This window comes from Chiroxiphia lanceolata (assembly GCF_009829145.1).
Source record: "Chiroxiphia lanceolata isolate bChiLan1 chromosome W unlocalized genomic scaffold, bChiLan1.pri scaffold_44_arrow_ctg1, whole genome shotgun sequence".
In the NCBI taxonomy this organism is placed as follows: Eukaryota; Metazoa; Chordata; class Aves; order Passeriformes; family Pipridae; genus Chiroxiphia; species Chiroxiphia lanceolata.
The window spans coordinates 575,138-684,270 of record NW_022476500.1 but is presented as its reverse complement, the minus strand read 5'-3'; the positions used below and the strand labels follow the sequence as shown (position 1 = coordinate 684,270).

The 109,133-nt window shown below is 53.4% G+C and overlaps 6 protein-coding genes, 2 long non-coding RNA genes and 1 pseudogene across 8 annotated transcripts; 2 read left to right on the top strand and 7 right to left on the bottom strand.

Annotated features, from left to right (window-relative positions):
* Window positions 1-2,648: 2,648 nt before the first annotated feature.
* On the bottom strand, window positions 2,649-4,223 carry LOC116781418. The gene is made up of 3 exons (XR_004354872.1): window positions 4,166-4,223; window positions 2,797-2,838; window positions 2,649-2,759 (listed from the first exon to the last, which is right to left on the bottom strand). It is a non-coding gene; the product is annotated as an uncharacterized LOC116781418 (long non-coding RNA).
* Window positions 4,224-21,677: 17,454 nt separating this feature from the next.
* Window positions 21,678-22,914, bottom strand: LOC116781394 (gastrula zinc finger protein XlCGF49.1-like). The gene has a single exon (XM_032677069.1). The coding sequence runs from the start codon at window positions 22,789-22,791 to the stop codon at window positions 22,159-22,161; it is 633 nt and encodes a 210-aa protein (XP_032532960.1). The 5' UTR covers window positions 22,792-22,914; the 3' UTR covers window positions 21,678-22,158.
* A 6,260-nt stretch (window positions 22,915-29,174) lies between these two features.
* On the bottom strand, window positions 29,175-31,376 carry LOC116781379 (BTB/POZ domain-containing protein KCTD9-like). Its single transcript, XM_032677057.1, is given in 6 exon segments — window positions 29,175-29,320; window positions 29,323-29,410; window positions 29,604-29,737; window positions 29,993-30,098; window positions 30,327-30,491; window positions 31,308-31,376. Coding segments are annotated over 6 exon segments (588 nt in total). The 3' UTR covers window positions 29,175-29,294.
* A 12,020-nt stretch (window positions 31,377-43,396) lies between these two features.
* On the top strand, window positions 43,397-44,158 carry LOC116781377 (olfactory receptor 14J1-like; the record flags this gene model as incomplete). Its single annotated transcript, XM_032677056.1, has 1 exon — window positions 43,397-44,158. A coding segment is annotated over one exon (762 nt), but the record flags the coding sequence as incomplete, so codon positions are not given.
* Window positions 44,159-54,642: 10,484 nt separating this feature from the next.
* On the bottom strand, window positions 54,643-55,200 carry LOC116781376 (olfactory receptor 14J1-like; the record flags this gene model as incomplete). Its single annotated transcript, XM_032677055.1, has 1 exon — window positions 54,643-55,200. A coding segment is annotated over one exon (558 nt), but the record flags the coding sequence as incomplete, so codon positions are not given.
* Window positions 55,201-69,715: 14,515 nt separating this feature from the next.
* On the bottom strand, window positions 69,716-71,453 carry LOC116781382 (gastrula zinc finger protein XlCGF7.1-like). Its single transcript, XM_032677059.1, has 2 exons — window positions 71,381-71,453; window positions 69,716-71,192 (listed from the first exon to the last, which is right to left on the bottom strand). Exons 1-2 carry the CDS (start codon window positions 71,430-71,432, stop codon window positions 70,270-70,272), a joined length of 975 nt encoding a protein of 324 aa, XP_032532950.1. The 5' UTR covers window positions 71,433-71,453; the 3' UTR covers window positions 69,716-70,269.
* Window positions 71,454-78,826: 7,373 nt separating this feature from the next.
* Window positions 78,827-80,773, bottom strand: LOC116781406. The gene is made up of 3 exons (XR_004354861.1): window positions 80,360-80,773; window positions 79,842-79,955; window positions 78,827-79,103 (listed from the first exon to the last, which is right to left on the bottom strand). It is a non-coding gene; the product is annotated as an uncharacterized LOC116781406 (long non-coding RNA).
* Window positions 80,774-95,465: 14,692 nt separating this feature from the next.
* On the top strand, window positions 95,466-108,848 carry LOC116781385 (gastrula zinc finger protein XlCGF7.1-like). The gene is made up of 4 exons (XM_032677062.1): window positions 95,466-95,760; window positions 105,334-105,533; window positions 107,284-107,362; window positions 107,551-108,848. Exons 2-4 carry the CDS (start codon window positions 105,489-105,491, stop codon window positions 108,408-108,410), a joined length of 984 nt encoding a protein of 327 aa, XP_032532953.1. The 5' UTR covers window positions 95,466-95,760; window positions 105,334-105,488; the 3' UTR covers window positions 108,411-108,848.
* Window positions 97,225-97,956, bottom strand: LOC116781375 (annotated as a pseudogene).
* Window positions 108,849-109,133: the final 285 nt, after the last annotated feature.

Here is a 109,133-nt window from a genome sequence, read left to right as displayed (position 1 = left end):
TCACAAAATTATTAAGATAAAAACACAAACACATGCAAACAACCAGCGTTGCAAAGAACAGTACAACTCTCCAGTCCTGTTGCTACTTCGTTTCTCATGGGATACTTGTAAACTGATAACAGAAGCAGTTGTGGGGGCAGTTCTCTTTCTGCCCATTACAGCAATTGAAAGCTTTATCGCTCTCATGCAGTTTGATCTCATCTGCTGGCAGGTTCCTGCAAAAAGAGGAAATCTGGCCCACTATGGATCCATTATTAAAAAGAAGGAACTATCTATTTATCCAACTCTTTTCTTATCTGGCACATTGCCACCAGGGCTGCAATCATGGAGAAGTCTGGAACATTTTCTCCAAAAAGCAAATAAACCCAGAGCATGCTGGAGCTCCTTTTTACTCCTCAGCATTTTTATTTGCTCTAGGGTGGCCAAGGTGTCAGAGGGAATACACACTGCTACTTTTTCTGTGGGAATTTCACGTCAATGTGTCAAACTGTGGAGTTTATTAATTGAGACAGAAGCAGATATGTTTCTGAATGTTAGTTCTTTCTCTGTGTCCATTCAATCCCACCGCCTGAAATCCTGCACTCACACAATATATTGGGAGTGTTTTAAGATGGCTTTTAATTGAGTCAAAGAGGAAGAAAAAAATTAGTTTGAATCTTACACCAGAGCCAAAAAGACATGTGCCTCGATTTTATTGGAATGCTTCTACTCTAAGAGGCTTATCTAAACTAATAATTCAAATTAGCTGTAAGAAGGTACATTCAAGAAAGCTCCTTTGGGGAGGCTGGGGGGGGACAAAGCATCCATAAAAAAACCCCAAAAACACACTACCAGAAAAAGCCCAACCTAACACCCAACTTATCATCTCTTTACATATTTGATAAAAACGTGTCACTGTAGTAAAAGCTGTAGAAAGTGCATTCTTACATTTATGAAGCTATCTTACACTATACACAGTGCACTGATCTATAAACCATATCTGAAAGGGCACCCTCCCCTGTTTATTTTCTGTTATTTACCCTGGAACATCACAGTGGGTTTTCCCTGTGCCCCTTCCCAAACTGTGTTCCCGCCAGCCAAGCTGTTTGCTACTTCCCAGATCATTTCAGCACCATGCGATCGCCGTCATTCCCTTTTCCTGCCTGGCTCAATTCCCCCCAGCCCTGCGCTGTGCAAGCAGTAAGGACAGCGAGTGGGCATCTCCCTCGAGCACACTGTCACCTCCCAAGCAACCTCTGCACCGCTGCGGCCGGGGCGATGCGGTACCTGCTCTTCCTGGCGGTGCAGGGAGAGCGGCTCTGGCAGGCAAAGTTCTCCCGAGTCCATGTGCGCCCGGCGACAAATCCTCCATGCGCCCGCGGGGAAAAACAAAGTTCCCGTGGCCGACCCTGCGCACTTGACCAAAAGCTCACCCGCACCTGATCAAGGGCTCAAAGCCCAACCCAGAGCTCATGAATATGCAGCAGGGCGGGACATTTGCATCCCCTGGGACTGCCCATTGGTGGGTGGCGACCAATCAGGCGCCAGGGGCAGGGGGGGCGGCAGCCTTGGAACAAAGCCTTGGAAATCTTTTATCCATACACGGGATGATTGGAACCATCACTTACATCGGGGTTATCTACGTGCTGTCTTTATGTCCTCTGACATCTAATGCATGGTTTTTAAAACAATAGATTGAAGGGGTTGCACTTTTTAAAGGTGCAAGGAACACTCAATTCAACCCTCCCAGTTGAATCAATAACACTACAATAAATACCCACATCAGAAAAGCATCTCTTTTAAGTCCTGAAAACCAGACAATGGACTTTCCACACAGGTGTCCTGTCATCCATAACTATTAGGGAAGAATTCAATATCATAAAGAAGTATATAAGTGTTCTGTCCAAGATCCAGGTGAGATTCTCTCTCTTCTATCATTTCACTGACCTAGGAAGCAAGATTTGGCACAGAATTAATACCGGAGAAAAATGAGACCAGTGAAAGATCCTGAGCTCAGGAGAATCTGACTGTGCTGGGGAATCAGAGCTTTCCCCCTGGGAAATGAACTGCTCTGAAACAGTGGGAAGAAACCAGGAACAAAGGCTGAGTTCAAATGCTCCAGAGTAAACAAGTCCTTCCTCACCAAAAGGTCTGAGCTACCCGTAACTCATCTCTGGATATCCATGGAAATAAAACAGCCTGACCTTGAACCCAAGGGAAACAAAGACAAATTCAACGGTTTTAGCTGTAGCAAGGCTTGGGGGGGGGATGTGTCACTCCTATATGACATCACATGCTCCCCATGACATCACATCCTTCCTGTGACATCACTCCCTCCCGTGACATCGCACCTCCCCTATGACATCATATCTCTCCTATGATGTCACATCCATCATATGACATCACATCTCTCCTGTGATATCATATCATCCCCGTGACATCACATCCTCGCTGTGACATCACAGCTCCCCTATGATGTCATGTCCCCCTGTGACATCACAGCTCCCCATGACATCACACATGCCGTGTGACATCACATCCTCCCTGTGAATTCACATCCTTCCTGTAACATCACAGCTCCCCTATGATGTCATGTCCTCCCCTGTAACATCACATCCTTCCTTATGATGTCACAGCCATCATATGACATCACATCCTTCCTGTGACATCACATCCCCCATGACATCCCAGCTCCCCTATGACATCACAGTTTCTTTGTGACATCACATCTCTCCTGCAATAACATATCATTCCTGTGACATCCCATGCTCGCCTGTGACCTCACAGCCTCCCTATGACATCACATCTCCCCATGACATCACATCCTTTCTGTGACATCACACCTCTCCTGTGACATCACTGCTCCCTTATGACATCACATCCCCTATGATGTCACACCCTCCCCTTGACATCACAGCTCCCTTATGACATCACATCTCCCCTATGATATCACATCCATCATATGACATCACACCTCTCCTGTGATCTCATATCATCCCTGTGATGTCAAGTCCTCCCCATGATAACATCTCCCCTATGACATCACACCTCCACTGTGACATCACATCTTCCCTGTTGTGTTACAACCATCTTATGACATCACATCTCTCCTGTGTATCATATCATCTGTGTGATGTCATGTCCTCCCCTGTGACATCACGGCTCCCCCATGACATTACATCCTTCCTGTGACATCACATCCCCTGTGACATCACATCTTCCATATGATATCACATCCTCGTCATGGCATCAAAGATCACCTATGACATCACATTGTTCCTGTGACATCACATTGTCCTCTGTGACATCACATCTGCCCTGTGACATCACATCCTTTCTGTGGCATAACATCTCCCCTATCACGTCACATCCTTCCTGTGACATCACATCTCTCCTATAACGTCATTCATCCCTGTGACGTCACGTCCTCCCCGTGACATCACAGCTTCCCTATGACATCGCATCTTTCCTGTGACATTACAGCTCCTTGATGACAACACATCCTTCATATGACATAACATCACGTCCTCCCCATGGCATCACATCCTCCCCCGTGACATCACATCCTTATTGTGACATCACATCCTTCCTGTGACATCATATCGTCCCTGTGAAAACCCGGCTCCCCTATGACATCACACCTATCCTGTGATATCATATAATCCTTGTGACATCATGTGCTCCCCTATGACATCACAACTTTCCTGACATCATATCTTTCCTGTGACATCACATCTTTCCTGTGACATCACATCTCCATTACGTCATATCCATCATATGACATCACGTTATTCCTGTGATGTCGTATCATCTCTGTGACGTCACGTCCTCCCCTGTGACATCACATCCTCCCCGTGACATTACATCTCCCCTGTGACATCACATCCTTCCTGTGACATCACATCCTTCCTGTGACATCACATCTCCCCTATGACGTCACATCCATCACGACATCACACCTCTCCTGTGATATCATATCACCCCTGTGATGTCACGTCCTCCCCTGTGACATCACAGCTCCCCTGTGACATCACATCCTTCCTGTGACATCACATCTCTCCTGTGATATTATATCATCCCTGTCACATCCCGTACTCGCCTGTGAAATCAAATCCTCCCTGTGACATCACACCTCCTGTGACATCACATCCTTGTTTGTGACATCACATATCCCTTGTGATGTCACATCCTTGTTCTGACATCAAGGCTCCTCTGTGATGTCACATCCATCATATGACATCACAGCTCCCCTGTGACATCCACATCCATCCCAAGGTTCGGTGTGTGTGTGTGAGACAGGCAGAACCACAAATGCCTGCACACCCAGAGCAGTCAGTGTGGGGCTGTGCTTGCTGCTGCAGAGACCCCCAGGGAAAACACAGGCAGGAGTTTGGGGGGTGGGTGCGTGTCCCTAAGGAGGATACTTGCCTTATTATTCTTATTATTTGTAATATCTTATAGATCTATCGTACAAACCTAAGGATGGATTCTATAGGATATGTGCCATAGATATTTGGGTTGGGTCTGGCTGAGCTGCAGTTCAGTTCCCCACAGCAGCCCTCCCAGGGCTGGGCTTGGCCTTGCAGTTGGAAGGGTGTTGAGAACACAGCAGTGTTTTGGCCATGCTGAGCACAGCACCAACACTGGGACATTCCTTCCTTAGCTGAGGGCAAGAGCCTGGCAGCGGACTCAAGTAGGCCAGCTGAGCCCAACTGACCAAGGGACATTGCAGAGCATGGGAAGTCAGCTCAGCTCTAAAAGCTGAGGCATGGAGCAGGAAGGGGGCATCATGTCTAATGGCTGCGCTGAGGAAACCGTCCCTGCGGACCCAAGCCCTGCTCCCTCGGGAGTGATACGACCATGGCTGCTCATGGGAAGTGGAGAACAAACCCTGCTGTCCTTTCGCTCTGCACGCTCAAGCTTCGCTTTAATTTTTCCCTTTAAATAAACTGCCTTATCTAACTGATGAGTTGGTTTTTTTTTTTATCACCTTACTCTCTCCCCTGTTCCCACTTGGAAGGGGAGTGATAGAGCGGCTGGGTGGACACCTGGTGTCCAGCCATGGCCAACCCACCACACACTTGAACACTTCCAGAGACCCCCACCACCTCCCTGGGCTACTTGTTGCAGTGCCTGAACACTCTCTCAGTGGAAAAAGGGTTTTTTTAATATCTAATCTTGAGCTCACCTGATGTAATTTAAGGTTGTTTCCTCTCTTCCTGTCACTAAGGCTTTGCTGAGCAGCTCTCCAGCCCCTCTGCCCCCAGCTTGGAGCGTTCCAGGGGATGTTGGGACCCAAGGGCAGGCCCTGACACTTGGCCTTCTTGATCCAGCTTGTCCAGATCCCTCTGCAGAGCCTTCCGGCCCTCCAGCACATCCACAATCACACCCAACATGTTGTCCATGAATTTCCTAGGGGGCAATCGATCTCCTGGCCCAGATCATCAAGAACGATGTTAAACAGGAGCAGCCCCAACCCTGAGCCCTTGGGAACCCCACTAGTGACTGGCCCCACCTGGATTTCCTTCCATTCCCCACCACTCCCTGGGCCATCAGACACTTTGTCACCCAGCAAACAGTTCCCCGGGCAAGCCATGAGCAGCCACTTTGTGCAGGAGATGCTGGGGGAGAATCGGTGCCAAAGGCTTTCTGGAATTCTAGAGAGGACACAATCCCCAGCCTTTCCTTCAGCTACTGAGCGGGTCCTTTGTCAGAGAAGGAGATGAGGTTGGTCAGGCAGGAACCTGCCTTCCCAACCCCACGCTGGTTGGGCCTGATCCCCTGGTTGTCCTGCCCGTGCCATGGGATGGCACTGAGGAGGATCTACTGCTTGGACTTCCCCAGTCCTGAGGTCAACGGGACAGGCCAGGAGTTGCCCAGATCCTCCTTTTGGCCCTTCCTGGGGATGGGCATCCCATTTGCTTGTTGCCAGGCAGCTGGGACTTCTGCAGTTCTGCAGCACTGCTGGGAATGAGTGAGAGTGGCTTGCCAGCTCTTTCTCCAGCTCCCTCAGGACTCTTGAGTGCAACCCATGTGGGCCAGCACTTGTCAGGTCTCACTGGTAGAGCAGGTCACTGACTATTTCCTCCTGCATTGTGGGGGCTTCACTCAGCTCCCCATCGCAGCTTCCAGCCAAAGCCTGCCTGCCAGGTGTCCAAGGGGTCAGTTCTGCTGCCCCCTCCTTCCTTCCCACAATGGAAAACTCCTCATTTTGTCTGTCCCTTTGCCACAGTTGGCTCCAACCACCACCTCACCACCAGTCCCAGAATCATGGAATGCTTTGGCTTGGGAGGGGCCTTAAGAGCATCTCAGTACCCTCAAAGTCAAGAATTCCTTCCTACTATCTCCTCCAACCCTTCCCTCTATATGTGTGAAGCCACGGCCTTGTCCTGTCACTCCAGGGCCCTTGTCCAAAGTCTCTCTCCATCTTTCATTGTGGTTCCCTTCAGGCACTGGAAGGCCCACAATTAGGTCACCCCAAAGCCTCTCTTCTTCACCTCAACAGTCCCATTCTCTCAACCTTTCTCACAGCAGAGCTGCTCCATCCCTCTGATCCCTTGCTGGTCCCCTCCTTGCTCTTGCTCCAAACAGGTCCATGTCCTTCCTGTGCTGGAGCCCAGAGCTGGAGGCAGCTCTGCAGGGTGACAACATTACAGCCCTGTGTTTCCAACAAGGACACTGTGGAACCTCCTGGAGTAAAGGGGCCACTGTGACACTGTAGGGCCTTCTGGAGCCAAAGGAGCCCTGGGACACTGTGGAATCTCATGGAATCAAGGGAGCGTTGTGACAATGTGAAAACTCATGGAATTAAGAGGCCTCATGGAACCCAAAGGAACCCTGGGAGACTGTGGAAACCTCATGGAACCAAGGGTTCATGTGCCATGAAGGGCCTCATGGAACCAAGGGAGCCCTGAGACATTTCGGGGCCTCATAGAATCAAGAGGCTATTGTGACACTGAGGAACCTCAGGGACTCAAAGGCCACTGTGACACTGCAGGACCTCATGGAACGAAAGGAACCCTGAGACTTTTCGGAACCTCATGGAATCAAGGGACCACTGTGACACTGCAGAGCATCATGAAGACAAAGGGACCCTGGGACACTGTGGACCTCAAGAAATCAAGGGCCCATATTGGCACTGTGGAACTTCATGGAATCAAGGGTCCACTGTGACACTTCAGGGTCCCATGGAAGCAAAGGAATCCTTGTGACATTGTGGAACCTCATGGAATCAAGGGACCACTGTGGACACTGTGGAACCTCATGAACACATAGGCCACTGTGACACTGCAGGGCTCATGGAACCAAAGGATTCCTGGGACACTGTGGAATCTCATGGAACCAACGGGTCACTGTGATATGTGGGGCCTCCTACAACCAGAGGAGTCCTGAGACATTTTGCAAACCCATGGAATCAAGGGTCCATTATCACACTGCAGAGCCTTACGAAGCCAAATGGACCCTGAGACTCTGTAGAACCTCATGGAATCAGTTGGTCTTTCCCACACTGTAAAACCTCATGGATACTCTCAGGTTCTCATTAAAAGACGCCTCTGCCCAAATTCAGCTGCAAAGGAGACCATGTGCCAAAGTCAGCAGTCCAGGTTTGATTTAACAGTAAATAGGAGGGAAAGAGAAAGAAAGAAATAGAAAGAGAGAGAGAGAAGAAGGTGGTGGTGGGAAGACAGTGAGAGAGAGATGAAGTAAATGTATCACCCCATGTAGATCCCTGAGGCTCCACCGGTCCTTCTTCACCCTGCTCTGCTCGGTGGAGGGTCCCCAAGTTGTGCTTCTGGGCTATCACTTTTATACAGCCCAAGCCCTGGGTATTCAGGGGGGTAGATGCTGTTCCCACAGCTTGGGCTGGCACGTGGACAAGGACGTGCTTCCTTTTCCACAGCTTGCCATGGTGGGAGTTTTTCCCGGTGTGCTCACAGTCTGCAGGTGGGAATCTTTGTCTGGATGGGTTCTCCAGACCTGCCTTACCAGCCCTGCCTTCCTGTTGGGGCTGTCTGCTCTTTCCCACAGTCTGCACAGTGCAATTCTGTCCTAGGGGCTACTTCCAAAGCTTCACCTCCCTTTAGGCCTTGGAATTAAAGGCCTTCCTGTTTGCCACCAGTGCTTATGTGTTGTGGCACCTTATGGGATTTTCCTTCTTTGACAGTGTTTTGTGCACTTTGACAGTGTTTTGTTTAGTTCATTGTGCCCTTCAAGTCCTTCCATGGGCACACACACACCCCACTCTCACCAGTGTCTGGTCCTCCAAAGAACACAAGCCCTGATGATTTGTAGCTCCCACTCCAGTGGTTGGCACTTGGAGCTCCCTCCGTACCCAGAGCTCAGAGCTCCCTTGTGCCAGAAAGTTTAAAGAGATTGTGCCTCATTCTGCCAAGACAACCCTTGGAAAAAAGGGTCCCTCTGTGTTTCCTGGGATAAGAGCACTCTATTGTCATCTTCCAAAAGCTTGCAGAGGTCCCAGAGATCTCTCAGGAAGGAATTTGGGGCCTCAAGCACATGAGCCGTATATAGAGGCTGAGGACTCAGCCGTCAGGGGTGTGAAGATTGAGGACAGTAGAGGAGTAGCCTGAGAGGTCTGGAAGGGGGGTGTCAGAGCTGGTGGAGCTTTTCTTCCTGTCAGAAAACAGCCTAAGAAAGAACTAGTGCCACCAAGGGCAGCTGGGGTGGCCTAGACTGGTGACAAGAAGTCAAAACTTTCCATCTGAGGTCAGTGTTGTGGTGCAATATGTCACAAAGAAGGAGTCTGGATGAGGCCAAGGCTTTGTGTGTGCAGGAAGAGCCAGGGAGGACGCAGAGATGTCAGTGCAGGAAGGTGCCAGCCAGGTGGGGCAGCCGGGGGGATGACGACAGCCTGCAGGGAAAGGGGCAGGGCATGGACACCGTAGGACAGCCTGGGCTGGAGAGGAGACAGGGATGGGGAGAAGCTGAAAGGCCTTGACAGAGCCACCTTCTGCAGGCCTTTGGCCATGGCTGCTGTCTGTGCCCCTGATGCCAGGAGGAGGGGAGTGACCCTTGCAGTCCTGGGGCCTCCTGGCCTCCTTGTCCCGGCTCAGCAGCCTGGCAGGTGCCACCCCATGGTCCTGCCCTTGGCATTGCACATCCCACATCCCAGTGCCCCAGGAAGAGCCCTGAGGAATGAGGCATGGACAGGATGTCCCTTCCCAGGAGCTGAGGGTCAGGCCTTGGCCCTTTGGATTAAGGAAACAAGTCAAGGTTTATCCAGCATTAGAGCCACCTTTCCCTTGCTTGTCCATCCTTGTCATCACTGTCTGCAGTTTTCTGCTCTAACTGGAACCTGGGGATACTTTCTCAGTTGTGTCCCTCAGTGAGACTCATTAGCACTACAAGAAACTTTAGTGTTCCAATCTCACTTTGATTTCTTAGAAGTTGTTTGAACTTCCTCTCAGGGACTGAGTCTCATGTAAACAACGCCAACCCCCCCCCCACACCCCTCCTCCCAAGGGTGATTAAATGCCTGGGGCTGTTGCTGTGCTGGTGACCTGGGCTGGGCTCCTGGCACACAGGGAGCTCCTGGCAAGCAAGAAGAGCTTCAAAGAGACAGCTCTGCTGGTGAGCAGCTCCTCTGCACAGTCCAGCAGGGCTGAGGGCACTGCCTGCAGCATCCAGGGCACAGGAGAGAAGGCAGAGAGATGAGAGGCAGCCTGGGCTGGGAGGTGACTGAGCTCTCACTACAGGAGAAACCTTCCCAGGATTTGAATGAAGAATTCTCTGGCTGTAGGAAAGTTATACTTGCCTTCCTGGAGGCATCTCCTAAAGCTGCCACATCCCACAGCTTCCAGGATCTTTCAGCAGGACTCTCCCAGTTGCTGCAGTGCAGGGGAAGTGGCCATATGGCAGAGCAGGGCAGGAGCTGCAGGCAGCAAGGGCAGACAGGAGAAGTGAGCAGGAGGTTCAAGGGATCCTGGGGTGGGAGAACAGGGGAGAGCTGCTCAGGGCAGGAACCTTGCCAGCCCTTTGCCACAGTCAGGCTGTGGCTGCAGAGCAGTGCAGGTGAGTTTCTGCAAGTGCCTCTGCCAGCTGCCAAATGGCAGCAGTGGCAGGAGCTGTCAGGATGGCTCTGCTGGATTTGCTGGGGTGCAGCAGGAGAAGCTGCTGCAGAGTAGGACTTGCTGCTGCCCTATCAGAGGCCTAGGGCAAGAAGGTTCCCTGTGGCAGGGCTGGCTGTGGGGTGGGAAGGTGGGGGTGCAGCCAGGGGTGCCCAGGGCTGTGGTGCAGAGCAGGGTCCTGCCCCCAGGGCTCTGTGTGCTGGGGCAGGGACTCTGCTGCCTGCCAGGCTCAGCTCTCAGCCCGGCCAAGGAGCTGCCACGGGGCTGGGGGAGAAGGGCTGTGGGGAAGGAACAACTCCTGGGAGGGCAGAGCAGGGCAGAGTCCTTCTGATCTCCACAGTGGGCTGCAGGGATGAGGGCTGGTCACAGCTCCAGATCAAAGCAGGAAATTTCCCAGAAGGTATTTGCAAGAGGCACAGACAGACAGGGGGTACCTTCAAGAGAATGAACCAGTTCTTTCAGTGTTATACTCTGGGTTGTCTGGATGCTGACTGTGACAGGGAAATCAATCTCTGAGCACAGGAGGAGACACTGAAATGTGAACCCTGTTAGATTAGAGGAGATTGAACCTGAGAGTATCAGACATCAAAACTGTCTTACAGACAGCATCAGTGTCACTTTTCCAGCTGAAACAGGTGGTTAGGCCTAAAAGAGTTAACTAAGAAATTTGGGCCTGCTAACAAGCTACCAACATCCAAAACGATCTGTGCTCATTCTGTTCTACTTACTGGACCAAAGCTTCAGAGAATAGTACAAGAACATGTAATAGGCCTAGAAACAATAAATTAGAAATATAACAGGATCAGGTAGACATTTGAATAGGAGAAATAGGCCTGGAGCCAGGGCTTCTTCCAAGCTTCAGTGAGAGGGTCAAGAACAGTGGAAGAGAAAGAAGGTCAAGCTGAGGAAGATGAGTTTAAGCCCCCAGACCCACCAAAATTGAGGGCCAAGAGAAGCACCGCCCCAAGCCCCACCTGAGCTCCACCTATACTCCGCCTATTATTAATATACATAGATAGATGTTGTAATCACTTGAATATGCATTTAATCACATCTGAAGACTGTATAAAAATGTTGATTTTGTGTGAAGCCTTCAAGCAAGTTTGTCCAGCACGAGCTGGCTTGCTCCCCATGTTGAATAAACAAATACCTTGCTGCTTAAAGATAAAAAGTCTCTGAGCAGTTTCTTGGACCGATTTTTCGGATTCACAGCCTCCTCAGGGTTGCTCTGACATTACCAGCAGAGCCTGCCCAGCCAGAGCTGCCCCTGGGCAGTGCCCTGTGCTGCTGGGAGGGCTCTGCAGGGCAGAGCTGAGCCCCCAGGGCTGGGATGGGCTCTGGCAGCACTGGCAGGGCCCCACCCTGGGCCCAGGGAAGCAGCTGCTGGCAGGGACAGCTCCAGGCAGCAGAGCCCTGGGCAGGGAGTGGGGGGCAAGTGCCCCCAAGGCCTGGGGGAGGGGGTGTTCGGGCAGCTCTGGGGGCCCTTCCCTGCACCTCTGCTGGGCACTGTGTGCTGGGCCATAGAAATGAAGATTCCTGCAGTGGAAAAGAACCTTCTCAAGATGTGATGGTAAAAATAGAAAACACAGGTACAATTATTCTAACTTCAGACTAAACTTCTGCTCTGCAGCCCCAGCTCTTTTGAGTCATGGGTGTAGAGATGGAACTTCTGTATTCAAGGTCTGTTACATCTGACATTCCCTGTGTGTGAGAGAGCTCTACCAAAAATTTAGATATCCCACTGCAGCAGAGCAAAACTGATTCCTTTGTAGTCAATTTGGTGACATTTGACAGATTTATTTCTTTTAAAAATGGAGTGGCTTTTTCACAGAGGTCTGTCTATACTGGCTTTTTCACAGAGGTCTGTCTATACTGTTCCCTGTCCTTTCCTTTCCTGAACAGGCCCTATGCTAAGAAACAACAAATGTCCAACAGCAGCTCCATGGCCCAGTTCCTGCTCCTGGCATTGGCAGACAGGCAGGAGCTGCAGCTCCTGCACTTCTGGCTCTTCCTGGCCATCTCCCTGGCTGCCCTCCTGGCCAACGGCCTCATCCTCAGCGCCGTAGCCTGTGACCACCACCTGCACACCCCCATGGGCTTCTTCCTGCTCAACCTCTCCCTCACAGATGCTCCATCTGCATCACTGTCCCCAAAGCCATGCACAATTCCCTCCAGAACACCACAACGATCTCCTACAAGGGATGTGCTGCACAGGTCTTTCTGCTTGTCTTCTTTCTTGGAACAGAGTTTTCCCTCCTCACCATCATGTTGCTATGACTGCTACGTTGCCATCTGCAAACCCCTGCACTACAGGACCCTCCTGGGCAGCAGAGCTTGTGCCCACATGGCAGCAGCTGCCTGGGCCACTGGCTTTCTCAATTCTCTGCTGCACACAGCCAATACATTTTGCCTGCCCCTGTGCCAGGGCAATGCCCTGGGCCAGTTCTTCTGTGAAATCCCACACATCCTCAAGCTCTCCTACTCACATTCTTACAAAGAGAACTCGGACTTCTCTTGTTTTCCATCTCTTTAGGACTTGACTGTTTTGTTTTCATTGTTTTCTCCTATGTGCAGATCTTCAGGGCTGTGCTCAGGATCCCCTCTCAGCAGGGACGGCACAAAGCCTTTTCCACGTGCCTCCCTCACCTGGCCGTGGTCTCTCTGTTTCTCAGCACTGGCATATTTTCTGACCTCAAACCCCACTCCATCTCCTCCCCATCCCTGGATCTGGCCCTGTCAGTTCTATACTCAGTGGTTCCTCCAGCACTGAACCCCCTCAGCTACAGCCTGAGGATCCAGGAGCTCAAGGATGCCCTGCGGAAACTGATAACTGAGTGTTTTTCAGAAGCAATAAACTCTCCTTCTCTGCATGTTATGGACCTCATTAAAGGTCAGTCTTGTTATGTACTTCATTAAAAGCCCACCATATCTTCTGTATTTTTTGCTCCTGGGACGGGTGTTATTTTTGTGAGAATTTGTTCACAACAAAAAATCTTTATACATATAAATATATATATAAAGGTATATATATATTTATATATACATAAAAACCATTTTCAATTCAGTGTTTGCCTTTCTAGCCTGGCCCACAGGCTGTACAAATTGGCAATTGTACTCACTGTGTGCTTAAACCAAATAAAGAACACTGCATTGACTTGTTTACCTCACATCTTTCCTCTCTGACTTCTCTGCAGCTGCAGGCTCGGAGCCTCTGTGCAGAGCTGGGCCAGAAAAGAGTCCCAGCAGAGCAGCAGTGTCAGGGAGCAGCAGCCCTTCTCCTGCGTGGCCTCCTCTCCCTTCCCTTCCACACTGTCCTGCAGAGCCCTGTGTTGTTGGAGGCCTCAGTGCTCTGGCAGTCGGTGCCAGTCCTGCTGCAGGACTGTCCAGGGACTGCAGGCAGGGACAGCCCCGGGCACTGCTGGCCCAGAGCTGACCTCTGCAGCAGCACTGCCATCCTGCAGGGGCATCTCCTCAGGCCAGGGCCTCAAAGCTTCCATCTGCTTTCCACTTTGCTCTCCAGGAGGTGCCCAACACAAAGCCCTGCAGAGGAAAACAGCAGTGACCAGCACAAGGGGGGCAGTGCTCAGGGTGGGGGCACCCAGCAGTGCCCTGGCACAGCCAGCGCCGCTGCCAGCACTGGCCTCTCACCCCAGGCCATTGGGCTTGTTCTTCCCTCCAAGGGGGGACAGCAAATGACCAGCTCAGGAGTCCATGTTTGCACTGCATGCACAAGACATGCCCATGTGTCACGGCTTGGGGCTGGGGGGGTGGAAGGCTTAGACAAAGTTGATGGCAGAAGCCGTCTCGTTGAGCTGCGAGGTTCAGAAAGGACCCCCTTGCTTTCTAAATTCCTTCTCAGAGAGGAGCCTGGTTGTGGCTGGATCCAATCTCAGGCTCAGATTTTGGTTTAGATTGAAGGAATTATAGAGGTGTGATGTAATCACTTTGTCCTGTAGGTTTTAATGATGGTAAATGAGAAATATTTCTATAAAATAAATTATTTATTATGACAAATGAATAGACAATTGATCAGACAAGTGAACAGATGAAAAATATTGCACAGTATAAAAGCCAAAAACTCCTAGCAGTATAGTGTAAGATAGGACAGTGCAGTCTCTCAAAGCCATTCTATTAAAGCAATTGGATCAAAGTCAGCAAAAAGAAACAATCCTGAAGCAGAGATTGAGGTAACTCACCCCACAACGACAGGGGGTAGTTCTCTCTCTTTCACTTAACCCCTGGGCAGTGACCATGAAGAACTGTCCCTGCTTCATGGCAGAAGCTCCACACACTTCAAGGAAGTCTGTGGAAGAATCTGCCACATGACAGTTGGATGGGGCTTTTATAGTTATCAAGACTGCCAGACATATTTGCAGGCCAGGAAGCAGCTTCTCTGTCAAATCCTACTTCAAAAATCAGGATGTGTGTTTGAAGTTTCATGAAGCATTTTGGGTTTAGCATAATTCAACATTAAACACAGCACCTTGACACCAGCAGTAACTCACCAAAGAGAACTTGAATTGTTTGCATTCTCTGACCATTTTTTAGGTATTTTCAGAGCAGAGTGTCCTGCCAGAAATGGCCCCTTGATTCCATGAGATTCCAAAAACTCTCGGGGTTTCTTTGGTTACTCAAGGCCCTGCAGTGTCACAATCGCCCCTTGATTCCACGATGTTACAAAATATCCCAGGGTTCCCTTGGCTCCAAGAGGCTCCCCAGTGTCCCACCGGCCCCTGGATTCCAGCAGGCCCTGCAGTGTCTCAGTGGCCACTCGGTTCCAGGAGCTCCTGTTGTGGTTGAGCTCAATTTCCCCATCCCCTGCTGTGCTCCGATGCCGTGAGAACTGCAGAGAAGCGAGCTGAGCACACGGCGGGCCCTGGTCCTCTTTGGTGGCCGGGGCTGCCCCGAGAGGGAGTCCCCGGCCGCTGCCCCCGGAGCCGCCGCGCCGTCCCCTGAGCGCGGCTGAGGCGGCAGCGCTGGAGCGGGGTCGTGTCTGCCCGGAGCCGCCGCTGCCACGAGGCTGCCGCCGCTGCCGCTTTTGGCCTGCGCTGCCCCGCAGCCGCCCGGCCCCGGCTTCCCAACACTGCCGGCGCCTGCGAGCGGAGCCGGCGCTCCTGCAGCGCCTCGGAGTTGCTGCTCCGCCGCCACAGCGGCTGCCGCCGGCCTCTGTGCCCGGAGCCGCCGCTGCCACGGGGCTGCCGCACTCACCGCCGGGGTTGCCGCTCGCGCAGCCGCCGCTCTGCCCCGGCTGCACCGGGACCCGGCACCGCCTCGGGCCTGCGCTGCCGCCTCAGCGGCCACAGGCACAGAGCCATGGGGGGACCTTTGCTCTGCCACTGCTGGGGCCTGGCTTTGTTCTGCTCGGGGCTGGGCTTTAGGGAAATTGCTGTTCATTTTCATGCTCCACTGGAACAGCTCCTGAATTCCAAAGGTTTCATAGTCCAGGGGGAGGGGTTTCTATGGCATCGGAGGTGCGACCCCTTGGGACACATTGTCAATAAACCATCCAGCTGACTGGGATGGGTGTAAGAGCTGGGGAATACAGGATAATGAGTCATACCCTGAAAGTCTTGGAATGCTCTCTACCTGAATCGTAACTCAAATGGAAGAGTTTGGATACAATTCCCAAATAGTTTGGAAACTCCAGTCATTCCTGACACCAGGATGGAAATTCAGCAGATAACTAAAGCCAGTCGCCTTGGGAGCCCACAACCAGCGGGGCTGAGGGAGGCCCTGGCAGCTCCCCAGCACCTCCCTCTCAGTGGGACACCTCTGGCAGCCTCTCCCAGCTCGGGAACCCTCCAGTTTGCAACACTCCAAAGATCGTCTCTGATGGCCAGGACAATTCTGATCCCCCTCAACAAACACTCCTCCAGCTGTGACCCTTGTCTGTTGGCAAACACAAAGGCATTTTTGGGAGTATTTCCCTGACAACGAGGAGAATTTGGGACAGGGACTTTTAGCCACCCAGCTCTTGATGTGTCCACACATCTCTGCCTGGGTGTGGGTGTGAATTGACTGTGGTGTGAATGTTGTTCTTGTGAATCTATAATTCAGTCACTGTTAAAATTGTAGCAAATGCTATTGAACCACTTGATAACTGTTCAATTGGTCAATAATTAAATGTTACTAATGTCTTTTGCCCCATTGTATTTGGATCCAATTCTTTTGTGTCCTGACCCTCTTGCATCCCAAGGCTCTGTGTAAATAATTTTCTTTCATCAAAAAATATATATTTTTTGTGATGTCCACTTTAAAATCCTTCTCCTTAGCTAAACTACTGAACAACTCCAATTACTGTAGAAGTCTTGAAGTCTTGATGGCAGTAAAGAAAGGAAATAATTTGTTTTTCAGTGTTTTAATTGATTCCACAGTGTGTTTGGAGTCGCATCAGCTGTCAGTCCAAGATAGGCCATGTCAAACTGGTGAGGTTGGGAGGTGAGGAGCAAGGTTGATCATCCAAGGGTCCAGTGTGGATCTCCTGAGGAGACACCAGGCATCAAGATCACTTGGAGAACACCTCTATCACCTCTTCTTTGAACTAAAAATATCCATGCTTTGATTTAAAAAAAAAAATACAAACTTTGAAGACTTGTTTTGAATTGCCTTGAAGACAATTAAAGGAAGACAAAGAGATCCTGAGCATTTCTGGATATTAATGAGCCCCATGGTGTGTTTGCAGCCCAACCCATGATCCTGAGGTACTGAGAGAAGATTGAAGCAGCTGCTGAAGAAGTCAGAAGCCAAACTGCAAGTGCCTTGAAGCATTGCTGGGCCCCACTGAGGGCAGGGCACTGACAAAGCCTCTCCAGGGACTCCTTGGAGCAGCTCCTTGGAGGCCAGGAGTGCAGGCAGACAAAGGCTCTGGGCAGGCCCCTGCATGCTGAGCAAAGCCTGCCTTGGTTTTGTGGAGCACAAAGGCCAAGGCCTGAGCCCCAGGCCCTGGCCCAGCAGATCCTGTCCCTCCCGGCTGGCTCAGGGCTGTCTGGGGGGCAGTGGGATGGGAGGGGGAGGAACAACAAAGGCCCAAAACTGGGCAACCCCTGCCAGGCTGCTGAGGGAGGGGCAAGGCAGAAACCAAGTGCAGAACCTGCCAGGCAAGTTGCTTGTGGTGGCCTGAGTGGCAGAGGCAGCTGCCAGAGGCAAGAGGACAAAGGCCTGGGTGCCTTTGGGCCTTGCAGCCCTGCCAGAGCCCTTGGCCATCTCTCCTGCAGGCTGTCCTGGCCTGGCCCTGCTGCTGCTCTGGCCTTGCAGGCTGCACACCCCCCTCCTGCTTTCCCACCCCCCTCCCAGCAAGCATTTCTAGACCCTCCCTGATGTCTCTGCACCAGCTCTGGCTGTTGCCATGTGCACTTGGCCTTATTACCTTGGATCCTGAGCCCCTGTGCCACAGGACATCCCTGCCAGAGCCCAGGCCCTTCTCCTGGGGGTTACTGCAGAGCTGAGCAGATCCAGGTCACCTCCCATTCCTCTGCCAACCCCCTGGGCCTGCTCTGGGCCCTGCAGGTCCTTGCCCTGCTCCCAAGGGCTGTGGGGGTGCTTAATGGTCAGGGCTTGGGGTTTTGAGCTCAGGGTGGGGATTAGGCAGAACTTTGGAAGGTTTGTTGTTCTGCTGGCAGTGTCTGGTTCATGATTAGGGTTTTGGTCTGGGTTAGGATTAAAGCTTGGCTTTTCATACAACAATGCAGGTTTGGAATTGGGGTGGGCATTAGAGGACAAATAAGAGTCCGGAGTTCTGGGTTTGGGCTTTGCCTTTGAGGTCAGGTTGAGGTTGCGATTAGAGCAGTGGATTCCTTTCTATGGGTGGGGCAGCACTTTTGGATTGGGGCTTGAGGTTAGAAACAGTGTAAAAGTCCATCAGGAGTGTTTGCACAGTCAGTGTTTCAGCACCCTCAGCCTTAACTGAACCTGTTTTTACCTCATAAAAATCGTTCCCCTCTGTTGGATAAGCCTCTCTTTCCTTCCCCAAATATCTAATCCTTTTTGTCTCAGTTCCTCCTCATCTCCCTCAAACTTCCATCTGGGTGTGTTCAGCTTTGTGATGACACTGTGCAACCTCATGGAATCAAGGGGCCATTGTGGCACTGCAGGGCCTCATGGAAAGAAAAGAACACAGGGACACTGTGAATCTTGTGGAACCAGGGGACCATTTAACGTCTGGGGCCTTGGGGAACAAAAGGAACCCTGAAACATTTTGGAACATCATGGAACCAGGGGGCCGTTGTGTCACCGCAGTGCCTCATGGAAACAAGGAAACCCTGGGACATTGCAAATCAAGGAGGCATTGTGACACTGAAGGCCCTATGGTCCCAAGGACACTGTGGAAACTCATGGAATCCAGGGGCCAGTTTGGCACTACAGGGCTGTATGGAGCCAAGGGAACCCATGGACAAATAGGAACCTCATGGAATCAAGGGGCCATTGTGATCCTGCAGGGCCTTTTGGCCCCAAAGGGGGAGGCAGTTCCACTGCGGACCCTCATGGAACTAAAGGAACACTGGGACACTGCGAAACCTTGTGGAATCAGGAGGCCATTAGGGCAGTGCAGGGCCTCATGGAACCAAGGGGCCATCGGGACACTGCGGAAACTCCTGGAATCAAGGGGCCATTGGGACACTACAAAGCCTCACTGAAGCCAAGGAATTCAGAGACTGTGCATCCTCATGGAACCAAGGGGCCATCAGGATATGCAGGGCCTCATGGAACCAAAGGATTCCTGAGACAGTTTGGAACCCCATGGAATCGAGGGTCCATCGCGACATGTGGGGCCTCCTGGAAGCAAAGGAACCCTGAGAAGTTTTGTGAGAATTAAGTTAAGGCAGCAGCTGCATTCAGTTAATCAGGATCAACAAGGAGTGTTTTGGCCTTGACTGGTGTTTTTGATCCAGAGAGTGCTGTTTGTCAAAGTGGAAACCACTTGGAACGCTCTGCATGGTAGCCTGTGTTTTTCTCTGGTGGCTGAACACAGGCAGCATATGAGGGGAGGGGAATGTGTGGGATCAGGGCACTGCTTTGGATTATCTGTTGTCATAACGTTATAGTCAAAGAGACCACAATAATTTTAAAATTTAAAATTCCAAAATTTATTAAAGGTAAATGAGCAAAACAGCGCTGGGCGGCCGGGGAGTCTCCGCTCCACCAACGGTCCGCAAGCTCAAAAAGCCAAAGCCCGCTTCTTTTATACTTGTTGCAATCCCCTCCCCCTTAGTCTTGTTCCACTTCATCATTGGTTCTCGCTGCGTGTACCTCATTCTGTTGCTAGGGGCCAGCCAACAGTCCGGTTAGTCAGCAGTCCTCAATTCCCGCCGTGTCGCAATCCCCGGATGAAGGTAGTAGATCCTCTTTCTGGACCCTTTAGCTGACCCCCCCCCCTTTTTGCTTCATGCTTTTTCTTTCTTGTAAGTGCACTTAAAGCATTACAGCTAGCAAAACAGGATACATCTTACAATGGCAACACAACATTGCAGTTTGACATTTTGCAACTTTACTTAGGTTGCAAAATGTTAAGTGTTAACCACATCCTTGCAAACTTTATTATTACGAGCTCAATTTGATCAGCAAATTATTTATCCTTGCCATTATCAACCATTACAATAAGAAAGGTAAATGGAGGTTGTTTTGATATGTATTTAAATCTTCCTTGAAAATACAACTGATAGAAAACAATGTAAAAGAAAAAAAAAGGAAAGAAAAAAGAAAATAAAAAAAGGAAAAAAAAGAGAAAAAAGAGAAAAGAAATAAGAAAGGAAAAAAGAGAAAAAAGAGAAAAAAGAGAAAAAAAGGAAAAAGAGAGAAAAAGGAGGAAAAAATAAAGAAAAAAGAAAAAAGGAGAAATAAAAAGAGAAAAAAAGGAGAAAAAAAGAAAAAGAAAGAGAAAAATAAAAGAAGACAGAAAACCGAAAAAAACCCATAAATGTGGTCTTATCACTTGTGCCTATGCCAGGTGCAAGAAATGTGTGCTCTGTATTAAAAACTGTACTTTTAAAACAAAAAAGGACGAATGTGACACCCCAAGTAGACAAAGCTGTATTTACCCTTAGTTTTTTGAATTTGAATCAACAAGTATTGAACAAAAACCCACAAGAAGACAGCTAATGAGAAGATCCTATCAAGTGCTCAGCATGGGGAAGGGCTGTGCTTGTGTTCTGTCTCTTACAGGACCCTGCTGGGTTCCAGCCCCTCTGATGGAACCTTATCCTGAGTGGAGCCGGCCCGCAATCCGATCCTGCAGATGCAGAGGCTGTCCCTCAAGAATCTTGGGAGGAGGTAGGGAATGCTGAGCAGAGCAAGCCCTGCCTGCATGTCCCATCGGGAAGACACTGTTCTAAGGAGAATTCACTGTGTCTACCAACTCTTTCAGACTGGCTTAATGACTCAGCCGTGGTGTGTCCCTGTCACTCAGATCCCTTCTTGGCCGCACCTGACATTGTGATTCATGTGACTGACAATACCTTTAACACCCCTGTAAGTAATCCTTGTTATTTTAGTTGTATCACAGATCAAAACGTATCTACCCTCCATTTATCATTAATAATTCCCATGGGCAGAAGAGCTGAATTGTGCCTCCCAGTGAACCCAAGGAGACGCTGGGAGGATGATGCAGGATACAGTGAATGAAGTAAACTGTGAAATCAAGAAATCCTCAGGGGATGGCTGATTGCTTGGATCATCTCTGCAGCAACCCAAGTAGCTACCGCAGCCACGGCTCCTGCTGCACTGGCCATTCAGTGCAGGCCATGCCTGCAGTGCCAGTGTATGGGCACTGTGGCAGCATCAGGAGCAGGGGTTTCAGAATCTGCCTGGTTTCAATATTCCAAGTCCTCTGAGAGCACATGGGACAAGCCCAAAGACAAGAAGCCCAGGTCCTGGCCCTCTTGGCCGTGAACTCTGTGTGTCCAAAAAAACAGGGGGAGACGTGGGACCAAGCGGAGTCACTCTGCACCTGCACTGAGTTCATGGGAATGCAAAGGGAGGATGGACCTTGGCTGAGTGCTTGGAGAGACAGAAGGTTGTTTTCCAAGTGGAAATGCACTTGAACCAGCCTGAATGACCAGCCTGTGTTTTTCTCTGGTAGCTGAACACAGCCAGCACATGAGGCGAGGTGAATGTGTGGGATCAGGGCACTGCTTTAGGGCGATGCTGGGAATTCCGGTGAACTAAAAGACAAACAGCGGGTGCTGCTCATGAGAGAAGAGGAATAAAAGGAGACACAGAAAAGTGTCGTCAAACAAGTCCTGCCATAGAACTCTGTGTATGCAGCCTCATTTTATCCTTCAACAACCAAAGGAAAGGGGATAAAAAGTGGGGGTTGGGACCCCAAAACTGTTCATGGGGAAACTGGGGACTGAGGGGACAATGGGAAAGTGGGAGGAACAGGGAGAAGGGTAGAAAAGGAAGGGTGGTCTGGTGGGTCCGATGGTCCCATGGGGGTCTTTGGGCACAGGGGGGTTGGCATAAAAGGGTGGCCCCCTGAGCTCCCAACTTCCTGTGGGGTGCTGGGGGCTGCTGGATCCAAGCTCACCCTTGGATTATGACAACACTTTCAGTTTAGAGAAATTACAAAGGTGTGACCGAACCACTTTTGTCCCCCAGCTTTTAATGATGGCAAATCAGATCTATTGAGAGAAAGGAATTTATTTAGGGTTCCAAATGATCAGAGAAAAGATCTTCATCAGAATTATTTACTGCACAACATAAACACTAAAATTACCAGGAGTACAGAATAAGATAGGACAGTGCTCTACACTAAAGCAATTGTTGAAACAATTCTACTAAAGCTGGTACAAAAGCAAGAATTCTTAATTAGAGATGGATGGAACTCCCCCACACCAACGCTCATGGGGAGATCTCTGCTTTCAACCTCCAGGACTAACTTTGGAGGGTCCATAGCCAAGGCAGGAATATCCCCACAACCCCCAGAAAGGGTTCTGTTGGCAGAAGCTGCCCCTGGGAAAGGGGACTGGCCCTTTGTGGTCGAAAGGGATGGACTGACAGTCACTGGACTCCAGGGGTTGCCTCGCCATCAGGGGGTTCATTTCGGGTGGAAGCAGCAGCCGAAGCTCTTCCCACAGTTGGGGTACTGGTAGGGCTTCTCTTATCGGTGGGTCTGTTGGTGTGAGATCAAGGCAGAGCTCTGGGTGAAACTTTTCCCACACTCCCCACACTTGTAGGGCCTCTCCCCAGTGTGGATGCGCCGGTGGGTGATAAGGGTGAAGTTCCGGCTGAAGCCCTTCCCGCAGTCGGTGCAGCGGAAGGGCCTCTCATCCGTGTGTGTCTGCTCATGCCTGAGGAGAGTTGAGCTGCGCTGAAACCTCTTCCCACATTGCAAGCACTTGTAGGGCCGTTCCCCAGTGTGGATGCGCTGGTGGGAGCGGAGGGTGGAGCTGTCACTGAAGCTCTTCCCACATTCTCCACATGTGTAGGGCCGTGCCCCAGTGTGGATGGCCTGGTGTCGGATCAGGTTGGAGCTTTGGTTGAAACTCTTCCCACATTCCTCACACGTGTAGGGCTGTTCCCCAGTGTGGATGTGCTGGTGGGTGAGGAGGTTGGAGCTGTTATTGAAGCTCTTCCCACATTCCCCACATGTATAGGGCCTTTCTCCAGTGTGGATGTGCTGGTGTCGGATCAGGTGGGCGCTCTTCCTGAAGCTCTTCCCACATTCCAAACACCGGAAGGGCTTCTCCCTGCTGGGAGGCTGCTCAGGAACCACCAGGTCAGAGCTCCTCATCAAGCTCCGGCCGCCTTCCTGGCACACACTGGGTCTTTCCTCCTCAGAGCACCCTGGGATGGCTTTGGAGCCCCTCCTGCGGGGGGATCTCCAGCCCTTTTCCTCCCCGCTGCCTTCCTGCGCCGGGGAGCCCTTCAAAACGGCCTCTCCCACCAGGGTCTCAAGGGGGGATTTGTCCTCTGGGCTCTCCGTCCTCAGCTCGGGGCCTGGGGCAAGAAGCAAGAAGAACAGGGAGGGGATTTGCCTCCGGCCCACAGGGAAGGCCAAGGACATCCCCCCAACTCCGGCCCCGGCAGGACGGCGGCGGCAGCGGGGTTGTCCTGCAGCCGGGGCCATGCTCGGCTGACAGAGCCAGCACAACACCTGCCCAAAGGGCCACTGACTTCCTCCTCACCTGCCTGGGGGGCCCAAGGCATCTTCCTCGCAGCCTCCTCCTCCATCTGGCCAAGTTTTGGGAAGGACAAATCCTGATGGGGGAAAACAAGGGCTGAGCGTGTGGGCTTGGGGGTTCCTCCTGCCCAAGTCCATCTCTAGAACTTACTGGGCATCGTGTGACCATAAAAACCTCTAAAACACCAAGATTTAGCCCAGAAAAACCCAAACCACCCAGATTCAGGAAAAGAATTCCTCAAAAATAGCAAGAAGACCTCCACCCTCCCGAAGTGCAAATATTTGAGATTTGACTAAAATATACTCCAAAATATTAAGATTAGCCCAAACAATCTGTCCCAGAAGTTCCCCCTCTCTGGTCTCATCCCCTCTGGGGTTCAGAGGGTCTCTCCTGTCTGGTATGCTGGAGGTCCCACTTCAGCATGCTGGGAGTGTTAGGGGTCCCAAGTATCCCTTCTCCTCTGACTCTCGCCTCTGGGGTGCCACGTTCCCAGACATTCCCCCTCTCCAAGTTCTACACTTCATTGTCCCAGGTATCACAGGGGTCCCCACTGTCCAGGCTTCCCCTTCTCTGTGCCCCCCCTTTCAGGCTCCCAGGGGTCCCGGGGCTCCTGCCTCTCCATGCTCCACCCTCCAGGCTGCAGGGGGTCCCCCAGCTCCGCCATTGCCCCGCTCCGCTCTCCACATTCGGCAGCTCCCGGGCTCCACACCCACCCCCGGCACTCCCGGGGGGCCCCAAAACCGCTGTGCCCCCCCTGCCAGCACCAGGCTGACAATGGAGCCGGCGGGGCCTGACCCAGCAACACCAACCCCCACTGCGGGGGGGACCTGCATCCCCCCGCCCACCGCCGGGGCTCTGCTGCCAACCCAGTCTGGCACCCCCAAAAAACACCTCCTGTCCACTCCCAAGAGCCACCAAGGGCACAGCCCTGCACAAGGTCCGGCTGTGCCCAAGGCAACCAAACAGCCCCACAGGCAGGGGCACACCAGAGGTTTCCCCAGGGCAATGACAGCAGGGAGCGGATCGGGCCCCCTGACACGTGGGCGGATTCTGGGTTCAGCCTGACCAGGGGTAATTTGGCACCAACAGCATGGCCCCAACCGCTGGCTCGGCACAAGGGGCCCGAGCTCCCCCCTCTCCAGGCTCTTGGGGCTCTCACAGCTCCCCTCTCTCTCCAGCCTCGTCCGCTCTCCAGGGATCAAGGCATGGGGACACAGAGGGACCCCCACAACAACCCCGCTCCCGCTCTCCTCCCACCCCTTAGCCCCCCTCTCCCACCTGTTTCCCATCGGCCCCCAAAACCCCAGGTCCCCCCAGCTCCCTTTGGGGGTGACCCACCATCCCTCGCGCTGCCTTTGGGGGTCCCACCCGCTCTTTTCACTTCTCTCGCCCCTTTCCCATCGTGGCCACTCCGCTCACCCGACAGCAGCAGGAAGGGCAGGGGCAGGGACAGGGGCGGAGCAGCAACAGCAACAGCAGGAGAACAATCGCCCCCCCATCCCACAGGTGCCCAGGAAGGGGGAACTCATCCCAAATATCCTGGAGAGAGCGTGGGGGATCGGGACATAATCGGGCTGCCAGCACAGATTTCCCTGCAAAGTCTGCAGAAAGTCAAGTTCTGCAGAGGAGATTGTGCCCCATGCATGGGATTGCAGAGGGGCCCTCAGGTCCCCAGCACCAATCAGCAACCAGGAAGAGACACAAAAGGCCCCACCAAAGATTTCGGGTGGAGTGTCCTGTAGGGAGGGGACAGTGTCACCCCACCAGGGTGGGGTTGGCAAGTGGGAGGCCGCTCCAGGGGTCTGCAAGAGGCCTCGTGCTCTGCTCGGCCCCACCACTGGTTGGTACCAACACCCCCGGCTGCCCCCGGCCCTGGGCAGCTCTGCTGTGCCCTCACTGTGGCCCTGCAATGGCCCTGCCTGTCCCTCACCCGTGGCCCTGCCCATGGCCCTGCCCTTGGCTCTCTCTCTGCCAGCTCAGTGTGGGGCACACGGGCTGGGGGTCCCTCCCAAGCCCCCCGGGCAGCCGGCGTTGGCTGGGGGGATGTGAGGGCTGGGCCTGCTCAGCACAGCCCCGGCCTCATGCCCAGCGCCTCTTTCCTGACCCACACAAGAGCTTCCCGGCCCCCCCAGGGCTCCCCTGCTGCTGCCTCTGCTCCTGGCCCTGGCCTTTGCTGCTCCCTTGGCTGGGGCAGCGGCTGCAGGGGGGGGATGGCAGCAGCTTCAGCTCCACGGCACTTCCTGGGGGGAGCTCAGCCCAAGGGGGCACGGGCAGGGACCTGATGGGGATGGACAGGGGCCCAGCAGGGACAGCCAGGGCCTGCAGGAGAAGGCACAGGGACAACCTGGACCCCCACACTGCCACCGCTCTCTCTGCTCCTCCTTGCAGGCTCTGTGGCCAGGCACAGTTTGTGTTCCTGGGTGCCCACCATCTCAGCACTTGCAGCCGCTCAAATCAGCGCCCGCAGCTCTGCAGCAAAGCCCCAGCTCACCTGGCACACAGGGGATGGACACAGCACCTTCTCGGGGATGGGCACCTTCGCCTCTTCCCCACCACGGGGCTCTCCTTCTTTAGTAGCACCTCTGCCTTGCACTTAGTCTCAGCCTCACCTCAGGGCCTGGGCTCAAGGACATGAACCTGCAGGGAGGGGACATCATGTGCAAGCTCAGGGTTGCCTGCTTGCACTGGCCTCTGGGCTTCTTTCTCCTTCTACAATCATCCCAGAACTAAGCCTACTTTAATAACATCACACATTTACAGACTAACCTTGGAGATAGATATGGACAGACATCTCTATCACCCTGGGGATAGAGCCTCAAGCATGTGCTGCCATAGGAATGGGAATCACAGAATCACAGAATCAGCCACATTGGAAAAGACTTCCTTGATCCAACCCCGCCGTGCTTCCCACACCATGGCACTGAGGCCACATCCACTCTCACCTTCAACACCTCCAGGGACGCTGATTCCACCCCCTCCCTGCCCAGCCCATTCCAAGGCCTGATTACTCTCTTGAGAAAACATTGCTTCCCAATATCCAACCTAAATCTCCCCAGGCACAGCTCAAGACCCAGCCCTCTTGTCCTACTGCTGCTTCCTGGCAGAACAGCCCCACCCGCACCTGGCTACAACCTCCTGGCAGGGACTTGCAGACAGTCAGGAGGTCTCCCCTGAGCCTCCTCCTCTCCAGCTTCAACACCCCCAGCTCCCTCAGCCTCTCCTCACACCACTTGTGCTCCACTCCCTTCCCCAGCCTCGCTGCTCTTCTCTGCACCTGCTACAGCCCCTCCAGGGCCTTCCTCAACTCAGGGGCCCAGAGCTGGACACAGCACTCCAGGGGTGGCCTCACCAGCGCTCAGTCCAGCCCAACAATCACTTCCCTGCTCCTGCTGACACACTCTTCCTCAGCCACCTGGCCACACTCTGCCAGGATTTGGGGGGTGGGGGGCTGGGGGAGATTTGGGGGGATCTAGGGGGGGTGGTTGGGGATTTGGGGGGTTTTGGGGTGCTTTGGGTGCATTTAAGTGAGTTAAAAGGGTCTGGGGGATCAAAAAAGATCTGTGGGGGGAGGGGATTAAACAGAAAATGGGGGCTAGGGGACCTTTTGGGGGGTTAATGATGTCTGGGGGGAAAGAGAACGAGCAGCACCACGAGCAGGTGAGTCCTGAGACCTCCTTAGTGTACCCAAGACCCTCTTTGCGATCCTCAAAATCATTTGGGACTCCTAGAATCCCTCTAGAAAGCCCCAAAACTGCTTCAAAGACACCTCCCCCCAAAGCCCTCCAGGACTTCTCAGTTCCCTCGCAGACTCCAAAACTCCCTCACGGACTCCCAAACCCCTTCAGGGACCTTCAACCTCCTCCCTAAGTACCCTCACGACACCAAACCCCCTCAGAGACCCCCCAAAACCTCCTCAGGGACCCCGAAAAGCCCCTAAGGGATTACAAAACCACAGAACAGCAGAAGAGCTTTCTGTAAAGGAAGAGAGCAGAAAATCTGAGAAGGAGGAGACCAAGGAAAAACTGAAGCAAAGCAATAAAATCATCCTGGCTCTTGCAGTTTTTCCTTCACCTTCTTCTCACTTTTCCTTTTTTTAAGGTACTTTTTTTCGTTGGGTGGTTTTGATTTTTTTTTCCGAGGGACTTTCTCGGCAATCGAATCACCCATTAGGGTTCTTGGGAGGCCCCCAGGCCCCGCGACCCCCGAGACGGTTCCAAGGCCCTGCGCTCTGACCCCCGGGAACCCTCGAACCCCCCCCGCCGAACCCGCCCGAGCCCTCCAGCCTTTCCACCCACAGCCGCGCTCCCCGCAGCCCCCGAGGGGATCCCCAGACCCCGTTCTCCCGCACCCCCCGCCAGGTCTCACAGACAAAGGCAGGTCCCGCCGCCATCACCGATTCCCAGCAGTCAACGCGGCGCTCTGCGCGCGCACCGCCTTTGGAAAACACCGCCACAGTCAATCAGCGCGCGGCCACGCCCCTACACGCCCGCCTCTGCGCCTGCGCCCCGCGCGGGGCACCACGGGAGTTGTAGTTTTTACGGCGGATCATAGCGGCCTTTTGTACGAGGATAATAAGGTTTTTTTTCCTTTATTCCTTCTTTTTTGTTCTTTCTTTTTTCTTCTACTTCCTTTTTTACCTTCTTTCTTTTTACTTTATCTTTTTCTTTTTCCTTTTTTCCTTTTTAATTTCTTTTTTATTATTTGTCTCATTTTTCTTAGCTATTTCTGTCTTTTTTTCTCTTTTTTCTCAGTTTTTTTCTGTCTTTTTTCTCTTTTTTCTCCTTTTTCTGCTTTTTCTCTTTTTTCTTCCTTTTTTCTTTTTTTCTATTTTCCCTTTTTTTCCTTTTTTTTTTTTTTTACATTTTTTTCTATTAGTTGTATTTTCAAGAAAGATTTAAACACAGATCAAAAAAATCTCCAAGTACATATCTCAGGACAACAGATAATCTGGCATTCTTCCAGGTTCGTGAGGATTCCCAAAATCACAAACACTGAGACACGAAGTGTACCCACACAAAAAACAGCTTTCCCTGCTTTTTTCCACAGGTAAAGCAAGTGTGGAAGGGGTACTTGGCCCCAGGCAAGATGCTTTTACAGCCACTTTACGCAGCCCAAAGTGGATCTGGCTGGCAAATGGGATTATGCCCATGCTTTCCAGGAGGATTTCCACAGTACATTGAGGAGAAACAGGGGCATTTATTCATCTCCTGAAGGGATGAGAAGAGGGGGGAGCAGGTGCTGTGGTTCCAGAGCTTTGGGGACAGTTCTGTGTTTTCCTCTGTCCATTGAATTCCCAACAAAGAAGGAAAAAGCTACAGGAACTCCAATCTGGAGTGCTCAGGACATGTGGAAGCAGGGGAATTTTTCTTTCCAGCTGGGATTGAGAGTGCAATTTCACACTCCTTTGGAGAACATTAACTAAGACAGCCCATTTCTGCCCAGGGATCTTCCAGTGGGAACTCAATCCGGGCTCTGGGCAGGTCCCTGCAGGGGCAGCAACTTCCTCTGCACATTTGAGGGGATAAAGCTGCTCTAACCCTGCACTCCAACTATTCCACAGCAATTTAGGACCCCTGAGGACAGTTCCACACTGTTTCCACCCCAGCAGAGACCTGAACACGTCCTGTGGGCACTGTGTGACCACCCCTGGCATTAACACCCTGCAGGAATGAAGACGCTGACTGTAAAGACACTTGTCTACCTGTAAACCTCAACTTTCTTTGCTACTGTACAGCAATAATATTTTCTATTCATATTGCAGCTACAGACTTAACAAGTAGAATTGCATATATTGTGCTTTAGAAATTAAAATGCACTCCAAAGTCAGGCAATGCTAAACAATTAAAGTCTTGAACCCTCCCCCCCAAACCAGCCCCACTTTCTGGTTTCACAACCAGCCCACTTCCTCACTCTCTTCACAAAGGGAGAAACTCTCTCTTTCCACCTTGGAAACAAAAATTTCTTCCCCAAAAAGTGATCACAAAGAGTCTACTTAGGCACTACTGCAAATGGAAGTTGTCTAAAAATCATTCCTTCTAACTCAGGAAGGGGAGGAGGTGAAGAAAGTCACAACAAATGTTTGGATTCCTTCCTCTTTGACGTGTTCTCTTCCCTATCTGACGCGCTGGGACATGTGCAGGGGGTCAGCATCTCTTCAAAGATGGCTCCTTTCACATCAGAGCCCCTCAAATTGGCTTCCTGGAGGTCACAACCTGATAGGTCACAATTCTGAAGGGGAAAAGAAAAAAAAGTGTCAATGGAATGCACCCAGAACTCTCTTCAAAGCTTTACTGGAAGTCCATTTACCTGAACTCCATTGTACTCTGAAGCTGGAGAGGTCAGCCAAAAGCCAGCAATCCCCCAAATTACCAGGTGACCATAAGATAGAAAGGAATAGGATGGAAAATGAATCCTAACTCACTTCCAAATCAGTTCCTGCCAACGTTGCTCCCCTGAGGTTACAGTTCTTTAGTTTGGTGTTTCTCAGTGTTGCAACTCGGAGGTTAATTCCTGTCATCTGACTGCCCTCCATGGCCACTCCTTTCAGGTTGGCACCTGGAACACACACAGAAAGGAGTTCTGTGAGGAAAAACAGTCAGAAACACAGCAGCTCCACACTGGTGCTGCCTCAGAGCTGTGTGAATTGGAGGAGGACAAGGGCATTTCGGGCTGAGATGGTCACAGACTCAGGGCAGCCCTTGTGGGCCCTTCTCAGGCTTGGACAAACCCCAGCTGGACCTTTTCTGGGCCATAGAAATGCACAAACACAGGCTTCAGTTGGCACAGATTCACAAGGCAAAAACTTCTTACCTTCCAGATTAGCTTGAAGGTCTGAGGGGTTCTCAGAGTTGCAGCCTTTCAGGAACGCTCCCTCTGCGTTGGAGTACAGCATCTTCACCCCTGGCAGGTTGGCACACTGGCACAGACAGGAGTCAGTGAGAGCTGGAAGAACAACACCAAAGACAAAAAAGAAGACACTTTTAATTTCTGCTTTGGGAGTCAATCGCATTAAGTCATTACTGGGAGGAAGTGTAAAAGCTTTGGGAACCAGAACAACTCTAGAATATATTTAAGAACTCGATGTGTTACAGCACTCTGTTTGTTCCAGCTCCTCTTTGTTAACACAAGTCCGACCCTCCCAAACTGCAGCAGCTCTTCCATCCAGCACAGAGCCTGACAGGTCAGCCCTCTCCAGGCTGGCACAGCACAGGTTGGCACGGGCCAGGTTGCAGCAGCTCAGATTGGCCACCTTGAAGTTGATGCAGCAAAGATCCAGGTGGGAAGGATCTGCTCCACTGAAACTGAGACCCTGGAAATCCCAAGGAATAAATCCCCCAAAAAGGTTACAGAGGGGAAGGGGTGGGTCTGGACACAAAGTTAACATCATTGTGTAGATAGGTGTGCATTAATATTTACAGTGTATAAATATCTATGTATAAATATATGGATAGAAATTTATTAAAATATTTACTGTCTATAAATATACACAGATACATGATAGTTACAGACACACACAGGTCCTGGGAAGAGCTGAAGACACCCCACCAGGGCTTATGAAAAGGAGGGAGAGGGACTTTTTCTATGGGCCTGGAGGGACAGGACAAGGGGCAATGGTTTTTCAACTGAAAGAGGGCAGGGTTAGATGGGAGACTGGGAAGAAATCCTTCCCTGGGAGGGTGAGGAGGGCCAGGGATGGAATTCCCAGAGAAACTGTGGCTGCCCCTGGTTCCCTGCAAGTGTCCAAGGACAGGTTGGATCAACCTGGTCTAGTGGAAGGTGTCCCTGCCCATGGCAGGGGGTGGAATGAGAAGACCTTTAAGGTCCCTTCCAACCCAAACCAGTCCATGATTCTATACAGATAAATACACACAAGACCATTTATTCTACTACTTCAGACTAATGAAATCTAAATGCAAAACTCTCAAAAATTGTCCTTGGTTCATTTTACACTTAAACAAATTGCTCCTCCAGGAAAGCTTCCCCCTAAAGCAGGAATGCAGCCCAAACCACCCTGGAACTTCAAGTCAAGGTCACCTGAAGCACAGGACCAACACCAAGCCATCAATTCAGGCCAGAAGCACTGCTCTTCTGGCACCGACATCCACATCCATGAAGAGCTTCCAACATTCCCAGGCTCCCAGGTGCTGTGTGAGACACCTGAGCTGGTGAGCAGGGTGATGTCAGGGACAGCCATGGTGACATAAGGGGCTCTGGGGCTGTGGGTAAGGCGGTGGCTTGGCATGGGCTGGGAAGCAGGTGTTGGGGGGACTGCTGCCAAGTGCCTTGATGCCATGTTGGGGCCTGGTGGCTGCCTGGGGAGCTTTCCAGGCATAGACCTTATCACAAAAAAAACTTCTGTCCTTCATACAGGCAGGAAAACTGGAATCCTGATGCCTTCAAATCTTCAGCAAAAACCATGATTCAAACTACAAGCACTACTCTTCTGTCACCACAGAGCCAGTTGTAGGTGGCTGTGATTTAATAAAGCAGCAACAATGGGCCCAAACCCATGGTGTCCTTCAGATGCACCACGTCCAGAGCAGACTGCATCCTGCTTGTCCTGTCCTGCTGCCTGCAGGACAACTTCCTCCTCGGCACACCCTCAGCCCCAGGCTTGTTTGGGAAGTTGAGCTCTGGCTGAGGCTTTCCCCAGGCCTCATTTGTCTGTCCTCAGGGCAGTCCCCCCAGCACCCAGCCAGGACAGGGCACAGAATGAGTGGCCCCAGCTCTGCCTCCCCAGGGGTGTCCAGGTATCCCACGAGGCATCTGCTCTTGCTGCATCACCACCTCCCCTCACCAGAATGGATTTGGAAGGCTTTCCAAGCACAGGGAAACAGAGGGGACGAGAGGGAAACCTCAGGGCTCCCAGAGGGACTAGAAGACAAACAGGGAGTCTGGGTCACCACCCCCATGGCAGAGGATGGGCCTCCCCTGTCCCTCTCTTGCACTGGTAGCACGTTTCCATCTTTTCTGCCCTGGGGGAAAAGAAGTATCCTTTGACTTGGAAGAACTGATTAGCATCATCTTGTGATGCCCTGGGAGGGGATTAGTTTTGACGGAGTCACCTACAGGAAAGTTTGGACACCTCCCTCAGTGTGCCCTGTGCCGGTGCTGAGCACATGGAGGGAAACACATCAAGAGTCAGACGGCCCTGCCCAGAACAACTGACTGCCTGAATGAAGTTCTTGCCTTTTCTCTTTTTTAAAACCCAGTTCCTTCCTCAATATTGCCTCTGGCATGAGTGGCTGAGAAGGGATAAAACAGGAAATACATACAAAATATGCTCCAAATACAATGGATTTTCTAGTCTCATGGCTGGAAAATGCAGTCTCTGGAATAGTTTCCAAACCAGGAGACTTCTTCCACTCTACCATGTATCTCATCTGTCATGAAGTTTCTGTGCCTACAGATGCTCTAAGGATTATTGGATGTCATCCTAGGCATGCCCACAGTTATCTACTGATGGCCTTGCCTTTCAGAGAGGGCACTGCAGTGGGGGAAAGCACGAGAAACTCTGTCCTTGGGAAAACAGAGGCGTTACTTTGTCAGCCTCTTGAATCTGGGTCTTGCTCAGGGCAATCAGTGGAAGTTTCAGAGAACAGCACTTCTTATTTATCCAATCAATCAAATAAATCCCAAGTTGATAGAGGCTTGCTGTACTTCCTGCCCTAAATGTCTGTCCTCCTTAGCAGGTAGACTGGCACGACCTGGCTCTCTAAAAGATCCTCTTCCAATCTTTTGGCAGTTTCCGTAGATGTCAAACAAGCATCCTTGTGGGAAAGGGAAGAAAGGTGCAACAAGGAAAGCAAAGATTGAGAGAATAGCTGGACTAAACTGGGCTCCTTGAAGTAGTACTTGATAGACACTTCCTTCTTACCAAGGGGTAAGAAATAGGTCTGTCTCCTTTTCCTATTTACAAATCCCTAAAGGAAGAAAGTTCCCTGCTCATCTTCCTGTAAGGAAGAGGGGAAGGCAAAAACAACAGTGAAAACCAGGTAAATTATTTTTTTTAAAACCTCAGGGAAAAGAATCCCCAAAGATGTCTTCTTTACAGTCAGTCAGCTTACCACCCCAGGAACTTCACAGCAGCTTTCCTCTGCCACACCTGAGGATCTACGGGAAGTTCAAGCAGTGGCACATCAACCTACAGGAGAAGCCAATAGGAAGAGAGGCTTGACACTTTCTGAACCTCTTCAACCTAATTCCAGTCTCTCTGCTTATCCCTACAGATGCCTTCCTGAGCAGAGGGAGCATTTCCCAACCATGGCACTCTCACTGCCAGACCCTTCTCCAGCTTCCCTGGAGATCCTCATTGCCTTGCTCTCCCCATGGAGATGTACCCTCAAGTGGTCAGCCCCCTCCCTGTCCTCTATCTCTCAGAGGTTCCATGTCATCTTAGAATTATTCTCTTTCATTCTGAGAGCTGGGGAGAGTGGAGTATTCCTCAGGAAGAACAAATCTAAAACAAGGTACCGGACAGTTTTATGAGTTGTCCAACTTGTTCTTCCCAGTTGTCATTGCAGCATTAGGAAGCTCCCTCCAACTCTATTTTTTTCCCATGACTGAGAGCTGGCATGGGGAATTCTGGTGGTCAGTGGGAGGGCAATAAATGTACCAAAGAGGGCTTGAAATATCTTGTAACACCTCTGAGGAAGGAGTAATACCCAGGCAGACGAGTAACATAAAATATTCTAATTCTCATATTATCCTATTGTGGACCTTAATTCTAATGAACGGGACCTGCAGGTTGCACTAAACCCAGTGGAGACATCTTGATTTTCAGCAGATACAGACACAGTGTGGGTTTTGTCATGCACAGTTGGGCAGTCAATTATGCTTGGGCCACTCTGGGCAAGAAGGACACTGAGGTGCTGGAGCACGTCCAGAGAAGAGCAACGGAGCTGGGGAAAGGTCTGGAGCACAAGTGTGATGGGGAGTGGCCGAGGAAACTGCTGGGCTTTGGCCTGGAGAAAAGGTGGCTCTGTCATATGCTGGTTTCCTTTCTGCTCTAACCTACCAAGAGTGGTTATCATACACTTCCCCCTGATCTGCTGCTGCAGCCAAAGACACTGTGGAATCCCAGAAGACAAACTTCTCCAGCTTGTGCCACATCTCCAGGGTCTTTGTGGACTCTTCCCAAGTTTGACAGTTCTGCCTTCCTACTGTTGCCTTGCATTTGCTGAGGCAGTTGGACTAGATGACCTCTCCATCCAAAACGATCCAATGATCCTGGGAGGATGCACTGAGCCAAGACAACCTAGAAAGTTGCAGAGTTAGGAAAGAAAGAAGAACAGCTCCCCTTCAGGGAGACTTACCACTTCCATTAGTGTGTGTTGTTTGGCATTTGGCTGGGTAAAAGACTGCAGTCTTTTTGGTCGACAGATGCAATCCAGTGCTGCATTGCACAGCTTTTGCTGACAGCTTTTTTCCTGGGGAGGGCCTAGTCTTTTGCTCTTTTACAAAAAACACCACTCACACCCAATGTTGTGCCTCCAATGTTCCTTTATTTTTTTGGAACAGTGTGTCTACTAATAAAGATGTGTCGGCTTTGGGGTTTTGGGGCCAATGTAGCATAATTTTCTGCATTGTTTGGACCCGTTGCTAGGGTTTGGTTCCAATATATTTTTTGTACTGAGTATCTCTCCAAGTGTCTATTTATAGATTTATAACCAAAAAGGCTCTTTTTCAAAAGTTTTTATTCCAAAATGTTTTCAAACCTTTGCATGTGTATGTGTTCTCATATAAAAATCACCCATAACGATCCATCATATGACATCACATCTCTCCTGTGACATCACATCCTTCCTGTGACATCACATCTCCTATATGATGTCGCATCCATCATATGACATCACATCTCTCCTATGACATCACTGCTTCCCCCTGACATCATATTCCTCCTGTGAAATCACATCCTCCCTGTGACATCTCATCCTCCCTGTGACATCACACCTCCCCATGTGACATCACATCCTCCCTGTGACATCACATCTCTCCTATGACACCACACATTTCCTGTGACATCACATCCTCCTCTGTGATGTCACATCCTCCTCTGTAACATCACATCCTCCTCTGTGACATCACATCCTCCTCTGTGACATCACACCCTCCTCTGTGATATCACATTTCTCCTATGACATCCCACTCCCCTGTGACATCACATCATCCCTGTGACATCACACCTCTCCTGTGATGATATATCATCTCTGTGACATCACGTTCCCCCCAGTGACATCACATCCTTCCTGTGACATCACATCCTTGTTGTGAAAAGAGGTCTCTATTACGTGACGTCCTTCCCTGTGACTTCACAGCGCCCCTGTGAGATCACATCCTCCTCTGTGACATCACAGCTCCCCTGTGACATCACATCCATTGTATGACATCACACCTCTCCTGTGATGATATATCATCCCTGTGACATCACATGCTCCACTGTGAAATCACATTGTCCACAGTGACATCACATCTCCTCTATGACGTCGCATCCATCATATGACATCACATCCTCCCTGTGATATCACATCCTCCTCTGTAACACCACATCCTTCCTCTATGACATCTCATCCATCATATGACATCACATCATGTGCCAAGGAAAAAACAAGGAAAAGTAAGCAATTGAAGACGTCTCTGTGGAGTGCACTGGTCCCGCTGCTCATTCGCACAAGTGACCAGTCTCCGGGCGTGGCCAAGGTACACACTGGAAGGCTGAGCACTGGCATAGAGAGAGGTGGGCTGGCCTGCCCTGTGGGGCCCAGGCAGAAGGACAAGGGCTGCTGGCAGTGCGCAGCAGTGGCCCAGCGCAAGCCGTGGTAAAGGTCCCTGCAGAGTCAGCGCCAGCAGGGACAGAGAAGCTGGCAGGGTCATTTCCAACAGCTGCTCTAGGGTTCCAGTGGGGCTCATCAGCCTCTCCATCCAAAATGATCCAATGACCCTGGGAGTATGCACTAAACCAAGAAAACCTAGAAAGCTGCAGAGTTAGGAAAGAAAGAAGAACAGCTCCCCTTCAGGGGAACTGTGACATCACATCCTTCCTGTGATATCATAGTTCCCCTGTGACATCACATCCTCCTGTGCGACATCACAGCTCCCCTGTGCCATCACATCCTCCCTGCGACATCACATCTTCCTCTTGGACATCATATCCTTCCTTTGACATCACATCCTCCTGTTTGACATCATATCTCCCACATGACATCACAGTTCCTCTGTGACATCACATCCTTCCTGTGGCATCACATCTTTCCTGTGACATCCCATCCTTCCTCTGACATCACATCTCCCCATGACATCTATCATATGACATCACATCCTTCCTGTGACATCACATCCTCCTCTGTGACATCACATCATTGCTGTGACATCACATTCTTCCTGTGACATCACATCCTCCTCTGTGATATTACACCTGCCCTGTGACATTACATCCTTCCTGTGACATCACATTCTTGTTTTTATAAGGCCTTTCTATTACAACATATCCTCCCCTGTGACATCACAGATCCCCTGTGACATCACACCCACCCTGTGACATCACATTCTTCCTTTGACATCACATCCTTCCTTTGACATCACATCCTTGTTGTTCCAATGCACCTCTATGATGTCATGTCCTCTCCTGTGACATCACATCCTTCCTGTGACATCACAACTCCTCTGTGACATCACAGCTCCCCTCTTACCTCACATCTCCCCTGTGACGTCACATCCATCATATGACATCACACCTCTCCTGCGATGATATATAATTTCTGTGACAGCACGTGCTCCTCTGTGACATCACATCTCTCCTATGATGTCACAGTTCCCCTGTGACATCACATCCTTCCTGTGACATCGCATCCTTCCTGTGACATCACATCTCTCCTGTGACATCACATCTCCTTTAAGACATCCTTCCTGTGACATCATATCCTTCTTGTAACATCACATTCTTCCCCATGACATCTCAGCTCCCTTGTGACATCACATCCTCCACGTTTCTTTTTATAGATTTACACCCAAAATGGCTCAATAGTTTTTATTCCAAAATGCTTTCAGATCATTGCATGGGTATGTGTTCTCTTATATAAAAATCACCCATAAGGAATCCCTATACATGTGTTATTTGATGGGGTCACTTTTCTGTGTTAAGTCCCCCAGAATACACCCTCCTTAAAATATGACAGCTGATCCATTTGGAAACTCACCAAAGGACAGGTGAGCTTCGTTCCTACTTTCCTTCATTATTTCCTAAGAAATGATATTCAGGTGCTGAAACATGATGGTCTCTCCTTCTGCCCTGATTTGTCTTCCTCTAAGCCCTCCTTTTCCTGTTCCCATGGCTTCCACTACCTTGTTAGCTTGTCATTCCACCCCCCCCCTTTACACCCCCAAATAACACGTTTTTCCTCTCCCCCTGTGAACCATCACTACTTTTCTATCAACCGTCTTCCATCCAAGCAAGCAGCAATCTTTCCTGCCAGTGCTGCTGCTTGGAGAACCAGAAATGCTGTGCTGTCCTTTGCCTGTTGATAAACAAAGCAGTTGGCTTCTTCCTCCAGGGACTGAAAGTGTCACCTCCCCCAGACTGGGGCCTGGAATTCCAACCACATTCCTGACCTTGGGTTTCAGTCTGGGGGAGGAGAAAATAAAAAAGGTGAAGAGATTACAGCAGTAAGTAAACTGGGGCTAAGTGCACCTTCATTTTCTCAAGCTGTTCTGGAGAAATAAATAAAAATAGTACTGGGGGGGGGAGGGAAAGCTCAAGTCAGGTGTCAGTTTACTGAATTGTATCAGGGAATACAGAATAGGAACATGCCTGTAAACACACACCTGCACTAACTTATCAAACTGTACAGTGCAAAATCTGTCCACAAGGAGTCTGTACAAAACAGTGGGAATGGAATCAGAGAGGGGAAGGAAAACATTGTCAGCAGTGTATGTACCAGTCAAGGGGCATTACTGAGCAGCACCTACATTTCCATGTCTCTGTGCAGGGAATTTTTCATGTGTGCCAAACAGTACATCTTGAAGCTGCTTCCCGTTGAAATACTATAGACATTTCAGGGCACCTGAACAGCCAGATTCTTAAAGCACACCTACCTCAAGACAAGTGATTCCCAATCACTAATTAAAGAAACATAACTCAGATGTGCTCCAGTGAGATTAACATCAGAACAATATTGTCACTGTCTACTGGTCTCTTGTGCTCCTCACTGGAAGGCACTTGGTGCACCCCTGGATATCCTGCTAATGAGGTAAAAAACTAACCCTTCTAAAGTTCCAGATTTTCCTCACCTGTTTGGACACAGTTGGACAAACTGGACCAAGTTATTCCTTGAAAGCCACCTGCTGGATTTAGCATTAATTACTCCTTGTTTTGATCGTAGAGGAAAAAAGCTCACACAACACAATCTCTGTGGACCCAACAGAGAAAACATCCCCAGGGTCTTGTTAGAGCACAAACCTGCAAACAGGGATGACAGGTCAGAGAATCACAGAATCATCAGTGTTAGAAGAGACCGTCCAGATCTTCTAGTCCAACTGTCAACGCAGCACCACCAGAATCACCCCTAAACCCCATCCCAAAGTGCCACATCCAGATGCCACCTGAATGCTTCCAGAGACTCCACCACCTCCCTGGGCTACTTGTTCCAATGCCTGAACACTCTCTCAGTGGAAAAAGGGTATTTGAATATCTAATATGAACCTTGCCCAATGCAATTTAAGGCCATTTCCTCTCTTCCTGTCACTAAAGGCTTTGCAGAAGAGACCAACTCCCACCCCACTAAAACCTCCTTTCAGGTCATTGTAGAGAGCAATGAGGTCCCCCCTGAGCCTCCCCTTCTCCAGACTCAACAAACCCAGTTCCCTCAGCCGTCCCTCAGCAGACATGTTTTCCAGAGCCTTCCCCAGCTCCGTTCCCTTCTCTGGACACGCTCCAGCCCCTCAAGGGCCTTTTTGCAATGAGGGTCCAGAACTGGACAACGCACTCCAGGTGGGGCCTCAGCAGTGCCCAGCACAGAGGGGCAATCAGTTCTCTGCTCCTGCTGGCCACACTCTTCTCCACAAAGACCACGATGACCATGCTGGAGCCCAGAGCTGGAGGCAGTTCTTCAGGGGTGAAAAAATTACAGCCGTGTGTGTTCCAGTAAGGACACTGTGGAACCTCCTGGAGTAAAGGGGCCATTGTGACACTGTAGGGTCTTCTGGAGCCAAAGGAGCCCTTGGACACTGTGGAATCTCATGGAACCAAGGGAGCATAGTGACAATGTGAAAACTCATGGAATTAAGAGGCCATTGTGATACTGCAAGGCCTCATGGAACCAAAGGAACCCCGGGAGACTGTGGAAACTCATGGAATCAAGGGGCTATTGTGGTGCTCCAAGGCCTCATGAAATCAAAGGAATCCTAGGACACTGTGGAACCTCATGGAACCAAGGGTTCACTGTACCATGAAGGGCCTCATGGAACCAAGGGAACCCTGAGACATTTCAGGACCTCAGAGAATCAGGGGCCATTGTGACACTGAGGAACCTGGGGGACTCAGAGGCCACTGTGACACTGCAGGGCCTCATGGAACCAAAGGAACCCTGGGACAATGGGGAACCACATGGAATTACTAACCCACTGTGACACTGAAGGGCCTCATGCAACCAAAGGAACCCTGAGACTTTTCAGAACCTCATGGAATCAAGGGACCACTGTGACACTGCAGAGCATCATGAAGACAAAGGGATCCAGGGACACTGTGGATCTCAAGAAATCAAGGGCCCATATTGGTACTGTGGAACCTCATGGAATCAAGGAGGCATTCTTACACTGCAGGGTATTATTGAACCTAAATTACATTGTGACACTGTGGAACCTGATGGAGTAAAGGGGCCACTGTCACATACAGGGCCTCATGGAACCAAAGGAACCCTGAGACATTTCAGGACCTTGTGGAATCAAGGGACCATTTTCATCTTGCAGAGCCTTATAGAGCTAAATGGACCCTGGGACACCGTGGAATGATGGAATCAAGGGGCCACTGTGACACTGCAGGCCCTCATGGAACCAAAGGAACCCTGAGACATTCTGGAACATCACGGAATCAAGGGACCATTGTGACACTGCAGGGCCTCATAGAACCAAAGGATTCCTGGGACACTGTGGAATCTCATGGAACCAAGGGGCCACTGTAATATGTGGGACCTCCCAGAACCAAAGGAGTCCTGAGATATTTTGCAAAATCATGGAATCAAGGGTCCATTACCACACTACAGAGCCTTATGAAGCCAAATGGACCCTGTGACTCTGTGGAACCTCATGGAATCTAGTGGCCATTCCCACACTGTAAAACCTCATGGATACTGTCAAGTTCCCATTATGAAAAGACGTCTCTGCCCAAATTCAGCTGCAAAGGAGACCATGTGCCAAAGTCAGCAGTCCAGTTTTGATTTAACAGTAAATAGGAGGGAGAGAGGGAAAGAAATAGAAAGAGAGAAAAGAAGGGGGTGGTAGGAAGAAAGTGAGAGAGAGACAGAGATGAAGGGAATATATCACACCATGTAGATCCCTGGTCCTTCACCCTGCTCTGCTCGGTGGAGGGTCCCCAAGTTGTGCTTCTGGGATAACACTTTTACACAGCTCAAGCCCTGGGTATTCAGCTTGGGCTGGCACGTCTACAGGGACTTGCTTCCCTTCCCACAGCTTGCCACAGTGGGAGTTTTGCCCAGTGTGCTTTCAGTCTGCAGGTGGGAATCTTTGTCTGGATGGGTTCTCCAGACCTGCCTTACCAGCCCTGGCTTCCTTTTGGGGCTGTCTGCTCCTTCCCAGAGCTCCCTTGTCCCAGACCTCAGAGCTCCCTTGTGCCAGAAAGTTTAAAGAGATTGTGCCTCATTCTGACAAGACAACCCTTGGAAAAAAGTGTCACTCCATGTTTCTTCAGATAAGAGCACTCTATTGTCATCTTCCAAAACATTGGAGAGGTCCCAGAGATCTCCCAGGAAGGAATTTGGGGCCTCAAGCACATGACCCGTATATAGAGGTTGAGGACTCAGGGGTCAGGGGTGTGAAGATTGAGGACAGTAGAGGAGCAGCCTGAGAGGGGTGGAAGGGGGTGTCAGAGATGGTGGAGCTTTTCTTCCTGTCAGAAAACAGCCTAAGAAAGAACTAGTGCCACCAACGGCAGCTGGGGTGGCCTAGACTGGTGACAAGAAGTCAGAAATTTCCCTCCAAGGTCAGTGTTGTGGTGCAATATGTCACAAAGAAGGAGTCTGGATGAGGCCAAGGCTTTGTGTGTGCAGGAAGAGCCAGGGAGGACGCAGAGATGTCAGTGCAGGAAGGTGCCAGCCAGGTGGGGCAGCCGGGGGGATGACGACAGCCTGCAGGGAAAGGGGCAGGGCATGGACACCGTAGGACAGCCTGGGCTGGAGAGGAGACAGGGATGGGGAGAAGCTGAAAGGCCCTGACACAGCCACCTTCTGCAGGCCTTTGGCCATGGCTGCTGTCTGTGCCCCTGAGGCCAGGAGGAGGGCAGTGGCCCTTGCAACCCTAGGGCCTCCTGGCCTCCTTGTCCCTGCTCAGCAGCCTGGCAGGTGCCACCCTATGGTCCTGCCCTTGGCCTTGCACATCCCACATCCCAGTGCCCCAGGAAGAGTCCTGAGGAATTAGGAAAAACAGGATCTGCCTTCCCAGGAGCTGGGGGTCAGGCCTTGGCCCATTTCATTAAGGAAACAAGTCCAGTTTTCCTCAGCATCTTGCTTGTCCGTCCTTGTCATCACTGTAGTTTTCTGCTCCAACTGGAACCTGGGGACATGTTCTCGGTTGTGTCCCTCAGTGAGACCCATTACCAGCACAAGAAACTTCAGTGTTTCAATCTCATTTTGAGTTCTTGAGAAGTTGTTTGAACTTCCTCTCAGGGACTGAGTCTCATGTAAACAACACCAACCCCCCCCACCCGAGGGTGATTAAATGCCTGGGGCTGTTGCTGTGCTGGTGACCTGGACTGGGCTCCTGGCACACAGGGAGCTCCTGTCAAGCAAGAAGAGCTTCAAAGAGACAGCTCTGCTGGTGAGCAGCTCCTCTGCACAGCCCAGCACGGCTCAGGGCACTGCCTGCAGCACCAAGGGCAGGGGAGTGAGACAAGAGAGAAGTTAAAGGTTGTCAGAATGATGCTGAGACCTCACTGGGGGAGAACTTTTAACAGATCTTGACAGAGGAAGTCTGTTCATGCAGGGCAATGGGACTGCAGTTTTTGGAGGTATCTGGGAAAGTTGGCACTGCCCATCGACTAGAGATTCTGTAAGTGCAACTCTGAGAGTATTCTCAGTGTAGAGGAGGAGGAGGACATGCTCAGAGCTTCAGCTCCCTCTCAGAATATTTCCAAGACAAAGATTTTTTTAAGGTTAAAGAAATTTCCTGAGATTGTGTTTCCAGTTTCCTACTCTGGAGGAATGGGAGGAATAAATCATTAAGAAAGTATTAATTTTGACAAGTCCCTGAGACATCTGAACTGTGAGTGCTCAGTAGGTTTATCTGAGCTTCCTAATGTGCTTTCAACCACTGCTCTACCTGTGGGCAACACCAGAATCATTTCTACTAGACCCACCATGACTTGTCTTAGATGTCCTTTTTTGCACCTGCAAATGGAATATGACCCCTACCAGTGCAGCCTCTGGTGCTGGGGAAGGAGCTGAGTCTGCTTAAATCCAACGCCATCATAAGGACGCTTGACTGTCTCCCTGAGGTTTCCTTCCAAGCTGTGAACTCCCCTCCAGATTGAAAACCTGTCCCTAAACATCTCCTTGTTATGTGAAACCCCTGTACAGAAGCACAGCGATGCTAAATAAGTGAAAATGCTGCTCAGCAGGGACCCAGCACTAGAGCTGAAGGAAGATCTCCTAGGAAATCAAAAGGTTGTCTGGGTGTGACATGGGGAGTGTCTGTAGCATACACCTTTGACTTTGTTTAGATAAACCCACACTAACTGACCTCTTACTGTCTTCTTCTCCTGTGTTGGAAACAAAAACCCAGAGGTAGCAAATGTCCAACAGCAGCTCCATGCCCCAGTTCCTCCTCCTGGCATTGGCAGACAGGCGGGAGCTGCAGCTCCTGCACTTCTGGCTCTTCCTGGCCATCTCCCTGGCTGCCCTCCTGACCAAAGGCCTCATCCTCAGCACCGTAGCCTGCAACCACCACCTGCACACCCCCATGGGCTTCTTCCTACTCCACCTCTCCCTCACAGACCTGGGCTACATCTGCATCACTGTCCCCAAAGCCATGCACAATTCTCTCCAGAACACCACAACCATCTCCTACAAGGGATGTGCTGCACAGCTCTTTTTCTTTTATTTCTTCAACTCAGCAGAGTCTTCCCTCCTCAACATCCTGTGCTACGACCGCTACATTGCCATCTGCAAACCCCTGCACTACGGGACCCTCCTGGGCAGCAGAGCTTGTGCCCCCATGGCAGCAGCTGCCTGGGCCACTGGGTTTCTCACTGCTTTGCTGCACACAGCCAATACATTTTCCCTGCCCCTGTGCCAGGGTAATGCCCTGGGCCAGTTCTTCTGTGAACTCCCACACATCCTCAAGCTCTCCTGCTCACACTCAGGCTACCTCAGGGAAATTGGGCTTCTCTGGTTTACCATCTCTTTAGGACTTGGCTGTTTTGTTTTCATTGTTTTCTCCTATGTGCAGATCTTCAGGGCTGTGCTGAGGATCCCCTCTCAGCAGGGACAGCACAAAGCCTTTTCCACGTGCCTCCCTCACCTGGCCGTGCTCTCCCTGTTTATCAGCACCTTGTTCTTTGCCTACCTGAAGCCCCCCTCCATCTCCTCCCCATCCCTGGACCTGATGGTGGCAGTTCTGTACTCAGTGGTTCCTCCAGCACTGAACCCCCTCATCTACAGCCTCAGGAACCAGGAGCTGAAGGATGACCTGAGGAAAATGATGACTGGATGCTTTTCAGGAGCAATAAAGTGCCTGTTTTCTGGTGTGTAGCATTCAGAATGGGACTCCTTAATGACCCAGCCTTCCTACTCAGGTTTTTCGTGGAGGTCATTGGGTTCTTCTTGCAATAATTTCCTGTGTAATAAAACATCATTATGCATCTGCCTTCGAATTTAGTGTCTACCCATTGAATTTGACCCAGAGATGTATAAATGATGAATTGTGCTTGCTGAGTATTTAAATAAAATAAAGGACCCTGCAGTGCCTTCTTTGTCCACAACCCTTCTTCTTAGATTTTCCTAAAGGACAGCACAGTGCAAGACAGGGTGTATTTGCAAATAGGAAGGGGACAATAACCCCAGCCCAGCAGCACTGCCAGGGAGCAGCAGGGCTTGGTCTTCCCAGAGCTGCTCTCTTGCCACTTCTACACTGTCCTTCTGAGCCCCTTTCTCGCTGTAAGGCCTGAGTGCTCTCTGAGCACAGTCCTGGGGGTTGGAAGACCTTGGAGCACAGGCAGGGACAGGCCCTGGGAACTTGTGGAGCAGAACTGGGCTCTCTTCCAGCATCTCCAGGATGCTGTGGGATCTTCTGTGGCCACTGCATGGACTGGGTCACTTCTTCTGTGACCTTGCTCCAGGGCTGGAACTCTCCTGCAGTGTCACCATGACACTCCTGCTCCCTGCTTTCCAGGTTTCATTTTTAGATCCAGTCTTCCTCTCCTGTTCACAGGGACATCCTGTGAGTGCTTCAGAGCTGCCATCCTGGGGCAGCTCCTGCCCAGCGTGAGCAGGCACAAGGTCTCTCCACCTGCTCCTCTCCCCTCCCCAGTGCCACTGTTTTCTGCAACTTCCTCCTCCTTTCCCAGCACAGCCCTCCTGGCACAGCTGGACACAGCCCTTGTTCTACCCCCTCCTCAGGCACCTGCCCAACCCCCCCAGCTCCAGCCTGATGGCCAGAAACTTTCAGGGTAGGGAGGCACCAGGGAAAATGCTGAGCAGACCTTTCAGCTGCACTCAAATCCAATTGGAGGAGTTGGTCTCGAGGAATAAATTACTTCTTTTTCTCCAGAACCACCAGGACAACCTGTGTTGTGTCCTGGGCACTCCTCTGGAAGTGTGGGCTATGGAAAAGGTTTTGGTGTCAGGGATATTGAGAAGGTTGGGCAGTGTCACTGGGAGACCTCTCCCAAAGACTTGGAAGGGCCAGAGCCATCCCAGAGTTTCCTGGGGCCTTAGAAAAGGCAGGCATGGAACCAGTCTGCGAAGAGGACAGCAAGGAGGGTTGGGAGAGTTCCAGACTGCTCAGGTTCAGCAGGGAAGGATATGACAAGTCCTCCTGCAGCCATTCCTAGGCATTGGAATGACAAGGCAGGAATTGCAGAATGCCTTTGGGAGGAAATAGAAGAGGATGTTTTGTACCCAGACTTTATCAAGGCCTTTGACATGGTCTCCTGTGCTCTCCTAGAGCCAGATGGGTGAGAGTTGTGTAACAGTTCGTTTGGATACATGTCCAGAATAAAGACAAGTGCCAGAAATATTCAAACACACACACTATCTTTTATTACAGTGAGAATAATAATAATAGTAATAAACTTAGCAAGAGGAATCAAAAACTAAAAAAGGAATACAAAACAACTACCTTATCGGGTGACATTAAAACAAACACTACGAACAGCTTTTAATACAGTATTAACTACTGAAAAGGGGAAGGGTTACAGGGATACCAAAAAAGGGATCTTAACACAATATTATGGATAATTATTAACACAATATTGGTGAGTAAAAAGGGAAATTAAAGGGAAATATTATGTAACAATATTCAATAATAAAAAGGGGAATTAAAGGAGCACTAAAAGGATATTAAAAAGAAAAAGTTTGTTCTCTCAGTTGCTTCCTATCAATAAACTGTGCTTACCCACACAGACAGGCCAGGGCTGTCAGAATCTGCAGCAGCTGGTCGGTGCCCATGCTTAGCGGGCGTCCCACGGAGCAACACAATCTCGGTGGTAGGATGAGTATTGCTCACCCCAGCAGTCCAGACACCCCACTTTATCAGTTCCACATTAAACTACGTAGGGTCAGTACGCATTACAAGGTGATGCCTGAATGGCAGCCAAACCCCGCCTAATCATTACCTAATGGCAACAGTCTGCACATACCCTACTTGTAGGGCAAGGGGCCGGCGACCCCTGCCCACAGAATGTTCCTCCCATCATCATCTTTCTCACCCCTGTGTATGACCTCTACCATTGTTTTTCAAGGGTAGATGTATCCATCTTTCAGTATGTAGCAAAACTAAGGAAGAACTCAGCTCTGATAATAGGGGATATCAGGCTAACTTGCTAAAAAGCACAATGGACCTTACAATTAGCTTGTGCCATGAAGTTACATTGTACCATACTCTAGCTGGTTTCACATCCTAATATGATTCCTTTCTCATGCCTCTATGCTCCATTGATCTGCCAATTCAAAAGTACCCCCCTTACAAGCTGGATTGAAGAAATGGAAGATGTGGTGGGTGGGAAGTTGGCTGAATGAAGAGTGTCAAATAAAATCCATGGTACCAATTCTTCTTGGCAGTAACTTCCTGATTAAATCCCTCAGCCCTTGAACACCACTAGAGAACATCTTTATTATCTTTCTGTACAATGGGACAAAATGTATTTTCACATCTTTTGTGAATGATGCCAAATTTCAAGGAGCCCTTGAGCAACCTGTCCTGGTTTAAAGACACATATTGGGGCGGGAACTCCAATAAAATTAATTTGCTCCCCCTTTTATTCCACACCACTAGAGGGAGACAAAATACAAGGAGGTATAATTGAAAACAGTAAGAGTTTACTGACAAGAAATACAGCAGCAAAACCAGCAATACCAACAGAACAGTTCAAAGCAAGAGCAGAGAGAGAAATTGCCTCCTCTTTCCCCCCTGCCCAATTTGCTTTTATAAACAGATAAAAACAGGGATCAACACGTGCCTCCCTTCCCCCTTTTCCCCCTGAATGAACAAAGAACAAAAAACAAAACCACATGAAACAGGGGGCAAAGTAACTTGTGGAGAACTCTCTGGTCTGAGATCAGCTGTGCTGCCTAAGAATACGCTTACTCCAGAGGTGTCCAAGTGGGGCAGAGCCAGAGACTCCGGTCCGTGTGGCGGTGGGGCGGAGGTAGCTGCTCTGCTTGATTCCACGGACTTCTGGGGAGGCACAATGGTCCCTTGGTCCCATGAGATTCCAGAGTGTCCCTGCAATCGTTTGGTTCCCTGAGGCCCTGCAGTGTCACAGTGCCACTTGATTCCGTGAGGTTACAAAGAATCAGAATGGCCCCTTGATTTAAGGCCAACTGCACATGGGGCTGCCTTAGGGGGAGTGTGGGCACCCAGACAAGGGAGTTGTCACCCCCTGGTGTAACCACATCTGAACCGGTCTGTCTGTGAGGTTCCCCATTCTGGAGGAATGAGGAAGAACTGGAAAGGGTCTAGAGGAGATCTGACAGGATGGAGCTTTTCTCCATAATGGAAGTAGAATGAAATCTCCACAAAGAAAAGCATTGAAGGTTCAGACTGAAGGAGAGGAAAAAGAAATGTCACTCAGTGGGGACCCTTGTGTTGCAAGAGGTCACTCAGAGGGAGTCAGGATCAGCCCATGGCTTTGTGTTCCAGCAAACAGCCAGAGCTGGTGCTGAGACATAAAGGAGGGTCTAGAAATGCTGCTGGGAGGGGGGTGGGAAAGCAGGAGGGGGGTGTGCCCCTGCAAGGCCAGAGCAGCAGCAGGGCCAGGCCAGGACAGCCTGCAGGAGAGATGACCAAGGGCTCTGGCAGGGCTGCAAGGCCCAAAGGCACCCAGGCCTTTGTCCCCTTGCCTCTGGCAGCTGCCTCTGCCACTCAGGCCACCACAAGCAACTTGCCTGGCAGGTTCTGCACTCGGGTTCTACCTCGCCCCTCCCTCAGCAACCTGGTAGGGGTTGCCCAGTTTTGGGCCTTGGTTGTTCCTCCCCCTCCCACCCCACTGTCCCCCAAACAGCCCTGAGCCAGCCGGGAGGGACAGGATCTGCTGGGCCAGGGCCTGGGGCTCAGGTCTTGGCCTTTGTGCTCCACAAAACCAAGGCAGGTTTTGCTCAGCATTGCAGGGGCCTGTCCAGAGCCTTTGTCTGCCTGTACTCCAGGCCTCCAAGGATCTGCTCCAAGGAGTCCCTGGGGAGGCTTTGTCAGTGCCTGCCCTCAGTGGGGCCCAGCAATGCTTCAAGGCACTTGCAGTTTGGCTTCTGCTTCAATCTTCTCTCAATACCTCAGGATCATGGGTTGGGCTGCAAACACACCATGGGGCTCATTAAAATCCAGAAATGCCTCAGGATCTCTTTGTCTTCCTTTAATTGTCTTCAAGGCAATTTCAAAACAATTCTTTGAAGTTTGTATTTTTTTGTTTTAATTCAAGGATGGATATTTTTAAGTTCAGACAAGAGGTGATAGAGATGTTCTCCAAGTGATCTTGATAATGATTGTCTCCTCAGGAGATCCATACTGACCTTGTATGATCAACCTTACTCCTCACCCCCCAACCTCACCAGTTCTGACATGGCCTATCTTGGATTGACAGCTGATGCAACTCCAAACACACTGTGTGACCCATTTAAACACTGAAAAGCAAATTATTTTCATTCCTTTCGTTGTCTTCAAGTCTTCCAGACTTCTACAGCTAATTGGTGTTTTTTTGTAGTTTAGCTAAGCAGGAAGATTTTAAAGTGGAAGTCACGAAAAAGATATATTTTTTGATGAAAGGAAATGATTTACACAGAGCCTTGGGATGCAAGGGGGTCAGGGCACAAAGGATTTTGATCCAAATACAATGGGGCAAAAGATATTAGTAGCATTTAATTATCGACCAGTTTAACAGTTATCAAGTGATTCAAGAGCATTTGCTACAATTTTAACAGTGACTGAATTATAGATTCACAAGAACAACCTTCACACCACAGTCAATTCACACCCACACCCAGGCAGAGATGTGTGGACATATCAAGAGCTGGGTGCGGAAAGGTCCCTCTCCCAAATACTCCTTGTTGTCAGGGAAACACTCCCAACAAATCCCTTTGTGTTTCCCACCAGAGAAGGGTCACAACTGGAGGAGTGTTTGTGGAGGGGGATCAGAATTGTCCTGGGCATCAGCGAGGGTCTTTGGAGTGTTGCAAACTGGAGGGTTCCCAAGCTGGGAGAGGCTGCCAGAGGTGTCCCACTGAGAGGGAGGTGCTGGGGAGCTGCCAGGGCCTCCCTCAGCCCCGCTGGCTGTGGGCTCCCAAGGCGACTGGCTTTAGTTTTCTGCTGAATTTCCATCCTGGTGTCAGGAATGACTGGAGTTTCCAAACTATTTGGGAATTGTATCCAAACTCTTCCATTCGGGTCATATTTCAGGTAGGGAATATTCCAAAACTGTCATGGGATGACTCATTAGCCTGTATTCCCCAGCTGTTCCACTCCGGATTGTTCCCTCCTGTATCATCCAGGAGCACCTGGTCCAGTCCAGGGACACTTCACCACACCCTGGTCCAGTCCAGGGGCTCTTCATTGCTCAGCTGGTTTGATCAAGGCTTGTCAGCAGCTCTTGAGATCATACTTATAAGAAGGATGGACACAGACTTAGTTGTAATAAGACAAGTGTGTGGCAGTTTGAGACACATTAGAAATCTAAAATCCATTTTTTAGACTTCCCCCACCCCTTCCCACAATTTATCCTAACACCGGAGAGAAATGTTCAGACCAGAGGCTTCTGTAGGGGAAGGGGGAAGTATATAAATTTATTTACACAAATAAATACTATACAAACTAAAGGTAACTATATATATATTACATTTCTATCAGTCAGTCCTTTCAAACCCCTCCTTTAACTTTAGTCCGGAAGCAACCTTCAAGGCTGACATGTAACACAGTCTTTTGCAGTGGGAGTGTTCTGGGCTCCTGAACACTCCCCCTCTCACCAAGTTCCAGCAGTTGTTTGTTGCAGTCTCTCCTCTTCGTGAAGTTTGAGAAGATAGTTTTGAGTCCTTGCTCTTCTGCTGCTGATTTCTCCCTCTCGGTGTCTCACCTCTGTTTGTAGGCTGCTGTAGTATAGCTTATCATAGCGTCCACATCCTGGAATCTTCATTCCTCCATATCAGTTCTCAGTTGCCTCTGGTCAGCTTCGGCAGGCAACGCTCGAACTCTTGGTTCGTCTCCAATTTCACCTGGGACTCTTCTCCCAAATGTCGGGCCTACCTCCACAGCCCAGTCTCTTGGCTCAGCTTCAATTCTGAGCCCTTCCTCCACTTAGAGTGGAGGGAAAGAAAAAGCCCCCCTCTACAGCTTCACTGCAGATAAAGGAGGGAGGAAGAGGGCTTGGCTGCAAAACCTGCCTCTCTCCTCTTACCTCCGGTGCTGTGAATCTCTTCCTTCACAGCACACACTCCAAATGCTGACTCTAATTCTAGCCAAAGGTTGAGTTGGGGGGTCGCAGGGCTCCCGCCTCCCCTCCGGAGGGGAAGAGATAGAGCCCAGCCACCCCCTGGCCTGGTCCACCTACACGCAGCAGACACCAACAGCAAAACAACCAAGACTACACACTGCCAACCGTTTCTGGTGCTGTGATATATGATTTTGAGCAGAAGTGCACAACATGAGTGGTAATTGGCTCTCCAGGGAACACTGTCCTTGTACCCAATCACCTCTGAGCCCACACAGCCTCTCAGGGGGGCCAATTTCCAACCATGACAGAGGTGATAATGGTTTTCAACTAAAAAAGAGCAGATATGAACTACATATAAGGAAGAAATTTTTTACACTGAAGGTGATGAAACACTGGTACAGGTTGCCCAGAGAGGTCAAAGATGCCCAACCCTTGGAAACATTCAAGGTCAGGTTAGAAAGGGTTCTGAGCAACCTGATCTAGTTGAAAGTGAACCTGTTCATTGTGGGGGGGTTGGACTAGATGTCCTATAAAGGTCCCACCTTACTAAAACTATTTAGGATTCTATAGCTCTTTCCTACAGAGTCAAGGCTGACAGGGATCACACAGGTTTCAGACCCAGTTGAGTATCTCTTTTGATGGCCCATCTGGCAACTCTGCTAAAAAGCTGCTGCAGAGAACCTCCAGACAAAGAAGCTTTTGTGCTGAACTGAACTGTGGCTCTCAGGGCTGGGGGGGTTGACTTTTGGCTGCCAGGTGCCCACCAAGGCTCCCTCTCACTCCTCCTTCTTCTCCATTTTCCTTGGTGCCTGCAGGGTTGTTTCTCCCACATTTCTCTCACTCCTCTCTGGGTCATAGCACCCTGGATTTTATCCTTTCTCCAAAGAGTTATCACACAGGGGCCTCTGGAAGTGCTTTTTGGCTCAGCTTTGGGCACTGGTTTGTCCATTTTGGAGTCAACTGAAACTGGCTCTCTCTGACACAGAGTCAACTCTTGATCTCCTCTTCCCTGAGGGGAACCTGCAGCCCCCTCCCTGCTACCAAACCTGATCCACAGGGTCATTCAAGTGCCCAGGAATACAGGAGGTCTATGATCCCATTATTCCTCAGGTTGGTTAAACAAGACTTTGTCCTCTTCCTGTCCCTGACTGCAGATTGTTTGTGTCAGAGCAGAACTGTGCTGGACCTCAGCTGTGCTTTGCTCCAGAGCCTGCTGGGGTGGGGGCAGATGGCAATGGGAGAGTTGGGTTGGACTGGATGATCCTTGTGGGTCCCTTCCACCTCAGCATATTCTGTCATTCTGTGTTTGTTTGGGTTTGGTTTGGTTGTGTTTGGTCTTTTTCCCTCCTTTTGATTTTCCTTTCCTCTGAACCATGAGCTTTTTCTTTATTTTCTTGGGCCTTGTTGGGCACCTGATGGCAGGACAAGTTTATCCAACTCAGTCATCTTGACCACATTTCTTGTCCAAGTCACCATTAACTAGACGAGGTTTCTCACAGACTCGCTGCAACTTGGCATCATCCACAAAGGAGTGGAAAGTGCATTTCATCCCATCATCCAGAGACATAATAAAGATATTCCATAGGAATGGGCAAGGGCTGGTCCCTGATGGATGTCACCTGGGAGTTGCTGCCAAGAGGAATTTGTGCCATGACTTTTGACCGTCATCAGTCATTCAACTTCCCACCCACCGTTTCACTTCTCCAGTCCAGCTCTCACCAGTCTGGCTCTAAGGAGAGCACAGGAGACCTCACCAAAGGCCTTGAAAAAGTCTGGGCACACAACATACCTTTTCTTTTGCCTCCCACAGGAGGGAATCCCTGCAATCCCTGCCTTATCCTGCAGCCTGGGAATGGCTGCAGCAGGACTTGCCATATTCCCTTCCCTGTTGAGCCTAAGCATTCTGGAACTCTACCAACCCTCCTTGCTGCCCTGTTTGCAGACTGCTTCCATGTCTGCCTTTGCCAAGGCCCCAGGAAAATCTTGGATGGCTCTGGCCTTTCCAAGGGTTTGGGAGAGGTCTCCCAGTGACACTGCCCAGCCTTCTCAATATCCCTGACTCCAAAATATTTTCTATTACCCCACAGTTCCAGATTAGTGCTCAGGACACAACACATATTCTCATGGTTCTTCAGGAGAAAATTAGAAGGGATTTCATTAGAGAGGTCAACTGGTGGAGGAGCTAAGTCTGGTCTGGCCCCACAGCAGTGCCCAGCCCAGGGTGCTGCAGAGCTCTGGGCACTCCCCCCGCAGCCCCAGCCTCTCTGAAGGGCACAGCAGCTCCTGGGGGACACAGAGGAGTCTCAGCATCCCCATCAGCTCAGGGCCTGGACACTCAGCATGGTAGGAGGAAATGGAGGTCAGGAAAACTGCAGGAGCCCTGGTGCCACCTCCAGGAGATGCCGAGCACAGCCTGATTGTGCCCCTCAGTGCCAGTCCCTCTGCCCAGCACAGCCCAGAGTCCTGGCCCAGGGACAGAGCAGCCTGTCCCCAGGGGGGGCTGTAGAAAGAAGTTTCTCTGTGTCATGGATTCCTCTCTGCAGGCCCAGAAATGCTGCCTTACTCTTCTGCAGGGACATCCCTTTGCCCAGGTCAGTGTGTCCAGGCTACCTTGGCCAGTTGCAGATCCCAGGCTGGGATCCCTGCAGGGATCCCTGAGCTGGAGGGGCTGCTCTGCACAGGGAGGGGCTGTGGCACCCTGGGCTGCCCCTGCACTGGCCATGCTGGTCAGGGTGGGGAGCAGACCCAGCAGGATGGGGATCACTCCTCTCCACCCTCTACCATAGTCCTGGAAGGCTCAGTAGCCCAGAACAAGGTTGGGCAGGACCGTGGGTTCTTTCCAATTGCACAAAGAACAGGGCAGGGCTCGACTCCATCCAGCCTGTGGGCTGGAGAGTTCTTCAGGACACCCTCCTGGAAAGCCCACCCCTAGCTCTGGTAAAGCCCTCCCTGAACTGGGGAGGCACAAGGGGAGTTCACTGTGGGTGAGACGAGTCACTGGCCAGAGTCCTTTCTCTGTTCCTGCTATGGCCCCTGGGGTTGCAGAACTCTCCTGTAGCAGTTCACAGGCAGATTTAGTACTTGATCTCTGGTAAATGTACCGTGGACAGGATTCTGCTCCAGGGCCCCATTCCCTGCTCACTGGATTGGACAGGCTGACCCTGCAGATCCTCTGTGCTCTCCTGCACTTCCTGAGTTCCTACAGACAAGTCCTCACCTGCCATCAGAGCCCTCACAAGCTGTAGAGCCCCAGGCAGGTGACTTGGAGATCATTTGTCACCTCCATTGGCCATCGGCCACCAACACACAACATCTGACCCAACCCTCAGTCCCTGCAGTCCCAGTGGGTCCCTGACCTCACTGCACTGCTTGCATGGAGAAACAAGCAAAGCAACAAGACTTTGGAGAGTCTGTTCCTTGGACTTCTTCTCGATACCAGTGTTGGGAAAAGACCTCAGCCTTGAGGAAGTGCCTGGAGGGGAACCCCTTTGCTGCTGGAACTGCTGTTGTGGAGCCCAGCCCTGTCCCAGCAGTGCCCAGGGCCTGTCCCTGCCTGTGCTCACAGGCCTGACCCACAGCAGGACAGTGACTGAGCTGCCAGAGCACTCAGGCCTTGGGCACGGACAGGAAAGGAGAGGATGGGACTGCAGAGAGAGCAGCTCTGAACAGACTCAGTTCAGGTGCTCCCTGGCAGTGCTGGGACTCTCTTCCCCTCCAGATCTGGAAATATGGAAAAGCCCTCCAGCTTCAGGGGAGGTCTTGGAGGAAGAATCTGGAAAAAAGAATTCAAGTCCTTTCTTACACTCAGAGATTGTGACTCCTCATGTAGAAACTATCACAGGGAGGATGTTTGACAAATACCTTGCTGCACAAAGTTCTGTTTAAATGCACACAATACATGATTCCTGATTAGTATATTTTGTGGGTCATAAAAAAGAGGTAGAGAGTGAATTTGATGGGATGAAGAATAAAAATTCAGTGTTAATGACATGAAGAGAGGGAAAAAACAGGGAAGCCCCCAACACAAGCACTACGAAAACCTGTAGAAGGAGGGTCCAAAATGTGTTACAAAATGAGTATTCTGCAGAAGAAAAGATGCAGTTTATTGCTTCTTAAAAAAATATCCAGTCATCATTTTCCTTAGGGCATCCTTGAGTTCCTGGTTCCTGAGGCTGTAGATGAGGGGGTTCAGTGCTGGAGGTACCACCGAGTACAGAACTGCCACCATCATGTCAAGGGATGGGGAGGAGATGGAGGGGGGCTTCAGGTGGGCAAATGCTGCAGTGCTGACAAAGAGGGAGACCACAGCCAGGTGAGGGAGGCACGTGGAAAAGGCTTTGTGCTGTCCCTGCTGAGAGGAGATCCTCAGCACAGCCCTGAAGATCTGCACATAGGAGAAAACAATGAAAACAAAACAGTCAAGTCCTAAAGAGAGAGTAAAAAACATAAACCCAATTTCCCTGAGGTAGCCTGAGTGTGAGCAGGAGAGCTTGAGGATGTGTGGGAGTTCACAGAAGAACTGGCCCAGGGCATTGCCCTGGCACAGGGGCAGGCAAAATGTATTGGCTGTGTGCAGCAGAGAATTGAGAAAGCCAGTGGTCCAGGTAGCTGCTGCCATGGGGGCACAAGCTCTGCTGCCCAGGAGGGTCCCGTAGTGCAGGGGTTTGCAGATGGCAACGTAGTGGTCGTAGCACATGATGGTGAGGAGGGAAAACTGCTCCAAGAAAGATGAAAAGCAGAAAGACCTGTGCAGTAAATCCGTGGTAGGAAATGGTTGTGGTGTCCCAGAGGGAATTGTGCATGGCTTTGGGGACAGTGGTGCAGATGCAGCCCAGGTCTGTGAGGGAGAGGTTGAGCAGGAAGAAGCCCATGGGGGTGTGCAGGTGGTGGTCGCAGGCTACGGCGCTGAGGATGAGGCCGTTGACCAGGAGGGCAGCCAGGGAGATGGTCAGGAAGAGCCAGAAGTGCAGGAGCTGCAGCTCCCGCCTGTCTGCCAATGCCAGGAGAAGGAACTGGGGCATGGAGCTGCTGTTGGACGTTTGCTGTTACTTAGCACAGGGTCTGTTCAGGAAAGGAAAGGACAGGGAACAGTTAAGACTGTCAGCAAAGCCAGTGCTGTTTTCAGGGAAATCCCCTCCAAATCAAGGCTTTTCTTTTCTCTGGTTTTTGCTCTCTGCGGGTGCTGTGAGGAGCAGGAGCTCTGCCCATGTGCTGCCAAGGACTCAGCCAACCAAGTCACTGTCCTTACCCACAGCCCTTGTGCCCCAGCCCTGGCAACAGCTCCCCGGGCCAGCTGAGATCTGCCCCTGGCAGGCAGCACAGTCCCTGCCCAGCACAGCACCCTGGGCTGCAGGACTCTGCCCCACAGCCCTGGGCACCCCTGGCTGCATCCCTGGCTTCACAGCTCTTCCAAAGTGCCCCAAAACAGCCCCCTGCTCACCCATCCCATCAGCTGGGGCTGGGCCAGCTTTAGGAGATGCCTCCAGGAGCTGCCCCTCCACTGCCCTGCAGCCACAGACTCACCATGTGCAACCCTGCCAAGATTCCTCCTGCAGGGAGCTCTCAGCCCTCCTGCCAGTGCTGAGTCCCTTGAAGCTGTGTCTGTGCCCTGCTGGTGTCCCTGAGCTACCCTGGCAGTGCCCTGCTGGGCTGTGCAGAGGAGCTGCTCACCAGCAGAGCTGTCTCTTTGAAGCTCTTCTTGCTTGACAGGAGCTCCCTGTGTGCCAGGAGCACGGCCCAGTTCAGCAGCACAGCAACAGCCCCAGGCATTTAATCACCCTCGGGGGTGTTTATCATGGTTTACATGAGACTCAGTCCCTGAGAGGAAGTTCAAACAACTTTTCAGGAAGTCAAAGTGAGATTGAAACACTAAAGTTTGTCATAGTGCTAATGAGTCTCATTGAGGGACACAACTGAGAACATGTCCCCAGGTTCCAGTTAGAGCAGAAATCTGCAGACAGTGATAAGGATGGACAAGCAAGGGAAAGGTGGCTCTGATGCTGAGGAAGCCTTGACTTGTTTCCTTAATCCAAAGGGCCAAGCCCTGACCCCCAGCTCCTGGGAAGGCAGATCCTGTCCATGCCTCATTCCTCAGGGCTCTTCCTGGGGCACTGGCATGTGGGATGTGCAATGCCAAGGGCAGGACCATGGGGTGGCACCTGCCAGGCTGCTGAGCCGGGACAAGGAGGCCAGGAGGCCCCAGGACTGCAAGGGTCACTCCCCTCCTCCTGGCATCAGGGGCACAGACAGCAGCTATGGCCAAAGGCCTGCAGAAGGTGACTCTGTCAAGGCCTTTCAGCTTCTCCCCATCCCTGTCTCCTCTCCAGCCCAGGCTGTCCTACGGTGTCCATGCCCTGCCCCTTTCCCTGCAGGCTGTCGTCATCCCCCCGGCTGCCCCACCTGGCTGGCACCTTCCTGCACTGACATCTCTGCGTCCTCCCTGGCTCTTCCTGCACACACAAAGCCTTGGGCTCATCCAGACTCCTTCTTTGTGACATATTGCACCACACCACTGACCTTGGAGGGAAATTTCTGACTTCTTGTCACCAGTCTAGGCCACCCCAGCTGCCCTTGGTGGCACTAGTTCTTTCTTAGGCTGTTTTCTGACAGGAAGAAAAGCTCCACCATCTCTGACACCCCCCTTCCACATCTCTCAGGCTACTCCTCCACTGTCCTCAATCTTCACACCATTGACTCCTGAGTCCTCAGCCTCTGTATAGGGGTTCTTTGCTTGAGGTCCCAAATTCCTTCCTGGGAGATCTCTGGGACTTCTCCAATGTTTTGGAAGACGACAATAGAGTGCTCTTATCCCAGGAAACACAGAGGGACCCTTTTCTCCAAGGGTTGTCTTGGCAGAATGGGGCACAATCTCTTTAAACTTTCTGGCACAAGGGAGCTCTGAGCTCTGGGTACGGAGGGAGCTCCAAGTGCCAACCACTGGAGTGGGAGCTACAAATCATCAGGGCTTGTGTTCTTTGGAGGACCAGACACTGGTGAGAGTGGGGTGTGTGTGTGCCCATGGAAGGACTTGAAGGGAACAATGAACTGTCTCAAAACACTGTCAAAGCAGGAAAACCCCATAAGGTGCCACAACACATAAGCACTTGTGGCAAACAGGAAGGCCTTTAATTCCAAAGACCTAAAGGGAGGTGAAGCTTTGGAAGCTTCACCTAGGACAGAATTGCACTGTGCAGACTGTGGGAAAGAGCAGGCAGCCCCAACAGGAAGGCAGGGCTGGTAAGGCAGGTCTGGGGAACCCATCCAGACAAAGATTCCCACCTGCAGACTGGAAGCACAGCGGGCAAAACTCCCACCATGGCAAGCTGTGGGAAAGGAAGCAAGTCCTTGTAGACGTGCCAGCCCAAGCTGTGGGAACAGCATCTACCCCCCTGAATACCCAGGGCTTGGGCTGTATGAAAGTGATAGCCCAGAATCACAACTTGGGTACCCTCCACTGAGCAGAGCAGGGTGAAGAAGGACCGGTGGGAGCCTCAGGGATCTACATGGTGTGATACATTTACTTCATCTCTTTCTCTCTCTCACTGGCTTCCCACCACCCCCTTCTCTCTCTTTCTACTTCTTTCTTTCTCTCTCTCCCTCCTATTTACTGTTAAATCAAAGCTGGACTGCTGACTTTGGCACATGGTCTCCTTTGCAGCTGAATTTGGTCATAGGTATCTTTTAGTAATGGGAACATGTCAGTATCCCTGAGGTTTTACAGTGTGGGAATGGCCACTGGATTCCATGAGGTTCCACAGAGTCTCAGGGTCCATTTGGCTTCATAAGGCTCTGTAGTGTGATAATGTACGCTGGATTGCATGGGTTTGCAAAATGTCTCAGGACTCCTTTGGTTCTAGGAGGCCCCGCAGTGACCCCTTGGTTCCATGAGATTTCACAGTGTCCCAGGAATACTTTGGTTCCATGAGCCCTTGTCATGGTTTGAGAACACCAAAATCCAATTCCCTAGTCCAAGTCCCGTCCCACATCTCAACCCAGTGTGAGATGGGTTTTCCAGACACCACACGAGACAGGATGGGGGGAAGGGAATATATATTACAATGACTGTACGAATAAATACTGCAATACATTATATACAATCTTAGCTATCTCTACCATGACATAAAAGTATTTACAATGGGTCAAATCTCTTCTCATCTCCAAATAAAAGTCCAGGAGGGAAGAAGGAAAGATCCTTTCCACATTTAGGGCAACAGCCTCTCTTTTGTCTTCCATGCAGCAGCTGTAGCTGAACTCTTGTAGGTGGATCTCCTTCCATTACACACAAGGGGGTCTCCTCTCCCCCCTGTCTTCCGTGGACTGTGATATCAGGGACAAGCTCACATCACCACGTCATACCACGAAGTGCAGGGGCATCTTCGTGACGGTCCCTTTCCTCAGGGGATTCACCCCTGAGTCAGAACATCTTCGGAAGCTTTCAGTTCAAGCTCTTTGCCTCAAGAATTCTATCAGAGCTTCTGTGCTCTGATCTCAGACTTGGCAGTAGCGTCGAGGAGGGACCAAGGTCACCCCTTCCACATTCCTTTGGCCGTACTTGTCCAGCTTTCCAGGATACTTTGAGCTTCTCAGCTCCTCTCTGCAGTGCATGCTGCACTTCAAGACTCTTCTAAGTAAGAATTCATCCTCCTCCTCCTTTTAGGAGTGGTCTCCAAGGAGTTTGGGGTTTTGGTTTCAATTCTTACCCAAACTTTCTTTGTAGAGCTCAGTTGTCTCTCTGCTACCGGCTCGCGCTCTCTCTCTCTCTGTCTCCTTCCAGGAGTTGTCTCTGTGTTGCTGCATGCCTGTCGTTGTTGCTTGGTCTCATCTCTTCTGGCTCTCTGCCACCATTTCTCTGGTCAGTGCAGTTCTGCCACTGTGGAAAGTATTACAGAAATGTGGTTGATAGAAAGAGGACATGAGAAAGATGCTATAGCTCTGGTCCCACGGTAAGGGAAAACTATTAGAAGGTCACTGTATCTGTGAAAGTGCATGCGTGACAGAAGAATAGAATAAAGCAGATGGGAAAGTGGAACAAGTAGCAAATAAGTAACCATAAGAATGAGAAAGAAATAGCATTTGCGCAAATATAACTTAGGTAATCAGAAGCCAATGATGAGTTAGTTCTTGTAATATGTATGAAGCTAATTAACAACACTATAAAGCTGTGTTAACACCACAATAAAGTTGGATAAGTCATGATCTGTTCGTGAGTTCTTATCCCGTTGTCGCAACATGCCACTGCTGCTGCTACTTGACGGTGGAGAAAAAAACTTCCAACTTCTCAGTCACTGACCTCAGTCCAGTTTAACACTGTTTGCGAGTTTCTATGACCCCAGTCGGGGTCTGGGGGCCTCCTGCCCCTTCTGCTCGTGGCTTTCACAACATGGTCACCTCTCCAACAACAGCTACAACTACCTTCTCTTACTTTCTGCTTGTGATATGTTTATATTTTGCAGAAGCACTCACTGGGTAAAATTTGAAGGGTCACCACTCCCTGGGGTTTTACCATTTTTTAAGTTCAGGGGGAAAACTGTTTCCCCCCACCACAGCCCTGCAGTGTCACAATGGTCTGTTGGTTCCATGAGGGTCCACAGTGTCACAATGGTCCCTTGATTCAATGGGGTTCCACAGTGCCAGTATGGGCTCTTGATTTCTTAAGGTCTACCGTGTCCCGGGGTCCCTTTGTCTTCATGACGCTCTGCAGTGTCACAGTGGCCCCTTGATTCCACGAGGTTCTGAAAAGTCTCAGGGTTCCTTTGGTTCCATGAGGCCCTACAGTGTCACAGTGGTGTAGTAATTACATGTGGTTCCACATTTTCCTAGGGTTTCATTTGGTTCCATGAGTCCCTGAGGTTCCTCAGTGTCACAATGGTCCCTTGATTCTATGGGGTCCCGAAATGTCTCAGAGCTCCCTTAGTTCCAAAAGGGCCTTCATGGTACAATGAACCCTTGGTTCCACGAGATTCCACAGTGTCTCAGAGTTCCTTTGGCTCCAGAAGGCCCTACAGTGTCACAGTGACCCCTTTACTCCAGGAGGTTCCACAGTGTCCTTACTGGAACACACAGGGCTGTAATGTTGTCACCCCTGAAGAACTGCCTCCAGCTCTGGGCTCCAGCACAGGAAGGACATGGACCTGTTGGAGTGAGTCCAGAGGGGAACGCCAAGGTGATCAGAAGGTTGGAGCAGCTCTGCTGTGAGGAAAGGCTGAGAGAGTTGGCATTGTTCAGTCTGGAGAAGGGAAGGTTTTGGAGTGACCTAATTGTGGCCTTCCAGTGCCTGAAGGGAGCCAACAGGAAAGATGGAGAGAGACTTTGGACAAGGGCCTGGAGTGACAGGACAAGGGGAATGGCTTCACACTGAGAAAGAGAAGGGTTATTAGAGATGGGATATTAGGAAGAATTTCTGGACTGTGATGGTAGTGAGATCCTGGCACAGGTTGCTCAGAGAAGTTCTGGCTGCCCCATGCCTGGAAGTGTTCACAGTCAGGTTGGATGGGGCTCTGAGCTCTGGGTCTCGTGGAAGGTGTCCCTGCCCATGGCAGGGGGTTGGACTGAGATGCTCTTTAAGGTCCCTTCCAACCTAAACCATTCCATGATTCTGTGACTGGTGGGGGATGTGGTGGTCAGAGCCGTTGGGCACAGAGACCCCAGAATAATGGAGTTTTCCATTCTGGGTGGAGGAAGGAGGGGTCAGCAGAACTGACACCTTGGACCGCTGGTGATCATACTTTGTCCTGTTTGGGAGAACGATTGATGCAGTCCCTTGGGAGTCAATCCTGAAGGGCAAAGAAATCCAGGAAGCCTGGAGATGCTTTAAGAAGGAAATCTCAAAGCTCCAGGAGTTGTGCCCATGTGCCCTAAGACAAACCAGGGGGCAAAAATCATAGGTTGATTAAACAGAGAACTTAGGTTGGAACTCAGGAAAAAAAGAGAGTGTCTCACTGCTGGAAGGAGGGAAGAAGGGGCAGAAAATTTGAAGGCACTACAAGGATATAGTAAAGATTTGTAGGGGAAAAATTTAAAGGGCCAAAGACAAACCAAAACTGAACCAGAAGTCCATGGAACAGATCATTCTGAGGGCAGGATAACCAGGGGATCAGGCCCAGACTGCAGTGGGTTTGTTCAGCAGGGAAGTGCAGGTCCTGCCTGACCAACTCATCTCCTTCCATGACAAAATGATCCCCTCAGTAGCTGAGAGAAAAGCTGAGGATGTGTCTCTTTAAAATTCCAGAAAGCCTTTGGCACCATCTCCCCCAGCATCTCCTGCACAAACTGGCTGCTCATGGCCTGGACGAGGGAACTGTTTGCTGGGGGAAAAACTGGCTGATGGCTCAGAGTGTGGTGGGGGATGAACTAAATCCAGGTGGGGCCGGTTCCCAAGAGCTCAGGGCTGGGGTTGCTCCATCATTATTAATGATGTGGACAAGGAGATCAAGTACCCCCTCAGTAAATTCTTTGATACCATGAAGTTGGTGTGAGTGTGGATGTGCTGGAGGGCAGGGAGGCTCTGCAGAGGGATCTGGACAGGCTGGATCAATAAGGCCAAGTGTCAGAGTCTACACTTGGGTCCCAACAACCCCCTGGAACGCTCCAGGCTGGGGGCAGAGAGGCTGGAGAGCTGCTGAGCAGGAAGGGACTTGGGGGTGCTGCTCGACAGGAGCTGGATATGAGGCAGAGTGTGCCCAGGGGGGCAAGAAGGCCAAGGGCATCGTGGCCTTTGTGGAGAAGAGTGTGGCCAGCAGGAGCAGAGAACTGATTGCCCCTCTGTGCTGGGCACTGGGGAGGCCCCAGCTGGAGTGCTGTGTCCAGTTCTGGCCCCTCAGTGCAAAAAGGCCTTTGAGGGGCTGGAGCGTGTCCAGAGAAGGGACCGGAGCTGGGGAAGGCTCTGGAAAACATGTCTGCTGAGGGACAGCTGAGGGAACTGGGCTTGTTGAGTCTGGAGAAGGGGAGGCTCATGGGGGACCTCATTACTCTCTACAATGACCTGAAAGGAGGTTTTAGTGGGTGTGGGGGTTGGTCTCTTCTACCAAGGCTATAGTGAAAGATTGAGAGGAAATGGCTTTAAATTACTTTGGGCAAGGTTCATATGATATATTAAAGAAACCTTTTTCCACTGAGAGAGTGTTCAGGCAGTGCAACAAGTAGCCCAGGGAGGTGGTGGAGTCTCTGGAAGTGTTCAGGTGTGTGGTTGGTTGACTTTGACTGGACATCAGGTGCCCTCCCAGCCGCTCTATCACTTCCTTTCCCAGCGGGCCTGGGGAGAGAATAAGGTGGGAAAAAACCCCAACTCGTGGGTTGGGATAAGGCAGTTTATTTAAAGCAAAAGACAGCAGGGTTTGTTCTCTTCTCCTCATGAGCAGCCATGGTCGGCCACTCCCGAGGAGCAGGGCTTGGGTCAGTGGGACGATTCCTCAGCCGGCAGCCATTAGACAATGAATGCCCCCCTCCTGCTCCCTGCCTCAGCTTTTAGAACTGAGCTGACCTCCCATGCTCTGCAATGTCCCTTGGCTCAGTTGGGCTCAGCTGGCCTACTTGGGTCCCCTGCCAGGCTCTTGCCTTCAGCTAAGGAAGCAATGTCCCAGTGTTGGTGCTGTGCTCAGCAGTGGCCAAAACACTGGGGTGTTCTCAACACCCTTCCAGCTGCCAATGCCAAGCCCAGCCCTGGGAGGGCTGCTGTGGGGAACTGAACTGCAGCTCAGCCAGACCCAACCCAAATATCTATGGCACATATTCTATAGAATCCATCCTTAGGTGTTGTATGATAGATCTATAAGATATTACAAATAAGAAGAAATAATAAGGCAAGTGTCCTCCTTAGGGACACCCCCCCGCAAACTCCTGCCTGTGTTTGTTCCCTGGGGGTCTCTGCAGCAGCAAGCACAGCCCCACACTGACTGCTCTGGGGTGTGCAGGCATTTGTGGTTCTGCCTGTCTGACACACACACACACAACCTTGGGATGGATCTGGATGTCACTGGATGTGATGTTGCAGGGGAGCTGTGATGTCATATGATGGATGTGATGTCATAGATGAACCTTGATGCCCCAACAAGGATGTGCTATCACAAGAGAGATGTGATGTCATAAGAAGGATGTGATGTCACAGGGGAGGTGTGATATCACAGGGGAGCTGTGATGTCACAAGAAAGATGTGATGTCAAAACAATGATGTGATGTCAGAGGGGAGGACCTTACGTCACAGAGATGATATGATACCACATAAAAGATGAGACATCATAGGGGAGATATGACATCACAGGAAGATGTGATGCCACAGGAAGGATGTGATGTCACAGGGGAGGATATGACATCACAGGGATGATGTAATATCACAGGAGAGCTATGATGTCATGTGGTGGGTGTGACATCATAGGGGAGGATGTGATGTCACAGAGAGCTGTGATGTCATAGGGGACCTGTGATATCATGGGGATGATATCAGAGGAGAGATGTGATGTCATATGATGGATGTCACGTCATAGACGAGCCTTGATGTCACAACAAGGATGTGATGTCACAGGGCAGGTGTACTGTTGTAGGGAAGCTGTGGTGTCCCAGGGGAGGATGTGAGGTCAAAGGGATGATATGGCATCACAAGAGAGATGTGAGGTCATATGATGGATGTGATGTCATAGGGGAGGTGTCATGTCACAGGATTAATGTGATGTCACAGGGAGCATGTGATGTCATAGAGGAGTGACACATCCCACCCCCCAACCCTACTCTAGCTAAAGCTGTGGAATTTGTCTTTGTTTCCCTTGGGATCAAGGTCATGCTGTTTTATTTCTGGGGACGTCCAGAGATGAGTTAAGGGTAGCTCAGACCTTTTGCAGAGGAAGGAGTTGTTTACTCTGGAGCATTTGAACTCAGCCTTTGTTCCTGGTTTCTTCCCACTCTTTCAGAGCAGTTCATTTCCCAGGGTGAAAGCTCTGATTCCCCAGCACAGTCAGGTTCTCCCGAGCTCAGGATCTTTCACTGGTCTCATTTTTCTCTGGTATTAATTCTGTGCCAAATTCTTGCTTCCTAGGTCAGTGAAATGTTAGGAGACAGAGAATCCCACCTTGATCTTGGAGAGAACACTTTTAGACTTCTTTATTCTATTGAATTCTTCCCTAATAGTTCTGGATGACAGGACACCCATGTGGAAAGTCCCTTTTCTGGTTTTCAGGACTTAAAAGAGATGCTTTTCTGATGTCAGTATTTATTGTAGTGTTATTGATTCAACTGTGAGGGTTGAATTGAATGTTCCTTGCACCTTTAAAAAGTGCAACCCCTTCAATCTATTGTTTTAAAAACCATGCATTAGATGTCAGAGGACATAAAGACAGCACGTAGAGATAACCCTGATATAAGTGATGGTGCCAGTCACTCCGTGTATGGATCAAAGTTTTCCAAGGCTTTGTTCCAAGGTCACTGCCCTGCCTCCAACCTCTGTCTGCCACCCCCGCGCCCCTGTCGCCTGATTGGTCATCCCAGGGGATGCAAATGTCCCGCCCTGCTGCATATTCATGAGCTCTGGGCAGGGCTTTGAGCCCTTGATCAGGCACGGGCGAGCTTTTGGTCCCCACCTGCGCCCAAGCACGCCCATGCCAAGTGCGCGGGGTCGGCCATGGGAACTTTGTTTTTCCCCACGGGGCGCACGGAGGATTTGTCGCCGGGCGCACATGGACTCAGGAGAACTTTGCCTGCCGGAGCCGCTCTCCCTGCACCGCCAGGAAGAGCAGGTACCGCATTGCCCCGGCCGCAGTGGCGCAGAGGCTGCTCGGGAGGTGACAGTCTGCTAGAGGGAGATGCCCACTCGCTTTCCTTACTGCCTGCACAGTGCAGGGCTGGGGGGAATTGAGCCAGGCAGGAAAAGGGAATGACGGCGATTGCACATTGGTGAAATGAGATGGGAAGTAGCAAACAGCCTGGCTGGTGGGAGCACAGTTTGGGAAGGGGGCACAGGGAAAACCCACTGTGATGTTCCAGGGTAAATAACAGAAAATGAACAGAGGAGGATGCCCTTTCAGATATGGTTTACAGATCAGTGCACTGTGTATAGTGTAAGATAGCTTCATAAATGTAAGAATGCACTTTCTACAGCTTTTACTACAGTGACACATTTTTTATAAAATATATAAAGAGACAATAAGTTGGGTGCTACGTTGGGAGTTGGTGTTGGGTTTTTTTTTTTTTGTGAATGCTTTGTTCCCCTTAGCTCCCCTAAAGGAGCTTTCTTGAATGTCCCTTCTTACAGTTAATTTGAATGATTAGTTTCGATAAGCCTCTTAGAGTAGATACATTTCAATGAAATTGGGGCACTTGTCTTTTTGGTTCTGGTGCAAGATTCGAACTAATTTTTTTCTTCCTCTTTGGCTCAATTAAAAGGCATATTAAAACACTCCCAGTATATTGTGTGAGTGCAGGGCTTGAGGTGTGTGGGATTGAACGGACACAGAGAAAGAACTAACATTCAGAAACATATCTGCTTCCCTGTCTCAGTTAATAAACCCCACAGTTTGACACATTGACTTGAAATTCCCACAGAAAAAGTAGCAGTGTGTATTCCCTCTGACACCTTGGCCACCCTAGAGCAAATAAAGATGCTGAGGAGTGAAAAGGAGCTCCAGCATGCTCTGAGTTTATTTGCTTTTTTGGAGAAAACATGTTCCAGACTTCTCCATTATTGCTGCCTTAGTGGCATCATGCCAGACAAGAAAAGGAGTCGGATAAATAGATAGTTCCTTCTTTTTAATAATGGGTCCATAGTGGGTCATATTTCCTCTTTTTGCAGGAACCTGCCAGCAGATGAGATCAAACTGCATGAGAGCGATAAAGCTTTCAATTGCTGCAATGGGCAGAAGAGATAACTGCCCCCACAACTGCTTCTGTTATCAGTTTACAAAGATGCCATGAGAAAACAAAGTAGCAACAGGACTGGAGAGTTGTACTGTTCTTTGCAGCGCTGGTTGTTTGCATGTGTTTGTGTTTTTACCTTAATAACTTTGTGATATGCACATCTGTGTGTATTTTTTCTCAGTAGTTTTGCAATATGTAAAAGTTTACCACAAACGTTGTGTTTGTGTCTCCTCTACTCCCAAAATTGCTTGTATGATCAGTTTATTAATAATTGTTGACTCTGTGTTTTTATCATGAGCAACTCTGGTAAGATTGTGTAAGACAAGCCATTTCATGTATTGCTAGTTTAATTTTTGCCAAGTTTATTTTGTCTTTTTATTGAAAAACAAGTTGGTTTGGGAGAAGCTTTTAGATATGTATAATTCTGTCTCGATCAATTGAGAATCAAGAAACTCCACCAAATTTAGCCTGGGAGTTGATACAAGAATTTATGCATATTTGGAATCATACAAATACGTATTATTTGCATTAACCCTTGCCTCAGAAGGCATCAAATTATATATTTGGCTAAACTTCTCAAAATATTAACAAATGAAACTCAATCTAGACAAAAGAAAAGAAAGTGTGACCTGAAGAGAGTATAAGAAAGCCTTGTACCAGCTCTCGGGTAACTCAACATGTTTGCATAAAAACTCTAGTGTAATTTCAGGTCCAATTTCAAGACACATTGGCCCCTCTAAAGTTATTACAGAATCCCTCACACCCACCACGCATTAAAGGATACCCTGATTATTCACGGGGTGGAGACAGTGAATAATGAAAATTAATTTGTGTCAGTATTAAATCCTGATGTTTGTAACTTTGTTAATGTTAGGAAATTTGGTTGTAGCTATTGGGATCCTGTTATGTCCCATATACTTACTATTTTACTGTAAGGTTTGGGTTTTTTAGAGGGAATTGCATCACATTGGGAAAAGATTTGTGCTCTCGCTTCCTTTTCTTTACTCTTCTCTCTTTCTGTCTACTACACGAAAGGCACCACTCACAAAGAAGATTCACAAAGTGAATTCTAGAAGTGAACGACAAAAGAAGAGAAATTATTGAATCCATAAATCACGGGGTGGTGTCAGAGACTGAAATGGTTCATGATTTGTGCATTCTAGGATTGCCAAGGGACTCTTGCAGGCTCTTGCAGGACTTTTGCATTAGACCTCTGATGGCCCATCAAAGCCCATCATCCCCTCTGCCTGTCCTGAAAGGCAGGAAAAACCCTTTTCCCAGGCCCCTCACGGGAACTCTGCGCAGGCCCAGGAGATGTTGTGGGTTCGTGGCATGGCCCGGGACACCATCCATGGATATAATAACTCATAACTTCTTGGAGCGTAGGGGCTTCCCTCCCCCACCCCCAACGGATCAAGGCCCCCACTTCAACTGACAGACACTGGAGCTGCAACTGCCAAGTTCCATCGCTGGACCCCGTGGGCAGTGACTATAGACATCTTTCCACTCTCAGCTTTGCTTTCCCTTACTCTCCCTTACTCTTATCCTCTCTTTCCTTTCTCTCCCTTATGCATTTTCCCTAAAGGTTCTCTTTATGCCATATTGCTGTAGATGAGAGATATAGATGATAACACCCAAAATGGCAACATATTTGTTTACCTTTGAAACAAAATTGTTCTAAAATAAACCCTACCTATATATGTTTTCAAACAGCAATTATTCAGTGCCATTTCACTCTAATCCACCCCAAAGGATTTATTAATAAGAACCTGGGTTACCCCTCCCCCCCCTTTCTGGGGCGGATGGTAACAGACCCCTTGTAGAAGGATGTTCTGCCTGGAAAAGAATCTGATGGGAGCATGCAAGTAATGCAAGCTCTCTGTGGGGAGTTACTGCTGGTGCCAAGGAGTTGGTTTAGTGTTGAATTGTGCCAAACCCAGCCTGGTTCCCCAATCTTCCAACACATCCTGCTTTTGGAAGCAGAGTTTGACAGATCAGCTGCTCACTGGCCTGGGAAGATGTGACTGGCCATCCATCACTGGATAAGCATAAAAGCCCAGGGCCAACTTTCCTAGAGCAGATTCTTCCACAGACTTTGTTGAAGTGTGTGCAGCTTCTGCTGTGAAGCAGGGACACCTCTTGATGGTCACTGGCCAGGGGGTAAAAGAAAGAGAGAGATCTGCCTTGATTTATTTCTATCAGACCCTACCGGGCCCTCCCCGCTTCCTGCCGGGATCGGACACCGCCGGCGGCCCCGGCCCTGCTGGGCTCCATCAGCCTGAGGAATTGCTGCGAAGGAGGGGCCGGGGGCTTCCTCTTGGGCTTCGTCTCCCTGGCACCGGGGCTCGGCTTCTACCTGCACCAGAAGGTGAGGGGGGTCCCAAGGGGTCGTGTGTGCTCCCCAGAGCATCTGTGCCCCCCCGGGGACCCCCCACCCCAGTGTCACCCCCTTTTCTCTCCCCACAGAGCTCCTGAGCCGGCGGCGGCCGCAGCCCCTCCCCAGAGCCTCGGGCCCAGGCTGGAACCCCCGTCCCTGCAAGGATTTTGGGGGGTCATGTGTCCCCCTCTCCCCTGCTGTCACTGCCTCTGCCCGGCTGCTCCCAGTGATCCCAGTAAAGCTTCCCAGTTCTCCCCAGTCTCGGCTATTCAGGGGTACTGGGGGAGGAGCTTGGGGGAATCCCAAGAGGTGGAGCTGAGTTGGGGGGGGCAGAATTGGCCCCAGGATAGATGGGGAATTGGGACCCCCCCGTATTCCCCCAACGTCAACCCGCTCTGGAGGGGCTTTGGGAGGGCACCTGCCCCTCAATAAAGCACCCAGATCACCCCAAAACCTGCACATAGCCCCCCCCAAACACTCAAACCCACTCAAGCCCACCCAGGACCGCACCAAACCCCTTTTCTGAGGGGACTTCTCTGGGCACTGGTGGTGCTGGAAGGCCCCCTGGCTGCAGGTGAGGAGCTTTCAGGTGAACAGGGGGTGAGAAGGGGGAGGTCGGTGGGAAAAGCAGGGGTCAGAGGGGATAAAGGGGTGGTGGGACCCCAAACTGAGCATGAAAGGGTTGGGGACTGGAGATGATATGGAATTGGTGAAAGAGGGGGAAAAAAGTAGGGGTTAGGACCCCTAAATTGATCAAGGGGGGGGGGCTGGGGATGAGGGGACCATGAAAAGGTGGAAGGAACAGGGAGAAGGGTGGAAAAGGGGGGCGTGGTCTGGTGGGTCTTACAGTCCCATGGGGGTCTTTGGGCACAGGGAGGTTGGCAAAGGGGACTAGTCCCCCTGACCTCCCAACTTACTGTGGGGTGCTGAGGGTTGCTGGATCCAATCTCAGCCTTGCTTTATGTCAACAGTTTCAGTTTACAGGAATTACAGAGCTGTGACTGAACAACTTTTGTTTCCCAAGTTTTAATGATAGAAAATCAGATTTATTGATATAAATGAATTATTTAGGGTTACAAATGATCAGACAAAAGATCTTCATCAGAATTATTTACTGCACAATATACATACTGAAACTACCAGGAGTACAGGATAACATAGGACAGTGCTCTATACTAAAGCAGTTTGTGAAGCAATTCTACTCAAGTTAGCACAAAAGTAAGAATTCTTAATTAGAGATGGATGGAACTCCCCCCAGACCAACGCTGGTGGGCAGATCTCTACTCCCAGTCTCGAGAAGTGACCTTGGGGGGCCCCCAGCCAAGGCAGGAATCTGCACCCCCCCCCCCAAGAAGGGTTCTGTTGGAAGAAGCTGCCCCTGGGAAAGGGGACTGGCCCTTTCTGGTCAAAAGGGATGGACTGACAGTCACTGGACTCCAGGGGTTGCCTCACCATCAGGGGGTTCATTCGGGGGGGAAACAGCGGCCGAAGCTCTTCCTGTAGTCGGGGCTTCCTTTACCGGTGGGTCCGCTGGTGTTGGGTCAAGCCAGACCTGTTGGTGAAGCACTTCCCACACTCCCCACACTTGTAGGGCCTGTCTCCAGTGTGGATGCGTTGGTGGGTGATGAGGGCAGAGTTCTGGTTGAAGCTCTTCCCGCAGTCGGTGCAGCGAAAGGGTCTCTCATCCGTGTGAGTCTGCTGGTGCTGGATGAGATGTGAGCTGCGTATAAATCTCTTCCCACACTCCCCACACTTGTAAGGCCTCTCCCCGGTGTGGATGCGCTGGTGGGTGACAAGGGTGGAGTTCCGGTTGAAGCCCTTCCCGCAGTCGGTGCAGTGGAAGGCCCACTCCCCTGTGTGTGTTGGCTTGTGCTTCAGGAGATCTGAGCTGGTCTGAAACCTCTTCCCACATTCCAAGCACATGTAGGGCCGTTCCCCGGTGTGGATGAGCTGATGGGAGCGGAAGCTGGAGCTGATCCTGAAGCTTTTCCCACACTCCACACACTTGTAGGGATGTTCCCCAGTGTGAATGCGACGGTGCACGTGCAGGCCGGAGCTGTCAATGAAGCTCTTCCCACACTCCTTACACGTGTAGGGTCGTTCCCCAGTGTGGATGTGCTGGTGTCGGATCAGGTTGAAGCTGTCCCTGAAGCTCTTCCCACATTCCATACACTTGAAGGGCTTTTCCCTGCTGGGAGGCTGCTCAGGGACCACCAGGTTGGAGCTCCGCCTCAAGCTCTGGCCACCTTCCGGGCACAGGCTGGCTCTTTCCTCCTCAGAGCACCCTGGGATGGCTTTGGAGCCCCTCCTGCGGGGGGATCTCCGGCCCTTTACCTCCCCGCTGCCTTCCTGCGCCGGGGAGCCCTTCAAAACGGCCTCTCCCACCAAGGTCTCACAGGGGGATTTGTCCTCTGGGCTCTGCGTCCTCACCTCGGGGCCTGGGGCAGGAAGCAAGAAGGACAGGGAGGGGATTTGCCTCCGGCCCACAGGGAAGGCCAAGGACATCCCCCCAACTCCGGCCCCGGCAGGACGGTGGTGGCAGCGGGGTTGTCCTGCAGCCGGGGCCATGCTCGGCTGACAGAGCCAGCACAACACCCGCCCAAAGGGCCACTGACTTCCTCCTCACCTGCCTGGGGGGCCCAAGGCATCTTCCTCTTCCTCGCAGCCTCCTCCTCCATCTGGCCAAGCTTTGGGAAGGAGAAATCCTGATAGAGGGGGGGAAACAAGGGCATCCTGTGACCATAAAACCCTCCAAAAAACCAAGATTCAGCCCGGAAAAACCCAAACCATCGAGATTCAGGTAAAAACCCCTCAGAAACAGTAGGAAGACCCCTGCCCCCCCAAACTGCAAAAAGTTCAGATTCAGCTAAAAAATACTCCAAAATATGAAGATTAGACCAAAAAAACTCTCCCAAAACCAAACTGTGGTAGGGGGGCAGCCCTGGAAATCAGGGCTTTGCTGCCAGGACTCTGCAGGGGCTTCCCACAGGCTCTCAGCCTCCTTTGGGCATCCCCTGCTCTGGCATGGGCTCCTCCCGGGCTGCAGGGGGGGTCTCTGCTCCATCCTGGACTCATCCACAGGTCACAGGCCCTTCAGCTCAGGTTCACCCAGAGCTTCAGCCGGTTCTGTGGAGCAGCGATCCCCTGGCCCCCTGACAGTGCGGGCACCTCGCCAGGGTTGTTCCTCGAGGTTATCTGTCCCTCTGCCTGCCTGGGGCTGTTTCTCCAAACCACCAAACCAAGTGTGCCAAACGCCCTGGTTGGTCAGTGCTGGCTGGGGGAGAGGGCACTCAGTGAGGGGATGAGTGAGAAAACTCAGCACTGGGGCTGGGCTGGACTGAAAGAGGATTCAGCACCACTTCTGATGGCCCAGGGGCAGCATCTGGATTCTCCCAAACAGAGAGATGGCACTTGTTCCTCTGTGGGGAGTCAAGGGCAGCAGGGTGACTCCTGCTGCATGGATGGAGTGGTAGAGGATCCCTTGGGTCCCCAGGATGGATCAGCACTCGGGGGTACAAACTGCCCTCGGGCTCAGGATGCAGCTGCCAGCACAGATTTCCCTGCAAAGCCTGCAGGGAGTCAAGATCTGGAGAGGAGATTGTGCCCCATGCATGGGATTGCAGAGGCTCCCTCAGGTCCCCAACAGGAATCAGCAACCAGGAACATACACAAAAGGCCCATCCAAAGATTTCGGGGGGAATGTCCTGTAGGGAGGGGACAGTGTCACCCCACCAGGGTGGGGCTGGCAAGTGGGAGGCTACTCCAGGGGTCTGCAAGAGGCCTCGTGCTCCGCTCGGCCCCAACAGTGCCTGGTACCAACACCCCCGGCTGCCCCCGGCCCTGGGCAGCTCTGCTGCCACAGGCTGTGCCCTCACCGTGGCCCTGCAATGGCCCTGCCTGTCCCTCACCCGGGGCCCTGCCCACATCCCTGCCCCTTGGCTCTCTCTCTGCCAGCTCAGTGTGGGGCACACGGGCTGGGGGTCCCTCCCAAGCCCCCGGGCAGCCGGCGTTGGCTGGGGGGATGTGAGGGCTGGGCCTGCTCAGCACAGCCCTGGCCTCGTGCCCAGTGCCTCTTTCCTGACCCACACAAGACCTTCCCGGCCCCCCCAGGGCTCCCCTGCTGCTGCCTCTGCTCCTGGCCCTGCCTTTGCTGCTCCCTTGGTTGGGGCAGCGGCTGCAGGGGGGGGATGGCAGCAGCTTCAGCTCCACAGTACTTCCTGGGGGGAGCTCAGCCCGGGGGGGACGGGCAGGGACCTGATGGGGATGGACAGGGGCCCAGCAAGGACAGCCAGGGCCTGCAGGGGAAAGCACAGGCACAACCTGGATCCCCACACTGCCACCGTTGTCTCTGCTCCTCCTTGCAGGCTCCATGGCCAGGCACAGTTTGTGTTCCTGGGTGCCCACCATCTCAGCACTTGCAGCTGCTCAAATCAGTGCCCGCAGCTCTGCAGCAAAGCCTCAGCTCACCTGGCACACAGGGGATGGACACAGCACCTTCTCGGGGATGGGCATTCACAGCTTCGCTCTTCCCCACCACTGGGCTCTCATTCCTCAGCAGCACCTCTGCCTTGCACTTATTCTCAAGGTCACCTCAGGGCCTGGGCTCAAGGACATGAACCTGCAGGGAGGGGACATCATGTGCAAGCTCAGGGTTGCCTGCCTGCACTGGCCTCTGGGCTTCTTTCTCCTTATACAACTACCCCAGAATTTAGCCTGCTTTTCTAACACCACACATTTACAGACTAACCTTGGAGATAGATATGGACAGACATCTCTGTCACCCTGGGGATAGAGCCTCAAGCATGTGCTGCCATAGGAATGGGAATCAGAGAACCACAGAATCAGCCAGGTTGGAAAAGACCTCCGAGATCATCAAGTCCAACCCTTGATCCAACCCCGCTGTGCTTCCCACACCATGGCACTGAGGCCACATCCACTCTCACCTTCAACACCTCCAGGGATGCTGACTCCACCCCCTCTCTGCCCAGACCATTCCAAGGTCTGATTACTCTCTCCGCAAAAAATTCCTTCCTAATATCCAACCTAAACCTCCCCTGGCACAGCTCAAGACCCAGCCCTCTTGTCCTACTGCTGCTTCCTGGCAGAACAGCCCCACCCCCACCTGGCTACAACCTCCTGGCAGGAACTTGCAGAGAGTCAGGAGGTCTCCCCTGAGCCTCCTCTTCTCCAGCCTCAACACCCCCAGCTCCCTCAGCCTCTCCTCACACCACTTGTGCTCCACTCCCTTCCCCAGCCTCGCTGCTCTTCTCTGCACCTGCTCTAGCCCCTCCAGGGCCTTCCTCAACTCAGGGGCCCAGAGCTGGACACAGCACTCCAGGGGTGGCCTCGCCAGCGCTCACTCCAGCCCAACAATCACTTCCCTGCTCCTGCTGACACACTCTTCCTCACACAGGACACCAGCCATTGGCCCTCTTGGCCACCTGGCCACACTCTGCCTCCTCTTCAGCTTCCTGTCCATCCACACTCCCAGCTCCCTTTCTGCCTGCCTGCTCTCCAGACACTCTGGCTCCAGCCCAGGGGGCTGCTGGGGCTTCTTGTGGCCAAAGGGCAGGACCCGGCCCTTGGCCTGCTTGAACCTCATCCCCCTGGAATCAGCCCATGGATCCAGCCTGGCCAGGTCCCTCTGCAGAGCCCTCCTGCCTTCCAGCACATCAACACACCCCCAGCTTGGTGTCACCTGCACATTTTTTGCTGATGAAATGCCTTGTTCTGCAGCAGCTGCAGATGCTCAAGGGGCAGCAGGACCAAGTCAGGGGCCTGGGGGGGCCTGGGGGGCTTTGGGGTGCGGGAGGGTCCTGGGGGAGCTGGGGAGGGGCTTTGGGAATTGGGGGTACAAACCAGGACAGAGCAGGACAGATCAGTACCTCCTCACTGCTCCCCAGATCTCTCCTGGAGCTGGGCCACGTTGTCCTGGGACACCTGAGCCCCCCCCAGTGCCCTCCCAGTACAGCCCAGTGCCCCCAGTACAGCCCACTGTGTTCCTGTCCCAGGGTGCCGGGTGATACCTCTTTGGAGGGGGTTGGGAGGGATTTGAAGGAGGAGCAGGGAGAGAACTGGGGGGGATCTGGAGGGGTTGGATGGGGATTTGGGGATTTTGGGGGGCTTTGCGTGCATTTGAGGGAGTTAAAAGAGTCTTGTGGGCATTGGTGGGTCAAAGATATCTGGAGGGGAGGGGATTAAAGGAAAAAAAGGGGAGTTGGGAGACATTTGGCAGGGGGTTAATGGGGCCTAGAGGGGGAGAGGAGGGGCTTCCCTACAAGCAGGTTAGTCCTGAGCCCCCCCTCATGTCCCCAAGACCCTTTTGGTGTTTCCAGTTCCCCCCTTGACACCCCCAATTCCACTGTCCCCAAACCCCTCCCCACTGTCCTCAAACCCCATCCCTGATGTCCCCAAACCTCCATCTCACCCCAGGAGCCCCCCCGGACCCTCTGACCACAAAAATGCCCCCCCCCCCAGCGCTCACAGAAAGGCCAAGGGCATCTGGGGACACACTGGGGACAGTTGGGGGGCTTTGTGGGGCACTGGGTGATTACTGGGGGATACTGGGACACACTGGGGGGAACCAGGGGGCATTGGGAGAGACTGGGAGGTTACTGAGGGACACTGGGAGGGCACTGGGAGGGACTGGGGAGTTACTGGGGGATTACCAGGGCACACGGGGAGACACTGGCAGGTTACTGGGCCATACTGGGGGTTACTGGGTGCTCACTGGAGGATCACTGGGCCATACTAGGGGGCAGTGGGAGGTCACTGGGACACACTGGCTGGTCACTGAGGGGGTTACTGGGTTGTACTGAGGGTCACTGGGAGGTCACTGGAATATACTGGGGGCACTGGGATCCCTTTACCCAGATGTGGTACATCTCCCCCTCTGCACTTTGGGGGGCACCCCCACGACCCCTCACCTGGGGGCTGGGAGATCCCCCAAAACCCACTGCTGGGCTTTAGGGGACCCTCGGGCCCCCCTCCCTGTGGGGTTTCTGTCTGCTGAGTTTTGGGGGTCTCTGGGGTTCAGGACAGGCATTGGGATCCCCTTTCCCTGGGGTCGGTCCGCCGACACAGAGAGCCGATAAAATACCCTCAAAACCCCTGAAATCCCCTCAGAAATCTATCTCTGGACCCATCAAAACCTCCTCAAGGACCTCACAAATCCCCATCAGAGATCTCATCCACCCCCAGGACCCCCTAAACCCTCTCAGTGACCCGCAAAACCCACCTGGGATCCCCAGGCCCTTTCAGGGACCCCAAAAACCCCCTCACGGACCCTCAAAACCGTCTGGGACTTCTGAAATCCCACTAGAAACCCCCAAAACTGCTTCAAAGACCTCCCCAAAAGCCCCCCCCGGACGTCCCAATTCCCTCAGAGACTCCAAAACTCCCTCGGGGATTCCCAAACCCATTCAGGGACCTTCAACCTCCTCCCTAAGTCCCCTCAGGACACCAAACCCCTTCAGAGACCCCCCAAAACCTCCTCAGGGACCGCCCAGGGACTCCAAAACCACAGAACAGCCAAAGAACGTTCTGTAAAGGAAGAGAGCAGAAAATCTGAGAAGGAGGAGACCAAGGAAAAACTGAAGCAAAGCAATAAAATCATCCTGGCTCTTGCAGTTTTTCCTTCGCCTTTTTCTCACTTTTCCTTTTTTTAGAGGTCTTTTTTTTTGTTGGGTGGTTTTGATTTTTTTTTTCCGAGGGACTTTCTCGGCAATCGAATCGAACATCCGGGTTCTTGGGAGGCCTCCCAGGCCCCGCGGCCCCGAGACGGTTCCAAGGCCCTGCGCTCTGACCCCCGGGAACCCTCGAACCCCCCCGCCAAACCCCCCCGAGCCCTCCAGCCTTTCCACCCACAGCCGCGCTCCCCGCAGCCCCCGAGGGGATCCCCAGACCCCGCTCTCCCGCATCCCCCGCCAGGTCTCACAGACAAAGGCAGGACCCGCCGCCATCACCGATTCCCAGCAGCCAATACGGCGCTCTGTGCCTGCTCACCGCCCTTAGAGAACACGGCCGAAGCCAATCAGCGCGCAGCCACGCCCCCGACCGACTACCTTCGCGCCTGCGCGCCGCGCTGAGCATCACGGGAGTTGTAGTCCTTGATGGATCATAGCGGCCATTTGCGCGTGAGTGGAGTGAGGATAATACTTTTTTGGTCTTATCGGTTTTCTGTCTTTTTTTCCTTCTCTTTTCTCTTTTTTTTTCCTTTTTTTTCTTTCTGCTTCCTTTTTTCCCTTTTTTCTTTCTCTTTTTATTTTTCTCTCTTTTTTCTTTCTTTTTTTTTATTATTTGTCTCATTTTTTCCTGTTTTTTCTGTCTTTTTTTATTTTTCTCCTTTTTCTCTTTTTCCTCCCTTTTTGTCTTCGCATAGGCTTTTTCTCTTTTTTCTTCCTTTTTTTTTTTTTACACTGTTTTCTATCAGTTGTATTTTCAAGGAAGATTTAAACACAGATCAAAACAATCTCCAGGTACAAATCTTAAGACAACAGATAATCTGGCATTCTTCCAGGTTCGTGAGAATTCCCAAAATAACAAACATGAAGGGTGCTCACATAAAAAACAGCTCTCCCTGCTTTTTTCCACAGGTAAAGCAAGTGTGGAAGGGGCACTTGGCCCCAGGCAAGATGCTTTTACAGCCACTTTAAGCAGCCCAAAGTGGATCTGGCTGGCAAATGGAATTATGCCCGTGCTTTCAAGGAGGATTTACATAGTACACTGAGGGGAAACAGGGCCATTTATCAATCTCCTGAAGGGATGAGAAGAGGGGGGAGCAGGTGCTGTGGCCCCAGAGCTTCTCTCTGCTTTGGGGACACTTCTGTGTTTTCCTCTGTCCACTGAATTCCCAACAAAGAAGGAAAAAGCTACAGGAACTCCAGTCTGGAGTGCTCAGGACATGTGGAAGCAGGGGAATTTTTCTTCCCAGCTGGGATTGAGAGTGCAATTTCACACTCCTTTGGAGAGCATTAACTAAGACAGCCCATTTCTGCTCAGGGATCTCCCAGGGGGAACTCAATCCGGGCTCTGGGCAGGTCCCTGCAGGGGCAGCAGCTTCCTCTGCACATTTGAGGGGATAAAGCTGCTCTAACCCTGCACTCCAACTATTCCACAGCAATTTAGGACCTCTGAGGACAGTTCCCCACTGTTTCCACCCCAGCAGAGACCTGAACATGTCCTGTGGGCACTGTGTGACCACCCCTGGCATTAACACCCTGCAGGAATGAAGACACTGACTGTAAAGACACTTGTCTACCTGTAAACCTCAACTTTCTTTGATACTTTACAGAGATAACATTTTCTATTCATATTGCAGCTACAGACTTAACAAATAGAATTGCATATATTGTGCTTTAGAAATTAAAATGCACTCCAAAGTCAGGCAATGCTAAACAATTAAAGTCTTGAACCCTTCCCCCCAAACCAGCCCCACTTTCTGGTTTCACAACCAGCCCACTTCCTCACTCTCTTCACAAAGGGAGAAACTCTCTCTTTCCACCTCTGAAACAAAAATTCCCTCCCCAAAAGTGATCAAAAAGAGTCTACTTGGGCACTACTGCAAATGGAAGTTGTCTAATAACCATTCCTTCTAACTCAGGAAGGGGAGGAGGTGAAGAACGTCATGACAAATGTTTCGATTCCTTCCTTTTTGATGTGTTCTCTTCCCTATCTGATGCTCTGGGACGTGTGCAGGGGGGTCAGTATCTCTTCAAAGATGGCTCCTTTCACATCAGAGCCCCTCAAATTGGCTTCCTGGAGGTCACAACCTGATAGGTCCCAATTGGGAAGGGGAAAAGAAAAAGAAGTGTCAATGATGTGAAAACTCCACGTGTGAAAGGGTGTTTTGTAAAGGAAGGAAAAGAGGAGTGTGTGGGGGGAATCACCTTAAATGAACTTGTTGCTGCTCTAAATAACTATAATATTTTATCCAATGCATAAGAATAAAAGCAGCTCTAAGGTTTGAGTCTGACTGTCTCCCAAAGGCTGCCCCAGGCAGGGTTTGCTCATGGATTCTCCTGACGAAACTGAGCAACAATAAAATGAAAATTTAAACAAACAAAAAAGGACCCAAAATACTAACTGTGGAGGGAAGTTGAATTTTCACTTTGTGAGATGATAAACAGGTGGGCAACAGAGAAATAAAGAATTATTAAAAGAATAATTCTATCTTCTGCTTTGGTACTTTAATATATTTTTGATATTTTAGATTCTCAGCTTGACAGTGCCTTTGGCCTACTTTGCTAATTTATTACTTCAAATAAATAAAGTTTATTTCAATATACTCCCCTTTATCTTTAAACATGTGGGCCAACATGCTGTCAGGTTCTTTGTTAACCAAAGTGCTTCTAGAAAACAAAGACAGTGCAATTTCCTTTTTACTTCATATAAAAAGTGTTTACAAATTGATTTCTTGCAAAACTGTGGTGGTGAACACAAAATACAGAGAAAGTGGCAGAAGTCAAAGACCTCCTACTTCATAAGAAGTTATTTTTCAAGCTCTTTTGCTGCATTGAAATCAAGATTTTTTGAGACTACAAGCATTTTGACCTTGTAGTGGTGAAGTACCTGCCTCCCACATTGAATGTCAGCCAGTCTGTGTGGGACCCTGTCAGCTCCTCCTGAGCTCTCCCATCACTTTGGGACCCCCTAAAATACTCCTGAGACCCCGGGTTTGGTTCAAAACTGTCCCTTTTTGGGCTTAAATTCCCATTTTTTTGTGCCCAAAGTGCCCCTTTTTGGGTCCAAACTGGGGTTTTTTGCCCTAAATGTCCCCATTTTTGCCCCAGATCTCCCCATTTTTGGTCTAAACTCTCTTTTCTTCATTCAGTTTTCCCCTCTTTGGCTCCCTTTTTGTTCCAAATTCCCCCTTTTTTGTTCCAAATATCAATCCCAGGACCCCCCCCAGACCCCAAGCCCCCCCAAGGGCCCCCAAAGCCCCTCAGGGACCCCTCAAACACCCCCAGGACCCCACAAAACCCCTTCAGGTCTCCCCAAACCCTTTTTTATCTCCCCCAAACCTTCCTGGGACCTTGTCCACCCTTCAGATATCGATCCCAGGACCCCTCAGTCCCCCCCAGTCCCACCAGTAAGGGGTCCCCACAAAGGAATTGGCTGGGGAGGCCACGGGGGCCGAGCTGAAGTAGCCCAGTTTGACCAGTCCAGGGAGCGACAGGAGGATGTTCCCGGCCTTGATGTCCCTGCAAGGGGGGGCAGGGAGGTCACTGGGAGGGACTGGGAGGCACTGGGATGAGCTGGGAGGGGATTGGGAAGGACTAGGAGGGAGTGGGAAGGGGTTTAAGTGGGAATTCATGGGGATTGGGGCACTGGAAGGGGATTTGGGGGCACTGGGAGGGGATTTGGGGAGGGCTGGGATAAACTGGGAGGGAACTGGGATGGACTGGGGGCTCTATATGGTGGATCTCTGGGTCAGGAGGCTCTATGGGGTGGATCTCTGGGGTCTCACCTGTGTATGGCCCCCTGGATGTGCAGCTACCCCACACCCTAAAGGGGGGAGATCTATGGGGTGGGATCTATAGGTTGGGCTCTATGGCTCAGGGGGCTCCATGGGGTGCCTCCACAGGGTGGATCTATAGGGTCTCACCTGTGGATGACCCCCTGGCTGTGCAGATACCCCAGACCCCACAGGGATTTATGGATGAGCTCCTGTGATGAAGGTGTTTATGGATCTCAGGATGGAGGGATTTATGGATCAGCTCCCGGCATTGATGGATTCCTGGATGAGCTCCAGGGATTGAGGAAGTCACGGATGAGGTCCTGGGATTAAGGGATTTAGGAATGAGCTCCCAGGATTGAAGCATTCATAGCTCCCTGGGATGGAGGGATTCATGGATCAGCTCCCAGGAATTAGGGCTGGAATTAGCAGGTGTTTCCTTAAGGTGCTGCCATCTGGGAAGGGGACGAGGGAGGATTTGCCTCTGGATTCAGGAAGAGCAAACAGGAATTTCTCAACAACAGGAGGTGCTTGATTAAAAAGGGACTGAGTAAATAGTGAGGGGTAATTCATGGCTAGGCTTCGCGAACGAAGATTTGGGAAGGCACTATCCACATTTGCTGCAGGCACGCTGGTGGCTTATGAGGCCAATATGTGACAGACATATCCGATTGCAAAAGGCGCAGCAGAAAGACTCCTTAGATGGTGTATTATGCAAGACACGGTTCTTTCTGCGTTGTCTTTTTTCCTCGAGAGTGATCCTGCGTGAGTTCTCAAAGGAGACAGCTGCGTTATAGATGGTGTGTCTCCAGGCCTCCTGATTGGAGGCCAGAGTAGACCAGTTATGGTGATCAATATGGCCAAGGCTGAGATGCTGTTTCAGGGAGTCCTTGAATCTTTTCTTCGGGGCTCCTCTCATGCGGCAGCCAGTGGCAAGTTCACCATAGAGCAGGATCTTAGGGAGGCGGTGGTCCTTCATCCTTGAGACGTGCCCAGCCCATCGCAGCTGCGTTCTCAGTAACATGGCCTCAATACTAGTGACAGCTGCTTGCTCTAGTACAGATGTATTGGTCACATAATCTGACCAGCGGATGTTAAGGATTGTACGGAGGCAGCGCTGATGGAAGCGTTCTAGGAGACGCAGGTGGTGGCGGTAGATGACCCATGATTCGGAGCCGTATAGGAGAGTAGACAACACTATGGCTTTATAAACACTGATCTTGGTGCTTTTCTTTAAGTGTTTATTACGCCATACTCTCTTGTGGAGTTTTCCAAAAGCATTATATGCCTTAGCTAACCTGTTGTCTATCTCTCCGTCGATCTTACCATCTGAGGAGATGAGGCTACCAAGGTAATTAAACTGTTGGACTGATCTGAGCTCTGATTGGCCAATGGTGATGTGGGGATGATGGGGGACTTCCTGAGGTGCAGGTTGATGGAGGACCTCTGTCTTCTTTAAGCTGACTTCCAGCCCAAAGAGCTCAGCAGCATCTGCAAAGCAGGATGTTAAACGCTGCAGGGCTGCTTCTGTGTGGGCAACAAGGGCAGCGTCATCAGCATAAAGCAGCTCCCGGACAAGATGGTTTAAGGTCTTGGTGTGGGCCTTCAGTCGCCTTAGATTGAATAGACTTCCATCAGTACGGTATCGAATGTAGATACCGTCCTGATCATCGAGGTCTGCTGTGGCCCTTTGGAGCATCATGCTAAAGAAGACGGTGAATAGGGTAGGAGAGAGAACGCATCCTTGTTTCACACCATTCTTAATTAAAAAGGGCTCAGAAAGTGTGTTGCCATATCTGACTTGGCCGTGCTGATCCTCATGGAGTGAGATGATCATTTTAAGGAATTTGGGGGGACAACCTAAACGTTCCAAAATCTGCCACAGACCTTTTCTGCTCACGGTATCAAAAGCCTTGGTGAGGTCGACAAAGGTTACATAGAGACCTTTGTTCTGTTCCCTACACTTCTCTTGCAGTTGTCTGAGGACAAATACCATGTCTGTGGTGCTCCTGTTGGCTCTGAAACCACACTGACTTTCAGGTAGAATTCCTTCTGCTATAGTGGGTATTAGTCTGTTCAAGAGTATTCTTGCCAGGATTTTGCCAGCAATGGAGAGCAGAGTAATACCACGATAGTTTGAGCAATCTGATTTAGTACCTTTCTTCTTATACAAAGTGATGATGACAGCATCACGAAGGTCTGAAGGTAGTTCACCGAGCTCCCAGCAGCGCACCACAAACTCGTGAAATTTGGTGTGGAGTGCAAGACCCCCATGTTTCCAGACTTCAGGTGGAATTCCATCAACCCCAGCTGCCTTGCCGATTTTCACCTGCTGTATGGCCTTGAGGGTTTCTCCTAAAGTGGGGGCAGTATCCAATTCATACTTTACTGGTTGTTGTGTGATGGACTGAATTGCTGAATCTTGGACTACACGGTTGGTACTGAAAAGAGTCTGAAAGTGTTCAGACCATCGATTCAGAATGGAGGTTTTATCTGTTAGAAGGGTTTGACCATCAGCACTGAGTAGAGGGCTTTGGACCTGGTATGTAGGCCCGTATGCTGTTTTCAAGGCCTCATAGAAACCTTTGTGATCACCTGTATCTGCGCATAATTGAGTTTTTTCAGCTAGATCGATCCACCACTTGTTCTGGTGGATCTGTCACGGAGTTTCTGTTGGAGCTTGCTGCATGCGAGACGAAAAGCTGTTTTTCTTGCGTGACAGGATGGCAGTGCAAGGTGTGCTTGGTGGGCGGTTCTCTTCTTCCTCAACAAGTCTTGGATTTCTTGGTTGTTTTCGTCAAACCAGTCCTTGTTCTTCTTGAGGGAGAACCCTAAGGATTCTTCAGAGGAATGCAGGATGCTGTTTTTAATATGAAGCCAGATTGTTTCAGGAGAGGAATCTGTGGGAATGTTTTCGAGCCTAGTTTGAAGGTTTGCCTGGAAACTGTCTCTTACTGTGGCTGATTGGAGATTGTTAACTTGGAGTCTTCTCCTTGGGATGTTGCCCCTCTTTGGTTTGAATTTGAGCTTAAAATTGAGTTTACAGCGCACAAGCCGATGGTCTGTTTGGCATTCTGCGCTGGGCATCACGCGGGTATGGAGGACATCGCAGGCATCTCTCTGTCGCACCAAGACGTAATCAATGAGGTGCCAGTGCTTAGAACTGGGGTGCATCCAGGTTGTCTTCAGACTATCTTTCTGCTGAAAGATAGTATTAGTGATAGTGAGTTGTTGCTCTGCACAGAATTCTAGCAGAAGTCGACCATTATCGTTGCAGTTTCCAACACCATGCTTGCCTAATATTCCTTTCCAGGCTTCAAAATTCTTGCCTACTCTGGCGTTGAAATCACCAAGGATAATGATCTTATCGTCTGCAGGAACCTTTTGGGTAAGGAGGCGCAGGTCAGTGTAAAATTTATCTTTTTCAGCAGGGTCAGCTTGGAGAGTTGGGGCATATATACTAAAGATGACAACATATTGCTTGTTGTTTAGCGGAGGGCGTAGGGAGATAATGCGGTCAGAGTGACCTGTCGGCAGATTTTCGAGTTTAGGGACAATGGAGTTTTTGATCATGAAGCCGACTCCTGAGAGGTGTTTTTCGGTTCTGGGCTTGCCTGACCAAAAGAGTGTGTAACCGGCACCATGTTCTCTGAGGCTGCCTTCTTCATGAAGGCGAACTTCACTGAGAGCGGCGATGTCGATGTTGAGACGAGCCAGCTCATGGGCAATTAGGGCAGACCGACGCTCAGGACGTCCGCTACCCGCAGAATCGAGCATGGTTCTGATATTCCAACATGCTAGAGTTAATTTAGGTACACCTTTGGAGGCAGGTGCATGCCTTTGTCTTTTGCTCTTTGTGCGACCGCATTGGAGGAAGATGCCCGTTGGCCTGCGGTTAACCAACCGGGTGAAAGTGGAGATGAGCTTTGTTTAGGCCACCTTTTCTAGGCCCCTCTCCGAGTGGAGCAAGCAGTGCTGTCCTTGAAAAGGCTGCTTGGTCGTTCAGGGTGCTGCCCCAAGAGACTGTCATCTCCGGTCAGTCTCAAATGACCAATATCCTGAACCGCCTGCATGCAGGGTTGGGCCTGCGGCTCCCAGTGCACCTTTCACCTGCCGTTTCGACCCTCGCCCGTCGCTACAGGACTTTTTGCATGTGGGTAAAGCCTTCAAGCCTGCGCAGTGGATTTTTTAGGTGAGACACAGTGTGCGCGGAACTGAACCCACCCTTTAATCCTGAGGTTCATCTGCCAGGGCCGAGCGAGCTTGGACGGTGGCAGTGAGGTCCTCAGGATGTAGGTTTGATTAGAGTGACCTTCTCTTAGATGGATGGCCTTACAGGGCTAAGCGAGCTCCATCTGCCCGGGTTTGGGATTGGAGTTGTCCTTCTCCTAGGATGACTGCCAGGAGGCTAAAGAGCTCATCCTGCCCAAGAATGTATTAACTCTGGTCCTACGGTTTTGATCTGTCTGGCATGGGCGACCCTACTGGAGGCATGTACCATACAGTTTGCAACCACACAGGGGAACGGAGACTATGTTCCTATTAGAGCGCCTTGAGCAAGTCTTTCATTTCCTGCTTTATTATCACCTACCTATAAATAAGCTGGAGGAGGTACCCAGGGACAACCCTTTGTCCTGTCCACCATTTCAGGATGTAACAGAGCAAAGCAAGTATATCCAGAACATGCCGAGCCTGGGCAGTAGCCACAGGAGAACCAAAACCAGACAGACAGAACAAACAAAGCAAACATTCTGACCCCAGTACCCATCCAGGCAGGGGTGCCTTTTATTGGTCCAAGCCTGGCGGGGCCCCCCATTATTCTAAAAGAACCTACTATCCACCCTGACCTTATCCTCCCCCCACTGTGTTTCCACATATCTTCAGGCACACTACTCACCTGCGACATTACGTATGGGATTGTGCCACTCTCCCTCCTGCTAGTCGGCGGACCACCACGGCCCGCTTGACACACTACGGTAATCCCCCCCCCCCAACCCTGGAACGCCAAACCTCTGTGTGCTCCGAATCTTCCTTCTCCTCTTTCATGGAGGTGCAGTACCTGTCGGCAAGGCTCCCCCTGTTTCACCTCTCTCCTGGAACGGCTGTGGCCAAGGGCTCACCCGCGCGCGCGGAGAGCGCGCGGCGCGGGGGCAAGCCGCAGCCGCCCCGGGAACGGCCCCCGGCCGCAGAGGGAGGGTCCCGGCCACGAGGTTCGAGGCTCGAGAGCTCCCCCCCACCAGGGGCTTCCGCTCCGTGCGCCGCGGGGGCAAGCCGCAGCCGCCCCGGGAACGGCCCCCGGCCGCGGAGGGAGGGTCCCGGCCACGAGGTTCGAGGCTCGGGAGCTCCCCCCCACCAGGGGCTTCCGCTCCGTGCGCCGCGGGGGCAAGCCGCAGCCGCCCCGGGAACGGCCCCCGGCCGCGGAGGGAGGGTCCCGGCCACGAGTTTCGAGGCTCGGGAGCTCCCTCCCACCAGGGGCTTCCGCTCTGTGCGCCGCGGGGGCAAGCCGCAGCCGCCCCGGGAACGGCCCCCGGCCGCGGAGGGAGGGTCCCGGCCACGAGGTTCGAAGCTCGGGAGCTCCCCCCCACCAGGGGCTTCCGCTCCGTGCGCCGCGGGGGCAAGCCGCAGTCGCCCCGGGAACGGCCCCCGGCCGCGGACGGAGGGTCCCGGCTACGAGGTTCGAGGCTCGGGAGCTCCCCCTCACCAGGGGCTTCCGCTCCGTGCGCCGCGGGGGCAAGCCGCAGCCGCCCCGGGAACGGCCCCCGGCCGCGGAGGGAGGGTCCCGGCCACGAGGTTCGAGGCTCGGGAGCTCCCGCCCACCAGGGGCTTCCGCTCCGTGCGCCGCGGGGCAAGCCGCAGCCGCCCCGGGAACGGCCCCCGGCTGCGGAGGGAGGGTCCCGGCCACGAGGTTCGAGGCTCGGGAGCTCCCCCCCACCAGGGGCTTCCGTCCCGTGCGCCGCGGGGGCAAGCCGCAGCTGCCCCGGGAACGGCCCCCGGCCGCGTAGGGAGGGTCCCGGCCACGAGGTTCGAGGCTCGGGAGCTCCCCCCCACCAGGGGCTTCCGCTCCGTGCGCCGCGGGGGCAAGCCGCAGCCGCCCCGGGAACGGCCCCCGGCCGCGGAGGGAGGGTCCCGGCCACGAGGTTCGAGGCTCGGGAGCTCCCCCCCACCAGGGGCTTCCGCTCCGTGCGCCGCGGGGGCAAGCCGCAGCCGCCCCGGGAACGGCCCCCGGCCGCGGAGGGAGGGTCCCGGCCACGAGGTTCGAGGCTCCGGAGCTCCCCCCCACCAGGGGCTTCCGCTCCGTGCGCCGCGGGGGCAAGCCGCAGCCGCCCCGGGAACGGCCCCCGGCCGCGAGGGGGGGTCCCGGCCACGAGGTTCGAGGCTCGGGAGCTCCCCCCCACCAGGGGCTTCCGCTCCGTGCGCCGCGGGGGCAAGCCGCAGCCGCCCCGGGAACGGCCCCCGGTCGTGGAGGGAGGGTCCCGGCCACGAGGTTCGAGGCTCGGGAGCTCCCCCCCACCAGGGGCTTCCGCTCCGTGCGTCGCGGGGGCAAGCCGTAGCCGCCCCGGGAACGGCCCCCGGCCGCGGAGGGAGGGTCCCGGCCACGAGGTTCGAGGCTCGGGAGCTCCCCCCCACCAGGGGCTTCCGCTCCGTGCGCCGCGGGGGCAAGCCGCAGCCGCCCCGGGAACGGCCCCCGGCCGCGGAGGGAGGGTCCCGGCCACGAGGTTCGAGGCTCGGGAGCTCCCTCCCACCAGGGGCTTCCGCTCCGTGCGCCGCGGGGGCAAGCCGCAGCCGCCCCGGGAACGGCCCCCGGCCGCGGAGGGAGGGTCCCGGCCACGAGGTTCGAGGCTCGGGAGCTCCCCCCCACCAGGGGTTTCCGCTCCGTGCGCCGCGGGGGCAAGCCGCAGTCGCCCCGGGAACGGCCCCCGGTCGCGGAGGGAGGGTCCCGGCTACGAGGTTCGAGGCTCGGGAGCTCCCCCTCACCAGGGGCTTCCGCTCCGTGCGCCGCGGGGGCAAGCCGCAGCCGCCCCGGGAACGGCCCCCGGCCGCGGAGGGAGGGTCTCGGCCACGAGGTTCGAGGCTCGGGAGCTCCCTCCCACCAGGGGCTTCCGCTCCGTGCGCCACGGGGGCAAGCCGCAGCCGCCCCGGGAACGGCCCCCGGCCGCGGAGGGAGGGTCCCGGCCACGAGGTTCGAGGCTCGGGAGTTCCCTCCCACCAGGGGCTTCCGCTCCGTGCGCCGCGGGGGCAAGCCGCAGCCGCCCCGGGAACGGCCCCCGGTCGTGGAGGGAGGGTCCCGGCCACGAGGTTCGAGGCTCGGGAGCTCCCCCCCACCAGGGGCTTCCGCTCCGTGCGCCGCGGGGGCAAGCCGCAGCCGCCCCGGGAACGGCCCCCGGCCGCGGAGGGTGGGTCCCGGCCACGAGTTTCGAGGCTCGGGAGCTCCCTCCCACCAGGGGCTTCCGCTCTGTGCGCCGCGGGGGCAAGCCGCAGCCGCCCCGGGAACGGCCCCCGGCCGCGGAGGGAGGGTCCCGGCCACGAGGTTCGAAGCTCGGGAGCTCCCCCCCACCAGGGGCTTCCGCTCCGTGCGCCGCGGGGGCAAGCCGCAGTCGCCCCGGGAACGGCCCCCGGCCGCGGACGGAGGGTCCCGGCTACGAGGTTCGAGGCTCGGGAGCTCCCCCTTACCAGGGGCTTCCGCTCCGTGCGCCGCGGGGGCAAGCCGCAGCCGCCCCGGGAACGGCCCCCGGCCGCGGAGGGAGGGTCCCGGCCACGAGGTTCGAGGCTCGGGAGCTCCCGCCCACCAGGGGCTTCCGCTCCGTGCGCCGCGGGGCAAGCCGCAGCCGCCCCGGGAACGGCCCCCGGCTGCGGAGGGAGGGTCCCGGCCACGAGGTTCGAGGCTCGGGAGCTCCCCCCCACCAGGGGCTTCCGTCCCGTGCGCCGCGGGGGCAAGCCGCAGCTGCCCCGGGAACGGCCCCCGGCCGCGTAGGGAGGGTCCCGGCCACGAGGTTCGAGGCTCGGGAGCTCCCCCCCACCAGGGGCTTCCGCTCCGTGCGCCGCGGGGGCAAGCCGCAGCCGCCCCGGGAACGGCCCCCGGCCGCGGAGGGAGGGTCCCGGCCACGAGGTTCGAGGCTCGGGAGCTCCCCCCCACCAGGGGCTTCCGCTCCGTGCGCCGCGGGGGCAAGCCGCAGCCGCCCCGGGAACGGCCCCCGGCCGCGGAGGGAGGGTCCCGGCCACGAGGTTCGAGGCTCCGGAGCTCCCCCCCACCAGGGGCTTCCGCTCCGTGCGCCGCGGGGGCAAGCCGCAGCCGCCCCGGGAACGGCCCCCGGCCGCGAGGGGGGGTCCCGGCCACGAGGTTCGAGGCTCGGGAGCTCCCCCCCACCAGGGGCTTCCGCTCCGTGCGCCGCGGGGGCAAGCCGCAGCCGCCCCGGGAACGGCCCCCGGCCGCGGAGGGAGGGTCCCGGCCACGAGGTTCGAGGCTCGGGAGTTCCCTCCCACCAGGGGCTTCCGCTCCGTGCGCCGCGGGGGCAAGCCGCAGCCGCCCCGGGAACGGCCCCCGGTCGTGGAGGGAGGGTCCCGGCCACGAGGTTCGAGGCTCGGGAGCTCCCCCCCACCAGGGGCTTCCGCTCCGTGCGTCGCGGGGGCAAGCCGTAGCCGCCCCGGGAACGGCCCCCGGCCGCGGAGGGAGGGTCCCGGCCACGAGGTTCGAGGCTCGGGAGCTCCCCCCCACCAGGGGCTTCCGCTCCGTGCGCCGCGGGGGCAAGCCGCAGCCGCCCCGGGAACGGCCCCCGGCCGCGGAGGGAGGGTCCCGGCCACGAGGTTCGAGGCTCGGGAGCTCCCTCCCACCAGGGGCTTCCGCTCCGTGCGCCGCGGGGGCAAGCCGCAGCCGCCCCGGGAACGGCCCCCGGCCGCGGAGGGAGGGTCCCGGCCACGAGGTTCGAGGCTCGGGAGCTCCCCCCACCAGGGGCTTCCGCTCCGTGCGCCGCGGGGGCAAGCCGCAGTCGCCCCGGGAACGGCCCCCGGTCGCGGAGGGAGGGTCCCGGCTACGAGGTTCGAGGCTCGGGAGCTCCCCCTCACCAGGGGCTTCCGCTCCGTGCGCCGCGGGGGCAAGCCGCAGCCGCCCCGGGAACGGCCCCCGGCCGCGGAGGGAGGGTCTTGGCCACGAGGTTCGAGGCTCGGGAGCTCCCCCCCACCAGGGGCTTCCGCTCCGTGCGCCACGGGGGCAAGCCGCAGCCGCCCCGGGAACGGCCCCCGGCCGCGGAGGGAGGGTCCCGGCCACGAGGTTCGAGGCTCGGGAGGTCCCTCCCACCAGGGGCTTCCGCTCCGTGCGCCGCGGGGGCAAGCCGCAGCCGCCCCGGGAACGGCCCCCGGTCGTGGAGGGAGGGTCCCGGCCACGAGGTTCGAGGCTCGGGAGCTCCCCCCCACCAGGGGCTTCCGCTCCGTGCGTCGCGGGGGCAAGCCGTAGCCGCCCCGGGAACGGCCCCCGGCCGCGGAGGGAGGGTCCCGGCCACGAGGTTCGAGGCTCGGGAGCTCCCCCCCACCAGGGGCTTCCGCTCCGTGCGCCGCGGGGGCAAGCCGCAGCCGCCCCGGGAACGGCCCCCGGCCGCGGAGGGAGGGTCCCGGCCACGAGGTTCGAGGTTCGGGAGCTCCCTCCCACCAGGGGCTTCCGCTCCGTGCGCCGCGGGGGCAAGCCGCAGCCGCCCCGGGAACGGCCCCCGGCCGCGGAGGGAGGGTCCCGGCCACGAGGTTCGAGGCTCGGGAGCTCCCCCCCACCAGGGGCTTCCGCTCCGTGCGCCGCGGGGGCAAGCCGCAGTCGCCCCGGGAACGGCCCCCGGTCGCGGAGGGAGGGTCCCGGCTACGAGGTTCGAGGCTCGGGAGCTCCCCCTCACCAGGGGCTTCCGCTCCGTGCGCCGCGGGGGCAAGCCTCAGCCGCCCCGGGAACGGCCCCCGGCCGCGGAGGGAGGGTCCCGGCCACGAGGTTCGAGGCTCGGGAGCTCCCCCCCACCAGGGGCTTCCGCTCCGTGCGCCGCGGGGGCAAGCCGCAGCCGCCCCGGGAACGGCCCCCGGCCGCGGAGGGAGGGTCCCGGCCACGAGGTTCGAGGCTCAGGAGCTCCCCCCCACCAGGGGCTTCCGCTCCGTGCGCCGCGGGGGCAAGCCGCAGCCGCCCCGGGAACGGCCCCCGGCCGCGGAGGGAGGGTCCCGGCCACGAGGTTCGAGGCTCGGGAGCTCCCCCCCACCAGGGGCTTCCGCTCCGTGCGCCGCGGGGGCAAGCCGCAGCCGCCCCGGGAACGGCCCCCGGCCGCGGAGGGAGGGTCCCGGCCACGAGGTTCGAGGCTCGGGAGCTCCCCCCCACCAGGGGCTTCCGCTCCGTGCGCCGCGGGGGCAAGCCGCAGCCGCCCCGGGAACGGCCCCCGGCCGCGGAGGGAGGGTCCCGGCCACGAGGTTCGAGGCTCGGGAGCTCCCCCCCACCAGGGGCTTCCGCTCCGTGCGCCGCGGGGGTAAGCCGCAGCCGCCCCGAGAACGGCCCCCGGCCGCGGAGGGAGGGTCCCGGCCACGAGGTTCGAGGCTCGGGAGCTCCCCCCCACCAGGGGCTTCCGCTCCGTGCGCCGCGGGGGCAAGCCGCAGCCGCCCCGGGAACGGCCCCCGGCCGCGGAGGGAGGGTCCCGGCCACGAGGTTCGAGGCTCGGGAGTTCCCTCCCACCAGGGGCTTCCGCTCCGTGCGCCGCGGGGGCAAGCCGCAGCCGCCCCGGGAACGGCCCCCGGCCGCGGAGGGAGGGTCCCGGCCACGAGGTTCGAGGCTCGGGAGCTCCCCCCCACCAGGGGCTTCCGCTCCGTGCGCCGCGGGGGCAAGCCGCAGCCGCCCCGGGAACGGCCCCCGGCCGCGGAGGGAGGGTCCCGGCCACGAGGTTCGAGGCTCGGGAGCTCCCCCCCACCAGGGGCTTCCGCTCCGTGCGCCGCGGGGGCAAGCCGCAGCCGCCCCGGGAACGGCCCCCGGCCGCGGAGGGAGCAGTGAGGGGGTAATTAATGAGGTCATTAATATGCAAATGAGACATCACCTGGAGAGGGGACCAAGGTGGGGGTTCCCATCTTTCCCACCCCTTCTTGGGTCTCAGTTCCCCCAATTAAGGATGAAATCCCAACTAAGGATCAGATCCTAATTAACAGTCAGATCCTAATTAATGATGGGACCCTAATAAGGGCTGGTAGGCGGGGCCTGGGGGGGTTCATCACCTCTGAAGCAGGTGATGAAGTTCTTCACTTTGGTGTCATCCAGGAAAAGCTGCAGAAAAGAGGGAAAAAGCCTCAAAACACTCAGGTCTATCCCGGGATATGTTTGGGATCTGTTGGGATTCATTTAGGATCCATTTGGAATCTGTCTAGAGTGTGTCCTGAGTCTGTTTGGGGCCTGCTTGAAATCCATCCAGAATCCATCTGGGATCTCCCAGGCATCCATTTGGGATCTGTCCTACCCCTATAAACACCCAGATCCCTTACAGCCGCCCCCCCCCATATGGACCCCTCCAATCCTATAGACAGCCAGACCCCTATAGCATCCCTACCCCTATAGACCCTCAACCCCCCTTTAGACACCCCCACATGCCTATAGACACCTAGACCCTCCCCACACCCCCCCGAGACTTTAGATCCCCTATAGCCCCCCCATAGACCCTGCTCACCCCTACAGACACCTCCCCAAACCTATAGACAGCCCCATACCCCTGTAGACATGCAGACTCCCCACAGACACCCCCCATAGACCTCACTCACCCCTATAGACACCCCCACACCCCACAGACCCTCCACACCCCATATATCCCCCCACAGCCACCCCTACAGACCCATCCCACAGTCACCCACCCCTATGGACCCCCCCCATATCCCTAGAGATCTCAGACTCCCTACAGACCCTCACCCACCCATACAGACCCTCAAACCCCTTCTGGACATCCCCACAGACCCTCTGCACCCCATATATCCCCCCATAGCCACCCCTACAGACCCACCCCACAGTCACCCACCCCTATACCTTCTATAGCTTCCCTACAGACCCTCAACGCCCCTACAGACCCCCCCATGGACCCCCTGCCTTTCCCTCGTGATCCAGGGAATAGAAACACTCTCGGGTTCGGGGCTCCGGCCACTGCCCCTGCCGGTACCTGGGCCCGGGCCGTGTGCGGAGCCACTGCACCACCCCCGCCCGCATCGCCCCCGCCCCCCCGCGTCGTGACAGGCGACACCGGCCCCCAGAGCCCTGCCCCTGTCGCGACAGGCGACACCGGCCCCCAGAGCCCTGCCCCTGTCACGACAGGCGACAGCGGGCCCGGCGGATGGTGCGACCCAGAAGTGGCACTGCAGGGGGACCGGAATAGCAGCGGCACCACGGGGGGAGGGGGGAGATGAGGCGGGGAAATGGTTCTGGAGGGAAACAGAACCGGCTGTGGAAGGGCCGAGGGGGTGCAGGAGTGGGGACCCCCCTGGGATCGGCACCTATAGAACCCTATAGACACCGCACACCCCTCTGGGAACGGGTATAGACACCTATACAACCCTACAGATACCCCCGCACCTCAACAGACACCCACCCACCCCCACAGACCTTTCGTGAACGGGTATAGGCACCGATAGAACCTTATAGAAACCCCGGGAACGGGTATAGACACTGATAGAACACTACAGGGACCCCAGGAACAGTTGTAGGCACCTATAGAACCCTATAGAAACGCCAGGAATGGGCACAGACACCTATAGGACACCATAGACATGCTGAGAACCACTATAGGAACCAATAGAACCTTAGAGGCTCCTGCCCGCCCTGGAGACCCTCAGCCCTCCTATAGACACCCCCCACCCCTATAGACCCCCTGACCCCTACAGACACCCACCCCCCCCATAGAATCCACAACCCCTACAGAGCCTCACACACCATCCCAATATTTCTATTACCTGGATCACCAGGGACAAGTGGGGAGGGTCTATAGGGGTGGATGTCAATGGCAGGGGTTTGTAGGGCTTGGGAGTGTCTATAGGGGTGCAAGGGGTGTCTATAGGGGCGCACAGGGGCCTAAAGGGTGTGTGGGTTCTATAAGCAGTTGTAAAGGGCATACTTTTGACTTAGATGATCAATGGAGCATAGAGGGGTGAGAGAGAAATTATATTGGGATGTGAAACCAGCCAGAGTATTGTACAATGTAACTTTATGGCACAAGTTAACTGAAAGGTCCATTGTGCTTTTTAGCAAGTCAAAGAGATGTCCCCCATTATCAGAGCTGAGTTCCTCCTTGGCTTGGCCCCATACTGCAAGATGGACACAAATACCCTTGAAACACAGTGGGAGAGGTCGTCCATAGGGGTGAGAAAGATGATGGTGAGAGGAAGATTCTGTGGGCAGGGGTCGCTCACCCCTTGCCCTACAGCAGGGCATGCACAGACTGTTGCTCTCAGGTGATGAACAGGTGGGGTTTGGCTGCCACTCAGGCATCACCTTATACTGCGTACTGGCCCTATGTGGTGTAATGTAGAGCTGATGAAATGGGGTGTCAGGACTGCTGGGGTGAGCGATCCTCATCCTGCCATGGAGACTGTGTTGCTCCACGGGGACACTCGCTAAGCATGGGCACCGACCAGCTGCTACAGATCCTGGCAGCCCTGGCCTGTTGTAGTAGTTTCAACCAGGTTTTCCCCCTGCAGTTGAAAATGGTAAAACCCCCAGGGGGTGGTGACACTTGAGATTTGAACCAATCTGTGCTCCTGCAAAATATAAACATACCACAAGCAAACGGAAGAGAAGAGTTGTAGTTTTGGGTTGAAGAAGAAGTAACCATGTTCTGAAGCCATGAGCTGAAGGGGCAAGAGCCCCTCTGGGGGGCCATGGCCCCCCAGCCCCCGGCGGGGGGCCTGCGGGGACCTGGAACAGCATAAAGCTGGGCTAGGTGCCTGCAGATGAGAGCTGAGAAAGTTTTCTCCACTGTGAATGAGCAGAGACAGCAGCGGCAGACGCAGCATCCAGAGACTCTGGCTAAGAGCCAGGACAGATAAGAACTGAACCGGAGAAGCAGCGAAACAAACATGCAGCCAAGGAAGACTCAGAGTTGCTCAAGCCGAGATAGAAAGCCAGCAGCTGAGAGACAGAGTTTTGGGGGTAAGAACTGAACCAGATCCCCCCCCCCCCCAAAACCCATGGAGACCCCTCTTAGAGAGAGGAGGATGATGGACTCTTACTTGAAAGAGCCTTGGAGTGCTACAGCACTGGAGAGAGGAGCTAAGAAGCTCAAAGACGTCCCAGAGCTGGACCGGGACAGCCGGATGGAATGCAGAGGGGGGTGACCTTGCTCCCCCCCCCGCTGCTGCTGCCATGTTGGCAGTTGAGACAGAGCAGAGGAGCTCTGGTAGAACTCTTGAGGAAAGGACTTTCAACTGAAAGCTGCCCAAGATATTCTGGCTCAGGGTTGAATCCCCTGAGGAAGGGACTTTCACGAAGATGCCCCTGTATTTCGTGATATACCTGTGGTGAAGCGAGTCTTGTCCCTGCTGGCAGTCCACAGGTGAGGCCTTCGCTTGGAGTCGAAGGAGAGCCGAGGGGCTTGGAGACCCCCTTGTGTGTATTGAAAAGAGATCCAGCTACAACAATCCAGTTGCAACTGCTGCATGGAAGACAGAAGAGGAGCTGCTGCCCTAAATGTCGAAGAGATCTGTCCTTCTTCCCTCCTGGACTTTTATTTGGAGGGGAGAAGAGATCTGATCCATTGTAAATACTTATGTCATGGTAGAGATAGTTGTGATCATGTGTATAATGTATTATAATATTTATTTGTACAGTCATTGTAATATATATTCCCTTCACCCCATTTTGAGTCTGTGTGATTGTCTGGAAAACACATCTTACACTAGGTTGAGATGTGGGAGGGGGGCTTGGACTAGAGAATTGGATTTTGGGGTATCTCAAACCATGACACCTGTCTGTGTGGGTAAGCACAGTTTATTAATAGGAAGCAACTGAGAAAGGAAATCTTTTATATCCTTTTTTGGTATCCCTTTAATTCCCTTTTTTCAAGTTAATACTATAATAAAAGCTGTTTGTGGTATTCTATGAATGCCAACCGATAAAGCAGGTTTTTTGTATTCTTTTTTAGCTTTTGATTCTCTTTGCCAGTAGTTTTTTCTGTTCTCACTGCAATAAAAGATTTTTTGTAGTGTTTGAATGTCTGCTGTACTTGTCTTTATTCTGGAAATGTATTCAAACCAACAAATACACGGGGCCACAGCTCTTTGGGGCAGGAGACGGGCAGCAGCCTTGCCAGGACTCAGGGTGGTGGCAGGTCTCCTTGGGCCAGGACTTGCCAGAGGCTGTCCCTCAAGAATCCTGGGAGCAGGCAGGGAATGCTGAGCAGACCAAGCCCTGCCCGGATGTCCCATCGGGAAGACACTGTTCCAGGGGGAATTCACTGGATCTGCCAACTCTTCCTGACTGGCTTAATGACTCAGCCGTGGTGTGTCCCTGTCACTCAGATCCCTTCTTGGCTGCACCTGACGTTGTGATTCGTGTGATTGACAATACCTTTAACATCTCTGTAAGTAATCCTTGTTATTTTAGTTGTATCACAGATCAAAACGTATCTACCCTCCATTTATCATTAATAATTCCCATGGGCAGAAGAGCCAAACTGAGGCTCCCAGGGAAGAAGAAGCTGGGAGGATGATGCAGGATACAGTGAATTAAGGAAACTGTGAAATCAAGAAATCCTCAGTGGATGGCTGATTGCTTGGATCATCTCTGCAGCAATCACAGCAGCTACCGCAGCCACGGCTCCTGTTGCACTGGCCATTCAGTGCAGGCCATGCCTGCAGTGCCAGTGTATGGGCACTGTGGCAGCATCAGGAGCAGGGGTTTCAGAATCTGTCTGGTTTCAATATTCCAAGTCCTCTGGAAGAGCATGGGACAAGCCCAAAGACAAGAAGCCCGGGTCCTGGCCCTCTTGGCCGTGAACTCTGCGTGTCCAAACAAAACAGGGGCAGAGGTGGGACCAAGCGGAGTCACTCTGCACCTGCACTGAGTTCATGGGAATGCAAAGGGAGGATGGACCTTGGCTGAGTGCTTGGAGAGACAGAAGGTTGTTTCTCCAAGTGGAAATGCACTTGAACCAGCCTGCATGATCCCAGCCTGTGTTTTTCTCTGGCGGCTGAACACAGCCAGCACATGAGGGGAGGGGAATGTGTGGGATCAGGGCACTGCTTTGGGGCCATGCTGGGAATTCCAGTGGACTAAAAGACAAACACCGGGTGCTGCTCACGAGAAAAGAGGAATTAAAGGGGACACAGAAAAGTGTTGGGGGACAAGTCTCGAAATGGAACTCTGTGTGTGCAGCCTCATTTTCTCCTTCAGTGCCCACAGGAGAGGGGGCAAAAAGTGGGGGTTTGGACCCCACAACTGATTGGGGGGGAAACTGGAGTTTGAGGGGACAATAGGAAAGTGGGAGGAACAGGGAGAAGGGTGGAAAAGGGGGGTAGTCTGCCAGGTTCAATGGTCCCATGGGGGTCTTTGGGCACAGGGGGCTGGTAAAAGGGGGTGGCCCCCGTGAGCTCCCAACTTATTGTGGGGTGCTGATGGTTGATGGATCCAATTTCAGCCTTGGATTATGCCAACAGTTTCAGTTTAGAGGAATTACAGAGGTGTGACTGAACCACTATTGTCCCCCAGGTTTAATGATGGCAAATGAGATCTAGTGATAGAAATGAATTAATTAAGGTGATAAATAATCAGACACAAGATCTTAATCAGAATTTTTTACTGCACAAAATACACACTAAAACTACCAGGAGGACAGGATAAGATAGGATTGTACTCAAGCAATTGATGAAGCACTTCTACTAAAGCTGGCAAAAAACAATAATTCTTAATTAGGGATGGATGGAACTCCCCCAGACCAACTCTGGTGGGGATATCTCGGCTCTCAACCTCCACGAGTGACCTTGTGGGGGTTCCCAGCCAAGGCAGGAATCTCCATGCACCCCCCAAGAAGGGTTCTGATGGAAGAACCTGCCCCTGGGAAAGGGGACTGGCCCTTTCTGGTTGAAAGGAATGGACTGACAGTCACTGGACTCCAGGGGTTGTCTCACCATCAGGGGGTTCATTCGTGGTGGAAGCAGCGGCCAAAGCTCTTTCCGCAGTCGGGGTACTCGTAGAGCTTCTCTTACTGGTGGGTCTGTTGGTGTCTGGTCAAGTTAGAGCTGTCAGTGAAGCTCTTCCCACACTCCAGACACTTGTAGGGCCTCTCCCTGGTGTGGATGCGCCGGTGCTTGACAAGGTTGGAGTTCTGGTTGAAGCCCTTCCCGCAGTCGGTGCAGCGGAAGGGCCTCTCATCCGTGTGCGTCCGCTGGTGCTGGAGGAGATGTCAGCTGGTGTGAAACCTCTTCCCACATTCCAAGCACTTGTAGGGCCGTTCTCCAGTGTGGATGCGCTGGTGGGTCTGGAGGTGGGACCTGTCCCTGAAGCTCTTCCGACATTCCCCACACGTGTAGGGCCGTTCCCCAGTGTGGATGCGCTGGTGGGAGCGGAGGGTGGATCTGTCACTGAAGCTCTTCCCACATTCCTCACACGTGTAGGGCCGTTCCCCACTGTGGATACGCTGGTGTTTGCAGAGGTTGGAGCTGTTCCTGAAGCTCTTCCCACATTTCATACATGTGTAGGGCCGCTCCCTGGTGTGGATGTGCTGGTGTTGCATGAGGTCAGAACTATCCCTGAAGCTTTTCCCACACTCCCCACACATGTAGGGCCGTTCCCCAGTGTGGATGTGCTGGTGTCGGATCAGGTGGGAGCTCTTCCTGAAGCCCTTCCCACATTCCAAGCACCGGAAGGGCTTTTCCCTGCTGGGAGGCTGATCAGGGACCACCAGGTTGGAGCTCCCCCTCAAGCTCCGGCCGCCTTCCTGGCACAGGCTGGCTCTTTCCTCCTCAGAGCATCCTGGGATGGCTTTGGAGCCCCTCCTGCGGGGGGATCTCCGGCCCTTTTCCTCCCCGCTGCCTTCCTGCGCCGGGGAGCCCTTCAAAACGGCCTCTCCCACCAGGGTCTCAAGGGGGGATTTGTCCTCCGGGCTCTCCGTCCTCAGCTCGGGGCCTGGGGCAGGAAGCAAGAAGGACAGGGAGGGGATTTGCCTCCGGCCCACAGGGAAGGCCAAGGACATCCCCCCAACTCCGGCCCCGGCAGGACGGCGGCGGCAGCGGGGTTGTCCTGCAGCCGGGGCCATGCTCGGCTGCCAGAGCCAGCACAACACCCGCCCAAAGGGCCACTGACTTCCTCCTCACCTGCCTGGGGGGCCCAAGGCATCTTCCTCTTCCTCGCAGCCTCCTCCTCCATCCACCCAAGCTTTGGGAAGGACAAATCCTGATGAGGGGGGAAACCAAGGGCTGAGTGCGTTGGCTTGGGGGTTCCTCCTGCCCAAGTCCATCTCTAGAGCTCACTGGGCATCCTGTGACCAAAAAAACCTCCAAAACACCAAGATTCAGCCCAGAAAAACCCAAACCAACGAGATTCAGGCAAAAAACCCTCAGAAGTAGCAAGAAGACCCTTGCCACCCCAAACTGCAAAAAGTTGAGATTGAGCAAAAAAATACTCCAAAATACGGAGATTCAGTCCAAAAAAAGGTGATGAGGACTGAATTTAACCCTCCAGTAGGAAAGTCGTTTATTTCAAGCTCGTCTTCAAGGTGCGGCCTGGCACTGGAGCCTGGGCTCTAATTAACCTCTCCTGTGCTGCCAAACAACAGGAGCTGTATGGCCAAGGGACAAACTCTGTGATCCCTGTCAGTGTCCATGGTCCCTGTCAGTGTCCTTCAGGGAAATTGGGAGAAGGAAATGAAGAAACTGGTTTGGAACTAAACCGGCGTTAAAGTGGGAAAAACCTCCTTCCACGGAAATAAAACTTAGACAGTTTTTCCTGGGCTGAACGAGCTCATTCAGGGATGAAGGACTGGGACTTCTGTGGACACTTGTGCTGGTTTCTTTGGACACTTGTGTTCATTCAGAGAGCCCCTGGAAACACTCTGCTGTTCAATCCCAGTGCCACCAGTGCCTGGGTCCTGTCTGCAGCAGCAGATTGCAGTGGGACGGGAGAAATGCTTTTCTGAGCCTCTGGGTTGGACACAGGCACAGCCTGACCCTGAACCCAAGGGAAACAAAGACAAATTCCATGGCTTTAGCTGGACCAAGGTTGGGGGTGTTTCCTGAGGGCAGCACTACACCAGACTTTTGTGTGTGTGTGTGAGACAGGAAGAACCACAAATGCCTGCACAGCCCAGAGCAGTCAGTGTGGGGCTGTGCTTGCTGCTGCAGAGACCCCCAGGGAACAAACCCAGGCAATAGTTTGGGTTTATTCATTGCTCTGTGCCAATGGAATAGAATGTTCCACAGGAGCTCTGTCCCCCTCTGTGGCATTGGGTGGCTCGAAGCTGAAGAGGTGTGTGGGGGGGTCAAGTGCAAGTTCCCTTCTGAATTGTGTGTCCCTAAGGAGGACACTTGCCTTATTATTGCTTATTATGTGTAATATCTTACAGATCTATCATACAATAGCTAAGGATGGATTCTATAGAATATGTGCCATACATATGATACAGAATATATCTGATTATTGCTTTATCTGTCTGTCCAGACAGATATTGTGTATGCACAGAGATTGTATTTGAGGGATATGTTCTTCTCAATACCCTGTGAGCTCCACTCCCAAGGCCAGCAAATTCCTGAAGCTCCCCCTCCTGTGCCCTGCAGGTTTTGGCAGATTTGCAAGAGCAGGGGAATCATTCCCTGCAGCCCCTTTGCACTGCAGGAAATGGGAGCACTGTGCACATCCTGCTGCCTCCAGATTCCATTCTGGGTGTGGGAATGACCCTGTGGGGAACAAAGAAATGCCTGGTTCTGCAGGAGCTGCAGATGCTCAAGGGGCAGCAGGACCACGTCAGGGCCCTGGGGGGGGCTGGGGGGCTTTGGGGTGCAGAAGGGTCCTGAGAGAGGTGGGGAGGGGCTTTGGGGATTGGGGGTACAGACCAGTACAGACCAGTACCTTCTCACTGCTCCCCAGATCTCTCCTGGAGCTGGGCCACGTTGTTCTGGGACACCTGAGCCCCCCCCCAGTGCCCTCTCAGTACAGCCCAGTGCTCCCAGTACAGCCCACTGTGTTCCTGTCCCAGGGTGCCGAGTGATCCCTCTTTGAGGGGGGTTGGAATGGATTTGAGGGGGGGGCTGGGGGAGATTTGAAGGGATCTGGGGGATGTTGGATGGGAATTTGGGGGGGTTTGGGGGTCTTTGGGTGTATTTGGGAAGTTAAAAAGGGTTTTGGGGGCATTGGGGCATCAAAGGGATCTGGGGGGGGAGGAGATTAAAGGACATTTTTGGGGGGTTAAAAAGGCCTGGGGGGGAGAGGAGGGGCTGCACTAAGAGCAGGTGAGTCCTGAGCCCCCCCCCAGTGTCCCTGACACCTTCTTGGTGTTTCCAGTTCCCCCTTTGACACCCCAAGACCCCCCTGGTGTCTCCAATGTCCCCAGGCCGCAATTTCCCCCTTGACACCCCCAATTCCACTGTCCTCAACCCCCTCCCCACTGTCTCCAAACCCCATCCCTGACGTCCCGAACCCTCCATCTCACCCCAGGAGCCCCCCCTGTTCCCTCTGACCACAACCCCCCCACACACACACACTCACAGAGAGGCCAAGGGCATCTGGGGACACACTGGGGAAAACTGGGGGGCTTTGTGGGGTACTGGGTGATTACTGGGGGATACTGGGACACACTGGGGGGAACCAGGGGGCACTGGGAGGACTGGGGGGTTACAGAGGGATTACCAGGACACACGGGGGGACGCTGGCAGGTTACTGGGCCATACTGGGGGTTACTGGGTGCTCACTGGAGGATCACTGAGCCACACTGGGGGCCAGTCGGAGGTCACTGGGACACACTGGCTGGTCACTGAAGGGGTTACTGGGCCATACTGAGGGTCACTGGGAGGTCACTGGGATATACTGGGGGCATAGAGATCCCCTTAGTCGGTCCTGCTACATCTCCCCCCTGGACTTTTGGGGACACCTCCAGGACCCCTCCCCTGAGGGCTGGGAGATCCCCTGAACTCCACTGCTGAGCTTTAGGGGACACCCAGGTCCCCCTTCCTTTGGGGTCTCTATGTGCTGAGTTTTGGGGGTCTCTGGGGTTTGAGGGGGGAATTGAGATCCCCTTTACCTGGGGTTTGTCTGCTGGGCTGGCAGAGGCGCTGTGGTGGGATGGGAAATGGCCTCATAGGAGTTTTAGTTGGCCGTGGCCAGACAGGAGTGACACAGTGACCCCCCAAAATACATGCAGAACCTCGGAAACCCCCTTAGAAATCCACCTCTGGGCCCATCAAAACCTCCTCAAAAACATCCCAAATCCTCTCAGAGACCTCATCCACCCCCAGGACCCCTTAAACCCTCTCAGTGACCTGCAAAACCCACCTGGGACCCCCCAGGCCCTTTCAGGGACCTCAAAAACCCCCTCAGGGACCCTCAAAACTGTCTTGGACTCCCGAAATCCCTATAGAAACCCACAAAACTGCTTCAAAGACTCCCCCACAAAGTCCCCCAGGACCTCCCAATTCCCTTGGAAACTCCAAAACTTCCTCAGGGATTCCCAAACCCCTTCAGGGACCTTCAACCTCCTCCCTTAAGTCCCTTTTGCGACACCAAAGCTCCTCAGAGACCCCCCAAAACCTCCTCAGAGACCTCTAAAAGCCCCTAAGGGACCACAAAACCACAGAACAGCAGAAGAACTTTCTCTAAAGGAAGAGAGTAAAGAATCTGAGAAGGAGGAGACCAAAGAAAAACTGAAGCAAAGCAATAAAATCATCCTGGCTCTTGCAGTTTTTCCTTCATCTTTTTCTCACTTTTCCTTTTTTTAGGGGTCTTGTTTTGGTTGGGTGGTTTTGAATTTTTTTTTCCGAAGGACTTTCTCAGGAACCGAATCGAACTCCGGGTTCTTGGGAGGCCTCCGGGCCCCGCGGCCCCCGAGAGGGTTCCAAGGCCCTGCGCTCTGATCCTCGGGAACCCCCGAACCCCCCGCGCTAAACCCTCCCGAGCCCTCCAGCCTTTCCACCCACAGCCGCGCTCCCCGCAGCCCCCGAGGGGATCCCCAGACCCCGCTCTCCCGCACCCCCCGCCACTACTCAGAGCTCACCAACCGACCCGCCGCCATCACCGATTCCCGGCAGCCAACACGGCAGGGGCGGGGGCGGGTCTGCGGGGGCGTGGCCGCGCGCTGATTGGCTGCGGCGGCGTTCTCTGAATGCTGTGCGCGCGCAGAGCGCCGTGGTGGTTGCCGGGAATCGGTGATGGCGGCGCGACCTGCGGTTCGCTCCGAGTGCTGTGAGTCCCCCCGGGGGGGGGGCTCGGGAGGGTTTAGCGGAGGAGTTCGGGGGTTTCTGGGGATGTTGTGAGGGGTCCCTGAGGGGGTTTGGTTTTCTGAGGGGTCTCAGGGGGTGGTTGATGGTTCCTGAAGGGGTTTGGGGGTCTCTGAGAGGGTTTTGGTTTCTGAGGAGATCTGGGGGGTACCAGGTCGGCTTTGGGGGTCTCTGAGGAGGTTTGGGGGTTCTGAGGAGCTTTGCGGGACCTCTTAGGTAGTTTTGGGGTCTCTAGAGGGTTTACGGGGATTTAGACGGTTTTGAGGGTCCCTGAGGGGGATTGGGGGATCCCTGAATGGGCTTGAGGGGTCCCAGGTGGGTTTTGCAGATCACTGAGAGGGTTTAGGGGGTGCTGGGGAGGGATGAGGTCTCTGATGGCATTTGAGGGGCCCTTGAGGAGGTTTCAACGGGTCGAGAAATGGAATTCTGAGGGGGTTTCAGGGGATTTGAGGGGCCCTTGAGGAGGTTTCGACGGGTCGAGAAATGGAATTCTGAGGGGGTTTCAGGGGTTTTCAGAGGATTTCCTGGGGTCTTCTAAAGCCCAGCAGTGGGTTGCAGGGGGTCCCCCAGCCCCAAACTAAAGGGTCCTAGGGATGCCCCTCAAAATCCTGGGAGGAGATGTACCACATCTGGGTAAGGGGATCCAGTGCCCCCAGTATATCCCAACGACCTCCCACTGCCCCCCAGTATGGCCCAGTGATCCTCCAGTGAGCCCCCAGTAACCCCCAGTATGGCCCAGTAACCTGCCAGTGTCCCCCATTGGGTCTTGGTAATCCCCCAGTAACTCCCCAGTTCTCTGCCAGTGACCCCCAGTGTGCCCCAGTTCACCTCCAGTCCCTCCCAGTGCCCTCCCAGTGTCCATCAGTAAGCCCCCAGTCCCTCCCAGTGCCCCCTGGTTCCTCCCAGTGTGTCCCAGTATCCTCCAGTAATCCCCCAGTGCCCCGTAAAGCCCCCCAACTGTCCCCAACGTGTCCCCAGATGCCCTTGGCCTTTCTGTGAGAGTGGGGGGGGGGGGGATTTTGGGGTCAGAGGGTCCGGGGGGGCTCCTGGGGTGAGATGGAGGTTTGGGGACATCAGGGATGGGGTTTGTGGAAAGTGAGGAGGGGTTGGGGACAGTGGAATTGGAGGTGTCAAGGGGGCAATTGGAGCCACTGGGAGGCCCTGGGGAGATGAGAGACACCAGGGGGGTCTCGGGGTGTCAAAGGGGCAATTGGGGACACTAAGAGGGTCTTGGGGACACCAGGGTGGTCTCAGGACGTACCTGCTCATGGTACTTCCCCTCCTCTCCCCCCCCCCCAGACCTTTTTAACCTCCCCCAAATGTCCCCTAACCCCCATTTTCTCTTTAATCCCCTTCCCCCACAGACCCTTTTTACCCCTCAAAACCCCTTTTAACTCCACTAAATGCACTCAAAGCCCCCCAAGCCCCCCCAAATCCTTATACAACACCCCCAGATCCCCCCAAATCTCGCCCAGCCCCCCCTCAAGTCCCCCCTGCCCACAGAGGGATCACCTGGCATGCTGGGACAGGAACACAGTGGGCTGTACTGGGAAGGCACTGAGGGGGGCTCAGCTGTCCCATGACAATCTGTCTGTCCTGGTCTGTCCTGGTCTGTCCTGGTCTGTACCCCCAATCCCCAAAGCCCCTCGCCAGCTCCCCCAAGACCATCCCACACCCCAAAGTCCCTCAGGCCCCCCCAAGCCCCTGACTTGGTCCTGCTGCCCCTTGAGCATCTGCAGCTCCTGCAGAACCAGGCATTTCATCAGCAAATGTGCAGGTGACACCAAGCTGGGGATGTGTTGATGTGCTGGAAGGCAGGAGGGCTCTGCAGAGGGACCTGGCCAAGCTGGATCCATGGGCTGATTGCAAGGGGATGAGGTTCAAGCAGGCCAAGGGCCGGGTCCTGCCCTTTGGCCACAGGAAGCCCCGTCAGCCCCCCGGGCTGGGGCCAGAGTGTCTGGAGAGCAGGCAGGCAGAAAGGGAGCTGGGAGTGTGGATGGACAGGAAGCTGAAGAGGAGGCAGAGTGTGGCCAGGTGGCCAAGAGGACCAATGGCTGGTGTCCTGTGTGAGGAAGAGTGTGTCAGCAGGAGCAGGGAAGTGATTGTTGGGCTGGAGTGAGCGCTGGTGAGGCCACCCCTGGAGTGCTGTGTCCAGCTCTGGGCCCCTGAGTTGAGGAAGGCCCTGGAGGGGCTGGAGCAGGTGCAGAGAAGAGCAGGGAGGCTGGGGAAGGGAGTGGAGCACAAGTGGTGTGAGGAGAGGCTGAGGGAGCTGGGGGTGCTGAGGCTGGAGAAGAGGAGGCTCAGGGGAGACCTCCTGACTGTGTGCAAGTCCCTGCCAGGAGGTTGTAGCCAGGTGGGGGTGGGGCTGTTCTGCCAGGAAGCAGCAGTAGGACAAGAGGGCTGGGTCTTGAGCTGTGCCAGGGGAGGTTTAGGTTGGATATTAGGAAGCAATTTTTATGGAGAGAGTAATCAGACCTTGGAATGGTCTGGGCAGGGAGGGGGTGGAGTCAGCATCCCTGGAGGTGTTGAAGGTGAGAGTGGATGTGGCCTCAGTGCCATGGTGTGGGAAGCACAGCAGGGTTGGATCCAGGATTGGACTTGATGATCTCGGAGGTCTTTTCCAACCCAGCTGGTTCTGTGATTCTCTGGGATGGTTGTAGAAGGAGAAGGAAGCCCAGAGGCCAGTGCAAGCAGGTAGCCCTCAGCTTGCACATGATGTCCCCTCCCTACAGGTTCCTGTCCTTGAGCCCAGGCCCTGAGGTGAGGCTGAGAAGTGGCGCAGAGGTGAGCCCAGAGGTGTCCCTGAGGTGAGGCTGAGAATAAGTGGAAGGCAGAGGTGCTGCTGAGGAAGGAGAGCCCTGTGGTGAGGAAGAAGGCGAAGCTCTGAATGCCCATCCCCGAGAAGGTGCTGTGTCCATCCCCTGTGTGCCAGGTGAGGTGGGACTTTGCTGCAGAGCTGCGGGCGCTGATTTGAGCGTCTCCAAGTGCTGAGATGGTGGGCACCCAGGAACACAAACTGTGCCTGGCCACGGAGCCTGCAAGGAGGAGCAGAGACAGCGGTGGCAGTGTGGGGGGCCAGGTTGTCCCTGTGCCTTCCCCTGCAGGCCCTGGCTGTCCCTGCTGGGCCCCTGTCCATCCCCATCAGGTCCCTGCCCGTCCCCCCCGGGCTGAGCTCCCCCCAGGAAGTGCCGTGGAGCTGAAGGTGCTGCCATCCCCCCCCTGCAGCCGCTGCCCCAGCCAAGGGAGCAGCAAAGGCAGGGCCAGGAGCAGAGGCAGCAGCAGGGGAGCCCTGGGGGGGCCGGGAAGGTCTTGTGTGGGTCAGGAAAGAGGCGCTGGGCACGAGGCCAGGGCTGTGCTGAGCAGGCCCAGCCCTCACATCCCCCCAGGCAACGCCGACTGCCCGGGGGTCTTGGGAGGGACCCCCAGCCCGTGTGCCCCACAGTGAGCTGGCAGAGAGAGAGCCAAGGGACAGGGATGTGGGCAGGGCCCCAGGTGAGGGACAGGCAGGGCCATTGCAGGACCACGGTGAGGGCACAACCTGTGGCAGCAGAGCTGCCCAGGGCCGGGGACAGCTAGGGGTGTTGGTACCAGGCACTGTTGGGGCCGAGCGGAGCACGAGGCCTCTTGCAGACCCCTGGAGCAGCCTCCCACTTGCCAGCCCCACCCTGGTGGGGTGACACTGTCCCCTCCCTACAGGACACTCCTCTGAAATCTTTGGGTGGGGCCTTTTGTGTCTCTTCCTGGTCGCTGATTCGTTCTGGGAACCCGATGGACCTTCTACAATCCCATGCATGGGGCACAATCTCCTCTGCAGTGTTTGCCTCCCTGCAGACTTTACAGGGAAATCTGTGCTGGCAGCTGCATCCTGAGCCTGAGGGCAGTTTTTATCCCCGTGTGCTGATCCATCCTGGGTACCCAAGGGATCCTCTGCCATTCCATCCATGCAGCAGGAGTCACCCTGCTGCCCTTGACACCCCACAGAGGGACAAGTGCCATCTCTCTGTCTGAGAGAAGCCAGATGCTGCCCCCAGGGCATCAGAAGTGGTGCTGAAGCCTCTTTCAGCCCAGCCCCGGGTGCAGTTTTCTCATCCCCTCACCGAGTGCCCGCTCCCCCAGCCAGCACTGACCAACCAGGGCGTTTGGCACACTTGATTTGGTGGTTTGGAGAAACAGCCCTGGACTGGCAGGGGGTCAGATAACCTTGAGGAACAGCCCTGGTGAGGCGCCCGGGCTGGCAGGGGCCGGGGAATTGCTGTTCCGTGGAACCGGCTGGAGCTCTGGGTGAACCTGAGCTGAAGGGCCTGTGACCTGTGGATGAGTCCAGTATGGAGCAGAGACCCCCCTGCAGCCCGGGAGGAGCCCACGCCAGAGCAGGGGATGTCCAAAGGAGGCTGAGAGCCTGTGAAAAGCCCCTGCAGAGCTGAGGGAGCAAAGCCCTGATTTCCAGGGCTGCCACCACACCCCAATTTGGTTTTTGGAAGACTTTTTTTGGTCTAATCTTCATATTTTGGAGTATTTTTTAGCTGAATTTGAACTTTTTGCAGTTTGGGGGGGTAGGGGTCTTCCTGCTGTTTCTGAGAGGGTTTTGCCTGAATCTCGATGGTTTGGGTTTTTCTGGACTGAATCTTGGTGTTTCGGAGGTTTTTATGGATACAGGATGCCCTTGTTTTCCCCCCCATCAGGATTTCTCTTTCCCAAAGCTAGGGCGGATGGAGGAGGAGGCTGCGAGGAAGAGGAAGATGCCTTGGGCCCCCCAGGCAGGTGAGGAGGAAGTCAGTGGCCCTTTGGGCGGGTGTTGTGCTGGCTCTGGCAGCCGAGCATGGCCCCGGCTGCAGGACAACCCTGCTGCCGCCGCCGTCCTGCCGGGGCCGGAGTTGGGGGGATGTCCTTGGCCTTCCCTGTGGGCCGGAGGCAAATCCCCTCCCTGTCCTTCTTGCTTCCTGCCCCAGGCCCCGAGCTGAGGACGGAGAGCCCGGAGGACAAATTCCCCTGTGAGACCCTGGTGGGAGAGGTCGTTTTGAAGGGCTCCACGGCGCAGGAAGGCAGCAGGGAGGAAAAGGGCCGGAGATTCCCCCGCAGGAGGGGCTCCAAAGCCATCCCAGGGTGCTCTGAGGAGGAAAGAGCCAGCCTGTGCCAGGAAGGCGGCCAGAGCTTGGGGCGGAACTCCAACCTTGTGGTCCCAAAGCCACCCCCCACTAGAAACAAGCCCTTCAAGTGCTTGGAATGTGGGAAGAGTTTCAGGAAGAGCTCCCACCTGATCCGACACCAGCACATCCACATAGGGAAAAGGCCCTACATGTGTAGGGAATGTGGGAAGAGCTTCAGGGACAGCTCCGATCTCCTCAGCCATGAGCGCATCCACACTGGAGAACATCCCTACATGTGTGGGGAATGTGGGAAGAGCTTCAGTGACAGCTCCAACCTCTGCACCTACCAGCACATCCACACTGGGGAACGGCCCTACTCATGTGGGGAATGTGGGAAGAGCTTCAGGCAGAGCTCCACCCTCTGCTCCCACCAGCGCATCCACACCGGGGAACGGCCCTACAAGTGCTTGGAATGTGGGAAGAGGTTTATGACTAGCTCCAATCTCTACACGCATGAGCGGATGCACACTGATGAGAGGCCCTTCCGCTGCATCGACTGCGGGAAGGGCTTCAACTGGAACTCCACCCTTGTCAGGCACCGGCGCATCCACACAGGGGAGGGACCCTACAAGTGTGGGCAGTGTGGGAAGAGCTTCACCCACAGCTACATTGACCTCACACCAACGGACCCACTGGTAAGGGAAGTCCTACCAGTGCCCTGACTGTGGGAAGAGCTTTGGCCGCTGCTTCCTCCCCAAATGAACCCCCTGATGGTGAGGAAACCCCTGGAGTCCAGTGACTGTCAGTCCATTCCTTTCAACTAGAAAGGGCCAGTCCCCTTTCCCAGGGGCAAGTTCTGCCAACAGAACCCTTCTTGGGGGGTGTGTGGAGATTCCTGCCTTGTCTGGGGAACCCCCCACGTTCAGTCCTGGAGGTTGAGAGCGTTGGTGTGGGGGAGTTCCATCCATCTCTAATTAAGAATTATTGCTTTTATGCCAGCTTGAGTAGAATTGCTTCAACAATTGCTTTAATGTAGAGCACTGTCCTATCTTATTCTGTACTCCTGGTAGTTTTAGTGTTTATGTTGTGCACTAAATAATTCTGATGAAGATCTTTTGTCTGATCATTTGGAACTCTAAATAAATTCCTTTCTATCAATAGATCTGATTTGCCATCATTAAAACCTGGGAGATAGAAGTGGTTCAGTCACACTTCTCTAATTCCTCTCAACTGAAAGTGTTGGCATAATGGAAGGCTGAGATTGGATCCAGCAGCCCTCAGCATCCCACAGTAAGTTGGGAGCTCAGGGGGCCGCCCCCCTTTCCCAAAGACCCCCATGGGACCATCGGAACCACCAGACCACCCCCCCTTGTGCGCCCTTCTCCCTGTTCCTCCCACTTTCCCATTGTCCCCTCAATTCCCAGTTCCCCCCCTTGAACAGTTGT

Bases quoted from the DNA above. Each gene is read 5' to 3' on its own strand.
- LOC116781394 (XM_032677069.1), bottom strand. From the start codon at position 22,791: ATGAGGAGCTCTGACCTGGTGGTTCCTGAGCAGCCTCCCAGCAGGGAG.
- LOC116781382 (XM_032677059.1), bottom strand. From the start codon at position 71,432: ATGGAGGAGGAGGCTGCGAGGAAGAGGAAGATGCCTTGGGCCCCCCAG. The intron at 71,193-71,380 runs GTGAGGAGGAAG...TTCCTGCCCCAG, and splicing joins GCCTTGGGCCCCCCAGGCAG to GCCCCGAGGTGAGGACGCAG.
- LOC116781385 (XM_032677062.1), top strand. From the start codon at position 105,489: ATGCCCATCCCCGAGAAGGTGCTGTGTCCATCCCCTGTGTGCCAG. The intron at 105,534-107,283 runs GTGAGGTGGGAC...CCCCCCCATCAG, and splicing joins GTCCATCCCCTGTGTGCCAG to GATTTCTCTTTCCCAAAGCT. The intron at 107,363-107,550 runs GTGAGGAGGAAG...TTCCTGCCCCAG, and splicing joins GCCTTGGGCCCCCCAGGCAG to GCCCCGAGCTGAGGACGGAG.